Source organism: Sceloporus undulatus, chromosome 3 (assembly GCF_019175285.1).
Source record: "Sceloporus undulatus isolate JIND9_A2432 ecotype Alabama chromosome 3, SceUnd_v1.1, whole genome shotgun sequence".
Classification (NCBI taxonomy): Eukaryota; Metazoa; Chordata; class Lepidosauria; order Squamata; family Phrynosomatidae; genus Sceloporus; species Sceloporus undulatus.
This window is the reverse complement of record NC_056524.1, coordinates 143,373,332-143,517,510: the sequence shown is the minus strand read 5'-3', so window position 1 is coordinate 143,517,510 and position 144,179 is coordinate 143,373,332. Positions and strand designations below refer to the sequence as shown.

The following is a 144,179-nucleotide window of genomic DNA, read 5'->3' as shown; positions in this document are numbered from 1 at the left end:
TTCTTCAGGCATGGGACCTAAGGCAGCTTACAGACTGCTATATAATTGATGTTACATGATTTTAGAAGTCAGACATCTTTTATGCAAGTGCAATTCAGACTTTTTAAGGGCTTTTATTTAAAACATTTCTGTTTGACAGCTGGTTTTGATAATATTGTTATTGTATGTGGCAAGGGAGACATCCAGATGTGGGTTATCTCCCCAGGCTAGACAAATGTCATGTGATTAGAAGGAAGAGAACTCAGCGGCCTCTCTCTTGACTCCACACTCAGTTCCTCTCCTTGCCTTGCTTTTCTCTTGTTCACCAAGCTCCTGTTTGCCCTTCTCATTGCTTGTTTTGGTCTTTACTCCCTACCTTCTCTCTTACCCATTTCCATATAAAGACCAAAAAATTAAGCCCCTTTCTACCTTTTCTCTCTTTGCACATGTGGTTTTACCTCCCCCCCCCTTGTTTCAAGCACCATGGGAAAAGCTTTCTCTAAATCCTCCCAGCCCCTGGCCTCTGAATCATTGAGAACAGGGGATAAAGCATGTCAAGTCATCAAAAGCACCTACGTGGTCCTTTCTTGCCTCCTGCAGACCTGCTCAGCAACCCATATCCCCAGCTATAGCTCAAGCCTTGTTAGGACTGCTTCTTTAAGTCCCAGGGAAGAATCCCCAGACCCTGCAATCATCTCAGCCTCTCCTAGCCTCTACATTAGTCCCTGCTGTCAGCTTAGTGAGGCTGGAGAATGACTCTCAGGGAGGCAGAAAGAAGGAAGGAGAAGAGAATGAGGTCAAGGAGCTCCTTCATGGAGATTTGCAACATGATATGGAAACTTGGAAAGACCAACAGCAATGGTGAGAGTTTGCATGCGTGTTCCTCGGATCTTTGGCAACAACCAACATCACCACTCCATCCAGCATCTTCACAAGAAATATTATCCTCCTCTCACTTCTTTCTGCATTCCTTCTGCTTTAGCTCCTTCTTACATTTTCCCTGGTGGCCATTTTCTTTTTCTTCCTTCTGGTGGCCATTCACCTCCACCTTTTCCTGGTGACCATTTTGATACAAGCTCTTTCTATGGAATCGTTCTCTCTGGCAGCTTATGCCTTCAGGTTTGGCTCTCTTAATGAGGAAACTCTATCAAATGATCAAATTTGTAGTGGCCAAAAAACTTCAGCAATGCTTTTCATTCCCATGAGCTTCTCAGGATTCCAAGGGCCCTATGTACTTTCTTCCCCCCACCCCACCACAGGCCAAAATGCCTTCAGGCTTTCTCCTCCTTGCCTCTCTATAAATAACCCCTTCTCAGGCCACTGCTAACTCTTCTGATGAAATTTGGGTCAGCACTCTCCACATCCCAGACTTATTGTTCAGACTGATCTGAGCATCAACAAGAAATCTTAAATATGCACAAACCTAATTCATTTCCAGTTTACACCTCAGGAAGCCCAGTTCCACTCCTCCCAAGAGGAGGCAAATTTCTAACCACCCTTCCTGGCCAGTGGGATGAAGATTAATCCCCTTCCAACCTGGAAGTGGTGCTAAATTCTAGAGAGCATTGCCCATGACTACTCCTTGGAGTTCATCTGTAACTCTGGCCATTTACAGACAGGCGTAAAGTACGTCCCCAGGACGTACTAGGGTTAGGAAAGGGCGTCCATTCCGGACGCCCTAACCCTAGTACGTCATGGGGACATACAAAATGGTGGCGCCCTATACATATGGGCGCCGTCATTGGGACATCATCACCACACTGCCTCCAAATGGGGCACCACGGAAGTGACATCCTCACACCGCGCGAGGGCACCTGGGGCACCCTATTCGCAGCGCAGGAAGGAGCTCCATTTCGGAGCTCCTTCCAGGATTTGCAGCACTGGCGCAGCCTTTAGACAGCTGCGCCAGTGACGCAAGGCAGAAAGGGGCCAAGTGGCCCCTTTCTCTTCCTCCCCACTGCCATCGGGTGTCCTTGGGGCATGAAGCCCCAAGGCCACCCCGTTCCAGGCCGCAGGGAAGCGGCCTTTTGCCACTTCCCCGCGGCCTGGAAAGCGGCGGATCGGGACCTCAGAGGCTGCCACTGTGGCAGCTGAGGCCCCAATCCGGCGGGGAAAGGGCCGGATACAGGCCGCCCCTTTGGGCGGTCTGTAACGCGCCCTAGTCTCATGTTTTTTCCTTCTCCAGCATCCAAACTATCCCATGAAAAGCAAGCAGTTCTTGAACACATCTGGCATCTTGTTCAAATAGTCATAGAGCTTGTGCCTCAAAAAAGATCTTTCATGGGATCTACTCTATCTTTTTACTGGTAACCAAGTAGGGAGAGGATTTCTGCTCCATTCTGGACTTCAAGTATGTGAACAGATGCATAACGTGCAGGAAGTTCAGAAAGAAGTATCTTGAGACTGTTTGAAAGGCCATCTCCCTTTGTTAAAGCAACTACCGTTTTTGGTTCAGGGCTGGCTTTGGCCCCCAGAATGTTTACCAAGTTCATGATCTTGCTAGTGACCTTCCTGAAATTGCAAAAAATTCACCTGGATAGTCTACTCCACTTTCTGTTCCTCTCCAGTGATGAAAATATATTTCAGCCACCCTTCATTGCCTTACCAGTCACAGGATCCTAGTCAATCACAAAAGGAACATTTTCATCTCATCCAGAGTCCTCATCTACCTGGGAGCACCACTATACACCCCAAAGAGTGTGGTCTGTTTCTTCCAGAAAGAGTTCAGAAAATCCCCCAAATTCACCTGCAAATCTAATGTCTTTAGGCCTCCTAATATCAATAGTAACGGTTGTCCCTTCAGCCAGGTTTCATTCCAGACTTCAAGGGCCTTTTTCTGGCCAACATCTCTCCAAATATGAAGGTGTTTCTTATTTTGTGGTCCAATCCCTTCAGTTTGTGTAAGGATATTCTCTCCAAATATGAACGATGCCCATCATATGAAGGCTGCTCAGTTGGTACAAAGGCATTTCTCAAGAATGTTGTGACTACAGACACTAGCTGGTCTAGGGTGAGGGGCACATTTATTTATCCCACCGTTCTCCCAAAAATGAGATTTAAGGCAGTTTGTGAGGAATGCACATTATAGGGTAGTTGGTTTCCCCTGGAGGCTCAACACTATAGCTCAGAACAGTCTACCCAGTGCTGATTCACTTTGCCCCACTGCTGCTTCACTATGACATCGTAATCCACAGTGACAAGGTAGTTTCCACTCTCTCCATTTTGAAGCAACTCTCCTATTTCAGTGGGCTGAAGCACACATTCCCTCTCATAGCTCACCGCATTCTGCAGTCCCTCAACACAGAGGTAGGATTTCTCTGTTTGCAAATCCTGAACCCAGGGAAGTGGAGCCTAAACCCTGTTGTGTTTCTACAGGTAGACCACCTGTTCGAACCTCTCGTCAACCAAAAATGTGAAAATGCTCTTTCTTCACCCTTCTAACAATAGCCCCAGATGTCCTGAAAGTGCTATGACCCCCAGGTCTTCATTATGTCCTATTCCCCTGATAAAGGGGAAAGCTTTTCTGAAAAATCAGGCACAAGTGGGTTGAAATGGTGCTGATAGCACCTCACTAGTCTAGAAGACTGGTTTTCTGAGATCCTCCATCTCTCCCTTCAGGATGTGTTGTTTTTCCTGCAGATCTCTTATTTTCTCTCACTGGGTCCCATTTCCATCCAGGTCTAGGTTGGCCACATCTGGCCTCCTGGAGACTGAACAGAAATCATGGTGGTATAATCTGCCTTTTTTCTAATCCTTTTCTTTGGTGTGTGTGTGTGTGGTTTTCTCCTTTCAATTTCTTTCCTATTCTGGTTTGGCTATGATCCAGAACTGAGGGTGGAGCCAAGAGAAGAGGCATTGAATTATATTCCTCCTAATCACATTATCCTTGCCTAGCATGAGCAGCAGCATGAAATAAACCTTTTCCGATTGTCCCTTTCTGTTTACAAGAATGGACTTGCCAAACAAAATTTTGTATATCCAGATATAAGATGTTACATATGTTCACATTTTAATGAAAAAGGTTTGGATTCTAAGATGAGTTAATATGAAGAAGTTCAGAGAAGAAAGTTTCTCTTCTCTGCTGCCTTTACGTATCTACATTGCAGATAAGAGGTGGGGTCCTCCTGAGTAGAGTTGTTTGTCAGTGGTAGTGGGAGGAGGGGTCAGGAAAACTTCCTTCCATGAGTTGTCTTAAAATCAAGCTATGCTATGTTTTATGTGTGCTCTTCTCAAGATGGTGGAAGATTTCTCCAGTTTTCTAGAAAAGTAAAATGTGTCCCCCCTCCCCTAGCAGCCACAGTTGGACTTGAACAATATTTAGTCTGTGTATAAAGCACAATGGTTACATTTACTGAGCTATAGAAGTATAAGTTAATAATAAATACTATCCTACAAATGTTCAATTTTATAGTCTGCTTTGTCTTTTTGTCATTTGCCATCTTTCTTTTTACTCTTCTGTTTTATCAGTGTTTTGGAGACTGATATGTGCTTCATTGTACATGTTAACAGTAGACTTTTTGCCAGGGGAAGGATGGAGTGTTAGATTAGATGGACATTGAGGGCCTTGTCTGCACTGGTGAGGATACTCCAGAGGCAGCCCAGAGTATCCTAGCCCTGCAGTTGCCTCATCCCCCCCATTGCATTATATTTGCCTCCTTTTCTACACCATGGCTGCTGCCAGCACAATGTCCTACTGGGCTGCCTGGCATGTTCAGCCTTGGGGCTGTCGCATCTCAGATCAGAGTAAGGCACCCAGAGATAGGCAGATGCTGGTTACCTCATTCTGACCTCAGAACATGCAATTTGCAGGCAAAGCACAGCAGGATGCCCATGCAGACAGTTTTGAGATGCAGAAACAGAGCTTTGGATCTTCCCATAAGATCTGGAGCAATTGTGATTCTATGTACGTTTTTAAAATTTGTTTTAACACTGTTATCTGAACTGCCCACACCAGAACTAGGGTTTGGACTAGGGGTTGGGGGGGGGGGGGGAATGGAGGAAATTGCTTTCTAGAATTAGTTGAATCCTATGAGTCACTCACTTTTTATGTCCTGCCTTTGTTTATATTTTCCAAGAGGAATGTGTTGCTATAGATAGATGAGCTTGAAGATTCAGAATATGTAAGTCTTAAAAGACAGGCTGAAGAAAGGATAGGCCTACTTTTCCAGTATATTAATTGTAAGGTAAATCACGTTTTATCAAATTCCACACCGATTTCAGTATCCACTAACTGCAAAGAGAGAATCCTGTTAGTTTGGAAAACACCAAATTGTCTTTCTCAGTTATTATAAAATAGCAGGCACAGTGTATAGTGTAAAAGAACTTGTTGTTGAGGCATATTTCCCTCAAGTTTTTTTTCTTAACTTTTAGAGTTCAAAATATCCACAAATAAAGCAGACTTCATGCATTTTTATACATATAACATATTTTTTACATTTGCATTTATTTTTACATTTGTATAGGTGGTTGAACTGATTGACAAAGAAGATATTGATATTTCTACTAACCAAGTAGCAGAGATTATGTCACTGTTGCAAAAGGAAGAAAAGCTAGAAGAAAAAGAGAAGACTAAAGAAAAAGCTGAGAAGGAAGCTTTAGAAGTGAAGAATTAGTTTTTAGTCTATTCCAAGGTTAAGTGGCATGTATTGTATACCTTGTCCAGCACATACTTTTATGAGAGGATAAACATCAGTCATCTCTTGGCAAATCAGAAAGAATCTCTAATGAAACAAGTCAACTATCATTCCGTTACAGTTTTGAGCTTTTCAGGATTTTTTTTTCTTGTGGAATCAGGCACACACTTTCATATCTTGTGGTGATTCACTCCACTTCTGAATGTAAATTAGAAATTTTTCTTGCAATATTCAAGGAGTAAGGAACTTTCTTTTAAATAATATTATGTTTACTTGGCATGAATGTTATTCTCTTCTACTTGTAAAGGCATAAAAAGCTGTACACGAGTTCCAGTATAACCCCCCCCCAAAAAAAAAGATTTCTGAAGTCCCATCTAAAAACTATTGTCCATTAAGTATCCAGAGGAGTATGTGTGCTCATTCTGAAAGTGCCATGGCTGCTCTACTATATCATGTAATCTTGACTAATAATTTTGAAACTTTCATGTCCAGTATTTTTCACACACCCAAAACATCTCATCCAGTATGTTCATGACTAGCTTTTCCAGTTACTCAGCAGTACATACCTTTAGAAAAGAAGATGGAAAAGGAGATGAAATAATACCCAGGAAATTAATTCCTTGCATTCTTCTCCTCACCTATACTTTAACTGCCCCTCTCCCCCCATTGGCAATAGAATTTCTTGTAAAGAACACTGTCACTTTAACAATCACTACATAATCAGTAGTCTTACCATAATCTGTAGTCCTCCCTCTTTCTACAGTCCTCTCTTCCTTTGTTGGGGAGGTGGCCTTTTTGGCAGACGCAGTAATCCACTTTTTAAACAAAACCAGGTAGCTTTATTATTAGCAAAGACATAATTTGCTTCTCTTTTTTTGCTAAATCTCAAATACAGTTCAGTGTAATGAGTATATATGTATTTGGCTGAATTTGGAACTGAAATGTTAGTATGTAATAGGAACCCAGAGACAGTGGGATACATTACCATTTTCACAGGATGCATGCTATGGACCACAATGATTACTGAATTGCATTTATGATATGTGCTACTATGAAAAATGAGCAAAAGGGATCACAACTGTGTTGTCTCCATGTACTTGTACAATTTGGATTAAAGAGTATAGCTTGCAATGGGTAGCATGGCACATGACAATGTTATTTCAGTAGCACTTCATGAATTGTCAGTTTGCTGTGACTAGGTGCATATTTGTGAAGTGGATATTTGTGCACAAGGCATTTCTTCAGTTTTATGAAGGCTGTTGAACAGCACATTTCCACTTAAATCCAGTGTCAGATTTTAGGTTTCTATCTTTGGATATCACTGTCTTGGCTGAACAGGTTTTGCATGAGTAAGACATTGGAGCGGCTATGTGGTATTTGTTCTGTGTCTGTATGCATTATTTATGATTAACTTGAAATCAGAAATTAAAGATATCAGCAAGTTATTCACAATGTAATCTATGGACTTTTCAGGGTCCTTTTTAAATTAGCATTGGTTAGTATGAAACAACAACAGTACTCTCTATTGAGATGTGAGTTGCTGGGTTTGATTTTAGAATGGTTTTGTCCAAACACAATAAACCACCACCCAGATTTGGTTTTGCCATGCATCTAAAAACAATTAATAATAATAATTTTAATCTCTGTTCTGAGCAAAGAGACCCTGTTATAATCATAATGTTGTAATAATATACTAGATCTTGGAAGCCTTTCTACTCCAACTTGCTCACTTCCCTCATCCCAAACTAGCATTAATGGTGAGAATTTGCAATAGGAAGGGAAAGCCTCATTGTGGGCCCTTCAGTAAGACCACTGATTTGGCCATGGGAAGAAAGAGATACATCATTCACACATCTGTCTGGCCAGGTTTTGATAAGCAAAGGGAAGGAGTAGTTGCATCTCGGAGGAGTGCTGCTTTAACAGAACAGTCGTCACTTCGGATTCTCTGACTTCCCGTTTGTGGTCTTGAATTTCTGTGACGAGAAGCCAGGAGGGACAAAATAGTACATGTGGGAGCGCACAGCCATTGTTTTCAATGAGGGCTTGAATATTTGTGGTTTTCCGATTTGCGGGTGTGTGTGTCTAGAATGGATCCCCTGCGAATCGGGAGGGACAATTTTTTCTTCATTTAGGCTTATGATACAGAAGGGGCATACATACATGTGGCCATCTGTCAGGAATGCTTCGATTATATATTGGACTGGATGGTCATTGTGGTTTCTTTCAACTGATTTTATAGGAGTGCAAATTTTATAGGATTGCAATCTTGTCTATTGCAAGATTTACAACACAAAGTACACTAGATACTAAACATATTTTGTTCTTCTTTAAAAATACAAACATTTTCTTATGAACAAGCATTTGAGTTTGTTTTTAAGCACAAAAGTACAGTATATCCCATGATTCAGAATCAGATGCAGCAGAGCAAATCAGCCTGTGAGACTGCTGTATCCACACCTGAGACATTCAAACTGTCATTTGCAGGTGATGATTTTCCAGTGAGACCTTACTTTCTGTTCAGCTAACAGCAGTATAACGTTCTTGGTTACAATTACATTTAGGGATGGCAATGATGTGATTGTTCTCAGTAGTTTGTATTGCACATATGGTCAGAGGGCAGCTGGTTTCATAGAATTATAGAATAATAGTCAGAAGAGACCACAAGGCCCTCAATTCCAACCCCCTGCCATGCTTGAACTTAAGGAAGTTTGCTCCTCCACTGGTCATGACTGATCACCATGGGTAAGAATAGGGGGGAAATCCTCTTCTCCACCCCCTCCCACTTCTGAAGTCTACTTTTCCTGTTGTGCACAGTTGTGGTATGAAACGCTAGGGTTGATTAATATATGCTCCTGCTTTGTAGTGGAATAGAGCAGGGATAGTCAACTGACAGTGAACAAGAAATTGTTTATAAAGTGTTTTATCTGTAGCTTCCTTCCCTTTCCATTCTAATCAAGTGGGTTTTGCCCAGCTCTGAAGAAACAGAAAATCCTTTGAGGGAGTGAGGAATTAACCACATTCTAATTTTCAGTAAATGCTTGGAGAAGGGCAACAGTATTATATGGGGTAATTGTCTAAGAAAGCTTATGTTGCAAGCTCTTTGATAAATTTTCAATTTCACATAGATTATGTCTTGGTGACTATAATGGGGCTAAAGCACAATTAATTTAATCAGATCAGACCATTAATCCCTCTAAATCAGTACTGCTAAGACTGATTAGTAGCAGCTCTCCAGGGTTTCAGGTGGGAGACTTTCCTAGCCTTCCTTGGAGATGCTGGGAATGGAACCTGGGACATTTGGCACACATAGCATGTGCTCTACCACAGAAGCATGCCCCCTTGCAAGTTCAGGATAATTAAGGTGTGAGGGTAGTTACCAGGTGTAGGGCTCTTTGCCTGAAACCTAGAAGTAATTAGTTAAGATAACTACTTGCATATTTTATCCAAGAATGAAAATATAACTACATTGCAATTATAGCTTAACTGGGAATAATTGCACTCCTTTTATGATATGACTGTTACTTTTAGTTACTTCACTGGTTGAAGTGTGTGGCTTCACTAAATGATGGAGGAAGACTATCACATGGTTCAAGTATTAGCTCATGGTATGGCTTATGCTGCCGCCTTTTGTTTGTAGGTGTTGAGACAATGATAAGGTGGATGGAAGGAGAGATTATTCTATTCTAAGGGCCAATACTGTTCAGATGCTTGAGATAAATTGAATTGCTGTTTAAAACGACAACTAGAAAAGCAACAAACTATTTAGGGGTGTTGGAATTACAATTGTAATTCATTTTTAAAAGTAGCCTTCTGGGGTCTACTTTTGTACTGACCTCAGATCAACATCTGTACATTCCCAGAAGCAAAGGAAAGTTTATTTGCCCAGATTGCTTATTTCTATTATATTGGAGCACTAGAGCACTCTCTGTTATACTTGAGTTCCCACTTATGAATGGGGGTGTAATTATGTTGGTTGTTCCAAATACAGGAGGCCCATTGAAGCAATTGCTGAATAATAACAATAATAAGCCAACACTTATGCAAATACCATTGATTCAGTGGGTTTACTCTAGTTTATGAGTGATTGAGAGATTGTTTCATTTTCCAAGTCTGCCGACTTTAAATTTCTATTCCCCACAGAATAATTCATAGTCATAGTATCTATTCCTGTATATTGCTTTGCATCCAATTTTAAAATAAATCTTTTTTTTTTAAAAAAAATCTACAAGCTCTGTGATTAGGCACAGATCTTTTATCAGGTCAGAAGAGTGTATCTTTAACTTGTTTACAATTCTGGAATTGTGGGGCACCCATTGCAAAATATTTTGAAGGACATTCTTTAGAATTGACAAGAGGTGTACGTTATGATAGTGGGACAGCTGTATCAGATCACAAATAGAATCATAGAATCAGTTGGAAGAGACCGTAAGCCATCCAGTCCAACCCCCTGTCATGCAGGAAATCTAAATCAAAGCATCCCTGACAGATGGCCATCCACCCTTTGTTTAAAGGCCTCCAAGGAAGGAGACTCTATCACTCTCAGAGGAAGGAGTGTGTTCCACTGCCGAACAGTCCTTACTGTCAGGAAGTTCTTCCTAATGTTGAGGTGGAATCTTTTCTTGTAGCTTGCATCCATTATTCTGGGTCCTAGTCTCTGGAGCAGCAGAAAACAAGCTTGCTCCCTTCTCAATGTGACATCCTTTCAAGTATTTAAACAGGGCTATCATATCACCTCTTAACCTTCTCTTCTTCAGGCTAAACATCCCCAGCTCCCTAAGTCATTCCTCATAGGACATGGTTTCCAGACCCTTCACCATTTTGATCACCCTCCTTTGGACATGCTCCAGTTTCTCAACATCCTTTTAAAATTGTGGTTCTCAGAGCAGAAGTGGACACAGTATTCCAGGTGGGGCCTGACCAGAGCAGAATAGAGTGGAACTATCACTTCGCTTGATCTAGACACTATACTTCTATTGATGCAGCCTAAAATCGCATTGGCCTTGTTAGCTGCCACATTGCACTGTTGACGCATGTTCAATTTGTGGTCTACTTGGACTCCCAGATCCCTTTCACACATAGTTTCATTCATCCAGGCGTTCCCTCCCATCCTATATCTGTTCATTTCATTTTTTCGGCCTATTTGCAGTGCTTTACATTTCTCCCTGTTGAAATTCATTTTGTTAGCTTTGGCCCAGCTTTCTAATCTATTAACATCATTCTGAATTTTGATCCTGTCCTCAAGGGTATTACCTACTCCTCCTAATTTGGTGTGATCTGCAAATTTGATAAGTATACCCCCAATTCTGTCATCCAAATCATTGGTAAAGATGTTGTATAGTACTGGGCCCAGGACAGAATCCTGTGGGGTAAGAAATGGCTTGAAGCAAGTACCAGCTATAATAGTTTTTTTCCACTGAAATGTTTTCAGCATTTCTGCCTTTAGAGATCCAATTTCCAGATTTTTTAAATCATGGACTACATCTTTTGATCCTTGGGTATGTACATTGTAATTCACAAACCCTGTCTGTTGCATTTTCTGTAGTTGCACATACTGTTTGCACCCAGAATGTGCCATGAATGGCCACATATTGGAAGGAAATGCCAATAGCAGTATGCAAGCTCACTTTTATATTGAGCAGCTTGTAATAAGATTTGACGGAACCCCCAAATGCCATGGTACCATTTGAAAATCATAATGTTTGTGAAATATGAGACATTTAATTTGTTTTAAAAATAGTGGGCCAAATTAAAGAAAGAAGGAAAATATTTTGGTGAAGTGTCCAGTCCCTGTCTGTGGTTTATAGGTTTTCTTGTCCTCCTGAGATTGGCAGCAAAGAATGAAGAAGAAGAAAAATACCATATAGATGGTTCCTGCTCTCGGTTATCTGTTGATCAGAGAGAGAGGTGTTGTTGTTTTTTTAAATTGATACTCACAAAGGCTACACATTTTATTTACCTCTCGAATGTTATGTTGTGGGCTAAGGTTAAAAGATGCTAGGATTATTTTCAGGAAATATATTACACTCCTTTGTCTGATACTTAGGTTAGAGGGATTCCCCCATCCCAGAAATGTGTTGATGTGTGCAACTCTCACTTTGGAATAGTGTAGTTGCTTTTCAAATGCTAAATAGGATCAAGAGATGAATTCATATTGGCAAAAATGGATGGCAGGCTCCAGACTAACAAAAACACATCAGGTGAATCATGTTAATTCTAATGATCATAATGAGCCATGCCACTTTTTTCTGGAATGGAGTTTTATTCTTTGTAAAAAAGATTTTAATCATTATGGATTGTACAAACTGTGTATATGTTTAAATTTAAACTATACTAATTGTTCTCTTTGTGTGTATTTTAAAACCTTTCTAAGTTTAAATTATACAAAATACCAAATTATTAAATAAAAGAGCTTTATTTCATGTTATTTCTAAAATTTTGAATTATTTACAAACAAAACATTTTTGACATTTGCTGACATGAGTGATTACTGTGGTGTGAATACATCACTCAGAGAGCAAAAGAAGAAAAACACAAGGAAAACTGGTAATTTTTTTTGTATCATTTAGCATTTTACATTTTAATGTAATTTCATCTTGTTGAATATATTGCTGCATTTTTAAGACAGGATGTTGCAAACTGAACTATTCTGGTTTAACTTGTATATGTGTGAAGTGATGAATAGCAAGAGGGGTCCACTATTGGTGATTATACTCATGCACAAAATCCCATGGTAGAACTGAACATACTTAAAACTTCATCTAAGTGATATCGTCATTTTGTGAACATTTGTTATAGGTCAGTTTACCCATTTCATTCTCAAAAATCCTTAACAAATTGTTACACATCAGTTTTTTCAACACACCAACTGTAAACACAAAAGAGAAAAGAGCAGTATATTAAAATATGGTGTTAAATTCAGACTAGTTCTGTATGGAAAATGTTGGAAAGTCTTGCTCAGCTACAATAAAAGGCAACATCTTTCTTTGCAAGCATGTCTGCTTCTCTTGATTTTTTTTTTTGGGGGGGGGGTGTCGTTTGTCAGTATTATAAAAAGCTGTTTGTTTTGCTGGGTATTTACAATGTGTTCTTATCCTTATCAAATAAGAAAGGAATTTTTCCATCTTGCTACTTCTAGTCTGTTTGTGCAAACTTGTTGCCCATTACCTGCTATACGAGATAATATAAAATTCAGGGAGTTACTGAATTGTGATTGTACTACTACCACCACCAAGAGGATGAATTAGCTTGTTCTGAATCTGTTTCTTCAGGCTGTTTAGTAGTTCAGCACTTAATCCAGAGAATTAGAGATAGACATCCATTTTTTCACACAGAATTTATTCGGGGAAATTTAACTTATGAGTGATGTATTAGCGAGTCCAAGGAGGAATTGATCATAAGAGTAGATACATTCTCACAAAAGTTTATCAGATTTTAAAAGAAATATCTCAGAATCCACTGCCATTTTACTGATATGTAAGCAGCAATGGGCTAAAACTGTAATAATGAGAAGGTTGTATTGAGTATGTATGCATAAATTCATATTTTTAATCTTAATGTCTTTAACGACACATTAACTTCTAAGAGAAGCAGAATAAATAAATAAATAAATTCTTTTGAATTAAAATATATTGATAGATAATTCAGCTGGCCTAGTAGCAAGATTTTTCTTTTCACCGAGAGAGGTGGGCAAGGGATCCATCCCTCGCCCCGGTTTGCATCCTTGGGAGTGGAACCCCGCCAGCTTTGGCTATTTATCAGTCAATTGGAACCACTCCTCAGGTCAGGTTTTTGGGGGCGCCGCGGAAACTGCTTCTAGCGGTGCCCCACCACCAAGGATAGTCTTTCTTACAGGTGGCTAGCATGGCCCCTTTTCAGGGAGCCCTGCTGAAGGACAAATGAGAAACACGCCGCCCTCTCCATCCACATCTTTCCCAGCCGCCTTTTTGGTCACCATGAGTCAATCCACATGGAACAGTTCCTCTTTATAAACCCCCATTTTATTTCCGAAAACAATGCACCCACTAGTCCACCTTGTTTCAGATTACAAAACGACCTAGTCTGGCCACAATCAGCCACTTTTATCCACAGGAAGTCTTGGAGTCGCCAAACCAGATTCGCCTCTGCTAGCCCAAATAAAGACAATAGCCTTGGCTTCTCAGTTAATGAGCCAGTGATCAGCTTAATGGCTCAGCAATCAAGTCAGCTGCCCTTCCGAATGGTGTCCTGACCTAACGCATTGTGCAACCCATTGCTTGCTCTTGGCTTAACAATGCCCAGGCAATCAACGCCTTTGTCTAGCAAGTCCCATAGCCCCCAGATATGTTCAGCCCTATGTAAACCCCTGGTTTTCAGACCCTCCTTGGGCTTGGGTTTTTGGTTAGCACTGAGTTCTCTGAGCCAGTTAGCCGGCACACATCTGAACTCTGCTCCCAAGTCTCTGCGGCCTTCCTTCCCCCACTCCCATGGCCGTGAACCACAGTCCATCCAAGCTGCGTCCGACTTCCAGGAGAAGACGTCTAAGGTAGTATTCCCCAGTGGTGCCTCTCCTTCTCAACCTACCTCCCGAACTCACCCCTCCCCTGCTATAGCATTGAATGTATGTGTGCGTGTGTGTCCCCTTTTGCTGTGTGGTCTTACTTGTGCTTTAATAAATGTTATTAGATTAATTGCACCTAATTGGTATCAGAGTCTCTCTTGGGGGTGGACTAGGCGACCTCTGGTATACACATAGGGACCTGATCCTGGCACGTGGCGTTGTTAGGGCCACCTCTCGGCTAAATTTGAGCTAATTAAAATTCCCTTAATTCGATCCTTCCTAACAATATGGTAGTGTGTCCCACTCCACAACTGCCCATGCAAGCTTCATTCCCACATCTTTCACTAGTAGTGGCAGCAGCAGTTGGAAAACTCTCACAAAGCCTGGTCACAGAGCATCATTTCTGTTGCTGTTATAGCATGTGGAGGCAGGGGAGAATTGGTGGCAAAAAAGGAGCTTTCAAATTTGGGACCCTGTAAGTTTTGTGAGCTTTGCTGAGACATTGAAGACAGGTTGGAGCTGTGCTGCTTCTCCTGCTTTCGTTGATGTGTGTGTGTGTGTTGCGGGCGGAAATGAAGCTGTGTGGGGAAGGAATATCTGGGGAAGGAGTGGTAGGAGAATCTGGGGTCAATTCTTGGCAAGAGTCTTTCACTTTGGAGGGGCTCCTGTAGTTAAAATCTCTCCCTTTCCCCATGCATACCAGTATCTAGAGCATGTGGCTTCTGTAAAATGCTATACACACACACTATCTGCACCGCTCTCAACTCCAGCAAAGGATTGTAAGCCCCCTCTCACCGGGGAGAAAGGTAGGAAGCCCAAGTCACCTTGGGAGCAGCAGCCAGGGATCCAGCTGAGCCAGGGTGACTAGACATGACAACCACAAAGGAGAAAAAGGCACTGCAAAATGTAGGACATTCAAGAAAAATGTAGGTCATTACAAAATAACAGCTAAAACACTAATATTCATACTCCTTCGTCATGCTCAAAATGGAGGCTATTTTGAAAATCCTGGATAGAAGGTTGAAATGTAGGACATGTCCTGGGAAAGGAGGACATCTGGTTACTATGGTCTGAGCAGCAACCGAGAAGCCTCTCAGCCAGCTGCTTTCAGAATGACCAGGTGCAAAGTCAATAGCAAGTGAGATTGGCGGGTTTGAATTTGCAGTGTAACAGTAGACTTAATATGAAGAAGTAGGCACTGGGGGTTGCTGGGATTTTTGCCCAAGAAGAAGGGACAGTACCCTGAAAAAGTTTGGAGTAGACGAACCTGAACAGGCTTCTAGACCCAGGAGCTATTATAGAAGCCTCTTGAGAGATGACTATACCTTGTGTGACTATTCTCACTGCTATGGCCAGCCCCTCTATTCCTCCTCATACCACTATCCATCTAGAAAGATGCACTGGAAGTCTATGTCGATTACGGCCATCTCTGTGAGATTCCTTATTGACATGTTCTTTCAGATTGCTTCCCTGCAGGATTGGTAGTATTGCAGTCAGCACTGCACTGCTACCTTGCTCCTGTCACGGACAGGATCATTCTCTGATATGAACCAAGGCTCAGAACAGGCATCCCCAGCCTCAGCAAGTCTGAGTTCAAGACCAAGCTGATGACTGGCAACTAATCAGGAGACTACAGGGCCTTCTCCAATCCCCTCTTGACACTCATCCCTAGAGAAATGCAACGAGGAGTCCTGGTGGCGCAGTGGTTAAATGCCTGTACTGCAGCCACTCACTCAAAACCATAAGGTTGCGAGTTCAATACCAGCAAAAGGGCTCAAGCTCGACTCAGGCTTGCATCCTTCTGAGGTCACTAAACTGAGTACCTAGATTGTTGGGGGCAATTAGCTTACAATTGTAAACCGCTTAGAGACTGCTTAGTTCAGTATGAAGCAGTATATAAATGAAGCTGTCTGTACCTGACCCACCACAATGGTCCACTTCTCCAGAGACAGTGGAAGTGGAATCTGACACTTATTTGATTGATGTACTAGCTGAACTCTTCCTGTCTTGATACTTAATGGAACAAGTTGGCCTCCTCAACGGATGATGTCAGGGCATTTTCTGAACAAATGCCCCATATGGCTAATGCTCTGGAACTTCAAATAAAGACCCAGGAATTAGAGCCCATGGACCCAGTCTGCTGCTGCATTCAAGCAAAGGAACCGACTCCAGCCTCACTTCTGCTACATCCATCCTTAATGAAAGTCATGGTATACTCCTACAACCACCCCCTCCACCTTGAAGAAAATCAATAACCTTTATTGGGTAACTGACTCAGATGCGAGCTGGTTTTAGAGCCAAGGCTCAGAACAGGCCTCCCCAGCCTAGACCAAATTTGAAGGTGATTGTGGAAACATTCCAATGTAGGTCAGCCTAGAAGCCCTCTTCAATGCTGGTGGATAAGGGGGAGGGGGGGAAGCTTGACCTGGTGGCCAAAATTTTTTATTCCTCTTCAGCAATGGGCTTGTGAGTTGCTACCTACACAGCATGCATGGGGGGGCATACCAGCAGAACTTGTAGGAGAGGATGTTGGTCCTCTTTGAGATGCTCCCTGAGGAAGAGAAGAGACTTACAAATGCATCCCAAGCTGAGGGACGTTCACTTGTGGCCCAACAGATCAATTTGACCTGCCATGTAGCTGATTGTTCTGCAAAGACCATTGCAGGAGCGATAGCTCTTCATCACCATGCATGGCTGTCAACTCTATCTTTGGAGGTCTTTAAACAAAGTTGAACAGGCATCTTTCAGGGGTGTTGTGTTGTTGTTGTGCACAGCAGAGATGTGTATGGCTCTTGTCATTTCCTCCAACAGTAAAATTCTATAATATAGACATCTGCCATTCTGGACCAGCCCTATATTTCTGAGCTAGGGCTGGGGCAGCAGCACAGTTTCTACATTTTGTGTGGGAGTTACATAGCTCTCATGGATATTTGGATATACTTTTTAAAAAGTCCTTTTTAAAAGACTCTTCCTGACAGAGGAATGACTTTCTCAAATTGATTAATTTTCTGCTCTAATGCATATACACTGGTGTAAGTAGTTTGGCTGTGTGTTGATTTTTAAAAAGGTTTTAGATGAGCTGGCTTGAGGTTTGAAATACTGTATTTGAACAAATAAGTAAAAAAAAACAGATGCATGGAGTAAAGTCATACCTCAGTTAACAAAGCTTTTGACAGTGGAATTCCTTTTTATATAGGCTTTTTACGCCCAGCTCCCCTTTTCCTCATTCTCTGTCTTGCTGGACATTTTAAGCAGCATTAGCATTGGGAGGATGGTGAAGTTGGAGACTTTGCTGAGTTGCAGCAGCACATCACCAGTAAAGAATGCAGTTAAGCTTGATCTGGGAAAGACTGTGATTCTGCTCTGTCTTACTATAGCATGTTTGCAACAGCAAAGTAAACATCAGCTGCCTCAGGAATCCCATACTGAGCACACATGAACACCAAAACAGATAAAAAAGGGAAGGGCAGATAAGACTCTCTCACCCTCTACCCCTCATGAGGTTGATGCAGCTTGGCCAACAAAATGGACATCATAAGAAAATTGGAGGCTGTTGAAGAAAATAAAATCACATGTGGATACATTTTGGAAGAAGCATTCAGGTGGTCTCTAGAAGGGACAAAATGTTTTTTCTTATCTGACCTGATTGTTTCATTTCACATGTCCATATTGTTAGTTCTGAATAAAAAGTTCTCTGAAACCTGTTGAATTTCTCTTCTTTTTGTGGTTTAGGAACCTACCCTATTCATTCTGTGTTTTACTGCCTCTGGCGCTAAATAATCTGTTAAAGAGATCATTTCCTCTGCAGTCCCACACCTCCTTTCAGAATGACAAGGAAGGTCTATGAGTATAGTCTTGATTTACAGGCAGGTTAAGGAGGAATACAACATCCTCTTAAGTATTTTTATTACATTTCTTTTACAGCCTTCGTTTCCAATCACCTTGGGAACAAGGTATATCCTAATCTTTCTATCCTGCATCTACCCTTCAATAGGATCACCTTAAGTACTGCCATAAGCGAAGACCTCAATCAAGATGCAGACCTGTGTCTCAACATGTCACTTAACTTTCCTTTCATGATTTTTTAATCTGATAAAAGTTAAAGGATTTTAACTTGATGAGGAAAGCAGAGGGCTTTAAAAGCTAGTGTAATAAATTTGCACCTTTTGTTTGGTCTAATAAAGGTATCGGCTGAATGTGTTTGAATTTTTTAAAGGTTAAAAGGGCTGTCTTGCATTTTTTAAATGTGGTATGGCCAGATTTTTCCAGATCTAAATTATTCTGAAAACTCTGTGAATCTGTCCAAGATTCACCATGCTTTGTGTTAGTGCCCTGCCATGATCAACAAATCATAATACTTTGATTTATCCTTACATTTTTGTTACCACTGATGTTCGCTGCTCCAATAATGGTTTCTCCCTGAAGTCAACAAGTTCCTTATCTTCACTAGGTGGCACCCTAGGATTATAAAGATTTGTTTTTATAGTATATTTTTAGTGTTGGACATAGAATAGAATCATAAAGTTGGAAGAGACCTTGTCTCATGGTGCAGCCACATTAGGCACTGAACTCATTGTGTTCACTCCCTTTTTCACAGGACTTTAATGCGATGTCATTACATGGTTTTTCCTATATTTTCCCTTTTACCCTTATTTTATTTTATTTTTTGGACAAAAGAAAATCTATCTTTTTTTAACAGTTTCTACTAGGGTAGATCACTTTAGCACTTCTCTTCCATTTTTGAGAGATGTAGTTTTTATTTGTATATCAGGCAGTTAAGATTTTCATCATACATTTATACCCTGCATATCTTTACTCTTATCTTTCAGCACAATTTAATAGTCTGTATTTTAGATTATCTTTGTGCTTCTTCTGTATGTTTTTTTTAAAAAATAGAATGATCACGTAGTCTTTTTGGAAGGTATATGTCAAACACAGAAAGCGTGCAGTTGTAAAAGCGGGCCAGATAAAATTGAGAATTAGCCAACAAATGGGCCCACTCTGTGAACCAGTTGGTAGATCTACCATTGGAATGGCAATAAATTCACTCCTGATTTACTCATGGTCGTAGTAGCATAGAGCTGGAAAGGGCCTCATGGGCCATTGAGTCCATGTCCCTGCTTAATGTAGGATCTCCAGGTAAAGCATTCCCAGAAGGTCCAGCCTCTTTTTGAAGACATCCAGAGAAGGAGATCCCACCATCACTCTAGGCAATTTGTTCCATTGCCCAACAGCCTTATTGTCAAGACATTCCTTCTAATGTTCAATCAAAATCTACCCTCATGTAACTTAAAACCATTAAACTTGGTACTACTTTCTGGGGCTGTGCTTCCTGCAGATGTTCCAGGTTGTACAAGAAAGTTGAACCTCTGAATGTCCAACACTGGCAAGCTCCTGTTGAAATGGGAATGGCTGCAGAAGGAGAAGTAAAATCGAAAGTGGACACTCTGTCCCATGGCAGCAGATCCTGAGTTTCTCCTAGTAAAAAAAGAGGGTTAATTTCTCTCTCTAAGGAACTGATGTTCTGGAAGTATTTGGTGCATGCCTGTGCTTAGAGCAAATATTATATAGATATTCTTTAGCCTGTTGCAGTGCTCTCTCATCCACAGGAAACCAACATTGCCTTGCTGCTGGAAACATGTAATTCCTAAGATGTAGCCACCTGCTTTTATGGGATTTTGTTCTCACTTAGGACAAAGTTGCAGCAGTATTGATGCTGGGAAACACAAGTCAGTCATATATATAAATTTGTTTTTGGAAGTACGTCTAGTCCTTACTATTGCAGGATGGGTATGAGCTAGCTGTCTGCTACTAATTCTTATACAGGAAGTTTGACTAAATGGGTGAAGATATTTTTCCTGAGAGAGAAATAATCTTCTGTACATGAAAACATGAAGTGAGAAGTAAGCTGTAATAGAACGGCAAAAGTAATTAAAATACTATTCCAGCAGCAGATTCCTCAAATATATTGAATTATAGAGGAATTTGGAGAAATTTCAGGTTGCAAAATTAATAGATGTAAATCAGCAATTCTGACAAAAAACATGAAAGGTCTGGAAGAACAAAAGTTAAGTCAAATAATGGGTATTAAAGTTCAAAAGAACATCAAATATTTAGAAATTAACATTTCCAAAAACACTGTTGAGTTATTTGATAAAAACTACAACAAAATTTGGAAAGAGATAAAAATGATTTAATAAAATGGAGTAAACTGAGATTATCAATATTAGGTAAAATATCGATAATGAAAACGCCTATCCTTCCTAAATTTATGTTTTCATTTGAAATGCTTCCAATGATCATAAATGACAAACCTTTTCAAATTTGGCATAGAGAAATCACGAAATTCATCTGGGATGGTAAAAAGCCAAGAGTCAAAATGAAAATTTTACAGGACAGTAGGGAGAGAGGTGGATTGGGAATGCCAAATTTAAAACTATACTATGAGGCCTGTGTACTTAATTGGATCAGAGACTGGATCAAGCTAGATAATAAAAGATTACTAGAAATAGAGGAAGATGATTTAAAATTCAGATGGCATGCGTACCTACAATATGAAAAAATCGAGGCAAATAAATTTTTTAACAATCATTGTATTAGGAAATCGTTATTAAGAATTTGGCAAAAATACAAGCATAAATTGTACAGGAAAATCCCCATATGGATTTCACCACAGGAAGCATTTTATAGAAGGGAAATGATGGGAGGAGAACATTGACTAATGTATAAAATTTTAGGAAAAAAGATAAAAGGAAGATGGGACTTGAAATCATTAGAAGAATTACAAAAAGAGGGTATAAAAATTAATTGGCTCAATTACAGACAATTAAGAGAACGAGCCAAAGTTGATAATGCAAACCAAGGAATTGAGGAAGAAGAAAATGAACTACATAAAATTCTAATTAATGGCAAAGAAAAACTGATTAGCAAAATTTATAAAGTTTTACTTAATTTGGACCAGGAAACGGAAACAACTAAAAATACAATGGTGCAATGGATGCAAAATATAGAACTCGAAAAATGGGAAAAGATTTGGACTAAAATTTGGAAATACACAAAATCACAAAATATGAGAGAAAAGTTTTACAAAATGTATTTAAGATGGTATATTACCCCAGAAAAATTGGCAAAAATCTACAAAAAGAGCTCACATCTTTGCTGGAAATGTAATAGAGAACCAGGAACGTTTTACCGCTGCTGGTGGTCATGTGGTAAAGCTAAACAGTACTGGAAAAACATAAATAAAATAATGGAAAATATCTTGGGGGAAAAATCAGCTAAAACCTGAATTTTTCTTATTAAATATGTGGGATACACAAATAGAAAAAAAAAACCATGAAAAAAAATGATTTTACATGACCACTACAGCGCATATAACTTTTGCACAAAATTGGAAATCAGACATAATTCCAGACATAAGAGATTGGTTAATAATATTGTACGATGCATTAGAAATGGATATATTCTCACAAAAACTGGCCTTAGAATCAATAGAAAAAACACAGAACGAATGGGAACCAATGTTAAAATATATGGAGTGTAGGAAGAACAATTGAAAAAGGAATAGAGAGAATAGGGAGACAAGCAAGAGAATAAGAAAATTATGTACCTATAGTACCGGGTTAATAGAAGCTTTTAGGTCTGATAAATTTTTGGTCTTAAATACATAACATAAAAAACAAAAGACTATAACTTAGATTATAAATTGTGATAATAGTGGCAAAGATATGAATAGAAATACAGGGCTCCCCCGGGTTACGAAAATAATTTGTTCCGCCGCCGCTTTCGTAACCCGAAAGGCTTCGTAAGCCGAAAAACCCATAGGCGCTAATGGGGAAAAGCTGCGATTTGGTGTGAAATAGCTCTGAAAAGCACCAAATTTTTTTTCGTAACCCGAAAAAACATTCGTAACCCGGAACAGTTTTTTTAAATACATTTTTTTCGTAACCCGGAAATTTCGTAACGCGGCGCATTCGTATCCCGGGGTACCAGTGTATAGGATATTAGAATAAGTAGAAAGAAAGAAAAAAAAGCGAGTTAGAATAATAGAATATTAAGGAAATCCATTGATCGAGGAAGGAAGAAACTGTCGAGATTTGAGGAGGAAGTTGAGTGAATGAGAAGTGTTGAATGAAAGTTAAAGAATGTTATTTAGAAGGTAAGAGTGGGGTTTGAAGTGGTATTAGAAGAATGTAAGGAGTTGAGAAGTTAGAGTGAGTAGGGAGAGGAGAGAATTGGCAAGTTGGGTGACGTAGGAAGAAGGTTTGTGAGAAAAAGAGGAGAAGATGAAAAGAAGAAAGAAAAGGGTCATGATCAAGAAGCTTGAAGAAGGAAAATAAGAGAAGAAACAACTACAACTCAACCAATAGAATTCAAAACGGACAGAGACTCAGTCAATTGACATATGACCTGTTTCACATGTAACATGTAAACAAACAAGTAAATGTAAGAATGGATGTTTTTAAATGTTTTTTAATCAATAAAAATATATTGAATCTTCTTCCAAATCCAGTGGCATATACATACATCTCCAAAATAAGGCTTATTTTGATGAAACTCATCATTCATGAGTTTCAAATTTATACTACAAACTTGCAGGAATTAGTGTGATACTGTCTGTTTAGATTTAAGCTAACCTGGATGAATCGTTTAAACTTTAAATGGCACTGCAATTATAAAAGATCATGTAGAATTTTAGCACATTTAATGCTTAAACTTTTACATGATTTTTAATAAATCCAAGGCCATTGAAGTTAATGCAGAAGATTTTGAAGGTATTTCTGCTCCTGTTAGGTAATTTTATCTTTTTAAACTCAATAGTTCAGTTATCTGTCATATTCCACCTTTCAAGTGTAAACAAGTCCCTCAACTTAATTAGGAGGCATTTGGCTATCAGAAATAACTCCTCAAGTATGTTCTTGCTGTTTCAGGGAATTAAAAGAAAAAAACACCTTGTTTTATTACAGAATTTCTTGACAGCACAGAAAAAGTAACTTTTTCAAAGCATGGGAATACACAATTGATAGAAACTAATGGTATTTACTAATTCCTCAACATAATCCTTTGTGCTATGCGATCAGAACTTAAGTCTTAAAAATTGAAACCTCCCGCCATATTCTTTGTATCTCAGTAATCATTTTTTGTGCATATACAATTTTGGTTCTAGTATAAAATTAAGAGGATTTTGGTGGCAGAAGTGTTTTCAATGTTCTCTAAATCTAGAAATATTTCTTCTCCCTTTATATGTGTCAGAAACATAGGGTTCTCTGCCTACATAGGACTTTATTCAGAGCATTTTAGACTATAGTTTATGCATTTCAGATTGAGAAGCCTCACCCTATCCACTGTCCTGCTTATTCCCTTCTCAACTACCACACCTGACACAACATTGAAGTGTGTTTTCTTTGCCATCTTTGTGATGGGATTTCTCTTTGTTTTTCCTTCCACATTCTCTCATGCTGCCATAGCTACCTTGTCCAGGAGTGGGGATATCTTTGTTCTTCAAGTTAGCATGGTCAGAAGTGAGGGATTGTGGGGGTTGATGTCCTAAACATGTGTAGAGCCAAGTGTTTCCCACCCCACATAAATATTTGCACTTCCATTTATACCATGGTTCTCTGCAGCTCCCTGGCTGGTTGTTATTCAGCAGATAGTCATGCAGATAGTCTGGAGAAGGGACAGCCCTCTATATGCTGGATGGCAGTTCATAGCATTCTTCACCATTGGCCATGCTGGCTGATGGCCATTGCTCTTCTCAACATTTAAGAGGGCTGTGTGATTCACATCACTGTTTTAATAGGCCCCCTTTGGAAATGTACTCTTGTAAGTTCTAGTGTCACATAGTGGTTTAGCTCTGACACTGGAGACCAAGGTTTGAATGGTTGAATTGTTCAGACATAGAAACCTCGGGTGACCTTGAGTAAGTTACACTCAGCCTCACAAGAGGGCAAAGGCAACCCCCCCAGAACAAATCGAAGGTCATTCCTACTCATGGGTAGGTAGCTGCATAGGGCCTATAGTTGAGCCATGACAGTTACAGGAAGGCCATAAAACATCTTTAAAATTGGCCCTGGCTTCAAAGCTAGGGGTTTGAAGCTTAGTCATATCACTCTCAGGCAGGCTCCATAGCAACTTGGCTGAATTAGGACTTGGCTTCTGTTCTGGAGCTTGGCTTGCTCCACTCCCCCCCCCCCCCTTCCTATTTGTGTAAATTAGCTGGGAAGGGCACTTCTAAGGAACGGGCAACTGTGGGACATGACTCCCCATTTCCCTGTGGTAGGCCTGGATCCTGGGAGGGGAGCAGCTCTGGGGGAAAGGAGAGGCTAAGGGCCTTAACCACTTTCCTCATGAGTACCAGAGGTTGGAACAATCTAACGCAATTTGGGGGTGAAAGGAACTCTTCCCCTCTCATCCAATGAGTGTTCTCCTCCCCAACCTCTAAAGAAAGAGTATGAGAGCATTAGTCCTCATACTCCTCCTGAAGTAAACATTGTTGACCTATTGACATCACAAAAGTGAAGACCTTATTAGTAAATATGTTAATGGAGCTTGGCACAGGGTGTCGCATGTGCAGTGGGAGTTACAGTTGCACTTGGGTCAGAGGAACTTTGGAGGAGACCAGATGGGACTTGAAGATTAGTAGCTAAACAGTAGAGTGCTTTGCAAACGCTTTCTTGCTTATATCCAAAAATGTATAAAAGGACTTAAATGCCTATTAATTTTGCTCAGTTAGCTTTGTGAAACTATACACCTGACCAGCCTCAGCTGCGCAGCTGGATTAAACTGATGGTGTTCTCTACTCCTGTGTGATTCTTTGGCTTATTGCACCAGGCAAGCAGACTCACTGCTACTTAGTGGTAACACTTCCATATTGTTTCAGTTTGAGAATTCAAAGGAAACCAGTAGGTTTCAATGGCGAAGCAGTCTCTGGTCTCTCAGTGTCCTAGTCCAACACTTAAACCATTACACTACACTTGCTCTCACACAGGTGCACAGGGCACTATTTTTAACTATTTCAAAATCCTCAGGTAATTTGATTCTTTAACTGGGCAAAGGTTCAGAAGGCGGAGGCCTCTTTTAATGTGGGTTAGTTCCACCTTCCCAAACTTATCTTTGATCCCTCAAAATAACTGGGTGTGGACTTTGCTATTTCTACAGTGAATGTATGGCAAGAAACAACACGCTTTTAACAATTTAATATTGATATTACCTTTTGCCAAAGTGTCAGAAAGATGCTAAAATGTACACACCCTTCATATATGTGGGATGATAATAAAGACAAAATGCTGGTGGTGTTGTGTCCATACATGTCATGAGGCAGCAACAAAACAAAAGCATTGAAAGTATTACCGATGCTTTTTGCTGGTTCTTTTTATTAACCATAGATTAGTTTGATGCTATCTAAAATATACATGAATAACACAGTGTTTATTATACCTTTCAAAAAGTTCTGTATTAAAAACCTATATGAAACCTGTATGTTCTATATAAAAAATGTTCTATATTAAAAACCAGCATACAGGAATGAATAAACAGTCCACTTAAGCTTCCCATCGACTGAATTTCATGGCAGTGGACTTACAAGCATTCTGATTTGCCTACAACCACAAAATTCTACTGTCTTTAGATCTGTGTAAAGTATTACAGCAAAGAAATATAGGTAATTAAATAGATTAGTTGCTTTATGATTGTTGAGTGTTTGTGAATAATATAGCATTAGAAGTATTTGGAAGATATTGAATGAGGCTTTGCATAACTTATTATGGGGTTTCGTCTCAGCTCTGTCACAATAATAATAATAATAATAATAATAATAATAATAATAATACCCTGATGGCAGAGAGGGATAGTGAGAAAAAAATGTCTGAACAGATTATCTAAAGGTTGGTCGTGTAGGTCTGTAGATGATGCCGAAGGAGAAAATAGAAGACTGACTTATTTATAAAGGGAGTCTGTTGAACAACTTCCAAGCATGACCAGGTGGTGTCTATTTCTTTTGCCTTTTGCTGTCATTAGAATTTATCAACCAGTTTTTCTGTTTGCCTTCTGTCTTTTGTTTGACTTTGATCAAGAAGATCTACTATGTGCTTTGCTATATTAATAAAGTAAGTATTGCCAGTGTTAGATTCTTTATTAAAAATGCCGTTTCTGGCCCATTTTGTTTGTTGTAGTGATAAGACTACACGGAGAGAGAAATCCCAGCGGTCCAAACAGGGTTCAGGAAAGGAAGAGGCACTAGAGACTTCATTGCAAATATATGGTGGCTAACAGAGTGCACCAGGGAATTCCAAAAGAAAATCAGCATGTGCTTTACAGGCTATAGCAAAAGCCTTTGACTGCAGAGATGATGAAAGGCTATGGAACTCCCTTAAAGACATGGGAGTGCCAACACATCTGATAGTCCTGGCTCCTCCAGCAGGAGCATCAGGATGGTCTATGGCCAATGACTATGTTGGCTTGGTTTCTACCCAACATTTCCCAGTCAGTATAGGAGTAGGACTGCCTGAGGGCTAATCAATCCATCAAGTCCATAGTGTCAGAGTCAAAGAGGTGGGCAGGGAGCAAGATGCCAAAGATCATCAGATTCAGGGGTAGGCAATCTTTTTGAGCGCCAGGTTGCTGTCCCTCAGACAACTGGGGGGCCGAAGCCAAAAAATAATAATTAAAAATTTTAAAGAAATTAATATATAATAAACCAGAATGTAGGACAACATTTTCAAATTGAAGACACTTTTTTTTAAAAAATGGAGGACACGTGAAAAAATTTGCTGATTTTTAAAAAAATGTTAATATAAATGCATGTTTCTGAGTCTTCTATAGACAATTGCCCCCCAAAGGCCCTGGCGGCAATCGGCAGCAGGACCTGGCTGGGGCCGGTCCCAAGGCCTTGCCGGGCCGCATCCGGCCCGTGGGCCGCAGGTTGCCTACCCCTGGATTAGATTGTTTCCCAACTGCCCAAGAGTCCTCTGATAGGTTTTGCTCATACAGTAGATCTGTCAGCCTAGCCTGTTTTACAGCTGGCCTTACACTAAGTGCAAAAGACAAGTGCAAAAGAGAAGACAAGCAGCCATTTAACTCTGGTATTTTTTCTTAAAGTACTTGAGGTGCCATGAATATCAACTGATGAAGAATGAAGCAATAATCACCAAAATACAAGAGAGGCCGAATCAAAAACAGAAATCAAAGTCTGACAGGTAAAGTAAACTCTGACATATTCTGGAGATGCTGCTGCTACAGTGGACAAAAGGAACTGGGGGCCTAGGTGGGAAGCAAGCTGATAGGTCACTCAGAGAGCAGGTGGGGCTACCATCAAAATGCTTATGTAATATCTCTAGAAGGATTCCAAAGATGCATTGTGTAAACCCATTTGTGTTATTCATAGAGAACACAAAAAAGAATTATTTTTCAAGATAAAAGCCAAAGAAGACTTTTGAAATTTTACCTTCATGTTTGCAGTTTTATTTGGATGAAGCTTTCCCAGAATAAATTACTCGGCCATGTAGTGACCCCCCACATATATTTAATGACTCTGCCTATAGTCATTGATTTAATTGTTTATGTAATTTAAACCTTAAACTGTTTAATTCTTTTTTAAGGGGGGATATTTTGCATATATGGTGTATTCTTTTAACATTGTAAGCCACTTTGATTGTTTTCACAAAAAGTGGGGTAAAAATAAAAGTTTTATTTTAAGTTTTTATTTATTTAAGCTTTGAATAACTTTAGAAAACAAAACAAAAAACTCTTCCAATTAGGTTTTCATTTAAGATTGGATATCATGCTTTTTAATGGTATGATAAACTTAAAATGAATTATGTTTTTAATAACCACTTTGTTAGAAGATGTCTGTTAAGCATTTGGGTGAAATATAGAGCTAGAGCTAGCAAGCTTGCTTTCTGCTGCTCCAGAGAACAGGACCCGGAGCAATGGATGCAAGCTACAGGAAAAGAGATTCCACCTCAACATTAGAAAGAACTTCCTGACAGTAAGGGCTGTTGGACTGTGGAACACACTCCCTCAGAGTATGGTGGAATCTCCCTCCTTGGAGGTCTTTAAGCAGAGGCTGGATGGCCATCTGTCAGGGATGCTTTGATTGAGAGTTCCTGCATGGCAGAATGGGGTTGGACTGGATGGCCCTTGCGGTCTCTTCCAACTCTACCATTCTATGATTCTATAACCAACCAACCAGGCCCCACCTGATAATGTTGCAATAAAGCAAGATAAAATCACCTAAGCAACCAGAAAATCATTTAAAAAAATATTTTGGGATGTCTCTGGTGTTCAAGAATCTCTCCATATGGCTGGGATCCACCCAGACTTGCTTCCTCTTCCTTGTGTAGCAGTAATAGTAGTGCTGCTACCAAGCCTTTCTTGGGGAGTTTATCTTCCTTTCCTAAACCCCTTCTACCCCTTAGCTAACAGAACTCTTGTGGGTATCCTGGTCAATCAGTTCTCTCCACTATCCCCTTTGCATAGAAATCCCAGAATTAACCTTTTCTTTGTCTCCAAAATGGTACAAATGTAAAAATAACACATGTACAATATAATGTACTAAGCATTAATCATGTTAATTAATTATGCTTGTACATTTCTTCAAATAAATGTTTGGTACATTTCTCCAAGACATACTTGGCACATTTCTCCAAAGACCATATAAACTAAAAATAAAATGAAAACTCATTTTGGCTAACCTTTTGAAGGCCATGTAAGATCTCATGCAATGAGATAAATTATTCCATAGTCATACATTACTGAAACATGGAAATTATTCCATAGTTACTAAAACATTCAAAAATCTTATCTCTGTGGATCAAACATCTTATATCAGCTCTTACCTCAGTAATATATGTGTGCAAGTGGTGAGCATGTAAGATCTTCGTCATCATGTCAGGATTCATGTGTGGGGTTGTCCAACTCTTATGCCACTAAATGTGGGGGTTCCTTTCCTGCCATGGTGCATACTGCAATCACCAAGATTGCTTTCACTGATTCCCACCTCTGCCCCAATGTAAGGACTTCCTCCTGTTCCCTTTCTGTGACACCAACTGTGGGGTGTAGCTAAATGCCTTCAAGTTTTCTATGAGGATTTGTGTAGCCTCTAACAGCCTCTAACCCCAATGGACACCCTCTGCCCCCCATATCCAGTGTCGCCACCACAGACAGCTTATGTGAAACCAAGATTTCATTTAGATAGCATTCCTGGAGGCCAAAAGTCTATAAAAGCAAAAACAAATCTTTAATTACAGAAGTTAAGCATAGCAAGGCAAAACAATTATTACCCTAAAAACACCACATACTTTCTCTCACAGCCCTTAAAAACAACCCATCTGTTCCTAAACCTGTCTGCTTTTAATCATAAATTTTCCACACCCATTCATACCATCCTTACCACTCCTAATCCCAACTCTCTAACTAAACTAAAACAGGCAGCTATTTAATGTTTACTGTCTAACTGCTCTTCACCAACCGTCATTCATTAGCCTCAAGCAAACCTCCTCAAACCATCAGCATTCACTCCAATATTCCATTCTCTCTCCACTCTCAACAGGTCCTTACCTTATGCACCATTATACAACCAGTACATTAAACAATATTCTTAACACAAGTCCATGCCATCAAGTGATCAGTCTAGTAAGGATATGGTGCTAGCCTTAGAGAATGATGAGACAATTTGCATGACCCATATGACTGAATGACCCACACATTGCAACATGGATGCCTAATCACTGCAATGAGAACCCCACCATATTAGTGTAGCTATGACTTTGGGGTGAATCTTTGAACTTCATGTACTTTGGAACTTTGCAATTGTTGTGGGTCTTAAAGAAAGAATGTGAGTTGGTTTGGTTTTTGGTATCTATGTCAGAAACATTCCTTTGCAGTCTTATTTTATAGATCTCTGTACAGTCTGCCAATTAATATGAATGGCATATCTGAGAGCATTTGTTTGCTACAAGCTTGCAAAACATTAATTAACTTGGCTTTCTCTATTTTTGCCAGCAGCAAATTCACTACAGAGCAATTAGAAGTTTGCTGTTTGGACCAGTTCAGTTCAAAGCTGAGACATCTTCTTGTAATGTATATAGAGATGGAGTCGTTCCTTGCTGTCTTTAGCAGTTGGAAATGTAGTGTGTGTAATTCCACCACTGGAAGGTATTATGCTAAATAATAATAATAAATAATAAAATATTTATTTATAGCCCGCTTTTCCGTAGATCAAGGCGGGTTAAAACAATATCAGTTACAGGCTAAAACACGATAAACAGCAGATATACATTAAAATCACAGTACAATTCACAATATCACAATATAACAATATCCAGCTAGCATAGGATGTTCAGCAACGAAAATAATAACAGTGGGGGGGGGGGGGGGGAAGGAGGCTACAAAGGAAAGGAATTAGGGGAAAGCTTTTTGGAACAGGAAGGTTTTTAGTTCCTTCCTGAACCGGTCAAGGGAGGTGGCCGAGCAGAGCTCACTGGGATGCGCGTTCCAGAGCAGAGGAGCCGAGATGGAATAGGCCAGGGGTAGGCAACCTGCAGCCCGCGGCCCGGCAAGGCCTTGGGACCAGCCCCAGCCTGGTCCTGCCACCGAGGCCTTTGGCCTCTCACACGCAGGGCCTTTGGGGGGCAATTGTCTATAGACGCCTCAGAAACATGCATTTATATTAACATTTTTTAAAAAATCAGCAATTTTTTTGCGTGTCCTCCACTTTTTTTTAAAAAAAGTGTCCACCATTTGAAAATGTTGTCCTACATTTGTCCTGGTTTATTTATTTATTTAAAGTTTTAAAAATTATTTAATTATTTATTTTTTGGCGTCGGCCCCCCCAGTTGTCTGAGGGACAGCAACCCGGCCCCCAGCTCAAAACAGTTGCCTACCCCTGGAATAGGCTCTACACGATGTTGTGCTGTATCTTGAATCTGTGACTCTCAGCAATTGCTTCCCAGCCGATCTGAGTGTGCGGGGCGGATTATATGGGGAGAGGCGGTTCTCCAAGTACCCTGGGCCCAAGCCATTTAGGGCTTTATAGGTAATAACCAACACCTTGTATTGCACTCGGAAGCGAATGAGCAGCCAATGAAGATCTTTTAATACTGGTGTTATATGGGTAGCCCTGGAAGATCCAGTGACCACTCTAGCTGCCATATTTTGAACCAACTGCAGCTTCCGGGTATGGGTTGCCCCATGTAGAGCGCCTTACAGAAATCCAAACGAGAGGTTACCAGAGCATGTACCACCGTTTCAAGGTCTCCCCGGCCCAGGAAGGGTCGCAGCTGGCGTATCAACCGAAGTTGAAAACAGGTGCTCCTGACCGTCGCATCCACCTGAGATGTGCGGTGGAGCAACGAGTCCAGGAGCACCCCCAGACTGCGAACAGAGTCCTTCAAGGGGAACGTGACCCCGTTCAGGACAGGTGGACAAACCTCCAATCCCGGATTGGGAGAACCTATCACGAGCACTTCTGTTTTCTCTGGATTCAAGCTGAGTCTGTTTTCCCTCATCCAGCCCATTACCGAGTCTAGATAGGCATCAAGAGGAGAGATGCCATCCCTGGTCACTGCATCAGTCGGAGACACAGAGAAGACTATTTGGGTGTCATCAGCGTACTGATAACACTGCGCCCCGTGTCTCCGGATAATCTCTCCCAGCAGTTTCATGTAAATGTTAAATAGCATGGGGGACAGAATGGCTCCCTGAGGGACGACAGATGTAAGCGCCATCTTGTCGGAGCGCTCGTCCCCCAGCTGCACCATCTGGAATCTGCCCAAGAGGTAGGAACGGAACCACTGGAGCACAGTGCCCCCGATACCCAACTCTCTCAGGCGTTCCAGAAGAATACCATGGTCAATGGTATCGAAAGCCGCTGAGATGTCCAAGAGCACTAACAGGGACACGCTACCCCTGTCCATGCCCAGACGGAGATCATCAACCAGGGTGACCATGGCAGTCTCAACTCCATAGTCCGCCTGGAACCCGGTTTGAAATGGGTCCAGATAATCAGTATCATCCAAGATCGATTGAAGCTGGATTGCAACGGCCCTCTCGATCACCTTCCCCAAGAAAGGCAATAGCGAAACTGGCTGATAATTGTTATGCATCGGGGGTCTAGGGAGGGCTTTTTTAACAGCGGTTTTACAATGGCCAATTTTAAGCTGGATGGAAATTGCTCTTCCCTAAGAGATGTATTAATTATGCGGTGTAACAAAGTTGTTACAACTGCTCCCCCCTGAGCCGCTAGCCACGAGGGACAGGGATCGAGAGAGCAAGTTGTCTTCCTAACACTTCTAAGGATCTTGTCCACATCCTCAGTACTTACAGACTCAAAGTGATCCAGTACAATAGAGTCCACGGAAGCTCTGAAGACCTCTACTCTGGTTTCTGAACTAATACTGGCGTTGAGATCAGCCCTTAGCCGAGAGATTTTATCCACAAAGAAGTTGTTAAATTCGTCACAGCAGGCCTTGGATGGTTCCAAAATAGGGTTCAGGGAGGAGGGTAGCTGAGTAAGCTCCTTCACTACCCTGAACAGCTCTGCCGGACGCGACTCTGCAGACGCGATACGCGCAGCATAGAACGAATTCTTTGCTGCGTCTATCGCCACTCCGTAGTCCTCCAAAAGGGAGTCCAGGAGTGCCTTGTCGGCTAAGTCCTGATGTCTCCGCCATTTGCGCTCTAGTCGTTGCAGGATCCGCTTCCTTGCCCGGAGATCTTCAGTATACCAGGGCTGCTTTTTGCTACCACTGTGGTGATGAGAGGAAATGGGGGAAAGGCGTAGAACATTTTGCCGGACCACTGGAAAAGGAAGGCATCCCCTCAGGACCGAGATGAAGGGATCCTGGAACGGAAGTGGTTGCATTGGGCGTTGAGATGCGAGGCAAAAAGGTCAACGTCTGGGGTTTCCCACAGAGAAAACAGGTGAAGGGCGACTTGAGGATTCAGTTGCCACTCGTGACAAGAGTCTGGAGCTCTGCTCCATTTGTCTGCCAGTTCGTTCTCCTCTCCGGGGAGATGTATGGCTTGCAAGATGATCCGCCTTCAGATGCACCAGTTCCAGATTTGAAGGGTGAGGCTGAGAAGGGTGGTTGACCTGGTACTGCCTTGCTTGTTGATGTAATACATCACGGTCGTGTTGTCCGTGAGGAGGAGGACAATCTGGTTCCGCAGGGAGGATTTAAAAGCTTTGAGTGCCTTTTGAACCGCTAGCATCTTGAGCGCATTGATGTGCATTTAGCACTCTTTTGGGGACCATCTGCCATGGACAGAGAGGTCATTGAGATGGGCTCCCCAGCCCGTGTTTGAGACATCGGTGGTCAGTGAAGACTGAGGTTGCGGCGGGAGGAAGGGGATGCCCACCAAAACATTGTGTGGATTGAGCCACCAGCAGAGGGAGTAGGCAACAGGCCTTGACATGGTGAGCCACTTCTGTGGGTCATCAAAGGCAGGGTTGAATACTGAGAGGAGCCAGGACTGGAAAGGACGCATGCGGAGATGGGCCAAGTGCGTGACGTATGTTGTGTACGTCATATGGCCGACGGCAACCTGAGCTGTTTGGGCAGTGGTGCACTGGGAGCGAAGGCAACAATGGATTGCAGACCTGAGATTGAGGAACCTGTCGTGAGGGAGGTATGCTCTGCAGGTCTTTGAGTCTAAGGTGGCTTCTATGAAGCACACCTGCTGGTCTGGGCAGAGGGTGGACTTCTCTTTGTTGATCATGAGTCTCAAGTGCTGAAGGAGGGAGAGTGCCGAGTCGAGATGGGAGAGGAGCATCCGTCTGGATGGGGCCACACACAACCACTCCAAGTAAGGGAAGATGATGATGTTTTGTTGGTGGAGGTATGCGCCTACAACTGCCATGCACTTCGTGAAAACCCTTGGTGCGGAGGAGAGTCCAAAGGGCAGCACTCGGTACCGAAAGCAGTCAGGGCCGACAGAGAAGGCAAGGAAGTTCCAGTGGTCCTCTCGGATGCTGATGTGGAAATAGGCATCCCAAAGGTCCAAGGTGGCAAACCAGTTTGACTCCTGTAGAAGAGGCAAGATGGAAGCCAAGGTTACCATATGGAAACGCTTGTAGGCCATGAAAGAGTTCAAAGAACGAAAGTCCAAGATGGCATGGAGGCCACCTGAAGCCTCGGAGACAATGAAATATCTGGGAAATAGACAGTGTCAGGTCCGGGACGGGGAGACAGGCTGAATGCCCCCTTTTTGTAACACAGAGCGCACTTCGTTGAGAAGGGTGTCTGAGGGGAGGGTGGTGAGGATGGTACCCCTTGGAGGGGGGGATTGCAACTCCAGGGCATAACCCCTACAGACAATTGAGAGCACCCAGGAGTCAGTTATAGAGGCCCAAGCATTGTGGAAGTGGGCCAAGCAATACCCGAAGGGGGTTGACAGAACGGAGTGCGTTGGAGAACTTCAGAAAGCAGCGTTTGCCTTGCTCTGAGTTTTCCTTCTTGTGGAAGGGCTGCTTGTATTTTTGTTTTTATTGGCGCTTTCCTTGTTGATGGGAAGGGAAGCATTGTTGGTAGTCCGAGGACTGGTTGGATCTACCCTGGTTGGAGGAGTAGGGGGGTCTTTGCCACCCCGAACGATGTTGAGAGAAAGGAGAACGAGAAGTGGAGGAAGAAGACATACCGTATTTACTGCGTGGGTGAGAGGGGAAGCTCCCTCTTTGCCCTTCGAGAGTTGGTAGGGCTTGGCGAGGGAATGTCAAAAGATGGTCGTCTCGGGTCGGGCCCGAGAGGCGGGTCCAGGAGATGTCTGGGTGAGAGGTGCTGATTGGGCACACGGTACCGAAGCCAGTTTGGTATTGGCTGGCTGGGGTGGCACGTCAGTGTGGGACTGGTGATCAGTGTCAGAGCCCGCAGAAAGACAAGGCTTTTTTGCGGGATGGGATGAGTCCTTGAACTTCTTTTTCTCCGGTTTGGAGGATTCAGAAGACTTACTCCTCTTTGATGAGGATGGGTGGCCAGCCACAGCCTGGGCTGTGGACCTCGGTTTGTCTGGGGTTTGGGACCCAGAGACATCCGTATGGGGTTTGCCCTCGGCTGCAGTAGCCTTGGCAGGGACCCAAGAAGCCAGAGATGAGAGCTTACCCTTGGCAGCGGCTCTAGACGAGGAGGGAGGCCTCAACATTTGCGCGTAGAGCATGGATCTCAGGCACATTTCCCTGTTCTTTCTGGCCTGTGGAGTAAAGGCCATGCAATGAGGGCAGGAAGTGGGGACATGGCCCTTGCCCAGGCAGAGGAGGCACAGAGAGTGTCCATTGAGCGCAGGGATGTTGGTCCCACAAACAGAGCACTTCTTAAAGGAGTGCGCAGACATTTTCAACAAAGCCAAGGGACAAAGAGAAAGAATGGTCGAGTCAGAGCTGTTATTGTTAGTCAGAGTCCAAAATCACAATCCAAAAGCGTCGTCAAGGTAAAACAAAATCAGAGCAAACACAGTAGATGAAAGCGAAAGCTAAGGAAGGAGCGAGTCCTGAGTGAGTTTCCTACACTGCTCATGCAGCAGACAAAAGGAACTGAGAAAGGGCAGGAAGACCTCCTGCCTATATAGAGGGTGGTCGGAGCTACCGCCAAAAAGTGTTCCCTAGCAATTCCAGTAGGATCCGGAAATGCTGCGCAGGTGCAGAATAACCCATTTGTGTGCTTTGCAGAGACCACGAAGAAGAACACACACTGTCTGATACTTTGTATTGAAAATAAGTGTCTGGCTGAGGAATAAACAGATGTCTGGGGGATGCTCATTCCCATGGTAATACTGTAGATCATAAACCTAAAGCAGTAAAAGGAGGCAGGCAATTTTGTTAAGAAAGTAGTACACAGAGTTATATTGATTTACGGACAAATTGTAAAAAAAGCCATGAAAATTTAGGTGAGGGTTGAGAGAATATTGGGCTGGTGTATGGAAATGATATGAGGTCTGTCTGCAGACGTCTTCCTGCTAACTCCTAAGTATACTGGGATAGTTTCATTGTTTGAAACATAGAATACTGGTTCAGTGAACTGTGAGGGAAAAGAACAGTTCTTGACAATTTCCCATTTTTCTTCCCCATTGGAACTGTTTGAAATTGTGCCTTCAATATTTCACATTTAAGAATTACATATGTAGAACTATGAAGTGTGTTCAGACCCTAGTTGAAGTAGTTTCTAGTCCAGAAAAACCTCTAACTGTGACAATGATCTCTTTTTCCCTCTTATTTCAGGGTAAGTTTTCTCTTTACTGTGGAAAATGCGGTGATCTTCCACTTAGGGCATGTGCATGGGGAATTGCTAGTGGGAAGATGCAGTTTTGAAATTCAGCTCCATATTAAAAGCAGACTACATTGCCAGGCTGGCATATGTCAATTCTTTACCATTCAACTTCTCATCCACCTGCTCATGACAATAATGGACTGGTATTGGCAAGGGAACTTTTAGTGTTTAAAAAAGAAAGCTCCATACCATATCCATCAAAAATACCTTTCTGACTTGGAAAAGACACACATTCTTTTTTGCTTATCTTGTTATTTGGGTTGTGGTGGTTGTCCCTTTCAAATCTGTATCAAAGTTCTGTATTCTCCATAGACTTGAATGACATGAGATACTCCAGAATTTTATCTCTGGGAATGCACCAACAAATCATGCATCTATGAATCTTCTGATATCAAATCCTGCCAGCTGTTTTCCAGTCACAGCTTTCCTTGCCCTTGCATGCTACAGAATTTTCTCATTCTTCTGTGAGAACATTTGATGAATTCTCCACTCCTGTTAGGAATTTCCCTGCAAGTATTGCCTTGTTATAATCACACAGTTGCCTTTGGCAATATTCAATTTTCATATTATATGAATGACTAATAGGAAAGGAGTATTAAAGGAAATGATGCCACATTATGAAGTCAAAGAGGATGAGAAGTGTGCACGATTGGTACCTGTATCACCAGTATGCTCTTCTTCCCCTTAAGAAGATATCAAGGTTTCCTTTTGCATAGTGTTTGCTTGGGATATAATGTGTGAAGAATTCCTGTATTTTCTATTTCCAGTTTCCTGAAATATGGCAAATTCTTATTGAGTTTTAAAACTCTTTTCTAACATATTCCATTTATTGTATCTCCAGAGACAGTAAGTATTATTTGAAAGTGAAGGTTTATTCTTTAAAAGAGTCTCCAAAAATTGCAGGAGTGAGGTAAGAGAAGAAATTACATTCAATGTTCTTTTTTTATTTTTAGGCCAAATAAATGAAAGCAAGAACAGACTGTGTTTCACATCTTTCAATAGTTGCAACATAAGCAAAATACAGAAAATACTGAACTAAGAAGATAATCATCAAAATCTCAATATATGCAAAATTTGTAGCTTGTAACATCAGCAGGAAAAATGGTTTAAGACTTGCTTATGCTTTAAAAAGTCTTGGCTAAATAATTATACAAGAACTGAAAAAGCTAAAGAATGAACAAGTTGACAATCTTTGTAAAAACTCAATAAATTTATATATATATGCACATATATATTTATAATAACTAGTAAACTCAGGCACACATTTATACATTGTTCTGGATTGGAATAGCAACTCTTTAGATTCTTGGAATGTAGAAAGCTAGCATACAAAGTAAGAAAATAACATAATTCTTTATTTCAAAAACACAATCATCTATATAAATTTATTTTTTTAAAAAAAAACTCTTTGAAACTTCACATCTATAAATTAGCTATTTTCATAAAATCAATGTTTTATTACAAAATTAATATTAAATTGGGATGGTGGCCATCCTGTTACTTTTTTGAAATAAGTGCTCTGTACAGAAATTATTAGGCTTACTATAGGCATTTCTTGGTGGTTGTAAGGATTAAAAGGTTTTTACAAATGCAACTTTCTTGATCTCAGTCCACTTTATATTTTCCTCATTAGCTAAAATGCTTTGATAGAGTTATCCAGCACATACAAATTTCTCATCTATAAAACATAGCATTTTCCCAAATAAAATGTTAGACTCAAAGACTATTAAATCATCAAGATCTTCTCCATATATAATTTAAATATTTTTTATTTTTTATTTATTTTTGTTTTCTCCCCATTTGAAAAAGTAAATGGGTCTGGTAAGAGAAAACACATGGCATGCACATATGTGCGTGTGCACACACAAACACACACATTCTTACAACTGACATTCAACTTTGCTGCATGTTATTAAGTGAATCGCAAAGAATACCTTCATTCAAAAAAGAGAAAAAAATGCACTCTCACCCTTTAATGCACAGTGGTAAAAGTAATGAAAATTTCTTGTCTTTTGCACAGAAGTAAAAATAATCTCTGGTGCCATCTGTTTGGATTTAACTCTAATATGTTGCAGAACACATATTCACTGCAATCCAGGAAAAATTTTGTTTAAAAAAGAAAATATAATATTAAAAGCAAATAACTGTACAGCTATACATTTTAATATTTCCCATAAATGCAGAAGAAAAATAATAATAATTTATCTTCCTGTACTTGCAATAAGTTAAGTTTAGATCTGGTGAAAAGGTAAATGTATACATTAATATTAAAGTATTAAAACCAATGAAAAGAACCACTGTTAATATCTATAAATAATTTTACAAATATACAAAATGTTAAGATATAATTTTAAAAACAAAAATACAGGAAAGACAAATAAAATCTCTTTCCCTAGATCAGTATATTCTAGATTGAAAGGCTTTTTACTTGGATAAATAATCTTTCAGCCTATGATCTACAATATTATTTTACTCATATATACACAAATATATATTTATAGCTCTGATACACATACATACATATACACACATACACACAAATCTAGGAAACAGAACTTTTTGATAAGTTAAAAGGCGTTTGCCTACAGGTACCCGTAATTATTTTCTCCAAGTATTTGTTGGGCAATGGAAACTGCTACGAGATTTCTGAGAAAAGGTGGCAGAAATCCAATGTGAGAACTTTGAAGCTCTAACCTATAATATTTCTACACATAAGAATATAAGTAAATAAATACAGCAAATAGCAAGATTTGTGTCTAACACTGTTCATGATTTTTAAACAATTCCCTGGAAAAAATTAGGACAAAGTAACCACAAAATGTGCATACTCAAAACCACCCCTCATTTATTACAGTTTACAACATTTCCATGTCTTTAGTGTTCTCTCCTGTCTGCATAGATTCACTTATTCTTTTCCTGATGCTAGTGCAAGAGGCAAAACCAAGGCAACTTCTTAAGAAGCCCGATACATTTAAAAAATTACTAACTCTTCAGAATGGCTTTACAATTCTTTCTATGTAGATGATGAATATATGGTCCTCCAATCCCTGCTTTCTGAGCAGCTGCTCTATGATCAACTGGGTTATGTTCCCCCATTGATTAGGAAGCAGCTGATGTTCCTACCCTTTCTCAAGTGATTTCTGATGTGAAAGACAGAAGCAGGGTCCCTGTTGCAATTCCCTCTCACACTGGCGATCATTCACAGAAAGGGTGTTGGAGAACATCCGTTGGCTGCTTCTCAATGAACAGGGGAATACAGTTGGCCCTTGGTATGCACAGAGGTTCTGTTCTGGATGACAAAAAACATGGGACCTCAAGTCCCGTTCTTCCAACAACAGTGTGCTATGTATGTGACTGCACTGGTGCAGCCACATGCACATCGCCACTGGGGAGAACAGGGCAGGGCCATCCGCGGATTCAAGGGCCAGCTGTAGAATGCTGCTGCCCTGTAAATGAGGACTGGGGAACTTTCATGGTCCCTTTGTATCTTGGGATCGTGAATATGAACCTGTCACAAATATGTTACCCATCTGTAATTACCTTAGTGAATTCTGGTCTAGGTATTTACATAAGTATGAATCCCAGCAGGCAATGTGGCTTTTGAGGTCCACTAAAAGATTCATGTATTCATGGTGTCATAAAACGAACTATGTTGTTTACACACATATCTCTTAAAGATAAATATTTGTTTTCCTCAGTCCCATCATTAAAGGCACAGAATGGTGACTGTGGCACTCTCATTCAAGGGTGAAAGTTCAGCACTTGGGGTCAAGTGTGGGAAACATTCATAGTTCTAGGGGTCAATTTTCCAACCCTGGGACTTATTGCAGACTACATACCCAGACCCTTGCTGAAACCAGAAATGACCAGAGGGCTACCTATGGCTTCACAACACCCTTTTCCAATGTAACATATCCAGGTGTGTAGGAGATGCATAACCCTGATAAGGTGTGTTGGCTGTGGGGAAAGGGCCCTAAGGTCTACATAAATGGAAGGGGCTTGCATGGAGCCAATCACAGATCTAGTTGGAACGCTTACCTGTCACGGTACTACTATTCTGCAAAACGATGTGTTCTTTAGGACCAAACAATGTTTGTTACCATTTGGTTGGTTTAAATAATGGAACAAAGGGAAAATAGGCTCTATGCTATGATTTCATGGGTATACACATCTTTTGTGCCATGGAAGAGAATAAGAAAATCTTTCCCTGGGTTTTATTCCTCCCCAAAACATACATTCAAGAGATTTCTTTTTGCGTGTCTGCTATCATGTCCTGATGATGATGCCATTTGCTTGCTGTTTGGGAAGACAGAGCTCATCTGAGAGAAGATCATGTGCAAATACAGAGTCATCTCCTGATGAGCAGGCACTGTGTGTATCCTGGCCTCCAGGGGAATACTGCTCAAAAGGCACTGACAGGTCAAGATACTCCTGCAAGAAGAACAATTGCACACATAACACAGGGAGAAAACAACTCAGTAATGTTTCTACAGTGACATTTCATTCCTATGCCCAGTCAGGTGAGATGTGGGAGTTCTATACCTGGGTTGTAATTATCTTGACCTCTGCCCAAACCATCCATGGACAAGGCCATGGCAGTTCCAGACATCAGGTTGAGGTATGCCAGTACTTTAATGGAAGCTAGGACTGAAGCAGAAGCAATTGTCTCCATGCAATATGAAGCAGAACCTACTTGTGCTTAACGCAGATTGTCACATTCATTCTTGATTACAAGTACAATGTAACAAGCCATATAGGACTTCCTACTGACATTCTCACATACCTATGGCATGCATATATATATATCTGTCAGTCTGTCCGTCCGTCCCTGGTTTCCACTCCACCAAAAGCATCTGAGGAAGTAGACTGAAGTCTACAAAAGCTCATGCTGCCAATTCTTTCTTTCTGTTAGTCTCAAAAGTGCTACAAGATCTCTCTACATACAGAACCTCCTATGTGAACCATACCAGATGGGATCTTCTGATTTGATTCAGGCTTGATTGTGGAAAATCCTCTCTCTGGCTTTTAAAAGTTATAATAACCTTTTCTGTTTTGTTTTTCTTATACTATTTTACTTGATCTTCCTGTCTTGACAGTGCTCTCTCTTTCTTTAAAAGTTTCTAGTTATCTCTTGCTTTTAAAGAACTCTAAACTTTAAAGTTTGCTTTTAAAGAACTTTAAACTTTAATATTTTAAAGAGTATTATAAAATGCTCTGGAATTAAGTCTCAGATGTGTGATAGCAGTACTAAACCAACCAAGCAATTGCTTAAATTATAATAATAATAACAACTTTATTACGGCCAATTGGCCAGCACGAATTACTTAAATTATGTTAAGCATAAATGGTGCATTACATCAACTGTCTTTACTGTTTATTGGCTTGTGGGGCTGACTGCATCCTGCCCCCTGCACACATCCGATGCAAGATCCTTTGCACAGTTCAAAATATGGTGATGTTAAAGCCTGCTTCAACTATTATTTATAACAGGATTTTAGATGTTCAATTTCTCCATGGAGTAAGGGCTATAGACAGTCCGAAAAGAAGAGATACTCACATCAGTTGAGGTCACTGTCAGGACTCTATCTAGATCCTCCACTAGCTGCTTAAAAGTTGGTCGTTGTGAAGGTACTGCATGCCAGCACTCCCTCATAATCATGTACCTGGTGTGGGAGGGGCATGGATAGTAAAGAAAGAGAACTGGTCACTCAATATAACAAAATCTTATGAAAGGACTTGGACATTCACTTGTGCCTATGACATCTGAATTAATTAATCAATTATATTAACATTATTCAAAAATAAAGGATAGAAGGACTAATGGGAGCCAAAAGAACTTCCAACTCTTATTGCTGTTATCACTGCAAGCTGGAAGGATGCATACTCTGATCTATGTCATCCACCAGGATATTGAAGACCACTGAAAAGCTGCAGGCAATCATGATAAAAGGGGAGATCACTTTTTGGAGGTCTGATCCATTAGCTCCTGGTAGGGCAGCTGCTCCAGTGCTTGCTTCTGTAGTGTCTATTACAATGGGAGAATCAGGGAAGGGGATTTCTTATCATTTAATGTTTGTACAGTACTTAAGATAATTTCACGTGTTTTTAAAGTGCTGAGGGGAAAACAAGCAACAACAGCTAAGAGATGGACTGGATGGTCCATCTTCCAACTCTATGAATCTATGCTTTCCCAAAATATAGCATTTTAACTCACAGAAATATGGTATATAGGAGAGAAAGAAGTATGCTTTCTTTATGAATGCTAATTGCTGGTCAAATAAAATGCAATCATTCTTGCATAAGGTGGTATTCAGAAACCAACAAATTCTCATAAGAAAGAGTTTTATGTATCAGCCACTACTGCACCATGATTTGTAGCTGGGTTGTAGTCAAAGGGGAAGTGAATCACACCAAGCATCAGCTGCACATTAACATATCTTTGTTTTTTTTTAATCAAGTGTTTTTGAATGAAAAATGCCATAAAAACGACTGAGGACTTTTATCACACAGGCAAAAAAGACAGGAGCATAGTGGGATGCTCCCATCAATATTGCACAATAATGCGAACATTATCACAGAACATTGTGTGGTATTGCGATTATCACATGAATAAGGAGGAATTCTAGCACCGCTTTATATTTATGGGAAAATCTCATGAATAAAAAGTAGCGTTAGAATTCCGTTTTATTCATGGGATAATCATGGGATAATCCCAATATCGCACAAAGTTGTGTGATAATCTTCGCATTATTGCACAATATTGACAGCAGCATCCCACTATGCTCCCGTCATTTTTGCCTGTGTCATAAAGTCCTAACAAACTCTGTATGCCTGAGACAATCTTGTGCTTCCTAGTATGAATTGTTATATATAATAGAATTGCTAACTGTTTCTTTTAAAGGGGGCTGTTGGGGGCTTTTGTCTACTGGGCTCTTCCTAAGCGCATGGTCTGAGAGGGCAGGACTTCTGCTGAACCACTGACCTGATTGAGGGAGGAGCTACCAGCAACTAACTCTCCAGTCCCAGAGAGTCTTTTGGGAGAGTTTCTTGAGCAGTTGGAATAAGGCTGCTTGCTTTGTTTTGGTCTGGTAGAGGCTTGCTTGTATGTGAAACTGTTTATTGTTCTAGTGTACTTTGTCATTTTTGTCTGTCGGGTCAAGACTGATTGTTTTTGTGAGCTGAGAAGAAGTGTGATTGTGTGCTCATTAGCACTCTAATGTTCTATTGGATCCTGAGCTCCTGATCAAACTACAGGAAAAACAATTCCACCTCAACATTAGGAAGAACTTCCTGACAGTAAGAGCTGTTTCACAGTGGAACACACTCCCTTGGAGTGTGATGGAGTCCCTCTTTGGAGGTCTTTAAGCAGAGCCTGGATGGCCATCTATTGAAGGTGCTTTGATTATGAATTCCTGCATCCTTAGTAATGTTTTTTGTACTAAAGTTGCTCATAAATCCGCTATCACTGAATACAATTGCAATCGTGACATAAAGAACTAGCAAATTTAAAATTATATCTTTAAATTACACTATTATATGCACAGCGTAAGTGAAATTTTGATAAGATGTTATGTTTTTAAAGAAAATTTAACAAGAATAATTTGCTTTGCCCCACTCACACCATCTCTTCAGCACTATTAAGGGATACAACTAAAAAGAAAACCCCATTTCTGTGGTCTCCAGGTTGACTCAGGCTTCCATCCTTTTGTAGGTCCAGCTTGTCGGGCAATTAAAGACAATCTCTCTCTCCCCAAGGATATTAACTACTTACAAATCATGGGTACAGTTTGCTGGTTTATCCATTCGATGGCCTTCCTTTAAGAGTTTGAAGAGTTCCTCAACAGGAATTCCTGGGTATGGAGACCCTCCTAAAGTAAAGATCTCCCATAGCAGCACTCCAAAGGACCATCTAGGAATCAAAAAGTTGAACATTTCCTGATATCCAGGGGGAAAGGAAATGGACAGAAGGTTTTTGTTTTGTTTGTGTGAAGTGATGTATAACTAGCAACTCATCAACTAATTATCTCGGCTGTTTTTTACTAAGCATTTGCAGATCCCCCTTGATCCATCTCAAAACCAGGCACTAAGTCTGAAATTAAAATGAGCATTTATTCAGGTAGCTGACAGACCTCTATTACTCTATGCTCCTTGAATAGACTATCATCAGTGAATGGAACAAGTCAAATTATTTATGCACAGATTCATCAGATTACAGGATCCCTTCTGTGCTTGGCATTACAATTGTTTCCATGACTCTGTATTTTGCTTTCTTTGCCTACAATTTCAAACAATGAAACCAAAACTTACACATCGCTTTGGTGAGTGTAGACACGGTCAAACAGCGCTTCTGGAGCCATCCATTTCACAGGCAGTCGACCCTATAATTAGAGAGATAAAAAAAGGGAAATATCCACCAGCACTTTCACCCAGCCACTCTGACATCATCTGAATATTTTAATATAATCTGATCTGAAACATTTTAATCTGTGACCAGAACAAACGAATGGTACCAACAGACAATGTAATATTGATCACAGATAAATTAAACTGATTGAAATATTTAATCTCCAACATCCCTGGGTGACCCTGGTCAAGTCACAAACTTTCAGCCTCAGGGGAAGGTAACGGAAAACCTCCTGTGAACAAATCTTGCCAACCCTATGATAGGTTGTCCATAAACTGGAAATAACTTGAAGGCATACAACGCGCGCACACACATAGTATCTCTGATATGATATAAAACCCGTCACAGTAAGGCAAATAGAAGCCTCAAGTCAGGATGGTTAGAAGCCTAAAGGCAAGGTTTTGATAAATTTGCCCCCTGCCATGGGTCAAAGTCTTCCCTTAATGCTGTTTGCTGCTCATCTTGCTTTCTCTCCCCCACCCACAATTCTACTCCCATTCAACCACAGATGGTTCCCTGCCACATGGGGGTACAAGGTACCTGCCTAAGGAATAAGATATGAAGGGGAGGGGTCTCCTCTGTGTCTCATCAGTGATGTCAATACACTGTGTGACACCTTCTCAGCTGTTGCACCCCAATTGTGGAATGTTTTCCTCCTGGAGGCACAACTAGTGCCAAAAATCTTAGGCGTCAAGTTAAAACTTTGTTCACCAAAGCCTTTGGGCCTCATTAATGCAAACCAAAGACTTTTACTAATAGTTTTAAAAAAAAACTTTGCATGTTTAAATCTGTTTTTAATGCATTATATTATTTAATGTTTTAGCTTACATAAACTATCTTACTGTTTTTAGCCCACTTAACCTGTTTTAGTGCTATAGTAAACCAATCTGAGATCCTTTGATATAGGGCAAGGTATTAATATTTTAGATCCACCATGGTGCAGTAGTTTGAGTGTTGGACTACAACTCTGGAGGCCAGGTTTTGATTCCCAGCCCAGCCATTAAACCTACTGGGTGACCTTGGGAAAGTCATGCTCTCAGCTCAGGGGAAGGTAATAACAAACTTCCTCTGAACAAATTTTGCCAAAAAATCCCATCTTAGGGTTGCCATAGGTCAGAAATGACTTGAATGCATGCAACAACATTATAAAAATTTAAAGCAAATAATTAAAATTAAGTAAAATTATATCTCTTGACAGAAAACAATATTATATATGCTACAATCCTGTTCTTGTATACTAGACTTTATTTACTGTTGTCTTGCATATTAACACCAACCCATCCAGTGTGAGCAATCATTTCTATTCCAAGGATACAGACTAGGTCAGATAGTCTGTGAGCTCCTTGCTCAGGGAAATGCAGAAAATGCTCCTAATGTATATTCTAAATTTTATGGTGTACTCTCCCTTTCTCTGATGAGTAGCCAAGTTTGAAACAAAAGAAACCGAGACACGTAAAACCAATGCCTTGTTACCAGCTTAAAAATATTTTTAAATTATAGTTTCTGTTGATGAGAGTTGTTTATTGGCTAGGATCAAGTCACTGTCAGTCAGAATCAGTTTGATTCTGGCTATTTTACAGTGCATTCTCAAGTTGATTCTGACATATGGCGATCCTAACCTAGAGTTTTCTTTGCAAAATTTATTTAGAGTGGATGTGTCATTGCCTTCCAAGGTTGAGCATTTGTGACTTGCCCACAGTTATCCAGTGGGTTTCTATGACCATGTGGGAATACAAACTCTGGTTTCCAAGAGTCCTAGACTGACATTCTATTCAAATCACTACACCATGCTGCCTCTCCTAAAAGAATATATTCTTATAAAAGAATATAAGAAAAAGTTGTTTGCTCATGGGACATCTAACTCCTTAAATTATTCAAATTGCCTCATCTTTGGGAGTTTTTCACTCACATTAGTTGTTTTCTTATAATAATCTATGTTGTGAACATCTCTGGCAAGGCCAAAATCAGCTATTTTCATCACATTGTCTTCGGTGACCAAGACGTTTCTAGCTGCCAAATCCCGATGGATGCACTATAAAGAAAAGGGGAAATTAAGAATAGGAATCGATTGAGAAAATGCTATACTTGTTTACCATGATCTATATGCTGTTACATCATCTGGTTCTCATCTAATCTGGACCTACAGGTGCTTCCTGCAACTCTTCCTTCTTGCCTGGGTGAGAGGAGTCCTCATTATCTCTAATCAGAGGTCAATAGTAGTGACAGAGATTCTCTAGCATTAAAAAAAATAGGATTTTCCAATTTTATCTTCCACATTTGTTTGCCCTACTTGTCAATTAGGACTTCCAGAGATCTGCAGAATTCCAGCCCATGGAGTTTATCACATGGGAGGAATTTCTCTAAATTTCAAATGAAAAGAAATTTACGTGAATTCAAATTATGTTCGAACTGACTTCCCATTGCCCGAAAATAGCTTGCCATTGAATGAAAGTGCATGTGATCACCTCTCACGCAATAACATGAAACCCCATGATTGCGTTCAGACTGACTTCCCATTGCCCAAAATTGCGTGTGGTAGTCTATCACACAATAACGTTAAACCCCATGATTGCGTTCGGATTGCCATTGGATTATACTTCCAATTTCCCTTGTCTGATAACGTCCCATGACTCAGCTGGATTCCAGGAACACTGACAAAGAGCAGGCTGGTCCTTGTCCTCCAAGTCTTTATGAGGACCAGGAGGGGAGAGGGTAATCCAGGCCTGGTCTCAGGGAAGAGCCAGGGGAATGCAATGAAGCACCTTCAGGTAGTGTTCCTAAGGGTTCATGAATGAACCAGCTGAGAATATTTGCTCCCCATCCCTGTACAAGGAGAAATCATAAAGCTGAAAAAGACCACAAGGGCCATCCAGACCTTTGAGACCACCTAGGGTGGAGCTTAGTTCCTGGGCAAAGAGTGTGGGGTGGAAGAGCAGAACGTTTCATGGTAGCCATATAGACAGCATTGCAAAAAGAAAGGCTTCCTGATTTGAGAAGCATGAAGTAGAAAATGCATCTCCTTTTCTTATTTGCTTTTCGAGAAGACATATTCATTCTCTGAAGATGCCAGCCACAGATGCTGGAGAAATGTCAGGAAGAAACTCTTTTAGAACATGGCCACATAGCCCGAAAACCCCACAAACAACCATATTCATTTTGTCTTTTTGTTTCTTCCTCTCCACTATCCCAACTGCAGCCCCACATCATGTATAGCTAAGCTTGCATGTAGAAATAATCATATGCTACCATATGCATATTCTCATTTGACTGTCCCTTTTCCTTTCCCCATTACTATAGTGCTCCCCAGTTAACGTAATGATCCAAGTTGTGCCACTTATGTTTTTAAAATTCTGTATAGAAGTGAACAAATGGATATTGTTTTTGACTCCTCCGAAAGCAAAACTACTTTGCAGATGGTACTTAAGCATTCACACAATTTATGCATCACTTTATAGATATAAAACAAGAAGCCTTGAGAGTTTGTTTCTTGCCAAGTTTGGTACTCACTTTCTGAGATGCCAGATATTCCATTCCACGGGCTACTTGGTAGGCACATGAGACTAAGTCTTTAAATGTTAATTGTTCCTCAGGCAGCTTGCAGGTATCAAAAGAGTAATCCATGCCAGGTGGCCGACGAGCTCTAAGGTATTCTCGTAAGTTCCCTTTTGATGCATATTCCACCAGAACATAGAGAGGGCCTGAGGTGAAACATTCAGTTAGTATCTAAAACAAACTCTCTTGTATCTTCAAGCTCTCATTCCAATGAGCAGCAAAAGCATTATTCTGGCATGTCTCTCCTCAATGAGTATAGAATCTATGGAATTAGGTTTAATCATGAGTTAATCAGGCTGCTTCTTTGCTGATTTTCAGGAAAACTCTGAAAACCCAATTGTTCTTTCTAGTCTTCCCTTAGTTCTTAAGCAGCTAGTTTTGTATGCATATATGGTTTTGTACTTTTTAATACTGTACATTGCTTTGGGAGGATTCCATTCCTAAAGGCACCTTCATGCCACTTTAAGTAAATAAATTTCATTTAAATAGGAGGTAGATATTCCAGTTCCAGGACAGCTGAATCAACTTTAATATTGCTATGAGGACAGTTATGAGGACAGTAACATTAACATGAAAGAATACAGATGGTCTGGGGAAGACTGATGAAATCTTTCAGAAGTATTAATCCCACCTCCCCCCTTTTTCATATTTTGTTCTCTTACAACTAGGAATTATAATGGTTTTAATAGCCATTTGAAGTAAACATGACACTCATTTTGAATGTACCGGACATTTTTATTTTAGTATAAAAGTTAAGTCAACAAACAAACTGGCACTTACTGGTTATACAAGTATTTACCGCTCTTAGGTCAGTATTTAGCAGGAACACCTACAAGTAATTCTTATAGACTGAAGTCTACGAAAGCTCATGCTGCCAACCTCTTTATTTCAGTTAATCTCAAAGGTGCTACAAGATCTCTCTACATACTCTTCTTGGATAAATCTTTATCAGCTTTGTGCATCTGAATGCTGCAATTTGTGCACCACCCCAAGATTTAGTATAAGGCAGATTTGTATGTTCTTTTAATTGTATGCCACTCTCTATCAAGGAGCAGGACATTTTGTCTCTCCCTGTTTGAGCCTTATGCACTTGTACCACTCCTTGTAGAAGTATTCATCCCTTCTGTTGACTTTTGCTGTGTGATAACCTGGGATTGTAGTTGATTTAACTGTCATTAACCATTTGATGTCCAGATGATGTCCACGGGTGGTACACTTTTTGGATGTTTTTCTGCCATAGTCTTGGACAAGAGACATATCACCATGAAAGTTACCAATTTTTCCTGATTTTAGAAATAAAGTTTTCCAATGGCCTCCCGAAAGGCAACAAAAAGGACAGGAAAACAACAACCCCTACCCTAGTGTATATCCTCAGAAACAATTTTAGGGTATAGTGCTTATGAGTATAAAAGTTATACTTAACTAATCGATCACAGGCCCATCCACTAATTTGTTGGATTTTCCCTTTACAATTGTCACCACACTTTGTGGCAAATAATTCAATAAACTAATTTATGAACTCATGAATTATTCCCTCATTTGTCATGAAACTACCATCAGTTAACTTCGTACTGTGACTTGAAGTTCTAATTATATCCATGTTATTAGAACTCCATGTCAGGGACATGTATTATACAGTGCATCCGCCCCATACGCGCTCAAGCCGCGGGGTGGAAGGGGCGGTGCGTCCCATTCAATTCAATGGGTGTGCGCGCCCGTTGCGCCCTGCGTGCGCCTGCGCCCCATTGTTTCCAATGGGGCTCGAGCATAGGTGGAATTCGCCTTACGCGGAGGGATCCGGAACGGATCCCCCACGTAAGGCGAGGACGCACTGTAGAAGTTTTATAGCCACTTCCTTGTCACTTGACTTTTCTTCTAAACCGGACTGAGCACTATTACCTCCCAAAGAAAGGAGTGGGATGAAACCATGTAGGCAAGAAAGGTGTTGGTACTACTTTAGAGCCAAAATAGATATGACACTCATTGTGTGAAAGCATTTACCGTATATATTAAACTATGTGCCCCAAAATTGAGCCTAAAATCCTGGGTCAACTTATATATGGGTCAATACACTAATACTGGTTAGAAAGGTCCTGAAACAAGCACCCTCGTGATGCCCCACTCTTCCTGCCTTGAGGCAGGTGTGTATGTAAGTTTGCCAATCCAATTTGAAGCCTTCTTTTCCCATCAAAGAAACACCCCATTTAACCCCACTTCTTTCCCTTCCCAATCTAATTTGAAAGCCTTCCCTTCCCATCAAAGAAACACCCTACTTCCTTTCCTCCCCAACCGGTTGTTAAAACCTCTCCCTCCAGCACCTGCGAAGTGGTATTAGGTGGCCGAGAGAGGTCCAGAGAAGGAGAAGGAGGGATGGAAGTGATGTTTCCTGCTTTCCATACTTTATTATAGCCTCCTAAGTTTTACCCTCGACTCATCCATGGATCATACCAAAAGCCATGATTTTTATCCTGAAACCTTCCCTCGACTTATACGTGAGGTCGACTTGTACATGAGTATATACGGTAACTCCCTTCTTTTGAAAAATATGGAAGAAGCTGTTGTGGGAGGTCTGAAACAGTACCAGAGGATGGGGGGGGGGGGGGGGGGAGGATTAATACTGACGTTTAACTCTGAAGTTCTCACAAAAATATATTCTGAGTTAGAGAAAAGCTGCCATGATGCTAATTCCTAGTATAACAAAATTGCTGAAATTTTAAACTGGAGGTGTAGAGTTTTGGGGGCTTACAAAAACAGATTGTAAAATGACATGGTAACCCATGTGCTGCAGTTTCCCACTCCATCTTCTGTAGCCAAATGCTTTGGGAACTTACCATCCTGTGTGCAGGCTCCCAACAGATTAATAATATTTTTGTGCTTCCCAATCATTTTCATCATTTCCATTTCTGAGACTAAGTCAGACAGATCTTTGTCTGTGGCATCATCTATAGAATATATTAAAAAGAAGGGGGGAAAAACAACAATCAAGGCCAAACATCCTTTCATCATGTGGCATATATCAAATTCATTCAAGTACGCCATTCAGTCATCTGTTCCAGCAGACTGACAACACAATGCAGCACATACTGCTAGAGCATTCAATGTTAATTCCGTGGTATTCTGTGGCTACTGATTGTACACAAATTAATTAGTGCTCCCTCCTCTTCCCATGACACATCTTCTTATTAAAGCTAGCCATTCCAACCTGATGTAGCAAATAATGACTGGCATCCTACTGAATTACAATGTTGTATGTTGTATCACAACTTATTTTTTGTTGTTGTGGAAAGCAAAATTCATTATTACCTGCACAACAATCAATATCCTTCCTGTTGTGCAGGTAACAATATCCTCCTTGTTGTGCAGCTCCCTGACCACATCCATTTTCTAGTCAGTGGACAGTTGGTGGTGGGGGCAAAGTAGCTAAAAAACGTGTAGCTGTTTTCCTATAGCTGGGTGCAGACCAATGACATTGTCTTTAAGGATTTCAGGAGGCCCTCCAAAGGTTACTGTGGATGCCTGTCGCTGTGTGTCAATTTATATAGGAAAACAGTTGGGCACTTGTTTGCTGTTGCCCCTCATTCTCCACCAATCAGGAAATGGCCAGGTTTGGAAGGCTGCAGCTGAGAAAAAAGTGTGTTGGAGGGGTTGGACAAAGGGATGTGGAAAACTTTTCAGCCCAATCCACTCCCTAAAACCTGAGTGTAATTTTGTCACTGTAGCTTGAAAGAGTGTTCTTTTATTTTGTAAACTGCCAATCTGCAGGACTGTAGCTCTAATTTCTGATTTTTTTTCAGAAGTATGTCAACAAAAAGTGTGAAATGTTCAAGTGCTGAACTCTGGGCTATCATGATGTTCCTGTTTCTTCAGAAAAAAGCTCCAAGCAAAATCCATGAAGGTATGATGCAAACATTGAGCAACAAGTATCCATCATACTCAGCTATGAAGATGTGGTGTGTTAATTTTCAGTGCAGAGACTTGGAGACTGAAGATGCAGCATGGTCTGGGAGGCTTTTAATAGCATAAACTCTTGAAATTAATTAGTATGTTCATGACCTGACTTTGGCAGATCGGCAAATCTCAGCAAAACCCACTGCCGAGACACCAGAGATATGAGCAGTTGGCTATGTCAAAACTGTCAGTCAAGTGGATGCTAAAATGTTTGAACGCTGGATACCTCCAAGTTGATTTTGTAGTGTTTTGAGTGATATAGTGATAATTTTGGGGAATAACTCATCACTGCTGATGAAACATGGTTACAAAACTATATTCTGGACACCAAACACAGTCCTTGCAGTGGCTGTACTCGTGTTCTCCACAGCTGAAGAAATTCAAGACCCGAAGGTCAGCAGGAAAGATCATGGCCATACTTCTTGTGGGGATAAGGAAGGTACTGTATTTTGATTACTATCTTCAGACGGATCCAACAGTTAATGCAGAATACCACTCTAACTTGCTGTGCTGATTAAGAGGAAAAACAATGAGGAAAGCTACAGAAAAGTGTTCTCTTTTTGCAAGACAATGAGGTGCCAGCTCACAGGGCTGGCAAGATGATGCATGTTTTGTAGAATTTGAGTGCATGGACTATCCACTCTACTCACCAGATCTAGCTCCATCTGACTATGTTTTGCTTTCAAACCTTAAAAAGTTTGAAAGGAATTAAATATTAGAATTATTCAGAGGTGATAGAAGCAGCAGAATAGTATTTCAGTAACCAGTGATTAGAAATATTTTGGAAGGGTTAAATAAACTTGAGAAATGATGTGCCAAGCGCATTGAATGTTGGGGTGAATATATGGAATGGCAGGTTAAGTTTGATGGTGCTGTCATTCCCTTCTTGGTCAGGGCCAGAACTTTACAGCACCCCCACATAACTATGTCTTGATGCTATATTCTGAAGCAGGATCATGACTGATATTTCAAGATCTCACACTCTATAGCTGACTGGTTATCTCAGTCAGAACACTGACCTAACTACCACATGTTCAGTAAAAAACTAGTCACATTCTAATTACCACTAGTCCATGTGTAAAAAGAAAACTAACACCACAGGTAGGGGAGGGTATAAATTCTTCAACAACCACAATTCACAATCCTCACAGCAGAGAGTGGCCCCAAACAAAGAAACTTTGTTTGTCTGTTGTGAGAATATAGGTTGAAGGTCTTCCTTTTACTGTCACTCCTGGAGTAGTATTTACAAGCAATCTTCATCTCCCACCATTTACTGTATTCTTTGCATCTTTTCAACAGCTTATAAGTTAATAAGTTGAAGAGCAGCAACTTCTTTAAGAATGTTTGAGAGATGAAAGTGTACAAATGTCAAGGATGAAGTGTCCAGACCAATGAGCTGGCCTGAGGATATATAAAATTTAGTAAAGGAAGGAAATAGTTAAGCAGTGTCCAGAAAGGCTGAGAGACAAGACAGCACAGCAGGAGGCTGGCTGTAGAGTGAAAGCTGGAAGAAAATAACACATAATCAATCAGTGTAGGACCAGAAATGAGAAATACAGAGAGCCATGACATATGGGGAATCCATTTCCTGCCATTGTGTTCTCAGTACCTTTCAGCATCTTGACAGCTACAGTGATAGGCTTGTTTGGTTTCTCTTTATGGATACCCATTGCTTCTGCCATCACGACTTGACCAAAACAACCTTCACCCAATGGCTTTCCTAGGGTCAGGCTGAAATGACAGACACAAGTAAATACATTTGCACTTCCTCTATATATATGGAGAACAAAAAAACAGGTAGCTAAAAACTTCATTTACAGTATATTTTTCTCACCGAGATCTTGCCAATTCCCACTTGGGATCAGAAGGCAGCTCAAGCTCTGAGACATTTGCCAGCACTGGTCCATCACTGGATGAAAGGCGGGTGATCCTGACCAGTGGCGTATTAGAATTCATTGAAGAGTTTGACTCCAAAGAAACCTGCTTGAATAGAGTAAATACATTATTATTGCCAACAGCCGCTACAACACGCACAGAAATGAACAAGCACAGAAATAAAGTGACACACCTGGAAATTTTGATTTAATTTTTGTTGCATCCAGTTGGTCCAGATAAACTAAAGACATAATTTTTCTTTGAAGTGCAAGTCTCTAAGGTTGCATCTGCATTGCAAAAATAATGCAATTTGGCACCGCTTTAACTGCCATGGCACAATGCGGTGGGATTCTGGTGTTTGTAATGTTTTGAGATAATTAGCTTTCTCTGTTAGGGAGCTCTGGTGCAACAACAAACTACATATCCCAGAATTCCACAGCATGGAGCCATGGCAGTTAAAGAAGTGTCAAACTGGAATATTTCAGCAGTGCAGATGCAGCCTAAGTCATCCTTTGGTTTAAATAATTACAATTTCCCAATTAATCATCAATATAATTTAGTTTTCTGATGAGAAAAGCATTAGATTTATTAACATGTAATTTGTCTCAGCTAATGGGATAACCGGGAAGAGCATATATATTAATTACTGGGAAGGAACAGCCCACCAGAACCTCAGTCTACTGTTTAGGTATCTCTGATGAAGAGTTTTTACTATTTCCCACCAGGATCAACCTTCTCCCTCATGAGCAAGCAACAACAGTAAATGGGCAGACCACCAAAATAGGCTTCCCAAGATTCACATCTTTGTTAGGGAAGTCAGCACTCTGGACTCCATAACTACAGCATGACTTAAACACCAAACAGTGGAGCAGCAGCAAGCATCTAGCAAACTGAGCATTCCTATTTTATAGTTGAGTCTTATGCAACTAGAACATGGCCTTTAGCTATCTCTTTGTGCTGCTGCCACACATAGGAATTCCCAACGTTTTAAGCCAAGATAGAACAGCATAAACTAATTTCTCTCCTAGAAGAAAGAAAACCTGAAACTGCATTCAGCTTTTGGTTGTGCGAACATTATCATGGACAGCTGTGTCTCCTCTTTGTGCTTTCATAGAATCATAGAATCATAGAGTTGGAAGAGACCGCAAGGGCCATCCAGTCCAACCCCCTGTCATGCAGGAAATCCAGATCAAAGCATCCCTGACAGATGGCCATCCAGCCTCTGTTTGAAGACCTCCAAGGAGGGAGACTCCACTACACTCCTAGGAAGTGTGTTCCACTGTCGAACAGCCCTTACTGTCAGGAAATTCCTCCTAATGTTGAGGTGGAATCTCTTTTCCTGCAGCTTGCATCCATTGCTCCGGGTCCTAGTCTCTGGAGCAGCAGAAAACAAGTTTGCTCCCTCCTCAATATGACATCCCTTCAAGTATTTAAATAGGGCTATCATATCACCTCTTAACCTTCTCTTCTCCAGGCTAAACATCCCCAGCTCCCTGAGTCGTTCCTCATAGGGCAAGGTTTCCAGACCTTTCACCATTTTAGTCGCCCTCCTTTGGACACGCTCGTTTCTCAATGCCCTTTTTGAATTGTGGCGCCCAGAACTGGACACAATATTCCAGGTGGGGCCTGACCAGAGCAGAATATAGTGGCACTATTACTTCCCTGGATCTAGATACGATACTTCTATTGATGCAGCCTAAAATCGCATTGGCCTTGTTAGCTGCCGCCTCACACTGTTGACTCATGTTCAACTTGTGGTCTACTTGGACTCCTAGATCCCTTTCACATGTTGTCTCCTTAAGCCAGGTGTCTCCCATCCTATATCTGTGCATTTCATTTGTGCTTTGCCAGGGTACAGCCTTGTCAGGATCTCCAAGAGATTTATTCTGTCTCTCAGTCAACAAGTCTGTTTAGTAGCTGCTCTAAATTGTATTGTATTGTATTATTTTATTTATACCCAGGCTTTCTTACAAAGCTATGACTCAAGGTGGCTAACATGCCATTTTAAAGCAGATTCAGAATAAGAAAACCAAGGGCTATAAACTAGAACATTTTGAACCACTGGAAGATTTGTAGTAATTTACACAGAATTTGTTTGAATATTTATCATGAAACATAGCATGATTATGATGATCTACCTTTCATGAATGGTTCCCAAGTACAGTATCTCACTTAGAACTGTTACATGCATACATAATTAGGAAACTATTTCTGATCTAGAAAGAAGACAAGGAAAAGTAAGAATATAAGAGAGAATAGTAATCTTGTATCTACTTTCTGTTACCTGTCTCTTGAGTGGGAACTTGGAGACTTTCTGAACAGTGGTGGCATTTATAGGCTTTTTGGTTGGTCTTTTAATTCTATAAATAACTATCACCACTGCCACTAATATGAAAAGAACAAAGCCAGTTCCGTAACTGAGGATGCCTGCATAAAGAGAGCTGGAGTCATCCACTTCAACCTTTTTTTCTCCTGAGGAGTAATAGACATATGTTAAAGCCAGCATTATTACAGAACACACTTTTTTTTAATAAGGAAGAAGCATTTATGAAATCTGTGCCATGCTCATATCTATCCAATAGTGTCTTAAATAACTGATCTCCACACACTGCCTATGGCACTGAGCTAGTAATGTATGTCTCAGAGGCAAAATATAAACTTCTGTTACTCTACAGAACTACAGTCACATCTTCATATTCACAGATTTCACCATCAGTGGTTTAAAAATATTCATCCTTCCCCCAAAAAATTAAAATTAAAGCTAAACACTATTTTACTACACCACTGTATACAATGGATTTGATTATCCATGGTTTTTGGTATCCACGTGAGGTCCTAGAACCAAACCCCAGCAGATATTAAGTACTGTACTGTAATATCCCCACCATTTTGATCCTACTGAACAATTAGAACTGGGCAAATGTTTCTGAAATGCCACTGTAAAACTAAACATCAGTCAAAGGTGCCTTTGTGTTTAGGGAAAAAAGAAAGGTTCTGCTGTGCTTCATGCCCTGCTGGTGGATTTTCCAAAAACATCTAGCTGTCCACTATGCTGGAACAGAATGCTGGATGAGGAAGACCTGTGCTCTGACCCAGCAGAGCTCTTATGGCATTTTCAAACTGTGCATTAGTATTCCTGTCAGTTGCAATTACAAACATACTGTTATTGTAACAAAATAATACAGTACTGAACAATTCTTTAATATTTCTTGTCTTTTATGAGTGAACATTACCCGTTCTTGTGCACAGAGTGCCTAGGGACAATACAGAAATCCTAGAGAAGCACATAACTCTTTTCATGAGTTACCACATTTTAAAATCCTCATTTGGAAATCTATAGAATTCCTGTGATTTTCTCACACTTCCAAGTATAATTATAAGATAATTCTCATTTTCTTTTGTTCAGTAAGATGGTAAAAGGTTTTCCCTTTGATGTGATTGTCTAGTCCTGTTCGACTGTAGGAGTTGGTACTCATCTCCATTACTAAGCCAAGGGAGTCATTGTTGTCAAAGATGGTTTTGTGGTCATGTGGTCAGTGTGATTAAACACTGATGCACAGAATGCTGTTACCTCCCCACCAAAGTGGTACCTATTTATCTACTTGCACTTTTATATATTTCCAACTACTAGATTGGAAGAAGCTAGGACTAGTGATGGGAGCTCACTCTGTCACGTGGTGCTTGGGTCTCGAACTGCCAATCTGCCAATCTTGCAATTGTCAAAGTCAGCATCTTAATTGCTAAGCCTCCGCACTGAAGTTAGTTCAGTACTTTGCCCATTTACCGTATATACTCAACTATAAGTCAAGAAATTTATGCCCCAAAATGGACCCCAAAATCAAGAGTAGACTTGTGTACGGGGCAATAGGTTACTACTGCTGAAAAAAGAAGTGCCCACCTTCCTCTGTAGCCAGGTAAACAGCTCCCCGTTTGAGTCCCGGCGCCAGCAGGCTTTCTCCTCTCTCCGCGAGTGTGTGCGCGTGAGATCCTTCAGCCTTCCCTTGCAGCTGGAGCTAACGAGCAGCTGCTCAGGGTAGGGACACAGAGAGAGGGAGTATGCCCAGGTTGGGATCCCGTTTTGAAAGCCATGAGCCTGGAAATGCTGGGATTAAAGGCAGGGAGAAAGAAAGGTTGATGCCCCCCCCCCTTTTTTTGCAAGCCATGAACCTGGAAATGCTGGGGTTAAAGGCAGGGAGAAAGCAAGGTTGATGCCCCCCCCCCTTTTTGCAAGCCATGAGCCTGGAATTGCTGGGGTTAAAGGCAGGGAGAAAGCAAGGTTGATGCCCCCTTTTTATGCAAGCCATGAGCCTGGAAATGCTGATGCAAAGGTGTGTGTGTGTGCGTGCGCGCATGCACCCAGACTTATTTCCCCATTTTCCATGCTGATACTGGGACCCTTGAGAGAGGTTCTAAGAGGGAGATGTAGGCGCGTTACAGACCGCCTGAAAGCGGCGGTCTGCCGTCACCTCCATTTCTGCCTCCAGGAAGCTGCAGCCTCCAAAAGCGGCTTCTTTTTGCGCTGCGCTTGCGATGCACGAGTGCGTAAATGGCGCACTCGTGACGTCGCAAGGCAAGGGGGATGTGCGGACGCTAAGTGTCCGGCCCGTAAAAATGGCCGCGTCTGTGTGTATAGAGTGCCACCATTTTTACGCCCCCGTCACGTGCTAGGGGTGAGGCCAGTATGGACGCTAGGTCTTCGGCCATCCCCTAGCACGTGACGGGGGCGGCGCAAAGGCCCATGCAGAACGGGCCGTAGAGAGGGAAGTGGTGCTTTGTTTCCCCCTTTAGATCTTTTGTAACATGCCCCAGTGTAACATGCCCTCGACTTATCCACGGGTCATATAAAAATCCATGATTTTGGCCTCAAAAACTGCCCTCGACTTGTACATGAGGTCAACTTATACAGGAGTATATACGGTAATAACAAATTTTAATAAAATTAAAATTAATAAAATTAATTTTTTTATAAAATTCTTAGATATTCTATAGTATAAAATTTTAATATACCTGTAATATCTGCAAAGTGTATTATACATCCACATAAAGGTGCACAATAGGTGCAAAACCATCATGATTGTTAAGTCTCTCACAATTGTTCTGAATAATAGTAACATTCAAGTTTGTTTAAGTGGAAATGCAGGATTGTATTCTAGGAGACAGATATTGATAAGCACCATTGCTTTTCCAAATGTTAGAATGTAGATCAGCGTAGCACCTGCCAGGAGATGGGGTCCATATTGTTCTTCCAATAGCCTCATCCCTCCTCCAGCCATGCCACCACCCCATTAAAAAAGACAAGCTTTGCTTATGAGGGCATGGGAATAATTTTGCCCCTCCAAGCTGTTTTATACCCAAGAGAGGCTTAAAACAGCCTGGTGGCCAATCAGTGTTCTGTGCGGTCATGCTGGCCATATGATCGTCTTTCGACAATGCTGGCTCTTTCGCTTAGTAACGCTTGGTTACGACTAGACAGTTACGTCAGGGGAGAAATCCTTTACCTTTTACCACTTCTTCAAAATGTGGGTAAGGTATTCTGTTGTTGTTTTTTATAATATATTTTGAAGGGGTTGTTCCCCCCAAAAAAAAGCCCAATATTTTTGGCATGCTGAAGGGCTCCTGGGGGTCCTCAAAATAACCCATTGGTTATTTCCACCCCTGAGAAAAATGCAATGGGTTATTTCCACCCCTGAGAAAAATGCAATGGGCATCATCACTATTATGTCAATTCAAATAAAGGTAATGACTGAAATTAAAAACTGGATGTTTGAAATAGAAATGTCTTTCGTGATGTATTTCTGCTTGAGAAAACATTTCATGCTGCTAGTTTAAATGACAACACAGAGATATTATTTTACATATACTGAATTCACACCATACACATGTAATAATGATATTTATTTTGCAGAAGCATTCCCACTCAGCAGTCACCCATAAATACCAGAATAGTAGGGAAGAAGAGACTTTTGCTAAACTAAGGACAGGTCCCTATTGTTGGATATTGCCTATCAGAGCTAAAAGTCATGCTACAAATATCATACAAGAATTCACTTAACAACGTCGTGATGTTTTCAAAATCTAAACATGGGCATCATCCAACCAAAGAAGGAAATTAAACAAAATTCAGTGGTATAAAAACCATTCCTTTCATTAAGTCAAGGTTTGGAAATGCCAAATGTTCAAGCTATACATGATATGACACAAACACCTCTGAAATGTTGACACTCCCTAATTTGGTACACTTGAGACCAATACATTTTTGTTGCACCATAATAAAATGGCAGCCACTTTGAAATTACTTAGGCATCATCACCTATCCATTTGAATGCAGACTCTGTTCTGGAATGAGAAATAAATGTTTTACAGACACCTGGATATTAAGTTGGACATCCTAAACAGTAAAATGTGCTTTTGTAAACTGATCATTCTTGCATAAATTGAAGATCAATACTCATCTATTGCTTGAGAACTTGGCATTTCAGAAATGGACACAAAGTCCCCTTTTGAGATGAATAGGAAAAAGTGACAGGACAGAAATACCTGGTAAAACTGTAAGCCAAGCAGAATGATGAGAATACCCAATAGAATTCCCAGCAAGACAAGTATATTCACCAGCGTCCTCAAAAGAAACATTTTGCAAGTACAGAATTTCTACCTCTTTATCCGTTTTTTTAACACCTGCTGTCTACAGAGGGGAAAAATAGAAAGAGATAGAGAGGATGTGGGAGAAAAACCATACATGATAATCTCAATTCCCACAGAAGGCAATAAACAAATTTCAAAAGCAGATCAAAACGTTTGAGGTGCCAGGCAGACACTTGTCCTCATTTCTTACCACAACCAGCTGTATAAAAAGCAAAGAGCTCCCTTCACCAGGCTCTTACTCTGTCCCATTAATGATGCATGCAAGCAAAAGCATCAGAATGAAAAATTGCTGCCACAATAGGACTGCCTCTTATTTAGTATGGCAATGGTGGAAATTGAGTGCAGGGGATGAGAAGGAAAAGATGCAGGAAACAAAGACAAGCAGCAATAATTAAAGCATAGCTCATGTAAATGGTGAATTAAACAAAGCAAAAGAGGTCCCATGATTTTCCCCTTTTAAAATTCATCAGGATTTTAAAAAAGACACAATTCTGATACCAGCACCTTGTCAACATTTAATACTACTGGTGATTGACTGGTTTGCTTGCTAATACCTGAAAGATTCCTCACTAGGAAATTAGGAAAAATGCCACAGAGACTTTTGTAAAGGTGACAGTGGAGCTTATCAAACAGCACACTTACTGTATATTGCAAGTGCATCGTGTTAATTCCATTTTTGCCTAGAGCTTATAGCATGATTCTGTATTTTGCTGTACTGCTGTTGGGTCATTTGGAAAACAATTCTTTCCCCACTAGAAACCATGTGGGTTGCTTCAGTGTGATATGGGGAGCATAGCAGGTACAGTATGAGTGTGATTTCATTGTTCCTCCCTTGGGGACTTCCCCAGGGATCTCCAGCAGGGAAAACACAGACTTCTGGTGGTGGGATGGGAAGATCCTGGAATTCCCAAGAGTGTCCAAGATCTTTGTTCTCTGTTCAATATTATGTGGTGTTTTTTACAGTTATTATTATTATTGTTTGTTAAATAAGAGAGTAGAACTATTATGATATATTCCTATTAAGGTCTAATGAGCAGAAAGACCGAAGGGGTAGAGGGTGGAAGAAAAAAATTAAAGCGTAAATATTAAATATACAAAAGTTTAAAGAACAAGCAAGTACTGGTTTATGAGAAAAAGTATACAAAAAATGGTGGTAGCGGCATGGTGTGTGTTCATTCTTCTTGATCTGGGTGGGGAATGGGGGCTCCCATAACACTAACATTGCTTAACTGAACAATTACAGCTTCCTTTTTTATTATTATTTTAAAAACACACACCAGTAATTGATCAGGGGAGTAACAAAAAGGATGGTCATGGTTCTGCTGTATTTGAAAGACAAGAAAGCAAACACGGGAATTAACATGATTAAAGCACAGGATATGTAAATGCAGTGATGGTGTAAAACAGGGGTAGGCAACCTGTGGCCCGCGGGCCGGATGCGGCCCGGCGAGGCCTTGGGACCGGCCCCAGCCCAGTCCTGCCGCCGATTGCCGCCGGGGCCTTTGGCCTCTCGCGCGCAGGGGCAAGGGGGGCAATTGTCTATAGACGCCTCAGAAACATGCATTTATATTAACATTTTAAAAAAAATCAGCAATTTTTTTTTGCGTGTCCTCCACTTTTTAAAAAAAAGTGTCCACCATTTGAAAATGTCCTACATTTGTCCCGGTTTATTTATTTATTTAATTTTTTAAAAAAAAAACTTATTTAATTATTTATTTTTTGGCTTCGGCCCCCCAGTTGTCTGAGGGACAGCAACCCGGCCCCTGGCTCAAAAAGGTTGCCTACCCCTGGTGTAAAAGAATTCCACTGTCTTTCTATGTATAGAATCATGGAATCATACAGCTGGAAGAGACCACAAGGGCCATACAGTCCAACCCCCTGCCATGCGGGAAATCACAATCAAAGCATCCCCAACAGATGGCCATCCAGCCTCTGCTTAAAGACCTCCAAAGAAGGAGACTCTACTACACTCTGAGGGAGTTTGTTCCACTGCCGAACAGCCCTTACTGTCAGGAAGTTCATCCTAACGTTGAGGTGGAATCTCTTTTCCTGGAGCTTGCATCCATTGCTCCGGGTCCTGTTCTCTGGAGCGACAGAAAACAAGCTTGCTCCCTCCTCAATATGACATCCCTTCAAATATTTAAACAGGGCTATCATATTACCTCTTAACCTTTGCTTCTTCAGGCTAAACATCCCCAGCTCCCTGAGTCTTTCCTTATATGGCATGGTTTCCAGACCCTTCACCATTTTAGTCACCCTCCTTGGTTTTCAAGCACAATGATTTGAAACAACTGACTAGTGTGATAACTACTAAACCCCCACCCACCTCTTTCTCAGATGCAGAAGAGATACTTCTAATAGCTGATATTTGATGAATAATAAAATGGGGAAAATGGGGCAACAGAGGGGGAAGGATTATGAAGAGTCAGGTTGTAACAGGAAATCAAGTAGGAAAAAGATCGAATGAGCAAATTTTAACTGGCAGTCATTCATGTGGAAATTTTTCATTGCAACTTACTTTAAAGCTTTACATTTTTCTAAAAGTTAGTGAAGAACTAGAAGGAGTAACTTCAGAACAATACAAAATCAGCCAATAGGACAGAGTACAAAATGAATATTAATTTTAATGTCTAGCACCTTAAGGCATTACTGCTCATTCTTGCAGATGCTAAGCCTTTGGGACAGAGTTGAGGGTTTACCTGGTTTTGATTTGCGAATGTGGAGCCAAAATGATTTTTCGGCTCTGCCTACGAAATTGTTGGCTCTACATAGATATTCTCCTTCATCTTGTTCTGTCACATTGAACAGATTTAGGTTAGCATCGGCTTCAGCGTTTTTACTGATCCAAGACTGCAGAATAGACAGAAACCTAAACTTCAGTAAACCAAAAAAAGTCTCTCCATTACATGTTAGACAGACAGGATTAATTACAGATTGAGTATCCCTTATCCAAAAAATCTGAACTGTCCCAAAATCCAAAACTGAGATAGTGGCACCTTTGCTTTGCTGATGAATCAATATACACAAACTTTGTTTCAATCACAAAATTATGAAAAATATTGTATAAAATTACCTTTAGGCTATGTGTATATGAAACATAAATCAATTTTGGGTCCCATCTCCAAGATATCTTATTATGTATATGCAAATATTTCAAAATCCCTGCAAAAAATTCCAAAATCCAAAACATTTCTGGTTCCAAGCATTTCGGATAAGGGATACTCGACCTGTATCTGTTATTGAACTTTGCCATTTGTTTTTGTATGCAGAGACTGCTTCAATTGTAGTCTGATTTGAAGAAGTTAACAAGTAGCAACGGGAGTCTAATCTTGTGTGTTTCATCCAACATTTCTTCTGCAGTTTATCTCTTTTTACAAAACTATCACAATTGCTGATTGTTTAAAAAGCTTCATTTAGTCAGCCTGACTTCTTTCTAATTGTTGCATTTCTAGTATTTACTTGTACCTGAGCAGTCATGAGTGTAGTTACTGAGATTCCTTTCCATTTTTTTTGGGAAAGCAGGCTTATAGCTGGCAAACTGTATACTGGTAATACCCTGAAATTTCAGTTTCATATGTTAATTGGTCTTGCCACCTATAAATTCTCTTGCTTACTAGTTTGCATCAGTCAATTTGGTCAGCAGTTTGGCTGTGTCACACAGGCTAAAGTGAAGAATTGAAATAAATTATTGTAGGGGACCAAAGCCCTGGTCCTTATTTGGAGATAGATGAAGGCTCAGCAACATTCACTGAGATTCAACGCCTAGATTCAATACCATATATGCACATCTTTCAGACTGATGTTACTGGGACTTGCACAAAACCTGGAAGTTATTGGAGGATATTTATACTTGGTGCAAAATAAAAGTACTTACTAGATATTTGAAAGATCTATTATTATTTAATCATATGGGGACACAAAAGTCAGTGAAAACACAATCGACATTCACAACTACATAGAGCCTTGGTCATCTGGAAAAATTCAGTCAACACCTAAATATGTTTTGGGAACCCTGTTCTTTTTAGAAAGATTGTTGGTGCTAGTCTTGTGCTGGGAGATTGATTTCTTACTTATGTAGTACTGCAAAAACTCTCACAGCAACCCTGTGAAGTGAATCATTATTATCACCCTCCATATGATGAATGGGGCAGGAGGAGGCCACAAGGAAATGTTTATCTAAATTCACCTAGTGAGTTCAGGGGAACATGAGATTTGAACTGGGCACCACCAGATCAAATCTCTTCAAATCTCTATAGCTACAGAAAGCATTCAGCGCACCCTCCCCTTGACTTTCACACATTTTGTTGTATTACAAGATGGAATTGAAATGGATTGAAAGGACATTGTAACTGCTTGATGCACAGAAGATACTCAACACTGTGAAGGTGCCACATGGTTTATAGTGGCACAAAAGTTAAGAAAACAAAAACAAACTGGTATGAGTTGGCTGCATAAGCATTAGCCCACTTTGCTGCAACAAACTTAAATAAGGTCTGGCCCAGAAGTCACATAAGTAGCTGGACAGAATCCAACCCAGGTGTAATTCCAGTGCTAATGATCTCAGATCTCATGAATACCTGTTTCTGGAAAACATGACAATTTGCTGTACAATATACATAAACCAAAACCATGTTGAAGATCAGGGAGCTATCAATACAAGTCAAAGTTGCAGTTGTGCTGAATCAGGATTGAGTTATAAAAATATATATCAAACTATGAACATTCCCAGGAACACCATTAAATCCATTATTATAAAATTATATGACTTGGTACAGAGGTCTGAAGGATATGGTGAGACTTGCAGCTATCAACCAGATGTTTCAAAAACTGTTTTTTATGTAAGAGTGGAGAGAAGAAATTCATTGCTGACATGGACTCATATCAAAGCCTGTTTTGATTTTACCTAAAGGCAGGTGGGAGACATGACAAATATAAGGGGAAAGTTTCTCTGACTAGATGAAACCAAAACTGAACTTTTGGGTTTTACCACAAAATACTACATGTAGTATACAACAAAGACTAGTCAATGCCCTGAGAACATCATAATGGAACATGCGGGTGGCACAATCAGCTTGTGGAGATGCTGGGTATGGTTAGGATTCAGGGCAATACGGATGGAAGTAAATATAATACAGTTCTACAGGAAAACCTGTTTGCGACTTGGGAATGGAGCACAATGGCCCTAGACACAGTGGAGTGGGTTAAAAACAAGAACTTGAATGTCTAGACTTGGCAGGTGGGAAATGAAAGCCAACAGCCAGTTTGCTTTTAACGATTGTCCAAGGTAAAAGAGGAACAGAATCGCAGGATATGTAAATGAAAGTTTTACTCTCAAATTATCCCAATGCATTTTGACCAGGATATAGTACAGTGGTGCCTCGGGTTACGAAATTAATTCGTTCCGCGGCCGCTTTCGTAACCCGAAAAGCCTTCGTAAGCCCAATTGCCATAGGCGCTAATGGGGAAAAGCCGCGATTCCGTGCGAAAAATCCGAAAAAAGCACCAAAAGTTTTTTCGTAACCCGAAAAAACATTCGTAACCCGGAACAATGATTCCCTATGGGATTTTTTCGTATCCCGAAAATTTCGTAACCTGGGTATTTCGTATCCCGAGGTACCACTGTATTCAAGAACTAAATATAGAGCAGGGTTCTAGACATCTTTTTAAAGTTCAGATTTTAAAATATCCCCTAATATCTCTGTATCCAAGTTGTTACGATTAGAATCATAGAATTGGAAGAGACCACAAGGGTCACCGAGTCCAACCCCTCTGCCATGCAGGAACTCTCAATCAAAGGATACCCGACAGATTGCCATCCAGCCTCTGTTTAAATACCTCCAAGGAGAGAGACTCCACCACACTCCGAGGGAGTGTGTTTCACTGTGAAACAGCCCTTACTGTCAGGAAGTTCCTCCTAATGTTGAGCTGGAATCTCTTTTCTGCAGTTTGCATCCATTGGTCCAGATCTTGTTCTCTGGAACAGCAGAAAATAAGCTTGCTTCCTCCTCAATCTGACATCCCTTCAACTATTTAAACAGGGCTACCATATCACCGCTTAACCTTCTCTTCTCCAGACTAAACATCCCCAGCTCCCTAAGTTGTTCCTCATAGAGCATGGTTTCCAGGCCCTTCACAATTTTAGTTATTATTATTAACCTTTATTTATATAGCGCTGTAAATTTACACAGCGCTGTACAAACAAAAGTAGTTGCCCTCCTTTGGACATGCTCCAGTTTCTCAACATCCTTTTTGAATTGTGGTGCCCAGAACTGGACATAGTATTCCAGGTGAGGCCTGACCAAAGCAGAATACAGTGGCACTATTACTTCCCTTGATCTAGACACTATAGTTCTATTGATGCAGCCTAAAATCGCATTGGCCTTTTTAGCTGCCGCATCACACTGTTGACCCATGTTCAATTTGTGGTCTACTTGGACTCCTAAATCCCTTTCACACATAGTCTCATTCAGCCAGGAGTGCCCCATCCTATATCTATGCATTTCATTTTTCCACCCCAAGTGCAGTACTTTACATTTCTCCGTATTGAATTTCATTTTGTTAGCTTTGGCCCAGCTTTCTAGTCTATTCAGGTCATTTTGAATCTTGATCCTGTCCTTTGGGGTATTAGCTACTCCTCCTAATTTGGTGTCATCTGCAAATTTGATAAGTACGCCCCCAATTCTATCATCCAGGTCATTGATAAAGATGTTGAATAGCACTGGGCCCAGGACAGAGCCCTGTGGGACCCCACTGGTCACTTCTCTGCAGGATGAAAAGGAGCCATTGTTGAGCATCTTTTGGTTTGGCCAGTCAACCAATTACAAATCCATGTAAAGGTGTCAGAACCAGTTAAGATCAAGTATAATATTAGACATATCCAGTTATTTAATACAGTGGTACCCCGGGATACGAATTACCCAGCTTACGAATTTTTCGGGATACGAAAAAATCCCATAGGGATTTATTGTTTCGGCTTACGAAGGTTTTTTCGGGTTACGAAAAAACCTCGGCGCTATGCCGCCACCGGAGGGCAGCAGAGAGCTATTTTTTTCCATTAGCGCCTATGGCAATTCAGGTTACGAAGGTTTTTCGGGTTACGAAATTAGCCGCGGAACGAATTAATTTCGTAACCCGAGGTACCACTGTATTCATTTCATGTATTCAGCTCATATATGATCACTGTTGTATGTTTAATATATATTATTATTATTATTATTAACCTTTATTTATAAAGTGCTGTAAGTTTACACAGCACTGTACATATTTTTTTTTTTTTAGTCAGACGGTTCCCTGCCCTCAGGCTTACAATCTAAAATATATATTGATCTAGATAGTTCTGTGTGTCGAAACATTGAGCTTTATCGCATTGGCTCCTTCTGTTCCGTTCTGAGCACGGAACGGAAGGAGCAGGGACGAGTGCGGAACGAGTGGGGTACGGATTTTACCGCACGCATTTGTCCCTCATTGAGTGTTGATTGAGTCCTAAGTGGGGTTTTAAAGTGGGAAATTTTCCTTGTGCCTTCAGATTCTGCAAAGACATGCTTGTGGTTACTTCTGCTGTGCATCCTACAATAAACTTTCTTGTTTTACATTAAGTTGGTTGTGGATCATTAGCCTGAGGTTCTCAATTCTCACAAAAGGTTACCTTGTCCAGCTCACATTTTGCAAGCTTGTTTGCAAGAATGTCATGGGGACCCCTGTCAAAGGCCTTACTGAAATCAAGATATACTATATTTACGGCATTCCCTTAATCTATCAAGCTGGTAATTTGATTTAAAAAAAGATCAGATTAGTCTGGCATGACTTGTTTCTCTGAAACCCATTGAAATGATCTTGATATACAGAAGTAGGGTTGCCATAATTGTCCACTATTACCAGGGACAAAATGTAGGACAAATTCGAGACCAAACTGTAGGTCAACTGCAGGACAAAACTCAGCCCAAAATGTAGGACATTTAAGGTCCTCCCTTTTTCTTAAATGTCCTACATTTTGGGCTGAGTTTTGTCCTGCATTTGTCCTACAGTTTGGTCTCGAATTTGTTCCACATTTTGTAACAGAAAAATATCCATAAAGTGTAATGCTTTATCTTCTACTTTCAGAAGTACAGTTGACCCTCTGTTTTTGCAGGGGATCTGTTATGGACACACATTCCCCCCCCCCCCCCCCCCCCGTGAAAACAGAGACTCACATATATTCAAGCCCCATAGGCTTGAATGTACTGACAATAACGGAGGTCGTTCCTCCATGAATATCCAATACTGTGGACCTCAAGTCCACAAGAAAGGAGGGTCCACTGTACTCATGTATAAGTCTAGAAATTTTAGTCAAAAATTGAACCCCCAAAAACTGAGTTGACTTATCTATAGGTCAATGTAAGTACTGTACTTTAACTTATTTAAAAGAGGATTATCCCCTGGTGAAAAGTCCTGGAAGCACTGCTTTACCCCCTGCCCTGCTTTCTCATCGACCCAGCCATTAGAGTGAATTCAAACAGTTATGCCAGCTTGAACAGTTCTTGGTGTAAATCTACAGCACTATATAAATAAAGTTTTAATAATAATAATAATAATAATAATAATAATCAGAGGTTGGCTGGCCTTCTGTCAGGGATGCTTTGACTGAGAATTCCTGCATGGCGGGGGTTGGACTGGATGGCCCTTGTGGTCTCTTCCAACTCTATGATTCATCCTTTAGATCCTTTGTTACATGCCCATTGACTTATCCATGGGTAATATAAAAATCCATAATTTTGGCCCCAAAACGTGTCCTTGACTTATACATAAGGTTGACTTCTAGTTGAGTAAATATAATAGGCATAATCTTTGGAGAAACCTTTTTGAAATCCTTAGTTTGATTTTCAAATTGTTTTGTGTTATTCAATATGCATGCAGTTTTATGTACATTATTTCTTAATTGATGCCTAGCTCCTTCACCCTCTCCTTGTATATTTTGTTTTCCATGCCTCTTACCAATTTTGTTTTTCTTCCCTGAACTTGTTCCAACATATCTACAGTATATCCTTCTTAAAATAAGGAACCCAGAACTGAATGCAGTACTCTAGATGAGGTTTCACCAGCCCAAAATATAATGGAACTGTTATTTTCCTCGACTTGCAAACAACATCTTGATTAATTCAAGCTAAAGTAACATCCACCTTCTTTGCTGCAGCATCACATGGATGATGCTGCAGCAACTTTTGAGCCACAATAAGCTCAAGGTCCTTTTCACATGTACTACTGCCAAGCCAAGTATAATCCTTCCCGCACACTCAGGTGCCATTCCCACTTGGCAGATAAAACGGATTAAATTGGCGCGATTCAGATTCGGACTATGTTCTGAGACTAATTCCAATTTTTTTCCATCGTTTGCCTTTCGAAAAGGGGCAAATTACCTCGATTTATTTAGACCCTGTTCAGTTCCCATTTATTTTACATCACTGTATTTTAAAGCAGAGTAATTTGCTCCCCGTTGCCATTTGTGTCTGCAAGCTGTCAATCAAGCGCGTAGGTTTCAGACGTCACAAGTCTTGGGGGTTTTTTTGGGGGGGGGAGGCAGCCAGTGAAAATAGGCTGCATCCAAGACTCTTCTGTTGTGTCTCCTCCATTCCCCCAAATCCCTTTGCCTGCCCCATTGCTCCTTGGGCTGTCTGGAGGGTGATCCAAGCAGGCATGTAGTGCAAAGCCCATCTGCTGCTCAGGCGCTCAGGCAGAGGTGAAAAAAGAAAAAAAATAATAGTTTAAAATGATGTTCAATGGCTCTTCTCACACATCGGTCTATGAATGAGGAGCAGAAGGGAGGTAGCAATCCATCGGGGTAAAGGCTATGCGAATGGAAGAAAATGGTGCCAGCGATGCAGAAAGAGAACAAGGAGGCTGACACCCCCAGGCCAGCCCCTTTAGCACTGCTCCTCCCATCTCCAGGTTCCCGAATCAGACACTCTTTCGTTCCCATTCATTTGCCCCGAATCAGACTCAGGAGACACAGGAAAACCCGCTTTAAAACCAGTTTTTAAAAACTGATTTATCGACCTATATTTCGGGTTTTTCTAGATAAATCGATTCAGATTCAAATCTCAGTGGGAATGATTTCGGAGCAATGCAGGTCGGATTTGCACTCAAATGGAAACGATGCACCCATGATTCGCATCCAGACCCACATTATAGGCCAGTGGGAATGACCCCTCAGATCCTCTGGGAAGAACTTATTGCAGCCGAAGAAAACTAGATTGGTTGCAACTTCCTAGAAGACCTTTTAAACTGCTGCTCCTAAAATCTGGAATGACCTGCTGGAGGAGATCCACCGTATTACATCTCTCGACCTATTTAAAAAGGCAATAAAAACGTATCTCTTCCGGTGGCCCTTCCTAGACTTGCCTCCAAATTAGAACAGATTTACCCGCCTGACTAGATTAGCACCCCCCTCCCATACTGCTACTCTGGTTTTTACTGTTTTTAGTAATGTACTATTGACTGTTGGTTTTACTGATTTATTGTTAAATTTATATGTGAGGGAGGGAGGGTTGGAAGGTTGGGGATATCAGGGAATGTTTTTTGCTATTTGTTCATGTAATTTGCTTTAATTTTATTGTTACCTGCCTCAATCCTCGAAAAGGGAGAGGTGGGATATAAATAATAATAATAATAATAATAATAATAATAATAATAATAATAATCCCTTATCTTATACCACTGCATTTGGTTTTTATGGTCTATCTGTAGTACTGTGCATTTTTCTTTGTTGTATTTCATTTTATTAATTTCCACACAATGTTCTAGTTTATCGAGGTCCTTTTGAAGTCTAGTCTTTTCTTCAAATGGGTTAACTACCCCTCTAAATTATTTATCATCTAAAAATTTGATAAGAATTCCATCCATCCATCATTATTAAACATGTTGAAGAGTAACGACCCCAAGACAAAACTGTGCAGCACTCCACTGAAGATCTGCTTCCAATATGAAGTGCAGTCATTTTCTATGACTGTTTCATCACAGTTTTCCAACAAATCATGGCCTCATTTGACTGTGTTTCCATCTGATCCATATCCAGTCAGTTTGCTAATTAAAATATTTGGAGGACTTTATCAACGATATTCCTGAAATCCAGATAAATGACATCCACAGCAATCCTACTGTGTACTAAAATAGTGACCCGATTTTAAAAAGATATTAATTTGGCAGGATTTGTTCTTAACAAATCCATGCTAGATCCTACTACAGTCTGTCCTCGCCTTACGTGGGGGATCCGTTCTGGATCCCTTCGCATAAGGCGAATTCCGCCTATGCTCGAGCCCCATTGGAAACAATGGGGCTCGTGTGCGGCGGCTCGGCGGCTCAGGTGCGCGGTGCAATGGCGCGCGCACCCATTCAATTGAATGGGATGTGCTGCCCCTTCCGCGCCCCGCGGCTTGAGCGCGTATGCTCAAGGCCGCGTATGCGCACCCACGTATGGCGCAGGCGCACTGTAATCCCTGCATTGTCATCAAGATATTCCTGTATAATCTGTTCTAATAGTTTTCCTGGACTTGAGGTCAGGCTGACTGGCCTGTTGCTTCCTGGATCTTCTTTTTTGACATTTCTGAAGAGAGAACCAATGTTTGTTTGCCTCATCTGTTTTCTATGATTTCTCAAAAATAATGGCAAGTGGTTCAGAAAATATGTCAGCAAGTTCCTTCAATACTCTGGGATGTATGCAAAGGGATCTTATAGCACCTTTGAGACTAACTGAAAGAAAGACGCTAGTACCATGAGCTTTTCTAGGCTTGAGCCTGCTTCCTCAGATGTAGTTCATTTGGCCCTGAAGATGTGAATTCATTTAGGTTAATAAGGTGATTCTTTACTATCAATCAGATTTGCAATCCAGATTTCTGCTGATACATGGAAGCATGCAGTTCTCTTTTGGAGGAAAAAAAATGAAGCAAAATAGATACTGAGCAGATCTCCATTTTTGCTGTGATCTGTTGGCATGTTACCATCCTTGCTGAGCAGCAGCCTCACTGTTTCCTGGATCATTCTCTTACTTCAAATATATTCAAACTCTTTTTGTTGCTTCCTGCTTCCCTAGTCAGTCTCATCTCATTATGAGCTTTAGCTTTCCTTACACTATTCCTGCAAGCTTGGGCTATACATCTGTATTTTTCTTTCGTGTGTTTTCCTTCCATTCTTTATATATACTCTTTTTTCTTTTCACATTCTCTTCAATTTTAAAGTGCAGCCACATGAGCTTTTTCAGAAGTTTTCCATTTTTCTTCTTCCATGGAATCATTTGTAATCACAGATTTTAGCTTTTAGCAATTCCTTCTTCATAAACTCTTGCAGGGTGTTTTTTGTGGGTTTTTCGGGCTATGTGGCCATGTTCTAGCAGAGTTTCTTTCTGACGTTTCGCCAGCATCTGTGGCTGGCATCTTCAGAGAATGCTTTGCCTGGAAAAATTGGGTGTACACTCACACAGTATATATACACCTAATTTTTCCAGGCAAAGCATTCTCTGAAGATGCCAGTCACAGATGCTGGCGAAACGTCAGAAAGAAACTCTGCTAGAACATGGCCACATAGCCTGAAAAACCCACAAAAAACTATGGATGCCGGCCATGAAAGCCTTCAATCTTGCAGAGTGTCTTTTTGTATCTTTATTCATGGGATTCTACCCAATATTTGCCTGAGCTTGATAAATTTACCATTCCTGAAATTTATGTTCTGTGCTTGACTATACAGTACTCCCCTTTGGCCTGTCCCAAAATCATGAATTCTAACATTACATGGTTACTTCCCCCTAGAGCATACCTTCTTTGATTCCAATGACCAATTTCACTACTATAAGTTAGGATCAAGTCCCCAAATTGATCCTATGCTGATCCTTGCTCCTTTCTTCACCTAGAAAATTATTGGCAACACCCATCTGGAATTTTTGGGAGAACCATTATTATTGGGGATCTTGGAATTTTTAATGTATTGTCTTTTAACTGTATTTTGCTTTACTGTTGTAATGTGCTTGGATTCCTAGAGATAAATAAATATTATTATAAATGAAGTCACCCAAAAGTACTAATTCTTATATCTAAGACATTTTAGAGACTTATTTCAGAAAAGCATCTTCCTTCACCAGTTTGTGGCTTGGCCTGAAGCAAACATCTAATACACTGTTGTTTTTATTTCTTTCTCCATTTATTTTTACTCACTTTGTTCACTCTCATGGATTTCTGCACAAGTGAATTTATCTTTTACATAAAAGGTACGCCCCCCCTTTAATGTCATATTTATTATTTTTGGATAAGCTATATCCTTCTATTGTTTTATTCCAAACAAGGAAGACATCTCACCTAGTCTCTGTTATATCTATAAAGTTGTATCTCCTTCCTGCAGTAGGACCTAAAGCTTGTTTTGTTTGTTTCCAGTACTCTGTGCCTTAGGGTATTGACATCTAAAACCTTGTTTATTCTCACCTTTTATTTTACTGTACGTTTTACTGTGGTCCCCATTTTCTTCTTCACCTTCTCCTCCAGAGTTCACGTCGGTGTGTTTATAGCATGCCTTTGGTCAGATGTTTAAGCTATCATTGCCAATCCTGCCCCAGGATTTAGTTTAAAGCCTTCTTGATCAGACTTGTCATATTTCAGAATAAGATATTCTGTCTAATCTTTGTGAGATGTAGCTGATCTGTAGCCATTTGGCACTTTCACCATGTTGTGTAACGATGCTAATTAAATCCATTTCAATTTTAGGTTGTAATACAACAAAATGTGGATAATTCAAAGAATGTATTATACCAGCTTATCAGAGCTTGAGGAGGACTAAATATTCTAAAATACAACTGCTAAATGGTAGCTTGAATGTAATGAATGTCTTCATGTATATGTTGCCCCATTTTAAGAAATGTGATTCTAGTGTGGGGATGTTAATATTTGACTATTTCATTCTTGCAAATGAGGACAAATAATTTCCAAAGTTTACTCCCACTGTAGAAAAAAATAAGCATTTCTCCACAGTTCTTGCCCAGTATTTGTACATTGCAAAGCATATCAGGAAGTACTGTGCAAAGAAATGTGGGATATTGTTTTACATGACAAATGTGGAGGGTTTGGTACAACATTGTTGTTGTTTATGCAAGATTTTTGTTGTGTAAGATTGCTTTTTTGTATACAAAACAAAAGCTTGCACAAAAACCGTAAGTGGCCCCCTAAAAGCATTGTTTTTGTGCAAAACCACACAATTCTCAATCCCACACCCAATATATTTCTGTGCAGAATAATCTCCTGAAACATTTCGGCATTTGTGAATACTGGGCAAAATCTCACCGCTGCATTATTCTTCTCTATCAGGTTTTATAACTGCTGGGAAACCTTTTTTTTTTTTTTTGCCAAGAAATGAACAATGGTGAACATTCTTTTCACTCCTATTTTAGTGTGAACAGTCACAAATTCAGAAACACCAATGTCTATAAAGGAACTACTAACAGAATAGAAGTTCCACCCTTTGGAGCTGAACAGACATACAAGAATACAACTGTCTACCAACCTTTAGCACAGTGACATAAGGAGTTCCATCTGGTCCATATTTGCTTCCATTGACCTCCACATGTTTCAACCATTGGATGTGAGGCTGGGCATCGCTGTACACTTTGCAGTGGAACTCAACATCACTTCCAACCACCACTGTCTGGTTAGCAGGCAATCCTGCTTGAAGAATAGGGCGGTGGGGTGACCTCTCTATATGAAGAGGAGGAGGAGGAGGAAAGAGAAGAATAAGGGATTTATTTTTTCCTGATAAACAGGAAGCTGCTCTTTCAGGAAACTAATGCTTTTACATAAACTTACTCTTAAAAATACTACTGGATGAATAATGTTAGGGAAAGAGTTCAGTGTAGAGAACTGCATTACAGACTAAATCACACAAGACAGACTCTGATCAAATTATGCTGCAGCATGTTATTCTGCAATAAGAAACAGCATGTCGAAGCCTTGCTGTGGCTCCATTTCTACTTCTGGGTCTGGGGCCAATTTTCTGATTCAGATGATTTGGGGATCAATCTTGCACTACTGTACATAATGTGGGCCGCATCCCCCACCCAATGAAACTTTGAAGTACCTGGGAATTCACTTCTGATTTTAAAAATCCGACACTTCCTTCCACCCATTAAAACCAAACAAGGCACGTAGAAGCTGTGCAGTACAACATGTTTCATTTTGTTTTAAAAATGCATTTTTCAAGATGGTCAGTCTCGGGCATACAAAAACAGGATACAGTCACAAGCCACCCATAGGCCATATGTTGATAATGCCTGCCTGTTCTTCTTCGTGGTCTCTGCAAAGCTCACAAATGGGTTATTCTGTGCCTGTGCAGCATTTCTGGATCCTACTGGAATCGCTAGGGAAGACTTTTTGGCAGTAGCTCCGCCCACCCTCTATATAGGAAGGATGTCTTCTCGCCCTTTCTCAGTTCCTTTTGGATCCCCAGCGAAAACGGATGGGTGAATGTATAATACTGGCAGTAGAAAGCCTCTTATAGGTCTCAAGGCACGTACCCCATAACAAACAATAACAGAAGCCTTAAGAGACAGAATAGTTATATGGTAAAATTGAAGAACGGTGGGCAAAGAAAAAGGAATTTTATAATGTGCTGTTTAGATTCAAATGTTTGCATGCTGATCAATTCTAGCTAAATTCTCCCTGCTTGGGAAGGGTTACAAATGCAATTGCAAATTTTGGCAGGTGCTTCCCTTGTTTGCCCCTCTCTAGTCCACATTAATATAAAGAGCCAGTGGGAGGGATATGAGTTGATCCACAATCCAACCTATGATTACCAACTATCTGATACAAGCAAGCTGAAACATTTACCAAGAACATCGAGCTGGTAAGTATGCCAAATGACGCCATATCTGTTGCGCACAACACAGGTATAATTGCCCCGATCTGATGGAACCACACTCTCCATGACGATACTCCATTGCTTATTGCGGAACTGCAGAAATGAAGAAGAACTAGAAATAAGTCTTGCTTGTGGTGCTCCTCTCAGAACAGAATGACATGAAACATGGAGAAAGGAAGAGTTCTCCTGAATTCCAGTAATTTTCCCATTTTGAATTTTGTTACTAAAGCTAGAAAGTAGCATTGAAATAACAAGATATTTGAATGCATTTGAACAATATGGAAACCTCTAAGATAATAAATGCACTGATAAAAAAATTTAAGCTTCAACTAGGCAATGCAGGATTAAACCTCAAACCAAAGTATGTAACATGATTTCATACATCAAAATGGCCAAAAAGTTGTGCTTTGCCGCACATAGAAAATCTTTTGAAATACTTTGCCAGACAGCATCCTTGCCACCAATCTTATAGCACATGTGATTATAGGAATGTGAGTTTAAAAGAGAATGTATGACCTAATAGAAAGAATTTTCTGAAAGTGCTTCATGGCAAATGGATAGAAATATGTGAAATGCAATTGCTCTGGTGTTATAAACAGAGCACACTAAGCTTAGCTACATTAGCCCACTCCATACTCTAGAAATCATCATTTTTGTCCTCATATCATATTACACACAAGTGTGTGAAATCTGTTCATTGTAGTTCAGGGAGGAGATAAACTGTGGCCTGGAGGCCACATGAAAATCCCTATGTGCTTCCTCCTCCTCTTCTTTTTTTGCATTCTCTGCACTCTCTCTCTCTCTCTCTCTTTTATTTCAAATGGGGGGAGAAAATCATACAAACCTAATGTTAAAAAAACAACACTCCTGGAAGCCTCCACAAGTGGCAAAAACTGAAACATCCCCCAGTACCCTGAACCTTGGCAAAAATATACACTGGAAATAATTTTTAGTTTCATTATTGCCTGCTTATTGGATGATAGTGAGGGGCTGCAGCCCACCAGAAGCGCCATGTGTCAAACATTGCCCCTGCAGACCTTGTAGTTGTCCACCCTGATGCAACTAACTGTTAATTAACTTTGAGCTTTGAATTGTTGCCTTCCCAACAAATGTACTAATACACACTGTGGAGGTTGTTTCTTCCTCTCATGAACTAGTTTAAGTGAATTAAGTTAAATTCACTTAAGTTTCAACTTAGGTGAATTAAGTTTATGAGGACAGTTTTAAATTAATTTCCGTCTTGAAAAAAAATAGAATCAGATGCAGCACCTATGTCTTACTGCAACTGCTTCAAGGCCTAATCTTGTGTTCACTGCCAAGGAAAAACAATTTTCCAGTACCATGATATTGGAAACACTAGTTTCCTAATGCAGGAGGTGGAAAGAGCATCTGCCAGGGAGAACTAGTGAGTGATAGAATCCCTGCTTGGTGATGGGGCAGAGGGAGAAACAGATTAAAAGTTACTTTAGAGTACATTTGCAAGCAAGTACTGACAGGTGATGAAATAATTTCATAAGTACTTCCCTCCTGTGCATCAGTTTTCCTAGAAGAACTTTTCCTCCTCCCTTCATTTTAACACCCTTTACTATCAGACATTATGTCTCGTTGGCCCATTCCAGATGGGTGCTATGAGGTGCCGTTGTGACGTGTGAAGGGCGGTGCTTTCAGACACCCCTCGCACATGACGAAGGCATCAAAATGGCAGCACCCTGTACACACGGGCACCACCATTTTGATGGATGTCTAGCGTCCGCACGTCGTGGTGTCACAATCGCACCACAAGAAGAACCTGCTTTTTGTGGGTTCTTTTTGCTCCGCGGGGAAGCCCCGCAGTCGGGAGGCTGCAGCTTCTCTGCAGAGCACACCAGGATGCCGGGAGACCACCCTTTTTGGGCGGTCTGTATCCCATCTTTGGCCCCAAACAGACAGGCCAAAATAAAGCTGCTATTTAAATGCTGCATGTGTCCTAAGAGGCCGGAAGCCACGCTAAAGCAACACTCCAGTCCTAAGGCCTGGAGCGCAACTTTGGCGCAGCTTCTGGCTTCTTAAGATGCTTGTGTCATTCAAACAGCATACCGCTAAAGTGACCCGAAGCAGCTTTATTTTGGCCAGTCTGTTCGGGCCCTAAGATACCTCATCCTGCACTTTTTGTCAAATTATACAGTATCTTCCGGCCTATGAGGGAGTTGACCAGGCAGGTCCAGATCCATCAGGGCTAGCTTGGAAGAAGAGACTCCTCCCTCCATAACTGTCATCTTCCAGCCTATGAGGGAGTTGACCAGGCAGGCCCCAGCTCCACCAGGGCTAGCCTGAAGAAGAAGAGCCCTCCCTCCGGTCCATCTGCCTTGGTCCAGGCCTCAGAGGGAGAGAAGAATGCTGGACCTGATCCCCTCCCCCTTCACCATTCCCTTCTCCTTTTGTGTCGTGTCTTTTTAGATTGTAAGCCTGAGGGCAGGGAACTATTATCCCCTCTGTTGTAAGCGCCCGGATTCCAGTGATTGGCGCATAGAAATAAATCCGATTATTATTATTATTATTATTATTATTATTTTACTGGAATTTCAAAATATTGCAAAGACTATGAGGCTCTGGGGAGAAAACTAAAGGACCTTGGGGCATAGATTATTTCATTTTTCCTTTCTATTGAAGGACATGACCCAGAAATACTGAGAAGGATACTAGAAGTGAGCAACTAGCTCAGCAGATGTTCTTGTATCAGAAAGATCTGGCTTCTTGTACCATGGTCTGTGATTTTATGAAAAACATCTTGCAATAGGTGGGTTATACCTCATATCAGTTGGTAAGAACCTATTTGTTAAGTATCTTGTTAACTTGATCAGGAGGGCTTTCAAATGATTTTCATGGGGAAAAGAGACACTATTCCAGAGGGCTGAAGAACACCAAGTACACCAAGAAAATAGTTTCAGCGATAAAAGGGGAAATGGGCCAATAGTTCAAGAACCTAACAGTGAGCAAAACACTCAACAAGAATCAGCTGGAGAGAATGTTCCATGATACAGTATCATGAAATTCAACACGGAGAAATGTAAGGTACTGCACTTAGGGCGGAAAAATGAAATGCATAGATATAGGATGGGGAACACCTGGCTGAATGAAACTACATGTGAAAGGGATCTAGGAGTCCAAGTAGACCACAAATTGAACATGAGTCAACAGTGTGATGTGGCAGCTAAAAAGGCCAATACAATTTTAGGCTGCATCAATAAAAGTATAGTGTCTAGATCAAGAGAAGTAATAGTGCCACTATATTCTGCATTGGTCAGGCCTCACCTGAAATATTGTGTCCAGTTCTGGGCACCACAATTCAAAAAGGACATTGAGAAACTGGAGCATGTCCAAAGGAGGGCAACTAAAATGGTGAAGGGTCTGGAAACCATGTCCTATGAGGAACGACTTAGGGAGCTGTGGATGTTTAGCCTGGAGAAAAGAAGGTTAAGAGGTGATATGACAGCCCTGTTTAAATATTTAAAGGGATGTCATACTGAGGAGGGAGCTGACTTGTTTTCAGCTGCTCCAGAGAACAGAACCCGGAGTAATGGATGCAAGCTGCAGGAAAAGAGATTCCACCTCAACATTAGGAGGAACTTCCTGACAGCAAGGGCTGTTTGACAGTGGAATGCACTCCTTCCTCGGAGTGTAGTGGAGTCTCCTTCTTTGGAGGTCTTTAAGTAGAGGCTGGATAGCCATCTGTCAGGGATGCTTTGATTGAGAGTTCCTGCATGGCAGGGGGTTGGACTGGATGGCCCTTGTGGTCTCTTCCAACTCTACGATTCTATGATATCAGATGTCTCTACATTCATGACCAGAGCTTGGGAAATAAATAAAAATAACTTGTTAAGATGAATTTTCTTTCTCAGCACAAGAAAGCTAATATAATTCAATAAGCATCACTAAAATCTGAGGTGAAATCTGATGAGAATGTAGAAAGAGAGGAATATTTCCAACTCACCCCCCACAAAAAACAACAACTCACAGATCAGAGATGAAGGGAGGAGTAGCAGCATTATATATCATGTATGTCTATACCTGTGAGGAGATCTATGACTTAGACCAAGCAAAAAAGGTTGAGAGCATGCAGTTAAAAATTAAGGGGTTGTTGGTTCAGGAGAAAATAGGGGCAGGGAAACAACAGTCATGTCATTGTGAGAGTGTACTAGAGGCCCCAAGAATCAGCATTGTGTAGTGGTTTGAGCATAGGATTCTTGATACAGTGATTTGATTCCCTGCTTGCCCATGGAAACCTTGGGGTGAATCACATCCTGTTGGCTCCAGAAAACCCCATGATAGGGTCGCCATAAGCTGAAAAATGACTTGAAGGCACACAACAACAACAACAACAACAAACTATAGGCCTCTAAGTCAGACTGAAGATTTGAATGATGCCTTTTCAAAAATAAATGACCAAGCATTCAACATAGAGAGATGCATTAGTAATGGGAGAAGTCAATTACCCTGACACTCACTAGAAATTGAACTTTGTTAAGAATGTAAGGCCCAACATATTCCTCGCTTGCCTTGAAGACAACTTCATCATCCAGAAGGTGGAGGAGGGAATAATAGTAGAATCACCTATTTTGGATTTAATCCTAACAAAATGGTCAGTGGAGTGGAAGTAGTGGGATCTTTGGGTAGGAGTGATCATGTGGAATCTATTGTACAGAGGGAAGGGAAACCAGCTATAAGTAACACACTATAGACTATAAGAAAGCTTATTTCAGAAAGCCTAGGGAAATATTGGGTGAAATACCATGGTCAGAACTGTTCAAAGGGAAGAGAATTCATGATCTATGAGAGTTTCTTAAAGATTAAGACAATTTCAATAAGGAAGAAAACAGGGAGGTGTCTCAAAGTAACTAGTGTGGATGTACAGAGATATTTCATATAAGCTTCTATATGTGTGTGTGTATATATACACAAATGAAAATGGAAGAAGGGAGAAAGCACCAGAGAGGATTACATACAAATACAGAGAGGGAGAAAGTCAGTAAAACAGAAGCTTGGGATGAGCTCAGCCTTGCTTTTTTGTTATTTTTGTTGTATGACTTCAAGCTGTTTCCAGCTTATGGTGATCTCAATGCAACACTATCATGGGGATCTTGGCAAGGCTGTTTCAGAAGAGGTTTGCCAATGCAAATTTTGAGGCTGCCCAAGATCACATAGGCAGTTTTTATGAGCAGGAATTTGAACCTTGGTCTATGAGAGTTCTAGTTCAGAACTGAAATCAATACATACTGATGGTTCCCATCAGGCTTGCTAGAGAGCTGAAAATATTTTAAAAATTCTTTCTTTAAAATTATGTTTAGCAGAAGAGAAGAACAAGGAAACAGTAGCACCACTGTATAGAGAAGATGGTAAAATGTTAATGGTGACAGAAAAAAGGCCAAGCAGATAAATACAGTGGGACCTTGGTATCTGTAGGGGATCCATTCCCTTCTCCCCCAATGGATACCAAAATCCGTTGGACCTTAAGCCCCTGTTGTCCCCAATGGTGGCTCATGCATGTCCCTAATGATGGCGCAGTCATGTACACAAGGTGCCATTGGGGACAACAGGGGTTTGCCATCTGCAGATGCTTAAATCCGTGAATGGCAAGTCTGCAGATAGCAAGGCCCCATTGTATTGTCTTTGCCTCAGTCTCCCTCCTCCCAAAGAAAACAGTGCTTTAACTGGGCAAAACAGAACAAATGATACATGCACAGGAATGCACAGTTAGCTACTGTAACTGAATTCAAGTCTCCAGGGGCAGATTAACTGCATACAATAGTACTAGAATAACTTGCTGATGCAGCCTCAGAGCCACTGTTCATCTTGAGAATTCTTGGAAAACAAGAGAAGTCTCAGCAGACTGGAAAAGAGTAAATGTTGTCCACAACTTCAGAAAACAGGAAAGGCTCCAGAACAAATCACCAAATAGTCTGTGCACACTTAGAAAGTAATGCAGTGATTTCTAAGAGCCAGCATTGTTTAAAAACAAACAAACAAAAAACAATCAGGCCAAACTAATCTTCTGTCTCTCTCGTTATTGAGTTACAAGTTTGGAAGACTGGGCCATGCTGTGGATGTAATGCATCTTGATTTTAGTAAGTCATTTGACAATTTCCCCCATGTAATTCTTACAGAAAAGCTGGAGAACTGTTACAATTAGATGGATCTGTAATTGGTTCACAGATGAAACCCAGAGAGCATCTCCAGTCAATAGAGAAAAGAGATCCCACCTGCAGGTTAAGAAGAATGTCTTTACTGTTCAACAGTGTAATAATGGTTTTGACTGTGGCCTTAAGGCATGGTGGACTCTCCCTCTCTGGAGGTTTTAAAGAGATTACCATCTCTCAAGAGAGCATGTAGTTGTGTTTTCTTACATGTAGGGTTGGATAGGATGGCCTTTCTAACTTCATTATTCTATTATTCTAATGCTAGAATTATATTGGAAAGATTAAGACAATGATATATACTATGCAGCAGTAAATCTGCCCTGCTGTTTATATACATTGCAATCCATCAATATGAAAACATTCTCATGAGCATCAGCAGAAATTCACAACGTGGCAGCAACCAATAAAGAAATCCCAGATATAACAATATGTAACAGTATATAAAGCAATGTATAACATTGATATATAATATGTAATAATATGTAACAGATGTAATAATACATGAATCATATTAAAATATATACATTTCATATTGATCTTATATTTTTATCTATGGTCCAAAACACACTGCAGAAATAATTCAATTTAACACCACTTTAACTGCCCTGGCTCAATGCTAGGGAATTTTGGGAAGTGTAGTTCTGTGAGACATTTAGGCTTCTCTGTCAGAGAGCTCTGGTTCCACAGTAAACTATAATTCCCAGGATTCCCTAGCCCTAAGCCAGGGCAGTTAAAGCAATCTCAAACTGGATTATTTATACAGTGTGTTTTGGACCTGTACAACTGATCGTTTTATATAATTCATCCTTGTGTCCAAATTACACTTTCCATTAAAAAAAGTATACACATTTGGGCAATCAATTATGAGGGTACTAGCTAGAATGAGAAAGTGTCGGTTTGTTAAAGATAATAGATCCCATGTCCAATAGTCCTTTTGAGACTGCTTAGTAATAAAAGTTCAGATGGACAAGTCCTGGAAATTAACCAGTTGGATACTGATGAACAAATCAAAGATTAGCCCATTGATGATGACTTGCCTTAATGCCCCCAATACGGTGCTCTCCTTTGAATTCTTTACCATTTTTCAGCCAATATATAGAAGGAGCTGGGTTGCCAGCAGCTGGGCAGCGAAAGCGAACAGTATTTGCAGCAGGTACTGCCAGTAGTTTCCTTTCCATTTTCTCACGACGGGTCCAGTATGGAGCAACTGTAGATAAAAAACAACAATTGCAAAAACACATCATGTCAGCTGGCCAAACATGAAATGTGATTTATTCTGTGGAACAGTTGAACAGAACATAATTCAGATGAATTTTAATAATTCTCCTTCAGTCAGAAGTGGCTGAAGTGTGGCCCTGGGGCTGGACACAACCCCCAGACTGCTTTCCATAGCCTAAGATCTGCCTCTCCCCCCCCCCTTTTTTTTTTTTCTGGCAAAAGCAGAGAGATGAAATTACACTTTCGGGAAGTCTCCACAAACTACAATTTACCTTTTAAATAGGTCAATACCACTTTTCACATTTAAAAATAGTCTTTTAAACCTTTTAAACACTTCCAGATAACTAGTTTTTTGGCTTTTTTAGCAGTCTTTATGGAAAGGGGCCAAAAAATTGGTCCCTCAGCCTTTTGACGTTGCCCAGACCAAAGTTAAGGAGACAGGTATTGTTACCATTATTTAATGTTATGAGAACAAGGACATGAAATCGAAGGCTTTCATGGACGGCATCCATAGTTTTTTGTGGGTTTTTCGGGCTATGTGGCCAAGGATAGATTCACCTAGTCTTGCACTATTCAGTGGCACTGGGCAAAACATTCATGAAACTCTTCTAGAGTACTATTTCACTAAAAGGGACTTGACTTGGAAGAGCTGATCCACAGTGGAATATGTTCCCCTGGAGTGTGGTGAAGTCTCCTTCTTTGGAGGTCTTTACACAGAGGCTGGATGGTCATTTGTCAGGAATGCTTTGATTGTGTCTTCCTGTATGGCAAGGATTTGGATGGGATGGCCCTTGAGCAGCCTTGCAACTCTATGATTCTAACACTTCTGCCTAATTACAGTTGGCCCCTCTTGTATGTGGATTTCTTATACATGGATTCAACCATTCACAGTTTGAAAATGTTCCAAAAAAAGTATAAATTTCAAATATCAAACCTTTATTTTCCATTTTTTATAAGGGACACCATTTTGCTATGTCATTATATTTAATGGGACTTGAACATACACTGATTTTGTTATCCACAGGGGATCTTGGAACCAAACCCCAGCGTATAACAAGGGTCTACTGTAATTACTTCCTCTTTTCTTGTGGCCAAGTAACAGCTGATTGAGTAGTTTGGGATGAAACTTGAGTGGGATGAAACTTGAACTGAGTTAAAGAGAAGTTCCTCTCTCATCCAGCAATGTTCTCTGCTAGCTTCAAGACTACCACCTCCATATGTGTGTTCAGCCTAATTTAGGCATCTATGGCCAAAATATTTGCATGGGAAGAACATGCCCCCACATCAGCCCTTGTTCATCTTTTTGTGAAGCTTCAAGGGACTTTTTTTAAAGGCAGCAATCTTAACCACCACACCTTTTAGGAAATCATCCAGGGCTTCAATCCTATCTTATGAGAATAGTAATTAAAAGATGTTGACAAAGTTATTGTGCTATATTAACTTTCATGCAATACAATGAAACATTTTAGTTCTTGAAATGCACTTTGGGACTGGAGAATATACAACAAAGTAGACCTACACTGTACAGATTTGCTACCCAAATTGCAGCCACTTGCCATATAAAAGTTCTTCCTATAAGCCAAAGGAAATATAAGGCAACGTGCTGAAAGAAGAGGTGTCTCAACAAATGTACTGCTTTTTCCAAATCGGCTATGTTTTTCTGTCCAGCCAACGTTTTTTTCTGTCCTGCCAAAGAATGTTCCATGGTGTCTTTCAGTGAATACAATGTGGCAGAACTGTGATGCCCTGCTTGTTTAGTAGGTTGGCCTCATTCAGAGGAAACTGAATTTCTTCCTTAGGGGGCAGTACTGGAATCCTCTGTTACCAGCAAACAGCACTGCTCCTATTTTTCTTTCACCAACAAGAAAACTCACAAATATAGAACATGGGCAATGTGAATAACTGAGACATTTTGGCTCAGTGATTGATATTGTTGAAGTATAAAATCCACTCTTTTGCCAGTCATGTTATTGCTTCTAAAGACTGAGTACTGACAGCTTAGCACCCCAAATCACAGGTACTTACTTCTGTCTTCAGATTCATCATCATCTTCTTCATCATCACCTGATGATGTAGATTCTTGACATGGAAGGGAAGGAAAAATTGTAATGTTATTTATCAGAAGTAAAGTTTTGAACTCATACCTACAATTATTTTCCATTATCAGGTCACGTTAGCTCGCCTGAGTTCAACACATGCTGCAGTCTTCTAGCAACCACACCACCACACAAGGATAGATCAGAGAAGGACAGGTTGCTTATCTGTAACTGTAGTTCTTCGAGTGGTCATCTGTGAATCCACACAAATGGTTTATTCTGCACCATTTCCAGATCCTACTGGAATTGCTAGGGAAGACTTTTTGGTGGTAGCTCCGCCCACCCTCCATATAGGCAGGATGTCTTCCTGCCCTTTCTCAATTCCAAAAGGTCTGCCTTAAGAGCAGACAAGGAAGAGAGAAGGACACGAGAGAGGGGAGGATGGGCGGAATTTGTGTGGATTCGGAGATGACCACTCGAAGAACTACAGTGACAGGTAAGCAACCTGTCCTTCTTCTTCGTGGTCTCTGCGAAGCACACAAATGGGCTAGACTGTCAAGCTTAGTCCTCTGTGGAGGAGGGAGCGTTCTGGCAATAAATAAATTATTAAATCAGAAAAACAGTGTGATTGTCAGTTATTTGACAGGTGTCAACTAACCTTAGTGCAATCCGGAAAGGAGAACAGCTCTGCCAAAGGCTGCTTCACATCAGTGTCTGGTATCAAGTCTGTAGTGCTTGATAAAGGTCAAAGGTTGTGACCATACTGCAGCCTTACAAATGTCCTCTAAGGGAACTCCGGAGAGAAAGGCTGAAGATGATGATACCGCTCTGGTGGAAATGGGCTCGAATTCGAGCAGGTGGAGTCTTCCCAAAGATCTCATAGGAGAGGAAGATTGTGGAAGTCACCCATTTAGAGAGGTGTGACTGGAAGCCCCATTTTGGGTTTGGAATAGCTGATGGAAAATTTGGGAGAATGATGAGAGGACGCAGTCCTGTCGAGGTAGAAGGCTAACGCCCGCCTGACATCAAAAGAGTGGAGTCGGCGCTCGGTGTCAGTGGTCTGGTTCAGGGCTAGCATTGGGAGAATGATGTCTTGACTGAGATGAAAGGTGGACACGACCTTTGGTAAAAAGGAAATGTCTGGACGGAGGACAACCTTGTCCTTAAAAAATTTCAAGTACGGAGAATCCGTACGGAGGGCACAGAGTTCACTGGCCTGGCATGCTGAGGCAATGTCTATCAAGAAGGCTGTTTTCCAGGTGAGGAGTCTGAGGTCACAGGAAGCCCGAGGTTCAAAGGGTGAGGTAGCGAGTGCTGCTAAGATGAGCTAGAGGTCCCAAGCAGGGATCGGGATTACTGCAGGTGACCTTAGGTTGGCAGGGCCTCTGAGAAATCTCTTCACAAGTGGATCAGTGAAGAAGAATGGCCGGCTGTAGAATTGGTAGCGGGCACAAATGGCTGCAAGGTAGCATTTTAAGGACTAAATAGAGAGTCCAGATGCTGAGAGGTGATGGAGAAGCCCAAGACAACGGAGACATTGACTTCCGAAGAGGTGAGTCCTGCTGAGGACAGGAAAGTCAAAAATTTAGCCCATTTAAGGGTGTAGGAGCGCTGAGTGGAAGGCTTTCAGGAGGCTAGGATGATTTCTCAGACCAATATCAAAAGTTGGGTAAGGGCCGAATGCTCCACGGTTGAGCCACCAGCGGAGAGAATGGGTGACTGGCCTTGGAACGGTGATCCACTTCTGTGGATTGTCGAAGGCAGAGTTGAAGACTGAGAGGAGCCATGATTGGAAGCGACACATGCGGAGATGGGCCCACGGCGTGACATATGTCGTGGATGCCATATAGCCAAGGGCGACCTGAGCTGTTTGCGCAGTGATGCGCTGGAAGGCAAGGCAGTGACAAATTGCAGACCTGAGGTTGAGGAACCTGTTGTGAGGAAGGTATGCTCTGCAGGTCGTGGAGTCCAAGGTGGCCCCTATGAAGCACACCCACTGGTTTGAGCAGAGGGTGAATTTTTCTCTGTAGATCATGAGTCTCAAGTGATGAAGGAGAGAGAGTGCCGACTCGAAGTGGGAGAGGAACATCTGCCTGGGTTGGGCCACGAACAACCAGTCATTGAGGTAAGGAAAGATGATTATGTTTTGTTGGCGGAAATATGCAATTATGACCACCGTGCACTTTGTGAAAACTCTTGGTGCAGTGGAAAGTCCAAAGGGCAGTACGCGGTACCGAAAGCAGTCGGGGCTGACAGAGAAGGCGAGGAGGTCCCAGTGGTCCTCTTGGATGCTGATGTGGAAATATGCATCCCGATGATCCAAGGTAGCAAACCATCCAGCAGGGGAGGCAAAATGGAGGCCAAGGTTACCATACGGAAACACTTATAGGCAATAAAAGAGTTGAGAAAACACAAGTCCAGGATGGGACGGAGGTTGCCTGTGGCTTTCGAAACAATGAAGTATCAAGAGAAGGGGCATTGTTGGGTCCGGGACGGAGGGATGTGTTCGATGGCCCCTTTTTGAAGCAAGTAGCACCCTTCGTTGAGAAGGGCGTCTGAGGGGGGAGTGGTGAGAATGATGCCCCTTGGGGAAGAGGACTGCAGCTCCTGGGCATAACCCCTACAGATGATGGAAAGCACCTAGGAGTTATGGAGGCCCAAGAGTAGTGGAAGTGGGCCAGGCAATCATCAAAGGGAGTTCACAGAACGAAGTGTGCCGGGGAGCTTCAGAAGCAGCGCTTGCCTTGTTCTGCATCCTTCTTATGGAAGGGTTGCTTGTATTTTTGTTTTTGTTGGCGCTTCCCTTGTTGTTGGGGAGTGAAGCACTGTTGTTAGTAGTCTGAAGACTGGTTGGATCTACCCTGGTTGGGGGGGGGTAGGGGAGGTCTTTGCCATCTCGAATGGTGTTGAGAGAAAGGAGGGTGAGAAATCGAGGAAGAAGACATACCGTATTTACGGGCTGTGTTCTTCATTTTGTTCTCGAAGTCTATGTGCTCATCAGTCTCCTTATGTAACAGTCCCGTAACATCAAAGGGGAGTTCTTCGATGGCCTGTTTGGCTTGAGGCGTTAGGTCCGAAGACCTTAGCCAGGCATGACGTCTGAGGGCCAGGGCGCCCGAGAGTTGTCGGGCCGCCGAGATCTGGTGGGAGGCCAGTGCATGGGCTTCTGCATGGATGGCCATGGCAGTCCATCTCTTGTCTTCAGGGAGGTCTTCATACAAGGGAAGAGCTTTCTCCCAAAGCTGGTGTTGGTAGGCAGCCATACATGCTGAGTAGTTCTGGATTTTGAGGTCCAGGACTGCGGAGACGTAGGATTTCCATGCCATGGGGTCAAGCTTGCGACCCTCCTTGTCATTGGGGGTCAGAGCTGTCTTCAGGACTGAGCAGACTTGGGAGGCTTCCCCAATTGCTGAATTCAGGCAAGGATGTTTAAGCAGCGAAATCTCTTCTGAGGGTGTGATACGGTAGAGATTGTCAAGTTTCTTGGTGGAAGGTTGGGCCATGGACAAAGTGGGCCAAGACCTCTTTGCAATCCTGGACATGGATGGCAGGAATGCAATGGAGGTTGGATTTGGGACCTTGTCCTGAACCCTCTCATCAATCGGGTCAAGAACTTGAGAGTCTGCATGGAAGACTTCAGTGTTCAGGGCTTTGCCCATCCGGATCATTTGTTCTGAGAAAGAAAAAATGTCATCCGAAGGATAGGGGGCCTTGAGAAAGGTGAGAGACTGTTACTGCTGAGCATGAACATAGTCGGAGATGGAGTGGTCTGCGGATTCAGTGGAAGCTGAGCTGGTTCTGATGCAAACCGAGAGGGCCTGAGTGGTTAGCGGTACCAGCAACGCGGGGTGCACTTGCAGGGAGACAGCAGAAGTTGAACTGGTTCCACTCGGGAAGCCAAGGAGATGCGAGACTGAAGTGGAATGGATGCAACAGATAACCTTGGAGGAGGCAAGCGAGGTTCAACAGGTTGAAAGGTTGAAACAAAGCAGCCTCCATGGACTTCAGAAGGGTCTAGAGGCAAAAAATAAGTGCCTGTAGCTTGATCAAAAACAACATCCCATCTGGGGGGCTCAGCGAGGACAGAGGATGCATCATAGTCCTGTTCATCCTCGAAACAAACGACCTCCGAAGTCTGGGAGAGTTGGTCTGGTATCACCACTTGGGTAAAAGGGGAAACTTCCTTTTCACCCTCAGAGAGTTGGTAGGGTTCAGACAAGGAATGCAGGAAGATGGCTGTGTCTGGTTGGGCCTGGGAGTCGAGACGAGGAGACAGCTGAGATTGAGGTGCTGGCTGGGCACATGGTACTGAGCCCAGTTTGGTGATGGCGGGCTGGGCGGGTGCGTTGGTATGGGACCGATGGTTGGAGCTGGAGTCCAGACAGGGATGGGACTTTTTTCCAGAATGGTGAGATGAGTCCTTGGACTTGTCCCAAGACTTGTGCTTTCTTTTCTCTGGTTTGGAGGAGTCTGAGGACTTCTTCCTCTTTGGTGAGGATGGATGGCCAGCCACGTCCTGGTCTGTGGACCTCCATTTGTCTGGGGTTGGTGACCCAGAAATTTCCGAAGAGAGTTTGCCCTTGGCAGCAGTAGCCTTGGCAGGGACCCCTGAGGCCAGAGATGAGAGCTTGCCCTTGGTGGCTGCAGCCTTGGCAGGGGATCTAGAGGTAGAGGGAGGCTTCAAATTTGCACGTAGAGCATGGATCTCAGGTGCATCTCCCTATTCTTCCTGGCCTGCGGTGTGAAGGCTATGCAGTGAGGGCAGGAAGTAGGGACGTGGCCCTCACCCAGGCAGAGGAGGCACAAGGAGTGGCTGGAATATTTGTCCCACATTCAGAGCACTTCTTAAAAGAGTATGCAGACATCTTTAGACCAAAGCCCAGGGATGAAGAGAGAGAATTGTCAAGAGGTTGGTGTGTTACCAGTAATCAGAGTCCAAAACCAAGAGCGATTCTAAGTGAGGTTCCTAAGCTGCTCACGCAGCGGACAAAAGGAACTGAGAAAGGGTGGGAAGACATCCTTCCTATATAGAGGGTGGGTGGAGCTACCACCAAAAAGTCTTCCCTAGTGATTCCAGTAGGATCCAGAAATGCTGTGCAGGCGCAGAATAACCCATTTGTGTGCTTCGCAGAGACCACGAAGAAGAAGCTTAATGTCTTGAAATAAAAATCACATAGGATACACGATACTTGCTGTGTAGTGTCAAGACAGGGAAAGTGGGGCTATAATTGGCATGTAGTTCCTGAATCCCACTTTTGCTCAGCCCCCTAAAGACTTCCCAGCTCACAAATATCTTTTTGAGGGTTTTTTTCTGGCCCCCCAAACCAGCCAAAATGACTCCAAACTGCATGGTTTAAGTCTCCAAACCACCATGAAGTCCACAAAATCCTGTTTGAAACATTTTAATAAAATTAAAAATCAGCAGAAGTGACAACTGTTTGTTTGTTCACTACGAACACACTTTTGCAAGGGTTTTGTTTTTAAAGAGAGAGTTCTGTGCAAATTCTGGAAAAAAAGTAGAATTTTGTTGTGAGTTCCAAGGTTCAAACAGACAAGGCAAGATTCAGGGGAAGCTAACCAGGTTCTAGAATGCTATATCATATTGCACAATATGTACAGAGACACCTAGTTCCTAACACATGCCAATTATATGCATTAAATTCAGACTTTGTATTTCTTGATTAACACAGATGCTGCAGCTGGTACATGCCAAGGCTTTACTACTTGCATTATGTGGAGTGGATTTTCAAACTCAGCTCCCCACCATACTGGATGCTACAGAAAGTATTTTCACAGTTTTGTACTGCTTTGCCACTTGGCATTGAAAGCATTTTAACTATTTATTTAGCTACCAAGCACCATACCAGTCAGCATTTATTGTCTCCCGTGTTTCATAAAAATGGTTTTGGCTATTTTACATCACAAATTATTTGAAAAGTGAATTAAAATGGTCATGAATTCTAACTGCTTTTTGTTTAGCTCAATGCAGCTTCCCAGTTCTTATTATAGTGTTCCTTGGTACATAAAACATAACATTCCTTTAATATCATGAATTTGTATAGAAAACCTCAGAAAGAATACAAAAAAAGTCACTCATTCTAAAACATAAGAGACCTTACAATCTTTCAGGCTCATAATTCCTCTCATGCTTGCTGGCCATATATTCTGTATGTGCTTTGTAATTCTGGATGATGGGATGTGCTACACCATTTTTGGTGATCCTTGGAGGAAAGACTGTTTATCTTTCTTGATAATCTTCTGCTTAATGGACTGATTGCTAGAGGAAATATGAGCAGTGAGCTATCCAGAGAATGCTTGGGGAAAGGAATATTTTGATTTGAAGACGAATAAAATCATAGAACCACAGAATCATAGAGTTGGAAGAGACCACAAGTGCATTCAGAAATGCCATGCAAGAAAACACAATCAAAGCACACCCAACAGATGGCCATTCAGCCTCTGTTTAAAAACCACCGAAAAAGGAAAGTCCACCACATTTTGAGGGAGTATATTCCTCTATCAAACAGCTGTCACCATCAGGAAGTTCTTCCTAATGTTTAGGTGGAATCTCTTTTCTTGTAGTTTGAATCCACTGCTCCGTGTCTTAGTCTCTGGAGCAGCAAAAAAACAAGCTTGCTCCTTCTTCCATATGACATTGCTTCAAATATTTAAATGTGGCTGTCATGTCACCTCTTAATATTCTTTTCCCCAAGTTGAACATAACCAGCTACCTGAGCTGCTCCTCATATGGCATGGATTTTAGACCTTTCACCATTATTGTCTGGACAGGTTCCAGCTCGTCTACATCCCTCTTGAATTGTGGTGACCAGAATTGGACACAGTATTCAAAGTGAAGTCTGACCAAAGCAGAATAATGAGGTGCTATTACTTCCTTCTATCTGAACACTATATTCCAATAGATGCAGCATAGGATCACTTCAGGTTTGAGGGCCTGACAAGATGTCTTGAGAGGTGTTCTGTGTCCCTGGGGCAGAAATCCACAATGTAATGGAGAGGCTGACAAAGATTGTCAAGCCCAATGACCATTACTACTTACTGCAAAGCACAGCCCTCAGACTATCATAAGGGATTATGAGGTTCTGGGTAGGAAGTTGAATGGATCTGGATGCACAGGCTCCGTTCATCTCTTTTCCCAGTTGAAGGACAGGATCCAGACAGGGAGAGAAGAACAGCAGAGGTGAAAAGCTGGCTTTGCCAATGGTGCCACCAAGACCAAGTTGGCTTTTTGAACCATGGCCTGTACTTTCAGGTGCATGTACCATCAAGGGATAGGGTGCACCTTACAAGACTTGGCAGGAACATTTTTGCTAAGAATCTCAAAAGATGAGGGCTTTAAACTGAGTTATGTGGGAGAGGGAGAAAGTATTCTTGAGGATAGGAGTTCTTGAAGTTATGGAGATAACAGCCCAAATGTTATGCATAGAACAAGGCAAAATAGCACAAGCATCCAACACTGGAGGAAAAAATCCTTTAAAGGTCAGATGGGGGAATGGCCCATGGTCTTAGATGCCTCTATACCAGGGGTAGGCAACCTTTTTGAGCGGTTGCTGTACCTCAGACAACTGGGGGCCGAAGCCCAAAAATAAATAATTAATAATTTTTTAAAAATTAAATATATAAATAAACCAGGACAAATGTAGGACAAAATGTTCAAATGGAAGACACTTTTTTTAAAAAAATGGAGGAAACGTGAAAAAATTTGCTGATTTTTTAAAAATTTTTTAATATAAATGCATGTTTCTGAGGCTTCTATAGACAACTGCCCCCCAAAGGCCCCGGCGGCAATCGGCAGCAGGACCAGGCTGGGGCCGGTCCCAAGGCCTTGCCGGGCCGCATCCGGCCCGTGGGCCGCAGGTTGCCTACCCCTGCTCTATACTAAAGCATAGATCCTGGGGAATAAAACAGGATGAACTTGAACTCTTAGCACAGCAAAGCAGATATGATCTCATAGGCATCATTAAAATATTGTTGATTGGTCTTATAACAGGAATGTAGTTATAGAGAGGTATAACCTGTTTCTGGGAAACAGACCAAAGAGCAAAGGTGCTGGGAAAGGTAGAGGGCAGCAGAAAGTAAGGAAGACCACACACCAGATGACTAGATTCAATAGGGAGGTCACAGGCTTGAACTTACAAGATATGAGCAGAGAAGCTGAGAATAGAGGGTCAAGGAGATGTCACATTCACAGGGTCACCATGAGTCAAAGTCAACTTGAATACAGCTAACAACAATAACAACTTTCAATCCATAGGAGTGAAGACGGACAACCACCTAAAGGGAGTCACAGACAGAATAGGGAAATTGGTGAGGAAACACAATCTTCAGATGATCTACAAACCAACCAAGAAAATCCAGCAAATGCTATGCTCACAGCCTCTCACAACCACAGTTTACCACATTCTGTGCAGCTGTGAACAAATCTACATAGAGACCATCAAACGGAGCATCCAAATATGAATCAAGGAACACGAGAGACACTGCAGACTGGGCCAGCCAGAAAAATCAGCAGTAGCAGAACAAGTTATAAACCAACCTGGGCATAAAATGCTATTTGAAAACACTGAAATTCTGGACCATGCCAACAACTACCAGGTAAGAATGCACAGGGAAAACATTGAAATCCATAAACACCTGGACAACTTCAACAGGAAAGAAGAAGCCTTAAAATAAACAAAGTTTGGCTACCAGTCTTGAAAAATACCAAAATCAAGACCCAGCCCATACAAATTAAAACTTCCCAGGGTCCTTTCTTAAAAAAAAAAAAATCTCCAGAACACATGCTCACTCCAGTATTAAGCAACCTTACAGCACCAATTCATGGAAAGATTAATCAAGTACCTTTCATGCCTAGCGTGAGGTCTCTCCATATTGTAATTCATGCCTGACTGAGCATCAGTGATTACTTTTGCTTGTTTAGTACACTGTGCTTATCTTCCCATTGTGTTTTCCTTCCCCTGCATACTTAATTTCAATTTTGGATCTGAAGAAATAGCAACATCTCTCTCACAAGAAGAAAGAGACATGAGAATGTTTCTTGGGTGCAGATTACTCCTGTGATGAGTGTAGATTGGCTGTGACTGGGGTGTGAAGGCATTTTTCCAGCCTGAGGAGCACAATCTCCCATACCACAGGCCAGTAATAGGCAGGAATAGAGCATCCCTTCCTCTCTCCATCCTTTTTCTTTTGAGTCCCTCTCTCATTCCCCCTCTCTCAATTTTCTCCTCTCCTTTCCCAAACTGCTCTCCTCCCCCTGCCTCCTTCTAAAGCAATATTTCAAAGCCTAGCCATTCTGCAATGTATGGGGTATATAGGGGTGGGGTCACATATGGTAATACAAAAGATATTTCAAATTGAATTCAGTTTAGAGATGGAATTATATCTTTTAAATATGGCAGAAAATAAAGACATAAGAGAAAGATTAAAACCAATACTATACTTAATTACAATAGCAAAATTGTTCTTAGCACAATTCTGGAGGAATGCAGACATCCCCACTGTGGATATATGGTTGCATAAAACTTTAGCTATAACAGAAATTAATAGAATTACAATGGCTTTAATAATAATAATAATATGATTTATTTATATGCCGCCCAATCACTGGGAATCCGAGCGGCTAACAATAGAGGGGATAATAGACGGTTCCCTTCCCTCAGGCTTACAATCTAAAAAGACACGACAAAAAAGGAAAAGGGAATGGTGAGGGGGGAGGGGATCAGGTCCAGCATTCTTCTCTCCCTCTGAGGCCTGGACCAAGGCAGATGGACTGGAGGGAGGGCTTCTTCAGGCTAGCCCCGATGGAACTGGGTCAGCCTATTCTCTCCCTCACAAGCCGAAGGATGACAGTTAAGGAGGGAGGAGCCTCTTTCTTCAGGCTAGCCCCGATGGAGCTGGGCCAGACTAATTCTCTCCCTCACAGGCCAAAAGATGACAGTTAAGGAGGGAGGAGCCTCTTTCTTCAGGCTAGCCCTGATGGAGCTGGGCCAGACTAATTCTCTCCCTCACAGGCCGGAAGATGACAGTTATGGAGGGAGGAGTCTCTTTCTTCAGGCTAGCCCCGATGGAGCCGGGCCAGCCTATTCTCTCCCTCATAGGCCGGAAGATGACAGTTATGGAGGGAGGAGCCTCCCTTTAAGAGACAAATCCGAAGGAAAACAAATATGGGATCCACTAGTGAATTTTTGTAAAGAGAGATGGTCAAGTTGAGTTTATTCAGAGATAGAAAACTGGTTATTGATATCAATGTGTATTTGAAAACAGTACATGAAGACTTTTTTTTGTATGTAAAGCAGAAAAGCATGTGTAACAATGCATGATCTTTGCTAGCTAACAAAACATAAACACAAGGTGTGAGTAGAAGAAAGGTGGGATTCAATAATTGAGGAATATATTAAGAAGAGCTGTAATCATTGTATCTACTGCCATTAGCAATAGTGGGAGGGGGAATGGAGGGATAAGAGAATTTGTGAAGAGATTGATGAATATGTAAAAACCTTTTTTGTTGTTGTAATCTTTAAATAAAGACTATTTAAAAAATCCATGTGTAGTAATGTCCAGAATCTATTAGAGAACAGTGGACCCTTCCCATCCGCAGGGATTTGTTTCATGCCCCCTTCCAAAGATGGGGGAAAATGTGGATGTCTGTGCCCTATATTGTTCAATGGGAGGCAAAGTGTGTGCATTCATGTCAGCGTGCATGACATGAATCCACAGGTGGTTGAATCCATAGATCACTAGCCTGCTGATGTAGCAGGCCCACTGTATTTATTAATAGTTAGTTAGACACACATAGTTAGGTAGACACACACTCTTTAAGTAAAGTCACAGATATATCTATATCTGGGAACATTACCTTCACTTCATCACACTGTATTCAGAGACATAGCCATGTTAGTCTGGAATATCAGTATACAATAGGACCCTGTAGCATCTTTGAGACTGAATCAAAGAGAGTGTAGGAAAAGCCTTTGTAGACTTGGTCTACTGTCTCAGATGCATGGAGTCTCCATGCTTTGGATGCATGGAGTTATGTGGAAGAGGGAGAGAGTACTTTGGAAGACAGGAGTTCATCAAGGGCTGGAGTTAATAGCAAAACTGTTACAGAGAGAACAAAGCAAATAGTGCAGGGACCCAACAATGGGAGACAAAAAATTTTACACAGGCAGCTAGTGGGGAGGACCCATGGTCTTCAATGTCTCTATACTAATGCACAGAGCATGGAAAATAAGCAAGATGAATTTGAATTCCTAGCATAACAAAACAAATACGATACAGTAGGCATCACTAAAACCTGGTGGGACGAGTCTCATGAATGGAATGTAGTAATAGAGGGGTATAATAGGTCAAACAGGAAAGGAGGAGTAGCAGCATTATATGTCAAGGATGTCTATACCTGTGAAGCCAGGTGGAGAGCATCTGGATAAAAATTAAAGGAGTGGGAAACAACAGAGATGTTAAAGTCTACTACGGATCCAGAGGTCAGACTGAGGAACTGGATAGTGCCTTTCTAGAACATCTGACCACACACTCAGAAAGGAGAGATAGTAGTGATGGGTGATTTCAACTATCTTGATATTTGTTGGAAATCAAACTCAGCCAAAACATTAAAGTCTAGCAAATTCCTCACTTGCCTGGAAGACAATTTCACTGTCCAAAAAGTGGAAGAGGCAACAGTGTGGTCATCTGGTGATGTCCATGTATACAGTCTCCTCTCTGGTTTTGTGAAGAAGGTATTTGCTATAAATAGCCTGTTGGCCTTGCAAATCTCTATCAGTTGCTCTCCAGCTTTGTTTCTTGTTTCTAGTCCAATTTTTCCTGTAGTCTTTGATTCATTTCTGCTTCCTGTATCTGACTACAGGCCCCCAACTCAGATGGAGGAATTGGATGATGGCTTTCTAGAACAGATTATCATTCTCTCATATCTTGATACTTATTGGAAATCAAACTTAGCCAAAATATTAAGGTCTAGCAAATTCCTCACGTGCCTGGAAAACAATTTCATTGTCCAAAAAGTGGAAGAGCAATGTGGTCAGCTATTTTAGGTCTGATCCTAACCAATAGGGATGACCTGGTAAATGGGGTGCAAGTGGTGGGATGCTTAGTTGGGAGTGATCATGTTCTCCTGGAGTCTGTTATAGAGTGGAATGGAGAAGCCTGGCATAGTTGTTGGTAAGTCCAAAATATATACTTGTTGGTAAGTTTAAAAATTTATCCCTCAAAATTGACCCCAAAATCCCAGGTCGTCTTATTTACAGGTCACTATGCAAATGTGATAGCAGCTCTTTCAGATTTACCCATGAGGTGCGGAGAGGAGTTTAGCAAGAAAGAGCCAAGCAGAAAGGGTCCTGGGTGATTGATTGATCCTGCTATTTGTTTAAAAGTCCCCCCTCCTGCCTGTGTGTCTGGCTGAAACGATGCAGAAAATCCTCAGTGAGAGTCTCTCTTGTCACACACTGAAGGAGCCTCCAAGTTTTACCCTCGACCTATCCACGGGTCATGGCAAAATCTATAATTTTGGCCCCATATCATTGAGTATATGTGGTAAGTTTTAAATGGGATATGTATAAGAAATGGAAAAAGGGGGAAATCGCCAAGGAGAAATTTAAACAAATAGCTAGCACATGTAAGGGTAAAGTCAGAAAAGCAAAAGCACAGAATGAGCTCAGGCTTGCTAGAAAGGTTAAGAAGAACAAAAAGGGATTTTTAGGTATGTCCATAGCAAAAGGAAGAAGAAGGAAATGGTAGGGCCACTACGTGGAGAAGATGGCGAAATGCTAAAAGTGGACAGAGAAAAGAAATAATTACTCAACACCTTCTTTGCCTCAGTCATCTCACAAAAGGAAAAGGGTGCTCAACCTGAGGAAAATGGAACAGAGGACACACTAAGGGAAATGCAGCACAGAATAAGTAAAGAGGAAGTACAGGAATACCTGGCTAATTTAAATAAATTTAAGTTTCCAGCACCAGATGACCTACACCCAAGGGTATTAAAATAATTGGCAAATGTAATCTCAGAACCATTCACAATAATTTTTGAGAACTCTTGGAGAACAGGAATAATCTCAGCAGACTGGGGGAGGGCGAACATTGTCCCCATCTTCAAAAAGGGGGGAAAAGAAGTTCCCAACAATTATCATCCAGTTAGTCTGACATCAATATCAGGAAAGATTCTAGAAAAGATCATTAAACAGAGAGTCTGTGAACAGTTAGAAAGCAACACCATAATCACAAAAAGTCAGCATGGGTTTCTGAGAAACAAGTCATGCCAGATTAATCTGATCTCCTTTTTTGATAAAATTAACAGCTTGGTAGATGAAGGGAATGCTGTGCATATAGCATATCTTGATTTCAGTAAGGCCTTTGACAAGGTTCCCCATGATATTCTTGCCAACAAGCATGTAAAATGTGGGCTAGACAATGTAACTGTTAGGTGGATTTGTAATTGGTTGACCAGCCAGACCCAAAGAGTGCTCAAAATGGCTCCTCTTTATCTTGGAGAGAAGTGACCAGTAGGGTGCCACATCTTTATCAATGACTTATATGAAGGAATAGAGGGTATGCTTAACAAATTAGGAAGAGTAGCTAATACCCCAGACGACAGGATCAAAATTCTAAATGACCTTAATAGATTAGGAAGTTGGGCCAAAACTAACAAAATGAACTTCATCATGGAGAAATGTTAGGTACTGCACTTAGGTAGAAAAAATGAAGCACATAGATATAGGAGGGGGACACCTGGCTTAATGAGTCTACACGTGAAAGGGATCTAGGAGTCCTACTAGACCACAAGTTGAACATGAGTCAACAGTGTGATACGGCAGCTTAAAAAGATCAGTGCTATTTTAGGCTGCATCAATAGAAGCAGAGTGTTTAGTTCAAGGGAAGCAATAGTACCACTCTTCTGCTTTGGTCAATCCTCACCTGGAATATTGTGTCCAGTTCTGTGCACTACAGTTCAAAAAGGATGTTTTTGACAAGTTGGAGGGTGTCCAAAGGAGGGCCACCAAAATGGTGGTCTGGAAACCATGCCTTATGAGGAAAAACTTAGGGAGTTGGGTATGTTTAGCCTGGAGAAGAGATGGTTAAGAAGTGATATGATAGCCCCCTTTAAGTATTTGAAGGGGTATCACAGTGAGGATGGAGCAAGCTTGTTTTCTGCTGCTTCAGAGATTAGAACAGGAACAGTGGATGCAAGCAATAGGTGAAGAGAGTCCACCTCAACATTAGGAGGAACTTCCTGACAGTAAGAGCTGTTCAAACATTGGAATGCACTCCCTCAGAATGTGGTGGAGTTGCCTTCTTTGGAGGTCTTTAAACAGAAGCTGGGTGGTCATCTCTTGGGGATGCTTTGATTGAGAGTTTGTGCATGCAACCCCAGACTGGATGTCCCTTGTGGTCTCTTCCAACTCTATGATTCTATGATCTGAGGAAGTATACAAGACTATGGCCCCATTCCCACTTGGCATATAAAGCAACGTATATTGCTGTGAGTCTGGCTCGGATCAAGTTTCTGAGTTGTATTCGAATCAGGTCCATCGTTTCCATTACAAAAGATTGTAGATTGTAAGATTTTAGATTGTAAGCCTGTGGTCAGGGAACTGTCTGGTTAAAAAATAATAAATGTAAGCCGCCCTGAGAGCCATTAGGACCGAAGGGCGGGATATAAATACCTAAATAAATAAATAAAATAAATTACAAAAGGGAGCAAATGGACTCGGTTTTTCTTGACCTATGTTCTCATTCCCATTGATATTTCTCCATTGTATTTTGACGCACATTTTTTTGTTCCCCATTCCCATTGCCTTTCTGGAACCGTTTTTTTAAAAAGCTATCCATCAAGCACTTAAGCGTTTAGATGTCACAATGATGTCTAATCCCCCTTCTTCTTATTATTCTCCCCCTTCATCTTCAAACCACCCCAATATGCAGCAGCCAGCCACTCCTTTTCTGTCTCAAAAAAGGAAACACGGCTGGATGCAGGAGCCACATTCAGGGTTTTGGGGTCTCTCTCTTTTTCTTTTCCACTCACAAAAAGTTTTCGCCAGCCTCCCTTTCACCATATCCCTTCTCCTCTTTCCTTTCTTTTTCCCTCCCTCTCCAAAAAACCCAATTTAACTTTCTTTCTTTTTTTAAAAAAAAGTTTTACACACTCGAATATTTACTATTATTATTTGCAAAGAGAAGGAGAGAAGGATGGCTCTGTGAGGCATTTGAAGAGAAAAAAAGTTGAGGGGTTGGATAGGTACATAAAGAGAGAGGGAGTTGTATTTCTTAGCGTACCTCCCTTTAATTTTTTTGGGGAGTGCTTAGGCAGCTAAGGCCCTTTTATTACAGTTGGGAGCCTTGGGGTTTTCCAAGGCAGAAAGAGGCGCCCACCTGCAACCCAATGGGGCTGATCGCGAGCAAGAGCCTCAGGTCCAGCATTCCTGCCTCAGGAGGATTTGGGGGAAGGCATTTCCTTCTCAGTAAGCCCCCACAAAGCTGAGGAGAGCCTGAGTGAGGAGGCTCCTGGCCTCCATAGGTCTCTTCCCGAGCAGGAGGACCCTTCTTCTTCAAACCACCCCAATATGCAGCAGCCAGCCACCCCTTTTCTGTCTCAAAAAAGGAAATAAGAAGGCTGGATGCAGGAGCCACGTTCACGGTTTTCGTTTTCTCTCTCTCTCTCTTTTTCATTTCCGCTCACAAAAAGTTTTTGCCAGCCTCCCTTTCTCCATATCCCTTCTCCTCTTTCCTTTCTTTTCCCCTCCCTCTCCAAAAAACCCACTTTAACTTTCTTCTTTTTAAAAAAAAGTTTTACACACCACTGGGGAAAGGCTATACGAATGGGGGCAAATGGCGCCGGGAATGCCAGGAAAGAGAACAAAGCTGGTGACACCCCTGGATAGCCCCTTGAACATTGCTCCTCCCCTTATTCAGATACCCATTAGTTTGCCGTGGATCCAACACGGCAGCTGCAAAAAAAAACAAAAACCTCTGGAACAGTGCAGTCAGGATAACCTGGGTTATGCACCGCTGATTCGGGTTTTAGCTAGAGAAATTGATCAAAGTTGGATTGAACACTGATTCAAATGGGAACGATTTTCCTTAAACAAGGATTGAATGCGAGTTCAAATGGGAACGATGTTCCTATAATCCAATTCTTGATTTGATTTATAGCCCAGTAGGAATGGGGCCTATGAAAGCTTATGCTACAACCTCTTTCATTCTGTTAGTCTCAAAAGGTATTACAAGATCCCTTTGCATAAATATAATGTATGTAGAATCCAAAGACACAGTCTTGTCAATCTGGAATATCAGTATGCAAAGCGATCTTGTAGCACCTTTGAGACACACACATTGTACAATACACAGAGCTTTTTGAATTATACTTCATATATTTTTTATGTTTTATGCACCCATTATTTACATTTTCCAGGGCTTAAATTTTGCAAACTTTATCTGAGATCAATGTGCAGTCTGTATTATTGAGACTTCCGAAGGGAACCAGTCAAATCCATCCACTGAGATCTGCCTGGTGAGAGGTCCCTGTATTTCCACACTTGGCTAAGTTCCTGGTTGAGCATGGTCCACACAGGCAACTCCCACATAGACACTAGGGAAAGGGCATGATAATGCTATAGAAATATGGGAGTAAATATATGGCTAATGTGAAATCCTCAGGTTTTTTTTAAAACCTTCATATATGTATACATGAAATTCCTCATGCACATAGTGACAACTATGACCTAAATACATTTTCTAGTGCAAATTATATTAATCCTACTGAATAAACAGGAACTTGGTGAGTCAGTGTTTGTGTAAGCTCTAATGCCTCTACTTGTCTACTATAGTTGGGACTAGCAACTGGATCTAAGTTCAGCACTCTAACTGTGGCAGCCCCAACTTCCCTGAGGGAGAATGAGGTCAGAAATGAAAATTAAGAATATGTGGGGCTTGCAGGAAGAAGATGCTTTCATATTCTCAGCACACTGCAAATGATATACAAGAAGAGAAAAAGTTGTCAGAATCACACATATGTCAAACTGCCTTGAATTCCAAGGGGCTTTCTGGGCCTCTTATTGTTTTACAGAACACATTCCCAGAATGTGGGTGAGCAAAAACCTATAGTTTCTCTTGAATTCTATTGACAGTAAGGAGGAGGAAAAGATACTGAATTTCAAAATCCTCTATTATGACAATCAGTGATCAAAACAATCTGATTTAAGTCAAGTTATGACCACAGGCAAAACTGGTAAAAAGTATGTGGCTTGGGTATAAGAGGCAAATGTGAATTAAGACCATTTTGGTGTTCTGGTAAAAAGTGAAGGGATAACATAATATTATTCTACTCACCTGTCACCCGTACTGTGATGTTCCTGAGCATTTCAGTCGAGTGCCTTGCCTTACAACTGTAAAGGCCGGAATCATCATAGGACACATTGATAATCCTCAACAATTTTTGGCCAATATGAGTTCGATTTGTAGGTGAGATCCCGATCCCATCTTTATACCAGAAGACAGACAAAGATAAGCCTGGTGCATTACACAGGAGTTCAAGGGTGTCACCACTTCCAACTACCAGTTCTTCAAGAAAGGCGGTTTCACTCCTTAAATAAGCTGCATGAAAGAAGTATATAAAAAAAGATGTCATCAAATTCTTGATCATTAAGAATATACTAGTGAGATATGCAGCAATAGCAAAAACATGTGTGTATGAAAATATAATCACAATATGTTTTATAGCTGAGTGGACTGATGGATGCCAAACTCTATCTTGGCTTTTCCCAGGGACAACCTCCTTTGTTTCTGGACTTCATTTCAGAGATGAACCGTGGAATATGCAAATTAATAATAAAGGTGACCCTTGTGCACGCAGAGATTGCTTTCACCTCCTGATTAGGCAACTGTAGGCTACTTTCAATTTTGGACCACTGCAGCATCTCCAAACAAGTTCATGTTCTTTTCATAATCATAACAATGATTAGAAGCACTGAAAAGCTGCTTCCTACAGCTTAGTTGAGAAATAACCTTTCTTCAAAACTCCTAATCAAACGGTTCCAACTTCTTGGGAGTTTAGAGAGGGGAGCAAAAAAAAAAAAAACAAAATAAAATAAAATAGTCCCAAGAAAGCTTCTTGGAAAGTTTCACATACTCTCTTCCCAGCTCTCTGAATTATAATTGTTGGTTCTGTTAGTTACACAGCCTATACCTGCTCCCTATCAAGTACTGCTGTAATCTCTACTTGTGGACATCTAATCACAAGAGGGCACAGTTTAAATAATTAGCGCCTAGGACCCTAGGTTTATCCATTTTATTCTTCCCCTCCCACTCCATTTGTGTCTTTTTTATAGTTTGTAAGCCCAAGTACAGAGGCTGACTCTTTTATTGAACTCACCCAAAAATCAAAGATAGGCAGTGGCATAAAAATATCCAAAATACACTATATTCAAAATATACTATGTGGTGTTAGTTCTTTGGGTCTTGTTGTAAGCTGTTCTGGAAGTCTTTTCAGCAAAAGTAGGTTCAAGTGCTATAATGCTATTATTTGCACAAAGTAAAATGCTATAAATAAATAAATATGATATGATTTCCCTCCTCATATCACTACCTGCCCAATTTTTTCATGTAGGCTCTGCTTACATAGCTTGATAAAAGTAAAACTTTCCATTTTGAAATTCACATATTCCCTGAGCGCGCGCGCACACACACACACACACACACTAAATTACTGCTTTAGCAGATGGTTTACAACTAAATGGAACCTTTGTACAAATTAAAATTGCTACAGAATTATGTTTGTTTAGACAAAATTTCCTATTTGGCTGCTTGATCCAAGATTAATCTACCTGTAATCTAAGGCCACAGCAATGCAATATTATTTTCCAAATAAGAGTCATCAACCAAACACTGAAGCCCACTTATAGTACAGAATCAAGCCACTGTAAGCATTTAGAAGTTTTTACAAACAAACACTGAGCAAAACAATGTGTCTCTTCTAAGACTGAAGTAAATGTTTCCGTTCTTTCACTGGCTCTAGTAAATATTCATTATATGAGAAATGAGTTTACTCTAGAGCTCAGGCAACTGAAAGGCAGAAAATAAGACTACAAGAAGGGCCGGCTCTAGGTATTTTGCCACCCTAGGTGAGAAATATTTTGGCACCCCTGTTGCCCCTCATAATTATTTTCACCCCTTGATCTCCGCTGTTTTGTTTGTTAAAGCTAAACATGACATAAAACTTAGGATCCAATCTCTCCTCACAGTATTGAGAATTAGTCAAAAAGCCAATTAGGTTTTTACAGGTTAAAGACTTTTTTATTGCTGTGATATTTGGAATGGAGACTAATGCACACATGTTCCTTTTGCAAGCTTGAATCATTATTCATTCTAATGATGTGGAAAAATGTGGATCCCACCCTATGAATTTGTGGGGTAGTGGTGGTCCATCTATGACCCCTAAAAACTGAAAATCTTCACCCAAAGGACAGAAAAGGGTGTCACAAGAAAGAGAAGAAAACCAGTAGAGTCACCAGGTGAGAGGACCAGGGCTGCAGTTTGATACCACTTTAGCTGGCTTTGGCTCCCATGGTGACCAGCTGTCCTAACCGCAAAGGAAGACAAGGCACCGCAAAATGTAGGGCTTTCAAGTAAAATGGAGGACATGACCAAGTAAAAGCTGAAACCCCTCATATAAATATAAATTCCTCCTGGACAGAAGACTGAAATGCAAGATATACTCTGGGAAAAGAGGACATCTGGTTATCCTCCTGGTTCCATGCTATGGAGCCCTGGGATTTGTAGTTTGTTGTGGCTCCAATGCTCTCTGACTGAGAAAGCGAAATCTCCTCCAAAAATCCAAATCCCAGGATTCCATAGCACGGAGCCAGGGCAGTTAAAGCAGTGTCAAATCACATTATTTCCGCAGTGTAGATGCAGCCCATGAAAAAAGGATGGGAATGGCTCCAGGGTGAGAAAGAAAAGACACATAGTAGGCACACCACCAAGAGTGGGCAAGCTACACTCTCTCAGCCTCACAGGAAGGCCATGGCTCATATTGCCAAGAAATCCCCATGGTAGGTTTGCCTCAGGGCAGGGCAGATCTCCTCCTCTTCTAGGACATGTCCTCCATCTCAACCTTCTGTCCAGGAGGTATTCTAAAACATCCATTTTGAGCACAACTAAGAAGCATGCATTTACATTTCTAGGAATGTTTTGAGCTTTTCTTGAGTCCTGTCCTCCCTTTTTCTTGAATGTCTTCCATTTTGTGGTGCCTTCCTTTGTGATGAAGACATCTGGGAAGAAGACCAAGCTTTTAAAGTGGATTGTTGGAGCCAATGTTTGAGTTGTAGACTAGTTGTTTGAGCATTGGACTATGACTCTGGGTTCAAATCTCCGCTTGGCCATGGAAATCCACTGGGTGGGGGCATCACAGTCTCTGAGCCTCAGAGGAAGGCCATGGCAAGCTTTTCCTCAACAAGTTTCTCTCTTGGCAAGAAAGAGAGGGGAGAGGGAGAGAGGGAGGGAGGAAGGAGAAGGGAAGCAAGAAAGGGGGAGGGAAAGAAGATAAAGGGAAGGAAGGGGGAAGGAAGGAAAGAAGGAAGGAAGAGTGAGGGAGGGAGGGAGGAAGGAAGGAGGGATCGAGGAACAGGAGGAAAGAAAGAGGGAGGGACCCCACAACAAACTCCAACTCTCAGAATTCCATAGCCTTGAGCCAGAGTGAAAGAGGTGGCAAACCAGGTTAATTCTCCAGTGTTGATGCAATCCAGGAGTTACAGAGCACAGCAAACTTCTTCCCCCCCCCCTTCCCTTTTGCAAACAGAGCCTGATAAAAATGCCAGGGTTGGGGCCTGCCGGCCGTGCGCACACACCAGCAACACCACAGCAAGTAGCTCTCTCTCCCTGCTATTCACTCACAGGCTGGCAGCTGCTGGCTGCTTTGCTCGCCTCATCCTCCAAACTCTGGCCACTCTCTCTCTCTCTCTGGCCTCCTGGCTCCCTTGCCGCCCCTCTGGCATCCCCTACAGGTTGCGCCCCTAGGCAGTGGCCTACCTGGCCTATATGGACGGGCCAGCCCAGACTACAAGATCATTAATATGAACTCAGCAGGTCACCTTACTAAAATATATGGTGACTTTAATTAAATTCTATTGCCTTGCTAAGTCCCTGAATCCAGGAGGAAGTAGTTTCCCAAAATAAATACATTTCTGCTTTATTGTGTCATATATACAGCATTACCTCAGGACTTAGTTCCTTCCTCCTAACTTCTTGCAGAGAAAAAAACAACCCAGTCTCTGCATTGATAGATCATTAACTTTTTAAAAAAGTGCATATATGTGTGTGTGTTCTATATATATATAATTATACTTATTTTTTTAAAAAAATAGTTTATGCTTTTTATCAATCCAGACTTCTTTTTAATAAGGTTGTGCTTTATAAGATGCGCCTTATAATTGGTATTTTTTTTAATGTACTGTATTTTCTGGCGTATAAGACTACTTTTTAACCCAGGAAAATCTTCTCAAAAGTCGGGGGTCGTCTTATATGCTGGATGTCATCTTACAGGGCAGGTGCTGAAACTTCCGAGCTGGACTGGAGAATCTGCGGTCACCGCATATGGTGGGGGGAACTCAAAAACGGCTGCGGCCACATCCCCACCATATGTGATGATCATATGAAAGCAGCTACCACTCTGATAGTCTTGGAGACAGGTAGCACTGGGCAGGCAGGGAGAGCTAAGCAATCCAAGCAGACTTTGTATACAACAAGGTTTCCTGCATGTCAAAAGCATTTGAATTTAAATTACCATATTGAAATCAAATCTGATGTTTTTAAAATTTTTATTTGGTGTGCATTGGAAGAGGGGTAGTCTTATACGGTGAGTACATCCCAAACTCTATATTTTAACTGGAAAAGTTAGGGGTTGTCTTATATGCCCAGTCATCTTATACGTGGGAAAATACGGTAATATATTTACACCCAACCTAGGTTCTTCAACAGCTTGTGTCACAGAAAAATCGGGGGGGGGGGGGGGATTCACACTACCCTATGTTACACTTTAATAGAAATGCTCTACAGAATTCTGAGATTTGTGGTTTAGGGAGGGGCATTTAGCATTCTCATCCAGCCTTCTCTTATGTACCTCACCAAAGGTAATGTTGCCCTTTAAGGTCCTGAATCATCATGGTTATTTTCTTTCTTTCTTTCTAGGTGTCCCTGCCCTCTAAAGAAGAGCTCATTCATTCCTCTGCTAAAGGTTCCTTCTACAGAGCTACCATCACAGTCACTGCTGAGTAATAATAATAATAAATAAATAAATAAAGTTTTTATTTATATCCCGCACCTTCCTTCGATCAGGGCGGCTTACAGTATAAAATTTAAAACAACAATACATACAATAAAATCCAAAATACATCACATATAAACAATAATAAAAAACACAGGCTAAAAGCCCCAAAGCCCTTCCTCTTGGCCACGAAAGAGGAGGGAGGCCCACAGGATTTTTAATCGGGGAATGCCTGTTGGAACAGGAAGGTCTTCAAATCCTTCCTGAATTGGGCCAGGGTGGTAGTCGAGCAGAGCTCAGTGGGCAGCGTATTCCAAAGGGCTGGGGCAGCCGTGGAAAATGTCCTCCGCGTGGTGGAGGACAATCTAGCCCCAGGCACCTTCAGTAGCTGCTGCCCAGATGTCCTGAGGGTGCGAGGCGGAATGTACGGGGAGAGGCGATCCTTTAGGTAACCTGGACCCAAGCCATTTAGGGCTTTATAGGTAATAACCAACGCCTTATATTGGGCCCGGAAGCGAATAGGCAACCAATGGAGATCTTTCAACACCGGTGTTATATGGCTGGTCCTGGGAGCACCAGTGACGAGCCGGGCTGCCATGTTCTGAACCATTTGCAGCTTCCGAGTTTGATATAAGGGTTGCCCCAAGTAGAGTACATTGCAGAAATCCAATCTCGAGGTTACCAGAGCATGTACAACAGTTTCTAGGTCCCTCTGGGCCAGGTATGGGCGCAGCTGGCGAGTAATGCACTGAAGTAATGTTTTTTTTCCTACGGCCACCCTGTTTGCCCGCTACCTGTTTTCTATGCATCTGGACAACTAATACAGTGGGTATCACATCAGGTGACATTTTAACCATTCTGCTCACAGACTGTGTGAAGACCTATTTATGTCAAAGTCTTAGGGGTAAACTTTACTCACTATTTAGGTTCAAAGTTAAGTTGAATAATAAGCATCCCTGAAGAAAAAACTACTCATGTTATGGCTCTGAAGTAGCTCTTTGCTCTCTTTTTGTAACAATACAGACAATGAAACAAATTCAAATGAGCAAAAAACAGTTTTGGATTACACTCATAAGTTGGAAAGATTTGTTTCTCGTTCAGTGGCATAGAGGGGGCAAATGAAGAAAAGATTAAGGAAAGTCAGAGTACCCCATGTGACTAAGGGCAACATTATCCAATTAATCGAAAGCCAGTCTGGAGCATTATGCCCAAACTGGCCCAGGACCATGATAGCAACCACATGCATTGGGCCAAATCTGGGGCAATGACGCACTGTTCCCATTGGCCTGTCCCGTTTTTGGAGCCATTGCTAGCAATAGCAATAGCATGTACATTTCTATACCGCTTATCAGTGAACTCAGTACGCTTTAAGCCATTTGCAGTCTGTAAGCCAATTGCCCCCAACAAGCTGGGTACTCATTTTACTGACCTATGAAAGAATGGAAGGCTGAGTGGTCCTTGGAGCCCCTGGGACTGAACTCACAACCTTGCGGCTGCAGTACCAGCATTTGACCACTGTGCCACCAGGGCTCTTTATGGGCAGGAGCTCTGTGTAAAGTACCACCGCTCCTGCTGAGGTCAAAATGGCCACCTGGACATGTGATCAACAAGGAGTCCAGACACTCATTTCTGTCCTCAGTAGAAGTGGTGGTGTGTCGGGCAGGCTTTACACAAGAAAACAGAGATGACAGTTCTGAAAACAGACCATCCCCTTTCCCTGCGCTGCTCAGCACAGGGAAGGGGAATGGTGTGGCTCTTGGCAAGTGGATCAGGCTGAACAGGACCCAATCCAGCTCTCTATGTGCCAAAAGAAACTGAGGTCACTCCTGGGTTTTGAGGAGACATCAGGGTTTACCCTGACTTTGCTTAGTTCAGAGCAAAGTCAAGTTACAGGCAGAGTAACATAGATCCTCCCCAGAAGTAGCCATTCATCTTCAGGACTGCCAGCACTGGATTCAGGGTGAGTAAGGCGTTTGTCACTTGTGCAGACAAGTCCTAAAAAAGTCTCTATTTCATAGTCATTACTTTCACTCTACTTTGTCCTTGTAAAACCTCACACTTCATTAAATATATGCATATCAATCTGTGTGACTGGTTAGGACAGAAGTCACTAACTGTGGCACTTCCAAGCCTCACTGAATTTGTACTGTATTTCAATTAGAAGAATATTTTCCTTTTTTTAAAAAAATAATCTTTATTAAAGTTTACAATATATACACCCATCAAACGTTGCTTTTCTATAATCTTGTTACATAAATACAGCTATAATTCCCCCTCCCCCTGATTGATTTCCGCAAATACTTCTTAACAGCTAATCACAAATATTCCTCTCTTGATCAAAATCTCTTTGTAACTACGATCCTTTCTCACACACTGTTTGTGCGTGTATGTATTTTTCTCCTCTTGAATACCAAAATAGAGATTGCACCTTTCTACAAAGTTTTCTTCGTTATACCATAGCCAAACTACTATATTATTCTATTTACTACTTTATAAGGAAAATATTATAAATTGAGATTACACTTAAATTTGTGTTTATATTAACCATTTGTCTTTACAGAACTTTATCAACGGGTCCCATATTTCTTTTGACTCTTCATTTTTGTCTTTTAAGGCCATTGTAATCCTGTCCATTTCTACTATTTCCAACGATTTATTTAACCAAGTATCTAACGTAGGAACTTCTGAGTGTTTCCACACCTTTGCTAATGACATCCTTGCTGTTGTTATCAACTACAAAATAAGTTTTAGATTTTGTCTAATTTCTTTGTTGTCTACCATATTCAGCAAAAACAGCTCAGGTTCCAATTTCATTTCAATTTGAGAAGAATATTTTCCATCTCATCCTTGCTGTCACCACTCCAGAACAACAAAAAACAAACATACCAAAAGGGGAATTTATCCTAGGGAAAAGGAAAAGGATGGAGGACAGCAACAGTAGCAGACACTGGTAGAGTAATATAAATCAAAGGAGAAAAAAAGATGTTTACTATAATTGCCAATAAATATCTGAAAAAAACAACCAACAAAGAAAAAGACAGGTTGAAGCCAGTCTGGTACTCAGATATTAAAATACATTAGGAAATATGTACTTCTCTAAGATATATTTTTTAAAAAGTTATAAAAGAAACAAATCTTGTACATTATCAAAATCCCATTTAATGGTGCTCTTCCATGCATCCATTGAATTTGTCTATAGCAGGGAAGGTGTGTGTGAGATGGTTTACCTGCAGTGTATCATACATTCCTTAACACGCCCACAGTGTGCATGTACATGTAAAAGAATGTGCATATGGCAGAGATGCAAACTGTTGTCACAAATGACACATTCCCCTCTCATCTAGATTCAGTGGCCACAGAGAATGGCCCTAAATATCAAAAGAGAATAATTTCAGATTCTGTCATGAAAATCAGGACTATTTTGTTCTGAAGGTCATTTTCAAAACATATCACAATACATTTTAATATCTGAGCAGTAGTCTGAGTCTTGCCACTCTTCTTTGCAACAGCTCTAATGAGAAAGTAAATTGGTACCAGTCAGGGATTGGAGACAAGAATGGCTTCTCTTTGACCATGGTTTCAGCTACATTAAAAATGTAGTACTGTACTGCACTTAACCAAGATGGTTCCAAAACAACTGCTAATCCCAACTGGAATATAGCCAACTGCTGAATGGTAATTCAGCATCTACATAAATCCCACTGATTCAGTACAACAACTATAGTTACTGCAAGTAACAACTGCATTTAGGCTCTTTATTCTGAAGCAAATAGTGCAATAGTTAAAGTTTATTCCCCCCCCTCCCCCCCCCCCCCTCACAAAACCAAGCCCTTGAAAAAAATGAAGGGTGACTGGATACATCCCAGTATGTGACACAATTTGGAGTGCTCACTCTAGCTAGGCAACTCCTAGGAAATACTATACAGTAAACTCTTAGTAAATTTTAATCACAATACTTGCAAAATGTTATTTGCTATTCAATACTCAGTACTTCCTCAGTAATTCCAAAATATCAAGTTCCACAAAATCAGGGAACTGGATGCTGCAGCTGGCACCTTGAATAGATACATCCCATGTTCAGGAATGACATTTGTGTAGCTTTCGTGCTACATCATTATGGTACTATAGTTACAATACATGGACTGGTTGATGCTGGTTATTATTATACAGTACAAGCGCCAAATGACAGCAGTACTAAGAAAGAAGAGATGTACTGATTTTTGAAGCACAGTCCTGCAACTTTTACAAGGATGCCTTACAGTTCACCTTTGCAGTTCTGCAGCCATATGTGCTGAATTCTACTGGGTTTCTCTGCTTCTATTCCACTCCCACCTCTTAGATTAAATCTGAGGCAGACAACTGGCAGCTAATACTTCAAGAATGAAGTAGAGACCAAACAGATAGATAGATAAATAAATAAATAAATAAATAAATAAGAAGAACAATTAGTAACAGCAATGTCAGATCCCATACTCCTGAAAGCTCCTGCCCCACATTGAAAAAGAACAACTGTAAGACAACAATTGAACAGTCATAATGAACTAAGTCTTGTCATGCTGCCTAATTAAAAACGGAAGCCACCCTTCCCAAGAGCCAATATGTAGGTCCAAAGCAGGAAGAGGGAGGAGGAAGAGACGGTCATTCTATTCAAACACCAGTTTCCAGCTGGGATTGTGTTCGGTGAACATTAATTGTTATTCCAACTACAACCACCCTAGTTTCAGAGCAGTCTCCAATGTTACTAGTAAAAATCAACATCAGTCAATTTCAAGGAAGGTTTTTCTCACCTCCTTTAAAAATTTTAACATCCTAGTCCAATTTGATCCAGCATTTCTTTCCTCAGAAAAGCATAATACCTCATGCTTCCTTCTTTTCAGGAAGTTAGCAAAAGGTACATTTTCTTAAAGAGAAACACAAGCTTATATCGCAAATATAACTCCTGTCAAGTCCCACTGTACTTACTTCCAAGTGAGTTCACACAGGACTTCCACCAAAGAGATGGATGAGAACAAGCTCTCCTTGCAAGTTCTTTTTAAAGTTTTGTTTACAGTACTGTATCTATCTGGTATACTTCTGGTGTATACATAGAATGTTGAATTTTATACTTGATTTACTTATTTAATTGTTAGATTATGTTATAAATGGTTTTCTGGCTGAAGTACTATCTCAGTAGTTCTCAAACTGTGGTGTGTGACCCAAAATGGGGGTGCAAAAGTTGCTCTAGAGGGGTGTAAGAACTATAGGCTCTAATTAACTGATATCCTAACCAAGGAGGCAACCCACCTCCCTGCTGCCTCACTAGATTCTGCTTCAGCAGGGGGCCAAGAAGGGAATGGCTTGAGCTGAAAACTGTGCTCTGCTTGCTTGGAATTGAAGTGACCTCCACCCAGTTCTTCCTCCCCTCCTGCAGATGGGCACATGGCAGTCTCCAACAGTCTAGCTCTCCCTGCCAGCCCCTCTCCTCTCTCTCCTCTTCCTAGTCTTCAATGTAGTATCATTAAAGATGGTGCACAGGTCAGATTGAGGGGTTTAAAACCTGGTGCACATTTCCTGGTGGGAAGGGAGAGATAGAGGGGTTTAAAATCTGGTGCAGGCTCCCTGATGGGTGTGTCTAACATCAGCTACTGGCTCTCTCTCTTCCCACCACCCTGATGCTAGAGCCTTCACTACTGCCCTGGAATCTCTTTTCTTGGTCTGCCTGCAGTTGATCACAGTTAAGGTTTTTAAAACCATGTTTCTTTTCTGTCTATGGTTGCTCAAATCCATGGACACCAATCCCACTGATACCAAGGGCCCACTGTACTCATTTTAGTAAACGTTGCACTCAGAAACAAGCACATAAATCACATCAAGTATTCGAGTTGCGTATTGATTTTAATGAAATAAAAATGTTCCAATTTGAACAATGTTATTTCCTTATAAAATGTTAAAATATGGGTATATCTAAATGTGTAGATGAAAATATACACACTAAAAAATAATGTTTATTTATATACTGCATTGATTGGGTGGGTGGGGGGGGGGTGAAATCACTCCTGCTTTCCCAGGCTCACACAGTATATATATACCCAACGTTTTCCAGGCAAGCATTCTCTGAAGATGCCAGCCACAGATGCTGGCAAAACGTCAGGAAGAAACTCTTCTAGAACATGGCCACATAGCCTGAAAAACCCACGAAAAACTAAAGGAGAACCCCTCACCTTCTGCTCTCTGTTCTGAGACTGAACTCAAAAGACAGAAGCAATGGGTGCGGTTAGCTCCTAGTAGTGCCTCCCCCAAACAGGCCAAACACAATAAGAGGAGTAGAAGCATTATATGTCACGGATGTTTACGCCTGCGAAGAGATCCAGAATTTAGATCCTGAAAGCCAGATTGAAAGAATCTGAGTAAAAATTAAAGGGAAAAGAAATAACAGGGATGTCATTGTGGGAGCTTACTATAGACCCCAAGTCAGATAAGAACTGGTCGACCACATACTCAGAAAGGAAAAATGTAGTAGTGATGGGTGACTTCACCTATCCTGATATTTGCTAAAAGTTAAACTTAGCCAAAACCAGGTCTAGCAAATTCCTTACATGTCTCGAAGAAAATTTCATTGTTCAAAAGGTGGAAGAGGCAACAAGGGCATAAACTGTTTTTAGATCTCAGCCTAACCAACAGGTATGACCCGGTTAACAGGATGCAAGTGGTGGGATCCTTAGGTGGAAGTGACCATCTTCTCCTGGAGTTTGTTATGCAGTGGAAAGGAGAAGCCAGGCTTAGTCAGACATGCAATCTAGACTTTAGGATTTCAGTAAACTTAAGGAAATACTGGGGGTGTTCCCATGGTCAGGAATACTAAAAGAGAAGTGAGTTCAGAACAGAAAGAAATTTTTCAAAAGGAAGACACACATACACATCTTCCACACTACACTAAATATAAAATGAAGATAGGATGGAAGTGGGCCCAGCGGGAATAGAATTCCCCCTACTTTTTGCAAGAATATTGAAATTACTGTACTACTACCACAACTGCCTGGCCAACCCATTAGCCATCTTCCACTTCTTCACTTATGAGCAATGGCATTTCAGAGGCACCACAAAACAAAACAAAACAAACAAACAAACCCTTTTCTTCCATTTTTTCTCCTAGTACTAGCAGGAAAGAACTGCTGCTTCTGCCACAGGGCAGTTCTTCTGGAATCGATGCCTCAGTGGTGGATGGAGTACAACAGCTCTGTTTTTTCCTTCCTCCAGGAAATTCTCTCCCTCCATAGTTTCTTCATAAATATTTTCCCCAGAAAATCTTTGGCCCCTCCCCCTCTTATCTATGCATAAACAAGCAAACAAGCCCTTCCTCTTTAGTTGCCCAGTAGATCTCTTTTTGCAAGACAAAAGCCACTCTCCTTTTCAGCCTGCCCCAGATTTATTCCCTTCTATATATAAGTCTACAAATTTAGGTCAAAAATTGATAAAAAAACAACAACATGAGTTGGCTTATCCATGGGTCAATATGAGTACTGTACTTTAACTCTTATTTTAAAAAAAACACCATCCCCTGGTGAAAGGCAAGAATATAATCTGTACTGGAAGCACTAACCCCCTCTATTCTCTCATTCATCCAGTTTTTAGTGTGAGCACGAACAGTTATAGCTGCTGGAGTTTTGTAAATTTGTTGGCACTGTTTTCCTTTACTTCATCCTTTACATCATTTGTTAGATGCTTCTAAATTTTACCCTCAACTTATCCATGGGTCATATCAAAATCTATAATTTTGGTCCCAAAACCTGCCCTCACCTTTCAGTCAAGTATATATGGTATCTTTAATCTCTTTTACTCAGAGATACTGAGTTGTAAGGGACCCCTGGAGATGATCACCCCCTCCAAATGTAACAGTTGGTTACCTGGAGGGAGGTTTCCCAATTGTAGGAAATCCTAGAGGAGGCCTGAGGCCCTCTCCCTTGTTCTTTCATTGTTCCTTCCTGTTTAAGGAAGAGAGAGAATATAGTACTAGAAGTAAAAAAACTGGTTTAGGAGATGGTGCCATTAAGTAAGATTTGGCTTCTTGGACCATGGTCTGTGTTTCCATGGAGAGGGACTTCTGGCAAGAGACATATTGCACTCCACAGCAGTTGGAAAGAATGTATTTGCTAGGAGTCTTGCAGATGTGATCAGGAGGACTTCACTCATAGAATCATAGAGCTGGAAGAGACCACAAGGGCCATCCAGTCCAGTGCAGGAAATCCCAATAAAAGCATACCCGACAGATGGCCATCCAGCCTCTGCTTAAAGACCTCCAAAGGAGACTCCACTACACTCCGAGGGAGTTTGTTCCACTGTCGAACAGCCTGTCAGGAAGTTCCTCCTAATGTTGAGGTGGAATCTCTTTCCCTGCAGCTTGCATCCATTGCTCCGGGTCCTGTTCTCTGGAGCCACAGAAAACAAGCTAGCTCCCTCCTCAATATGACATCCCTTCAAATATTTAAACAGGGCTACCATATAACCTCTTAACCTTCTTTTTTCCAGGCTAAATATCCCCAGCTCCCTAAGTTGTTCCTCATAGGACATGGTTTCCAGACCCTTCACCATTTTAGTTGCCCTCCTTTGGACACGCTCCAGTTTCTCAATGTCCTTTTTGAATTGTGGCGCCCAGAACTGGACACAATATTCCAGGTGGGGCCTGGCCAAAGCAGAATATAGTGGCACTACTACTTCTCTTGATCTAGACGCTATACTTTTATGGATGCAGCCTAAAATTGCATTGGCCTTTTTAGCTGGCGCATCACACTGTTGACTCATGTGGTCTACTTGGACTCCTAGATTCCTTTCACACATAGTTTCATTCAGCCAGGTGTCACTCATCCTATATCTGTGCATTTTATTTTTCTGCCCTAAGTGCAGTACTTTACATTTCTCCGTGTTGAATTTCATTTTGTTAGTTTTGGCCAAGCTTTCTAGTCTATTCAGGTCATTTTGAATTTTGATCCTGTCCTCTGGAGTATTAGCTATTCCTCCTAATTTGATGTCTTAAATTCATTTAGATTAACAAGATATTCCTGTACTATCTCTTTACTTATTCTGTGCTGAATTTCCCCATTTCTGTCCTCTGCTCCATTATCCTCAGGTTGAGCACCCTTTGCCTTTTCTGAGAAGACTGAGGCAAAGAAGGTGTTGAGTAATTCTGCCTTTTCTCTGTCTTCTGTTCGCATTTTGCCATCTTCTCCATGCAGTGGCCCTACCGTTTCCTTCTTCTGCCTTTTGCTGCGGACATATCCATAAAAACCCTTCTTATTGTTTTTACCTCTCTAGCAAGCTTGAGTTCATTCTGTGCTTTAGCTTTTCTGACTTTACCCCTACATGTGCTTGCTATTTGTCTGAATTCCTTTTTCGTGATTTCCCTCCTTTTTTCATTTCTTATACATGTTCTGTTTCAAACTCAGCTCAGTTGAAAGTTCCTTAGTCATCCATCCTGGTTTCTTGAGACATCTCCCATTTTTCTTTCTCACTGGAACTGTTTGAAATTGTGCCTTCAGTATCTCCCTCTTGAGAAACTCCCATCCGTTTTGAACTCCCTTCTCTTTTAGTATTCCTGACCATGGGATTACCTCCAGTATTTCTCTAAGTTTACTGAAATCCGCTCTCCTAAAGTCTACAATGTGTGTGTGACTATGCCTGGCTTCTCCTTTCCACTGTATAACAAACTCCAGGAGAAGATGGTCACTTCCACCTAATGATCCCACCACTTGCACCCCATTAACCAAGTCATCCTTGTTGGTTAGGATCAGATCTAAAATAGCTGACCCCCTTGTTCCATCTTCCACCTTTTGGACAATGAAATCCACATTTAGACAATTTCACAGAGCTGGTAATCAAAGGACCTTTTCACTACCTTCCTCACCAATTTTACATGTGACGTCAGGTCTTGAGAGTAAATCAAAACAACATCTAAGTAAGCCAGCACCTCTTTATACAAACATTCAAAAACTTTATACAAAAACTTCATTAATCAGATGCATGTATACTCCTGATGCTTCCATCAGCAAAAACAGCATAACCAAATGCCCCAAGATGGCAATTAAAAGCAGCTTTGAATTCATCCCCTTCCTTGTCATGGTTCTGCCCTGGGCCCAGGGTTATTCATCTTTGTCTTGGATAATAGTATAGATATAGATACTATAGAAGGCATGCTTATCCAATTAGTAGGAGAGATAGCTAATGCCCCAGAATTGAAATGTCCTTAACAGATTAGGGAGTTGGAGCAAAACTAACAAAATAAATTTGGAAAGGGATCAATTTATTGCATTTAGGCAAGAATATATGTGAAAAGGATCTAGGCATCTTAAATTAAAATTTAATTTTAATACTCATGAAATTTAGACAAGGCATAGGAGGCATAGGATGTTTCTTCTTACCCTAAAATGTTTTCCTCTGAATTCCCTTGCTCTTTACAAGATATGCCAAAAGTATACCAATGACAATAATACAATACTAGTCAGAAAGATTAACATTTGATACATGCTGACGTCTGTGGTAGAGGAAGTGTTGATACTCCACTTCGAAGGGTACTAAGTCAAGGCTGAGTTGCTTTCTGGCAGTCCCCATGCTCAGAGAAAAGAAACCTGCAGAGCCATAACTTGGACTTGGAAAATACTGTCACAATTTGCATAGAAATAAAAGGCTGTGGTTTTCTAGTGAATGTGGTAGCACTGTGTGTCTTCAGTTAACATACAAAGGCGAAACCTTAGTACGTTATGTACTCTCAAACAAGAGTTCCCAAAGCTTCATCAGAAAACAAGAAATGTTGAAGGAACAGAGGCAACAGTTGTGGCTTTTGAAGCCTGGAGTTGGCTCTTTTGAAAAACTGTCCCAACTCTGTCTTGTATTATCAAGAAAAAGCAATGTGTCGATGGAAATGACACACCATCCATTCTGGCTCCCTCAAATGATGGCTGCAGTAAGAGGGGTCCAAAAACAGGGGGTTTTGATCTCATAGCCCAAAAAACTCACAAAAAAACTGTATGCTGTGTTTGTGAATTGCTATCTTGTGTGTGTGACTGCACTCTGTATATTTTTCTAAAGAAAACCTTTTTAATGCACCCCAAACTTGGCATCTTCTCAGTTAGTACTGGCATATATTGGTGCACACAGTCAAAAGATTACCCAAGCCCTCTTGCAAAGGTAATTTCCTCAGCATTTGAAGTATTGCTAACAGTTGGTGGAGACTCCCTCAGTCTTCTCCACCTGTTCTTTGGGTAACAAGAGACAGAAAGAAAAAGGAAGGAGGGAGGGAGAGATTATTTATGGTTGTGTCTACTTCCTGGGGATCTTTGCCAAGTACTGTAAAAAGGAAAGTGAAAATGAGAATTGATGTTTGTTCCCTACCGTGGACAAAGAACAGGGAGCCTTTTAATTCCAGAAAAGCCCAAAATACAGGATCCATGAAGAAAATATTTTTTTAAAAAATGAATTTGCATTGCTATGCAAAAAACTGCAGGTTTTAACTCTATGGGTTTGTGTCTCTTTATATGTGTTCCATGCATACAAACACTTTCAAGTGTCAAGAAGGGGGCCACTGCAGCCTGCTTCTTGATATATCAAGATTTTGATATGATCCTTACTAAACAATCTTTGCCTCTTGATTCTGGAGAGACTATGGGGACACATCACAGAGCACAGCAAAACAGCTTGGCTAGACTCAAGCATGCCCCCTCCCATGGTTTAACTGGATTACCTTTCATATTTAACTACCAAGTTTACCTAAGGCTTTGCTCTTCTCATATCTCACACAACTTTTGTTTGCTTTTGATAACACCAAGACTTCCTGGGGACTAAAGATAAAGGTTATGAGGGCCACTTGTCATGAAATGTGTAATGCTGTGCAAGCCTGCACCCACCTAGTCTCCACTGCATAATAAAACCAAGGATTGCTTAATAAAGCATGACCCAACAACATTTCAAAAAGTGACTCAAAAGACAGCAAGATTAATACAACAAATGGCCTCAATACAATAATACTGAAATTAAAGCAACACAATCTTAAGCTTTTTCCTCAGGAAGAAAACCCCCAAGTGAATAGGAACAAACCTGATAAGCCTCAATCTGTTTAATGACTGCTGGTACTTTTAAATGAATCCAGTGGTCATCTCTAGGACTATGGTTATGCTAATTAACATAATTTGACTGGGGAACCTAGAAAAATGCACCAAGAAAAGATTAACCTAATTAAATCAAGCAGGTTTTGGACAATAATTTTATTCCACACAATTTGTTCTGGTTCTGTTAGCTACATGGAGAAACAAGAGGTTATGCAGATCATGCAACTCTGACCGTGCCTTTACCTATTGGAAATGTTTCTCAAGTAGCCTTCGAATTTCTTAATATTTCAACATTTTTTCAAGTACCAGGTAAGTCTCCCTTATCCAGAATTCCAAAATCTGAAATATTCCAAAAACCAAAACTTTTTTCATGAATGGCTGAGATAGTGACAACTTTGTTTTCTGATAGTGTACACAAACTTTGTTTCATGCACAAAATTATTAAAAATATTGTATAAAATTACCTTCAGGCTATGTGTATAAGATGTATATGAAACAAATTAATTTGTGTTAGATGTCGGTCCCATTTCTAAGATATCCATCTTTAAGATATCTCTAAGATTACGAACGTATAAGCAAATACAGGTATAAAATCCAAAACACTTCTGGTCCCAAGCATTTCAGATAAAGGAGACTCAACCTGAATATCTTCTCAGACACAAGGACAAGAATCCTGAGGGAGGATTTTTAAGAATGAAAGCCAAGAAACTTAATTCTGTACCCAATACTGCATTCCCACATACCCAGCCCCCTCAACACTAGAGAGCCACGGCTGCGATTTGGTTTGCACAAATACTATGAAGTAATCCATAAATGAGAGCCAGTGTGCTGTAGCAGTTAAAACAACTGAGCTATGACTCTGGACAGCAGGGTTTGAATCCCTGCTCAATCATGGAATCCCACTGGATGATCCTGCACAAGTCACACTCTCTCTGCCTCAGGGGAAGGCACTGGCAAAGTCTCCTCTGAACAAATCTTGCTAAGAAAATCCCATGATAGGTTCACCTTAGGGTAGCCATGAGTCTGAAACCACACTTCTGCTATACCATTGATGCTGTAAAGGAACTACTATTTCCAAACAGAATTGCTTTTAGTCCAGAGTTTCATATTCAAAAAGGTAAAGATAGTCCTTTGACATGAATGTCTAGTCGTGACCGAATGTAGGGGGCGGGTGCTCATCTCCGTTTCCAAGCTGAAGAGCCAGCATTATCCAAGGACTGCTCTGGTGGTCATGCGGCCAGCATGACTGCACCAAAACAATTTTACCTTCCCAGTGAGAAGTGGTACCTATGTATCTAGTTGCATTTGCATGTTTTTGAGCTGTTAGGTTGGCAGAAGCTGGGACTAGTGATGGGAGCTCACCCGATCATGTAGCACTTGGGCCTTAAACTGCCAACCTTCCAATCTTCAGATTGTCAAAATTGGCATCTTAACCACCAAGCCACTGTATCTCTAGTTTCATGTTCACAAGGACAAAAAGCCCTTCTAGCTAACTGATACTGGGACTGATTATTACTATCGATCCCCTTTTCTAAGCAATACTGAATCACACATCCTTTCACAACAACTGTGACTCCATGAGGATAAATCTCCTTTTTGGAGCATAGGTACTGAATGAGCAATCAATCATCTACTAATGGGATGAGTGGGGCCAATGTAGAGACTTAACAGGAAAGCAGAATTCTGGAAAATGGGCTCAACCTTTAGTACAGTTTTATCCCATCATATTTTGCAGGAGTAACTAAATTTTGATTAAGAAGAAAACCTCCTGGAAGCACTAACACACTTTATACCCCATACTCCTCCTTTTTTGTACATATCCTGTGAATAATGAGTCTAGCTCTGCAATTTACAGATCTGACCAGGCTCACCAATCCTGCCCACAAGTGGAAGGGAGGAATATCCCACTCACCCCTCAGGAGTCTATTAAGGGATCTCTGGCCTGGTCTCCCCAAAACCTGGAGTGGGTTTGATGCCCTACGACTTATCAATGTTCCATATGGTGGGGAAAAGGGGAGATGCCTCTTGAATGTCAGTCATCCTCACATTTTAAAGGAATAACTAATACATGGGTGACACACATCTCTACTGTATTTTGGTAATGAAATATCCACCCAGGAGCTGCAAGATCTGCCCTGACGCAATGGTTGGAGTCAGCAAAGGAGAACAGACTTCAGATAGACCCAGGCAAGGCAGAAGTTGCAGTGTGTCTTCCTCCTCTGACACAAGATCTTCTGCTATCAGCAGGATGGAAATAGCCATGATTCTAAGATTTGCAGAGCAAGTCTGCTCCAAAACTGCAGTGGGTAGAAGAAGCACCAAAAATCAGTGCAGAGTTTTGTGTTTGGCATTAAGGAAGCTATGAAAAGGCATCTAGGACTGGGTTTGTTCTTTCTCTTCTTAATCTTTTTAAAAACTTTCAGGTGGTCTTCTAGGCACTTCAATTTCAATTCAGTACCCAGCATTCTGCTACCTCTTTGCCACTACCACTGGGGCAACACAACTTTGTCCATCCTGTCTTCTGTGCAATGCTCTATAGCACTCTCTCTGGGACCAGGGCCAGACCTGAGTGACAACTCTATGTCTGCTTGCTCCCTAGCCACAGCCTCAAGACTTCTGACACCTACTTGTACCCTCCTCTACTGGGCACCATTAAGTCATTCCACCACTTGACCTGACCCCTCCAGACACCTTGCAACCTTGTCTAAGGAATCTCTGCTCCTTGGACTTCCTGCTTCCAAGACCCTCTGGTCAACTTTCCAGACCTTCAAATGCCCCTAAACAGCTTTTCCCTCCCTAGGCCCATATGATGTGTGAATATAATGAATGAATGAATGAATATATAAATTTTTTTAATGAATGAAGTGTGAATATAAGACAAACTGAGAACTCTCCCTACTCGGTTAAAAAAAAAGTATGGTCATCAGTGATAAAATACTAGAAGAAGAGTTGGCAAGGTCTGAGGAATGAACATATTTAAGAAGACTGTAATTCTATATAAGAATTCTATTTTATTTTCTATGAACCTTTTCTTTGATTATCACATTTTTTTCCTTTGGAATTTTTCTAGCTTGTTAATAAGCAGATCCACAAAGAATCTTTCATAATTTTAAAAATGCTGTTGACAGGATGATTTAAACATTACCTAAGATAAAAAAAAATAACAGCTTTTAAACATAGTCTACTGGTCACATAACCAAAATGAATTCTATAATCGAAATTCAGTATCATCTTAGTTCTTACAATTTTTACAAAGTTTTAACTTTCCTTTTTACAAATATATTATAATCTATTGTAATTCCAGCCACAATATAAAAGTATAGGTTTGTTGTTGTTAACTGCCCTTGAGTTGACCTTGACTCATGGCGACTCTGTGGATGTAAGATCTATCATTTTTCCAAATACTGCTATATGATCATCAACCTTCTCTTGCACAATCTCCACCAAACTCAAGACTTATAACTTAATAGTTTGAAATGGGCATGTTTCAAATAAACCATAGTTAATATCAGTCAAGTTTTTCAAAATTAACCACAAGCTGTGGTCAATCAGAATTAGAAGAATCTGATCTCCTGCTACAGGTCACTTATGTTACAATAATAAGTAATGAACAATACCTAGAAAGGTTCAGTGTTTGCATGCAAATATTCTAGTGTATTGCCACACACTTGGTTAATAAAGGGGCACCAAGTGCTTCTTGACTGACTCGGCCTTACAACAAGATGGAAAAGGAACAATTGTCCTTTCTACAACATACAAGGCAGTTTAGAGCCAGGATTCCTAGACTGTGTACTTACACACACACACACACACACACACACACACACCCTGTCCTCTTCCACATTAAAGATGGAGTGCTACTTAGCTCACAGCTTCCCCCGCTTGCTCTAAGGTTTAAATAAATCCTAGGAAAACATTTAGTGTGTTTAGGTTTGTGTTCTTAATTCCAGTACAAACCTGTTATTTTAAAATATTATTTTGTGCTGTTCTGTTGCTTCCCCCGTTCCTAATCTTGAGTCACTTTACTGCTTTTTAAGCTACTGTTTTAACCCATTCCAAGAGTGCACAGCTTAAAAAATGGGACACAGCAACCTCAAATAAACTAAACTGAAATTGCTCCCCTGTCCTCTCCTGCAAATACCTTACAGGATTTTTAAAAATACACACACATATTTTGTATTGTTGTTGTATGCCTTCAAGTAGTTTCAGATTTATGGCAACCCTAAGGCAAACCTATCCCAAGGTCATCCAGTGAGCTTCCATGACCAAGTGAGGATTTGAATCCTGGTCTCCAGCATCCTAGTCCAAACCACTACACTATGCTAGCTCTCACATATTACAAATGCTTTTATCTCAAATTAGAATCATAGAGCTAGAAGAGACCAAAAGGGCCATCCAATCCAACCCCCTGCTGTGCAGGAAAACACAATCAAAGCACCCCTGACAGATGGCCATCCAGCCTCTTTTTAAAGACCTCCAAAGAAGGAGACTCCACCACTCTCCGAGGAACTGCATTCCATTGTTGAACAGCTCTTATTGTCGAGACGTTCCTCCTAATGTTGAGGTGGAATCTCTTTTCCTATAGTTTGCATCCATTGCTCTGGGTCCTATTCTCTGGAGCAGCAGAAAACAAGCTTGCTTCATCTTCAATATGATATCCATTCAAATATTTAAATAGGACTGTCATATCACCTCTTAACCTTTTCTTCTTCAAGTTAAATGTACCTAGCTTCCTATGTCACTCCTCAGGGCATGGTTTCAGACATTTCACCATTTTGGTCACTCTCCTCTGGACATGCTCCAACTCGTCAACATCCTTTATAATTGTGATGCCCAGAATTGATTCTATTAACACAAATTCTATTTCAAGCACTTAATCAGGTTCAGAATACTTAATATCAAGAGAGAGAGAAAATCCCCTGCATCACAAGGCAATAGGATCTTTCTACACAATGGTATTAAAACAGGTAGTGGGTGACTAGGATAAGACATCTTATGCTCTTCTTAAAATGTGCCATTGCTATTTCTGTCTGTCTGCTGTCTCACAACATAGCACTGTTTGACATTCAGCAATCGTACAAAGTAATATCTTTATCTGAATACAAATGCAAATTGCATGAGCTTTTTTATCCCCACATCTATTCTGTGGCTTCTGAATAGAGTGACCACATGTTCAAAGCTGCAAAGGAGTTCACTGACCTCCCTAATCATCTCTGCCATTTCCAGTGAATGGCATACACAGTCAATTCTGTCCTGCCTCTCCACTTCAATTGATTAAAAAATTGGCATTATTCTTGTAGGAGCCCCTAGAAAAAGGAAAGGAAAAAAATTCAGTCCAGATGAGGCCCTTAGTATTTTCAGTTTGAATTCTATTCAGCAGCAATCCCACCATCTGCCTTCTTCCTGTTAACCAGAGAACCTCCCTGTAGATATGTTAGAATTTGCACTACCTCCACTAATAGCTAGTATTCATATGAGCAAACATACACATACTTCCAAAAAGCCTCTTTTCAATGTGTGTTTTATGGAGCTCAGCAGAAACACAAGGCAGTAGTTGTTACAACCTTCACAGTCCAGTGTGGAGAATTAGATCACTAGGGAAAAATGCTTCCAAGCCCCTTTATAAGGTCTTGGACGGTTAAATGCAAAAGCTGTTGAACAACAAGCCTCAGTAATGAACCAATACCCTATGTATGGTCCATTTGACCAGTAGAAAGTTTTTAATTGTGGCATAGAATTTAAAAGCATTTATAGCACTGAATTTGTCTTTTTAAATACATGTCAATCAATATAACCTTTTAATAGAAACCTTTAACTTTAATACCCTTTTTCATTAAAAAATTAGGAATGACCAGTCAAATAGCATACAACCTATCTCCAAGAACACCAACCATCTTTATGTGCCAATCTATACACTCTAATAACCTTACAAATTAAGTCTTGCCTGTGTGGTTGAGCATTAATTATTTTCCTTCTTTATTACACACTATGATTCTGTAAGACTGAATCCATTCATTCACTAAAGAGGAATTCAAAACAAATAACCAGCATGTGTAGGGAAAATCAGAAAAACTAAAGCACAGAATGCTTACTAGAGAGGTTAAAAACAATAAGAAGGCATTTTTTTTGTTTCTTGCATAGCAAAAGAAAGAACAAGGAAATGGTAGGGTCACTGCATAGAGAAGATGGAGAAATGCTAACAGACAAGGCAAAACTGCTCAACACCTTCTTGCCTCGGTATTCATCCAAAAGGAGAAGAGTGCTCAGCATGGGCAAAATGGAGCAGATGATACAGTAGGGTAAACGCAGCACAGAATAGGTAAAGGCATACCCTGCTATTCTAAATGCATTCATGTCTCTGGGGACACATGAACTACATTCAAAGGTATTATAAGAACTGGAAGAAGTAATCTCAGAATAATAATCTTTGTCAATAATCTTTGAGAATTCCTGCTGTATAGGAGAGATTCCAGCAGACTGGAGGAAGGCAAATGCTGTCCTCATCTTCAAAAAGAAGAGGAGCCAAATAATTACTGCCCAGTCAGCCTGATACCAGGAAAGATTCTGGAGCAAATAATGAAACAGACAGTCTGTAGGCATTTAAAAAGGAATGCCGTGATCACTAAAAGTCAATGTGTGTTTCCCAAGAATAAGTAATGCCAAACTAATCTTATCTCTTTTTTGGATAGAATTATATATTTGGTAGAGGAGGAGAATGATGTTGATGTAGCATATCTTGATTTCACCTTCACCTGAGAAGGAGGAAACTTTTTTCTGATGCTCCAGAAACTAGGACACAGAGCAATGGATTCAAACTATAGGAAAAAAGATTCCACCTAAACATTAGGAAGAACCTCCTGACAGTAAGAACTCTTTGACAGTGGAATATGCTGTCTTGGAGTATGGTGGAGTCTTCTTCTTTGGAAGCTTTTAAGCAGAGGTTGGATTATCATCTGTCACAAGTGTTTTGATTGTGTATGGCAGGGGGTTGTAGTATTTTCCAGTTCTATAATTCTATGTGCTGCAGTTTACGTCAGTTAACACTCAGTGTGATCTTACACTCAGTAACTGAAACTACACTAGCTTACACTAAGCAAACAGCACTCTTCCCAATCTTAAAACACATTTCTTGGTAATGAAATTACATGATTGGAAAGAATTCTAGATGAGTACAGAATGTAAAGTTATCCCAGGTGAGGCTATTTTACACAGCAGCAAATTCAGCTTCATTACCTCATGTATACTTGTACAGTTAATCCAGTCTCATGTTGCATTTATATTACTGCTCTCAATACAAGCTTCAATGTAATACTGAAAAATATCACACCACAAAATTCACATACATCACATATAAAATCAGAAAATGAACTCACATTAAGGCAGTGCTTCTCAGGCTATTAAGACGAGGAACCAATTTCCCACTCTTACATGCTGTTAACATATTTGTGCCCATTAGCTACAACTGTTTCTCTCTTTCCTGAAAACATTCTGAAGACCAGCAGCCTATGGCTTGTGGTCCAGCATTGGTCCAGGGACCACCAACCTGTTAAATTACATCGGATTAAGAGAAAGCTGTACCTGTATTATTTCAAGAAGCTGGGGCTTTTGCATTTAAAAACAAACAATCCATAATTATTACTTTTGTGTGATCTGAACATCTACTGTTTTGAAGACGCTTGTTACAATATTATATGTAAGACTCTAACATGTTTAAACTTAAATGTTTAGTGCTTCAGTAACATGGGGGAGAGGCAGGTTTGACCAGTGCCAGTCTGGTGTTGAAGTATTTCTGCTGAATTCAACAGTAGTTCGCAAGGTTCCCATGGAAAGCATGACAAGGAACCACTCTGCAGAGCATTGTGGAGGACATACAATCCAGAATAATAGTTCAATAGTCATTTATAACAGAAGTAACAACAATAAAAAGGAGTCCTGTGACAGAGTAAGGACTATCCATTATTGTGATAAAAACAGCAGCCTGTTTCTCAGAGAGGCAATAAAACCTTCAACTACTTTCTACATGCAGAGGTGTTTGGCTGCAGTCACCAAATTTCTGTCCCCTCACCGCAACAGAAAGGCAAAAGGGAACATCAGTGTAAATTTCCATTGAAGCAGCAGACAAAGTGTGAGAAATAATACTGGTGAAACAGTATGGGAGAGGAATGACTGTTGCCATTTGAAAGTGAAGTCCAAAGGTTTTTAAAGAAGCTGAACTGCAAAGCTATCTGAAGTCAAACTGTCCAATGTGAGATGTGAGTGCCATTTCTGGAAGTCAAACTTTCAAAATCTTCTCTGGGATATGTAGTTGCACATCATTCAGTGCAACTGCACAACAGCTAAAAACCTATTGACACTATTTATATACTACAAAAGACTGGTTTTGTACCATCAAACTGTTATATTGATAAAACATTCCAGCAGGATTTAATCAGCCCCCAAAGCAACCTATGTTTCCCTGATGGAAACAGGTATAATTTGGAGTCAGAGCATAAACAGAATAGACAGTAGGAGCAGATAAAGTAGTAGATTAGCCACCGAACAGGGATGGTTGTTCTTCATGCTGCCTTGGCTCTAACAGCAACTTTGCTGGGTGGAACGCAAGGGTCACTCATGGCAAAGGGACAGGATGGTGCAAAAGGGCTAAAGGTACTAGTTGAGGCGGCTAATGAACCCAGACCCAGAGAGGATGGCAGTGACAGCGCTCCAGTCTTGCAAACTTCCTTACCTGGTTGATCTCTTGTAAACCTGTTTTCAGGATCTGAAATGGGCAGCTTGGCTGCTGTGAGGCTGCCGACAGTTGTCTCCAGGAAAAAACAAAGCAATATTCCCCAGACAATATGCATTCCTCGCCCCTCACGCTGGGAAAGCCAACACTGGACAGCGGTGGTGATGGTGTTGCTGTTGTGGGCAGCCTCAGCCATCCTCCAGATGCATGCTGCCCCTTGAGCTCCAGTGGTGGTGGGCCTTCTCCTTTGCTCCCACAAAGCCTTGCTCTGCCCTGCAAGATGGCATTAAAAAAAAGGACAAGGCATCACCCATTGAGTGCCACCAACAGACAAGGACTGCAACAGAGGAGACAGCAAGATGAACCTAAGCATTTCATCAACGCAAAGTAAGTAGCTATGCTTTTTATTTAGCGATGCCTTGAAACTTGCCACAGCACCCTCCGCTTTATAAGGTTAAGGGAAAGAAGTACATTTTATGGCTGTTTCCACGTGAAAACCATGCACTGTTTCTATGACTTCTGGGTTTCTCCTCACATAGACCTGGTGAAGTGGGCCCCAGTCAAAGGACAAGGAGCTGGGGCTGAATTGAAAGATATAGCTGTGTTAGTCTGCAGAAGCTGCATGCAGAGAGATCTTGTGGCCCCTTTGAGACTGGCTCTCTTTCTTTTGCAGAGGCTGGGAGTCAGAGGGACCCAAAGGCACTCAGAAGGCTTCCTGCCTCCTCAGTCTTCTGCCACCTTAAAGGCAAATAAAGCCCACCTTCAAACACACTGTAAAGGGGACAGAGATCTTGGATGCTAAGCAGGGTCAGCCCTGGTTGGGACTTGGATGGGAGACCACCAAGGAATGCTGTAGGCTCCGTTTCAGAGGAGGGAACTAAAACACCTCAGAGGATGAATTCAAAGATATAGCCGTGTTAGTCTGTAGACTCAGTAGGGAGAGAGACCCTGTCGCCCCTTTGAGGCTGACTGAAAGAAAGAAATTGGCAGCAGCAGCAGCTTTCCTGGTCTAAAGTTGGATGTAATAATGGCAATGAGAATGTAGAAAGATCTTGCAGCCCCTTTGAGACTCACTGGAAGAAAGAGGCTGGCAGCAGCAGGAGCTTTCCTAGCCTTCAGTCCACTTCCTCAGATGCAACCTCAGAGGATGCTTTGCCTGAGAAACCCCCATGAAACCCGCCCTCAATTGACAGGCGACCTGAAGGCGCCACAGACCCCAAGAGTCCACCCACCGCAAGCCTTGCTCCCCTCAGTCGACCGTCCCTCTCCTCCTCCGTTGAAGGAAGCCTCCCGCCGCCAGGTCTCTCTCTGGAGGGCTCCGGCGACTCCTGACCCGACCCCGGGCGCCCACCTGAGGAGAGGCAGATTGCTCCTGCCGCGGCTGGAGCCCTTCTGCCCAGCGCCGCCTGCCCAGCGCCAATCCCCTCCGACGCCTGCCCAGGGGGCGTGGCCATAGGGCAGGGGGCGTGGCCTCCCCCCCCCCCCCGGCGCCCGGCAGGAGGCGCGAGCGAGGAAGGCCGCCTGGGGCTCGCCCGCCTCAGGAGGAGTCACGTGGCCTGGCCCGCTCTCGCGCCCTCCCTCCGTTTCCATGGCAACTAGGAGACAGGCCCAGGAGGAGCCTCCCTTTCTGAGCTACTTTCAAGCAGTGAGGTCCAAACTCTGGCCCTCCAGGTTTTTTGGACTTCAGCTCCCAGAAGCCTCAGCCATCTTAGCTAATGGTCTGGGATTCTGGGAACTGAAGTCAAAAAAAGCTGGAGGGCCAGAGTTTGGACATCACTGTTCCAGGAGGGATTCCACAGTGCCCTTCATTTCGAGCAGGGCTTAAGCAGGAGCATCAGTTCACAATTTATATGAAGTTTATTGGGACTGCATCCACACTGGAGTAGTAACCCGGTTTGGCACCACTTTAACTTGTCTGGCTCAAGGCTATGGAATTCAAAGAATCATAGAATCACAGAGTTGGAAGAGATCCCAAGGGCCATCCAGTCCAACCCCATTCTGCCATGCAGGAACTCTCAATCAAAGCATCCCCATTGACAGATGGCCACCTAGCCTCTGCTTAAAGACCTCTAAGGAAGGAGACTCCACCACTCTCTGAGGGAGTGTGTTCCACTGCCAAACAGCTCTTACTGTCAGGACGTTCCTCCTAATGTTGAGGTGGAATCTCTTTTCCTGTAGTTTGTATCCATTGGCCCACAACAAACTCCATCTCCCAGAATTCCATAGCCTTGAGCCAGACAGAGTTAAAGCAGTGCCAAACCAGGTTATTTCTCCAGTGTGGATGCGGTCTGGGTCAGGTCTTCCACTTTCCGAAATGTCCTCCATTTCACGGTGCCTCATCCTGAGTTGGAAGAAGGGGAGCGCCACACTGCCTCACTCTGTCCCTAGAGAGGCTGTGTCCGTACTGCAGAAATAACCCAGTTTGGCACCACTTTGACTGCCATGGCTCAATGCTAAGGAATCCTGGGAACTGCTAAGCTCTAGTGCCACAACAAACTGCAGTTCACAGGATTCTGTTGCATTGAGCCACCACGGCCCTCAAAGTGGTGTCAAACCGGATTAAGTCTCCAGTGCGGATGCAGTTAGAGCAGTAATCCTGCTGTACTTGGCTTATGCCATTCGGAGGTTGTGATGTCTTCTATGCATTCACTAAAAACTAAGTTTCATTGGGCTTCGGGCTCTGTGGCCATGTTCTAGAAGAGTTTATTCCTGACGTTTTGCCTGTGTCTGTGGCTGGTATTTTCAGAGAGATGCAGGTGAAACGTCAGGAATAAACTCTTCAAGAACGTGGCCACAGAGCCCCCCAAAACCCACAAAAAAACTATGGATGCCAGCCAAAGTCCAAAACACTTGGAGGATCGAAGTTTGGGAACCACTGCCTTAGAGGCTTCCTGGAGGCCATGGTCCATCACTGACAGCAGTTCATCAAGTTACCCACCAAGGAGAAGGAGCTGTCCACAAACTGTGACGCTTCCTATAGCATCACTAGCTTCCCAGGGATTATTTGGCTTGGGAGCGTCACATTTGTAGGCATCTTGGCACCAATTGGAAGGCCTCATGTGAACCAGAATAAACACCACCAGTTTGCCATGGATGAGCTAGCCACCTGCAGTGCACAGGGAATGCTTCAAAGCTTGCCAGTGTGCATGATTCACAGGTTTTTGAAGCACCCAGCCTTCTTGATCTACTTGAAAGCTGGCCTGTCAGTTGAGACTGGCTGCTTGGTAAGTAAGTATAAAAGTATTTTGGGACAGGTGCTCAAGAAATCCATGCTAATAGGATATGTCTTCCTGACAAAGGTGATTGAAGCAATTGGTTTTGCTGACCCTACATGCTAAGGATCTTCCTGGACCCACAAACTACTACAATCTAGCCCACTGTAAAACGCATATATTGATAGTTCAGTTGGGATGAAGACAAATTTTCATTGTTTGTATCCCACAGGAAGCCATGTAATCTGCAGGCCAGAGAAGATGGCAAAGCTTGTGCTGGTGTGTGCCAATGCTGCATAACATGACACTGGAGCCCAAGATTCCCCTTGATGCTCAGGCTGTTATAGTTGATAGCCATCCACCAAGTTATGTGGATATTAGGTAGGACACATGAGGTGCCCCCAATGAGGATCCTTCCCCATGAGGTGTTGATACAGGATCATGTGTGCTTTGTCTACTTTGAGTCATGACTGGCTCCACACTCCACACTCAGAGCATTCCTGTTTGGATAGTGGAGTATGACTAGGAGCAAAGCTTCTGTTCTTCCCCTGATTCCCCACCTTTCTTCTTGCTAGAGTTTGCGTATACCACTGTTATTCCCAATGACAATAGAGCAGAGTTTCGCTATGCATCATCTGTGACAATAAATATAACTCAGTTGTTCTTTTATTGACCAAAGGGAGAAAAAAAACCAAATGTCAATCAGTCAGGTGTTTTGGAAGCAGCATACCTGGTTGCTATCCTGATTGCTAGCATCTCTCAGCAGGCAGACAGCATAAAGGCATGTCCAAAGTGCCTTTGTGTAGGCTAGCTCCATGAGCAAGTGCTGCACCTGCTTCAATAGCTCTCTAACCAAGGCGTTGCAAACATATGGGAGCATGGTGCAGTGAACAGGCAGCAATATCCTGCCTGCAGTTGTGTCAAGGCAAGGCTGATAAGACTGTGATGTCACCTGTAGATTAACTGTCAATGAAGGAAAGAGACAGAAGGATAGATACAGATTGTAAACTATGAAGACTAAATACAGATGGTAACCAATAGTTACACTAGTGGTAAAAGATTAGGAAGCAGTCTTATCACAGTAGGTAAAGGAGGAGGAGCAGACACCGATTCTTTCAACTTCATTCAACTTGAAGAGTGGACAGTCAGCCATACAGTTTCAACCTGAGTGTTTTCTTGGAGACTACCTAGATTACCACAGTACCCTTTTATAGCATTGCTATTCCACTTTACCTGCTTTGACTGCCTCCTGTTGTTTTCTGGGATTTGCAGTTTAAGAAGGGGCATTTAGAATTCTCAGCCAGAGAGTTCTTAGGCCTCACTGAACTACAAACCCCAGAATGCAACAGGAGGCAGCCAGAGCAGTAAAGGGGAATAGAAGCACTATAAGAGTGCAGTGCTGTAATCTACAAGTTCCAGGTGGGTGTTTGTTACTGAAAGCTGCATTCTTTCATTCCTGTGGGAGTTCAACCTGTAGGGGTTCTAGGCAGAAAAGTGTTAGAACAGAGAATGGACATTCTCTTGTTTCTTTTGGGGTGTTTACTTTTTGTACAAAATCCCCTTCTGCAGTGTCCTGTGGCACCCTGTGTTCAGCTAAGTGTGATTTCCCCTACTGTGTGCCATCATCAAAGTGTCGCTGTGTAAGTACAGTGAACTCTTCCCAACTGTGCAGGTTAGGTTCCAGGGCCCACTCACGGATGGGAAAAAACATGGAAGGTTGCACCCTATATTATTCAGTGGGTGTGGTGATCCCTGGACAGGTTCCTAAGTGTCACATTCCGAGGCCAGAGAGACATAGCTGCATGCTGCATGTCCTCTTATGTGAGTTAAGGCCTCTCTGGATGGGGTTCATATCCCTCAGGATATGTGCTGCAATTGGCTGTTAGTTTGTGCAGTATCCAAGCCTTGGTGCTTTCACAATAGACATGGTACTGGCTGATGAATTTGAACCAAAGACTTTTGTTTTGGAGGTGCTCCCATTGATTTCCTTGTGTTGGAAATACCTGAGGCCAATGCTAGCCTTAACCTAATTTTTGCCAGCACAGCAGCTGTGTCGATAAGCTAAGAAAGGTTTGGATGTGGCGTGTACTGTACTTCTCCCTTGATCTGTCCCTTCTCTGCCCCTTCTCTGTTGATTTCTGAAATCAGTCACAAAAAGGAGTTATGCCATCTTAAGAGGTGTTGAGCTGGCTTAGGGCCAAAGTCAGTTGGCACAAGTGCCTTATGCTGCTGGCCATTCTTAGCGTTATGATTGCACTGTAGGTATTTGAAGGGTACATATGAAGGAACTAGAAGAATCCCTTAAATGTAAAGATATATCATTAAACACCAGGAGCATCCATGCCATGATATTTCTGATTTTGCAAGGGATTCACTTGGAAGATTTTTAATGGAGTTGTACTGGCTTTTAGTCAAATACAATAAACAATTGATTGTGTGATATTTTTGATTTTTTATATATGGTTGTGAAAGCTGGACAAGAATGACTAAACTGAGGCTTTCAGTCTTTGGGCACATAATGAGACAAGATGATTCCCTGGTAATGCCTGGTAAAGTTGAAGGCTACAGTATAGGCAAAGAAGAGGACTACAGTACAGCTGGATAGACTCAATTTAGGAAGCTATGGTCCTAAGTCTGGAAGACCTGAGTGGGACAGAGGTTGCTGTCATTAACAACAACATCCACATCAGCAACATTTGTTTATAATGTGCTTTTCACCAAAGGTGTCATAAGCTGGGTTGTGTTGCCATAAGTTGAATTCAACTTATGCCAGCTTGATGGCACATAATAACAAAGCAAGTTCATAAAGCATAACTTCACTCAGTTTGCAGTATAGTACAGTATAGTGTGGAATTTGAATTAATGCTTGAATTGTCATGGCCCCATCCAATGGAATCCTGGGAGTTGCAGTTTGTTGCAGTACCAGAGCTCTCTGACAGTGAAGGCTATATATCTCACAAAACTACAAATCCAAGAATTCCATAGCATTCAGCCATGGTGAACTGCATTAACTGTGCAGTGTAGATGCAGCCATGGAAGAGAGTTCTACAAACTGGAAGCAGCCACTGTGGGATCCCTCTCATGTGTCTTTCAAGAGAAGTCCCGCCTCCCATATTAAAATGTGGCATATCTCAAAACTAGGGAGATACAGTCTTTCAAATAGCTGGGGTATTACAGATCATAACCAGCATTTTCAATTGTTAGAAAGGGGCGTCACTTCCTGACGTCCCTAACCCTAGTACGGACCCAGTCCGTACAAAATGGCGGTGCCCATTCCACACGGGGGCTGTCATTACGATGTCATGAACGCACCGTCTCCAAACGAGGCGGCGTGGATGTGATGTCGTTGCGCCATGCGAGGGCGCCTAGAGCGCCCTTTCTGCGGCACGAGAAGGAGCTCCGAAATGGAGCTCCTTCTGAGGTTTGCGTCGCTGCTGCTGCCTTTAGATGGCTGCGCCAGCGATGCAGAGGAGAAAGGGGCCAAGCGGCCCCTTTCTCCTCCTCCCCATCGCCGGGTGTCCTTGGGGCTTGAAGCCCCAAGGACACCCCTTTCCAGGCTGCGGGGAAGCGGCCTTTTGCCGCTTCCCCGCGGCCTGGAAAGCACTGGATTGGGGCCTCAGAGGCTGCTGTTGTGGCAACTGATGCCCTGATACAGCGGGGAAAGGGCCGCTTACAGGCCGCCCCAAACGGGCGGTCTGTAACGCGCCATAATAATAATTCAGGAACGCAGAATACCCACTTTCCACTAATTGTAGTCTGTTTCCTATATTTTAAATAGACTAACTTTAGGCTAGCTCTATGGAAAGGCTGGGTATTCTGCATTACTGAACTAAATTTTTTCAGTATGATTTGAATTTCCTTTAAAAATTAGTTTAAACTTTCTTTACTTTGTCATACATTTCTGATTGTACTTACAGTACTCACCCACATGCCAGGTCAAAGGTAGACATTGGGTAATGAGTCTTGAAGGAAGTAGTTATTACAGTCCCATATGCAGCTGTAGTCCCTGGCCAAAGAGATCTGGCAAACCTTATGTTTTCCAGCCACGTTACTTACAAGACTCAAATAAAAGAAATGCACAAGTCCCTTCCAGTCTTGTCTTCTTCTGGTTTGTGAAGCTGCTGCTTCTCTCTGATGCAATCTCATATCATGTATGTAAGGCCAATTGTATGACATATGCTTAGAAAATACTGCAGAGAATTTATCATTAAAAACACTCACAAACCACAAGGCTTTTTTTTTTTTTTTACCATTTATGTCTTACTTGTTTTTATACTCCAGGTCTTGGCCCGGCTGGGGCATTTTACAGCCAGGTAGAATAAGCAAGTGAAGAGAAAAACAGGCTCCCTTTCTGTTCCCCTCTTCTATGTACAGCAGCCAGCGGTTTCTAGGGGATGGCTTCTACTGTCTATGGAGGCTCTCCACACATTTTGGAAACCCAATTTCCATAAAATGAGGGTGCTATAAAAAGTAGTATAAATGTTTCATAGGCAGTGCAGATACATCCACTGGCAATTTGTTTTCAGTGCATAATTCAGCTGTATAGCCATAATGACTATTTCAAACTTTAGGTCAAAAGTTGAAGTCTTGAATAAATGAATCATCCTTTGAGAGGGGGGAAGGATCCTGTGTTTATCCTTTGGAGACATATAAATATTCCAGACAACATCTGCTAATGAAAGGGGAGATTTATAATAATTTACACTGGGAACAAAAGTTTAAAAAGCAAATAATAACTGTCTTGATCGTCTTATTGCAAACAAGAAAGCTTTTAAACAAACTGTCAACAGTGGGCTGCATATGCAGCTATTAGCCAGAGCAGAGCTGTAAACAACTTTCCTTTTGCCTAGAATTATTCCTGCTGAAGAGTAAATAAGCTTTTAATTGGAATACAAACCAAGCTGTTGGGAGTTGCTTGGCTCATTTGCCTCATGAGAGGTTCACAATTCAGAATACAACTGGAGTAAGAGAGCTACTATGGCTACTGTCACCACCATCCCACCCATTCTTTCACATACCACACAGGTGCTTTTAAGATCAACGACATGCAGATATTAAGCAAGGGAAGTTTCCTCCCCCAACACCATTTCACCAGCACTCCAGAGAAAGCCCCTGTTCAGTTTCCAAAAGGGTGGGCGGGAGCTGCCCATTTTTGCTCCTGAGGGAGCCTGCAGCAACCAAACCGTGCAGGTTCCCTTCGCACCAAAAAGAACCTTCTAAAAGCAGGTTTTTCTTGGTGCACGCAGTTGATGCCAACTGTCGTACATTGATGATGCAAGCGCAGCACCACGACGTACAGACGCTGCACTGCGCTTGCGTCATCATGGCGGGCCCCATGTGGTTGGGAGGCTGCCACGATGGCACCACCGGTGTGTGCTAGGGTTCGGGAGCATGTGGTTGCACCATTCTCCCAAACCCTAATTTTAGTCCTGGGCCTTTATGTCCATTAACCACATTTATGAAAATGTAACTGGGGAAAAAACCCTATCACAGATAGAATTTGGGGGTTCCTGCATTTCTCTCTGTGTCCTTTGTTTTACTCAGTTAGTCCGCAATTCATAGCTCCTCGCAGCCTCTGCATTTCTGGGTTCTTTATAATGTGATCTGGACGATGTAGCAAGTGTGCTACTTCTTCTTCCCTTAGCCGTCACAGAAGTATTTAGAGGTAGGTAAGTAGCATACACAAATAACATGGGAGGGATGCAGTTCAGAGACAATTAATCTATCTTTGTAAGAAACGTTTTGCAAAAACAGATATTTTAAAGATGAAAGTGGGAGATGAATCTGAAGATACCTTTTTACACTATAGGAATAATGCAGTTTGACACCACTTTAACTGCCATGGCATCATCTTACAGAAACCTAGGATTTGTAGTTTTATGAGGCACCAGCATCATTTTTTAAAGAAGGCTTTGTAAAACTACCAATCCCAGGATTCCATAAAATGGAGCTACAGCACTTAAAGTGGTATCAAACTGTGGAGATTATCACACACAGAAATCTCACTGGGATAGATGGAGGATCGAAAAGTCAAAAACAGGTCTTATCACATTTCCCTGTGCCCGGTCAGTAGGCAGCCTGTATCCAACTCAGACTTCTGCAGCAGCTTTTTCAAGAATGGGAGTCCCCTTCTTGAAAAAGCTGCCACAGAAGACCAAGTTGCATATGGGCTGCCCAGGTTGGATACAGGCTGCCTACTTCCAGGCACAGGGAAATGTGATAAGACCCATTTTTGACTTTTTATTCCCCATCTATTCCAGTGGGATTTCTTTGTGTGATAATCTCCTTCATTCTACTGTGTAGATAAATCCTGAGAGAAGTTAATATATATAGATAGATAGATAGATAGATAGATAGATAGATAGATAGATAGATATAGTTTGTGTGTGTGTGCGCGCGTGCGGTTTTTTTGGGGGGTTAGATAAAAACGGGGCATTACAGCTCCTTTTCCAGCAATGGAGGGGGAAACAACTTATCATTGGACAAACCAAAACACCTCGACTGATGAGTGGGTGAACTGAGGCATATCACTTATGCAGGAACTACAGACTATAATACGTGTCTTCCAAAGGAGGCCTCCTTTGATTCAAAGGCATCCAAGCAGTAGTGACATACGAATGTCGAAGGAGAAGACCATGTTGCTGCCCTGAGTACATCTAAGATGGGTAAACTTGTTGCTAGTGCAGCAGAGGTAGCTACATTTCAAGTGGAGTGATCCATAACTGCTCCCAGCAGCAATAACATTGCCTTGTTAAACTATAACCAAGATGTGACATGATTTTTCTAATTCCAACTTTAGATTAGGACAAAAAGAAGTTTAAAAATGGTAAAATTATTTCTTGAACTCTGTGAGATGCTGCCCCAATTTTCCTCTAGCAGGTTGAGCCAGTCTGTCTTCATGTGATTTGAGACAACTTTTGGATGGTTAGAGAGGAAGGGGTGACTAGGTACATAGCCAGGGGTGAGAAAGAAATATGGTCTTTAACTGCTTTGCTATGCAGGACACTCTGATCGCATTATCTCCTTATGCCTCCCACATGTTGTTCTCTTCAGTATATATGCCCCAACTATGCAAGCTGACCCTGTGGAGAAAGACAAATTCTACTCAGACCTACGCCACCTCATACAAAAAGTCCCTGCAGAAGACAAAATAATTATCCTTGGTGACTTCAATGCCAGAGTAGGAAAGAACCTCGAAGCCTGGAAAAGTGTTTTAGCCAGCATGGTGTTGGAAACTGTAATGATAACGGATGCCTCCTGCTAGAGTTTTGTGCAGAACAGCAGCTGACTATTACAAACACTATCTTTCAGCAGAAAGATAGCTTGAAGACAACCTGGATGCATCCCCGATCCAAACACTGGCACCTCATTGACTATGTCCTAGTGCGTCAGAGAAATATTCGCGATGTCCATCATACCCGAGTGATGCGCAGTGCAGAATGTCAAACAGATCATCGCCTCGTAAAATGTAAACTAAATCTTCATTTTAAGTTTAAACCTAAGAGGGGTGGCATCCTAAAGAGGAGACTCCAAGTCAACAATCTTCAACAAGTTGCCATGAGAGACAACTTCCAGGCAAATTTGCAAACAAAACTTGAAGACCATTCTGTAGACTCTTCTCCTACAGCACTTTGGCAACATATCAAAAACAGCATCCTGCAATCTGCTGAAGAATCCTTAGGATTCTCCCTCAAGAAAAATCAAGACTGGTTTGATGAAAACAACCAAGAGATCCAGGGGCTGTTGGCAAAGAAGAGAACTGCTCACCAGGCACACCTCGCCCAGCCATCCTGCCATGTAAGAAAAGCAGCCTTCCATCTCGCATGTAGTCAACTCTAACAAAAACTCTGAGACATTCAGAACAAGTGGTGGATCAATTTAGCAGAAAAGACACAACATTGTGCGGGTCTGGGTGACTCCAGAGGATTTTAGAGCTCTTAAAGCATGTTTGGACCTACTGTACATATCGGTCCAAAGCTCCCATACAGTACAGATGGTCAAACACTAATTACAGATAAACTTCCATTCTGAACCGATGGGCTGAACATTTCCAAAGTCTCTTTAGTGCCAACTGAGTAGTCCAAGGCTCAGCTATCAACATATGACCAACAACCAATGAAAAATGAATTGGACATAGCTCCCACTTTGGAAAAAACCGTTAAGGCCATACAGCAGATGAAAAAGGTAAGGCAGCCAGGATTGATGGAATTCCACCTGAAGCTTGGAAACATGGAGGTCATGTACTCCATGCAAATTCCATGAGCTCCTTGTGAGTGGCTGGGAGAAAGGTGAACTGCAATCAGATCTCTGAGTGCAGCATCATCACCCTATATAAGAAAAAAGGAGCAAAATCCGATTGCTCAACTATCGAGGTATAACACTGCTCCCATCGCTGAAAAAATCCTTGCAAGGATATCCTGAACAGATTAGTTCCTGCTATTGCAGAAGAACTTCACCCTGAAAGCCAATGTGGCTTTAGAGCTAATAGGAGCACTACAGACATGGTATTTGCCCTTAGAGAAATGTAGAGAGCAGAACAAAGGACTCTATGTAACATTTGTCGACCTCACCAAAGCCTTCGACACTGTGAGTAGAAAAGGTCTGTGGCAGATCCTGGAACGATTAGGATGCCCCCCCCCGAATTCCTCAAAAGATATCCTGCTACATGAAGGCCAGCAAGGTCAAGTCATATATGGCGACGCTCTCTCAGAGCCCTTTCTAATAACTAATGGTGTGAAACAAGGTTGTGTTCCACTCCAACTCTATTTACAATCTTCTTCAGCATGATGCTCAAAGGGCTATGCAGATCTTGAAGAAGACGGCATTATATACAACCGTACTGATGGTAGCTTGTTTAACTAAGCCGTCTGAGGCTTGGCACTAAGACTCTGAACTATCTAGTCCGTGAGCTGCTTTTGCTGACGATGCTGCTCTCATGTCCCATAAAGAAGCAGCTCTGCAGCGCCTAACATCTTGTTTTGCTATAACTGCAGAGCTCTTTGGGCTGGAAGTCAGCCTGAAGAAAAAGAAGTTCTCTACCAGCCGGCACCACAAGGAAGAACATACCATCCCCACATCACTGTAGGCAAATCTGTGCTTAAGTCTTTTTCAGCAGTTCACCTACCTGGGAAGCATAATCTCCTAGAAGCCAAGATTGATAAAAGAGCGATCACAGACTAGCAAAGGCATATAGTGCATTCGGAAGGCTTCACAAAAGCCTTCACAATAGCATCCTTCACAAGGATGTTATGGTGGGAGTCTACTACAGACCCCAAGTCAGACTGAGGAATGGATGATATTTTCTAGAACAGATGACCATACAGTCAGAAAAGAGATGTAGGAGCGATGGGCGACTTCAACTACCCTGATATTTGCTGGAAGTCAAACTCACGCCAAATCCACAAGGTCTAGCAAATTCCTCACTGGCCTGGAAGACATTTTTCATGGTCCAAAAGGTGGAAGAGGCAACAAGGGGGTCAGCTATTTTGGATCTGATCCTAACCAACAAGGATGACTTGGTTAATGGGGTGCAAGTGGTGGAATCATTAGGTGGAAGTGACCATGTTCTCCTGGAGTTTGTATACAATGGAAGGAGAAGCCAGGCATAGTAAAACACACACTTCTAGACTTTAGAGCGGATTTCAGTAAACTTAGAGAAGTATTGAGGGTGATCCCATGGTCAGAAATACTAAAAGAAGGGAGTTCAGACCAGATGGGAGTTTCTCAAAAGAGAGATACTGAAGGCACAATTTAAAACAGTTCCAGTGAGAAAGAAAAGGGGAGTGTCTCAAGAAACCAGGATGGATGACTAAGGAACTTTCAACTGAGCTAATTTTGAAACGGAACATGTATAAGAAATGGAAAAGGGGGGAAATCACGAAAAAGGAATCAAAGAAATAGCAGGCATGTGTAGGGGTAAAGTCAGAAAAGCTAAAGCGCAGAATGAACTCAGGCTTGCTAGAGAGGTAAGAACAACAAAAGGGCTTTTTTGGATATGTCCACAGCAAAAGGAAGAAGAAAGTAGGGCCACTGCGTGGAGAAGATGGCAAAATGCTAACAGAAGACAGAGAAAGGCAGAATACCAACACTTCTTTGCCTCAGTCTTCTCAGAAAAGGGAAAGGGTGCTCAACCTGAGGATAATGGAGCAGAGGACAGAAAGGGGAATTTCAGCCCAGAATAAGTAAAGAGATAGTAGAGGAATACCTTGTTAATCTAAATAATATAGGTCTCCAGGACCAAATGAATACATCCAAGATGTAGTTAAGGAACGGGCAGATGTAAATCAGAGCCATTGGCAATAATCTTTGAGAACTCCTGGAGAACAGGAGAAGTCCCAGCAGAATGGAGGAGGGCAAACTGTGCCCCATCTTCAAAAAGGGAAGAAAAGAGGACCAAACAATTATCGTCCAGTTAGTCTGACACAATACCAGGAAAGATTCTAGAGCAGATCATTAAACAGAGAGTCTGTGAACATCTAGAAGGCAATGCCATAATCACAAAAAGTCAACATGGGTTTCAGAGAAACAAATCATGCCAGACAAATCTGATCTCTTTCTTTGATAAACTTACCAGCTTGGTAGATGAAGGGAAGCTGTGGATATAGTATATCTTTGATTTCAGTAAGGCCTTTGACAAGGTTCCCCATGATATCTTGCAAAAAAGCTTGTAAAATGTGGGCTAGACAAAGGAACTGTTAAATGGATCTGTAATTGGTTGACCGGCCGAACCCAAATGGTGCTCAACAATGGCTCTTTTTCAGCCTGGAGAGAAGTGACCAGTGGGGTCTCACAGGGCTCTGTCCTGGGCCCAGTGCTATTCAACATCTTTATCAATGACCTGGATGAAAGAATTGGAGCAACCTATCAAATTTGCAGATGACACCAAATTAGGAGGAATAGCTAAACTCCAGAGGATGGGATCAACATTCAAAATGATCTGAATAGACTAGAAAGCTGAGCCAAAGCTAACAAAATGAAATTCAACACAGAGAAATGTAAGGTACGCACTTAGGGCAGAAAAATGAAATGCACAGATATAGGATGGGGGACACCTGGCTGAATGAAACTACATGTAAAAGGATCTGGGAGTCCAGTAGACCACAAGTTGAACATGAGCAACAATGCGATGCGGCAGTTAAAAAGGCCAATGCAATTTTAGGCTGCAGCAATAAGGTATAGTGTCTAGATCAAGAGAAGTAATAGTGCCCCTATATTCTGCTCTGGTCAGGCCCCACCTGGAATATTGTGTCCAGTTCTGGGCACCACAATTCAAAAAGGACATGAAGAACTGGAGCATGTCCAGAGGAGGGCGACTAAAATGGGTGAAAGGTCTGGAAACCATGTCCTGTGAGGAACGACTTAGGAAGTGGGGATGTTTAGCCTGGAGAAGAGAAGGTTAGAGGTGATATGATAGCCCGTCTAAATATTTAAAGGATCTCATATTGAGGAGGGAGCAGCTGTTTTCTGCTGCCCAGAGAACAAACCCGGAACAATGGATGCAAGCTACAGGAAAAGAGATTCCACCTCAACAGGAGGAGGAACTTCTGACAGTAAGGGCTGTTCGACTGTGGAATAAACTCCCTTGGAGTGGTGGAGTCTCCTTCCTTGGAGGTCTTCAAGCAGAGCTGGATGGCCATCTGTCAGGGATGCTTTGATTTGGATTTCCTGCATGCAGGGGTTGGACGGGATGGCCCTAGTGGTCTCTTCCAACTCTATGATTCTATCAATTAACCAGGTATTCCCGTACTGTCTCTTTACTTATTCTGTGCTGAAT

The 144,179-nt window shown here is 41.4% G+C and overlaps 2 protein-coding genes across 10 annotated transcripts in view; one reads left to right on the top strand and one right to left on the bottom strand.

Moving 5' to 3' along the window:
- LETM1 (leucine zipper and EF-hand containing transmembrane protein 1) overlaps positions 1–9,822 on the top strand; it is a 61,999-nt gene extending 52,177 nt beyond the window's left edge. For both annotated transcript variants that reach the window (XM_042457660.1, XM_042457661.1), the window contains exon 14: positions 5,442–9,822. In XM_042457660.1, the coding sequence (XP_042313594.1) occupies positions 5,442–5,591 (150 nt within the window). In that variant the 3' untranslated portion in view covers positions 5,592–9,822. The remainder of the gene's footprint in view (positions 1–5,441) is intronic.
- Positions 9,823–37,255: 27,433 nt separating this feature from the next.
- Positions 37,256–130,609, bottom strand: FGFR3 (fibroblast growth factor receptor 3). 8 transcript variants are annotated; one of them, XM_042456949.1, is made up of 18 exons: positions 130,427–130,609; positions 129,195–129,467; positions 103,466–103,729; positions 86,103–86,156; positions 83,897–84,066; positions 76,656–76,779; positions 75,337–75,527; positions 63,525–63,675; positions 56,468–56,652; positions 54,143–54,291; positions 53,918–54,039; positions 51,192–51,302; positions 48,316–48,506; positions 46,718–46,840; positions 44,712–44,782; positions 44,176–44,313; positions 41,962–42,067; positions 37,256–40,835 (listed from the first exon to the last, which is right to left on the bottom strand). In XM_042456949.1, the coding sequence occupies exons 2-18, from the start codon at positions 129,388–129,390 to the stop codon at positions 40,671–40,673; spliced, it is 2,511 nt and encodes an 836-aa protein (XP_042312883.1). In that variant the 5' UTR covers positions 129,391–129,467; positions 130,427–130,609; the 3' UTR covers positions 37,256–40,670. The 8 variants fall into 8 exon arrangements, with proteins under 8 accessions (XP_042312883.1, XP_042312882.1, XP_042312878.1 ...); XM_042456948.1 differs by lacking the exon at positions 63,525–63,675 and adding an exon at positions 60,721–60,865 and having other exon boundaries at positions 56,468–56,655; XM_042456944.1 differs by lacking the exon at positions 63,525–63,675 and adding an exon at positions 60,721–60,865 and having other exon boundaries at positions 54,143–54,288; positions 56,462–56,655; positions 83,897–84,071; positions 86,102–86,156; positions 130,427–130,603.
- Positions 130,610–144,179: the final 13,570 nt, after the last annotated feature.

What these genes read in the sequence shown, in the direction of transcription:
- FGFR3 (XM_042456944.1), bottom strand. Translation starts at nt 129,390, where the DNA reads ATGGCTGAGGCTGCCCACAACAGCAACACCATCACCACCGCTGTCCAG. An exon ending in TTACCAGCTCGATGTTCTTG is followed by an intron (nt 75,528 to 76,655) that starts GTAAATGTTTCA and finishes CTCTTCATATAG; the next exon opens with AGAGGTCACCCCACCGCCCT. An exon ending in CTTATGTCACTGTGCTAAAG is followed by an intron (nt 60,866 to 75,336) that starts GTTGGTAGACAG and finishes TCCCCTCTGTAG; the next exon opens with ACAGCAGGTGTTAAAAAAAC.